At 38.4% G+C, this 144,179-nt stretch overlaps 3 protein-coding genes and 1 long non-coding RNA gene across 12 annotated transcripts; 1 reads left to right on the top strand and 3 right to left on the bottom strand.

Moving 5' to 3' along the window:
* Positions 1-48,712: 48,712 nt before the first annotated feature.
* On the top strand, positions 48,713-140,091 carry LOC307010945. 3 transcript variants are annotated; one of them, XR_013800313.1, is made up of 5 exons: positions 48,713-48,769; positions 49,738-49,857; positions 55,298-55,506; positions 139,121-139,263; positions 139,478-140,091. It is a non-coding gene; the product is annotated as an uncharacterized lncRNA (long non-coding RNA). The 3 variants fall into 3 exon arrangements; XR_013800314.1 differs by having other exon boundaries at positions 139,447-139,988; XR_013800315.1 differs by lacking the exons at positions 139,121-139,263; positions 139,478-140,091 and adding an exon at positions 102,423-103,072.
* rdh14a (retinol dehydrogenase 14a) lies at positions 50,948-53,478 on the bottom strand. Its single transcript, XM_079636106.1, has 2 exons — positions 53,071-53,478; positions 50,948-52,337 (listed from the first exon to the last, which is right to left on the bottom strand). Exons 1-2 carry the CDS (start codon positions 53,311-53,313, stop codon positions 51,720-51,722), a joined length of 861 nt encoding a protein of 286 aa, XP_079492232.1. The 5' UTR covers positions 53,314-53,478; the 3' UTR covers positions 50,948-51,719.
* LOC307010943 (cytosolic 5'-nucleotidase 1A-like) lies at positions 54,335-59,663 on the bottom strand. Its single transcript, XM_079636105.1, is given in 7 exon segments — positions 54,335-55,599; positions 55,735-55,891; positions 55,893-55,911; positions 56,044-56,167; positions 56,503-56,631; positions 59,038-59,205; positions 59,477-59,663. Coding segments are annotated over 7 exon segments (1,095 nt in total). The 5' UTR covers positions 59,600-59,663; the 3' UTR covers positions 54,335-55,224.
* Positions 62,502-82,525, bottom strand: LOC307010454 (cytosolic 5'-nucleotidase 1A-like). 7 transcript variants are annotated; one of them, XM_079635149.1, is made up of 10 exons: positions 82,295-82,358; positions 82,098-82,146; positions 81,916-82,004; positions 67,136-67,172; positions 66,845-66,908; positions 66,202-66,296; positions 65,797-65,911; positions 65,269-65,394; positions 64,129-64,310; positions 62,502-63,496 (listed from the first exon to the last, which is right to left on the bottom strand). In XM_079635149.1, exons 4-10 carry the CDS (start codon positions 67,148-67,150, stop codon positions 63,176-63,178), a joined length of 918 nt encoding a protein of 305 aa, XP_079491275.1. In that variant the 5' UTR covers positions 67,151-67,172; positions 81,916-82,004; positions 82,098-82,146; positions 82,295-82,358; the 3' UTR covers positions 62,502-63,175. The 7 variants fall into 7 exon arrangements, with proteins under 7 accessions (XP_079491275.1, XP_079491274.1, XP_079491276.1 ...); XM_079635148.1 differs by having other exon boundaries at positions 81,916-81,981; positions 82,295-82,322; XM_079635150.1 differs by lacking the exon at positions 82,098-82,146 and having other exon boundaries at positions 81,916-81,981; positions 82,295-82,322.
* Positions 140,092-144,179: the final 4,088 nt, after the last annotated feature.

Here is a 144,179-nt window from a genome sequence, read left to right as displayed (position 1 = left end):
CATTGACTTTTTTCAAGAAATATGAATCATATATTCTGTCAGTAAGTGAAGTGGAAATGCAGCTCAGCAATCATGTCCTAATATCTCCTCCTGCTTTCCTCATTACCCGCAGAGTAAACAGCACCATGAATAGAGAATGTAATTCATTATTCAGAAGAAGCTTCTCTTTGCCAGTGATGCTGATGAATATGGTGACAGCATCAGCATAATTCATCACATCCACTATTAAATTACTCCACCTAACAAGTGAAAATTCTGCTGAAGATTTTAAATGTTAGAATTACTATTGAAATGGACAGTGTGGTGCAAAATAGACATTAAAGGGATAGTTCACACAGACATATAGTTCAGTCATGAAACTTACATGCAATCTGCCAGCAATCACATCACTACCGCATAGCACAAGCTGATTGGCCTCTGCTGTGTCTGCAGCAAATGAGATGGCTTGCTCAACATTTAAATAGTCTGGTTCATTGTTTACTGTAAGCTAGTCCTGCAGCTCTATCAGAGTTCCTCTGAAACCTTCCACCTCCCCCAGCTCCTCCTGCCTATAACTACTACTGGATTTATGGCTGACTATTTATGAAGCAGCAGTGTATCTTACATGCAAGCAAGTCCATATTAGCAGTAGCAAGTCCATATTTGCTCTGCAGCAGCAAAATATATTAACATGCATATTCAATAACATGCTAAAACTATTCTGAGAGTTGTCGTGATTGACAACAATTATTTACCTTCATGTTGTTTCAAACCTGCATGACTTCTGTGAAACACAAAAGGAAGAATTTTACTAACTCCTTTCCATTCAGTTACAGTATGCAGACTGAGACTTTCAAGCTTCATAAAGGAAGTTGGTTATATTTTATGTTGGAGACTATTACATTATTCGTTCATCTTTACATCAACCGCACATTTGCTGATACAGATACTTGGGTTAAAGCAGCAGGAATTTTAAAACCCTTTTTCCGGCACGCTGGTCATGATTAGCTTTAGAGAAAGAGAGATTGCCATAGTCTGCAATGATTAATGTTACACAGGTGTGTGCACTGATGAAGAGCAACGCTGAATGATTGTTTGCAATTGAGATAAAGCTTTTACTTGAGTTGTTAAAAATGTGTGAGAGAGACAGAAAGAGACTAGTCGTCTACTGCTGTATTCTAAAAAAGTTTTCCACCTCTGCGTAATGAGTTCATAAATATAAATACTGTAATGGCTTTTGTAAATGTGTGCTGTGGCCTGTTTCACATTATATGTATAAATTGGGCATGTTTATTTATTTTGCAAGATTCATGTGCAAGTATAGTCTCGGAGAGCCCGTGTAAATTCTGAAGCACATTATAGCGTATTTTGGCCAGGACATTTATGGCAGGTCAATGTGAAATTGATAAAATATAATCAAAGATCTGTGTGCAAGAAAATTGTAATTCATTCACATAATAGTGCAGTGCAGCAGTCGCAGTGTAAGGCTGTACTGACAAAACTGTGAAAATTAAGCGGAATATGTACAGTATTTGACTCTTTAAAAATCCCCAAGCAAAATATGGGTACAGTATTAAAAATGCTTTTTTAATAAGAGCAGTGTTATATCAGTTTGTATAAAACCAGCATCAGATTTATAAACCTCTGCAGTTTAATGACACTTGATCCAAAGGTCAACAATTAAAGCAGAGCTCACAGAAACGTCAGCCTATATTCTGTCCGAAAACCTGAAACTGAAAACTGTAACCTGAGTGTGCCGTTTGGATAACACTGCACTTTTACTGGAAATGATATTGTGGAAGAAAGAGGCATTCATACATTGCATAGGCTCTAAATGCGTCAGTCAAATCAGTCAGGCAGTCAAGCAAACAAAAATATGTTTTAAGAAAGTTTTGATAACTCCCATTATGTTATGAAAACATTATTTCTGAATGTTCTTAGAAAATATTTTGATTACACTTCATTTTGATGGTCCACTTTAGAGATTCTACTATCTATAAGTAACTTTGCAACTACAGTCAACTAACTCTCAGAGTATTAGTAGACTGTTAGGTGTTATAGTGTTCGGGTTAATAAGTTGACATGTAGTTACAAACTACAATCACTAGAATATCTGTTGGGGGACAATCAAAATAAAGCTGATATTATGCAGACAGTCTACTAATACTTTATTGACTGGTAGTTGTTGCAAAGTTACTTAGAGTAAGTAGAATGTCTCAAGTGGACCATCAAGATAAAGTGTCACCCATTTTTCTTGATTATACAATGTTAAGAGAACATTCCGTTTTATAATTTTGCAAACATTATGGGAACAGTACCTTTTAATGTTGTATTGATTGTTTTCTCATGAACGTTGTATATGTAAAAATGTTTTGCTACCGCTTGGAGAACGTTATTAAAATCTAGATCATTTTGAATGAATGTTCTATTAACATTAATGGAAGACAGTTTGTTCATAACTGTTTTGGTGCAGGAGTGTCATAATTTGTTGCAGTAAGTTGTGCTTTGTTACAGTGTATATGGTTATTGTTAGTTGATGTTAGTTGAAAAACTGATGTTTTAGTCTAGTTCAGTTGTTTGTTTTTTGCTTTTTTTGTTAAAGGGCACCTATTATGGAATTTTGAAATGTACCTTTCATGTAGTGTGTAACATAGATCTAAGTGAACAAAAACATCCTGCAAAGTTTGAAATATAAAAGTGCACCGTATATAAAGTTATTGTCTTTCAAAAGTAAGAGTCGACTCGGAGTCATTTTTATGAATCGTTAGAAGACCGAAGCTTTTTCTCTGACTAGATGACGTCAACTTGTCAAGTTATTTGAATACGATACGCCCACTTATTGCGCTCCAAGGCCAGGGAAAATATCATGGCGACGAGACGCTGTGTTCTGAAGTGCGACTCAAAAGCCAACTTTTTCATCTGCCCAAGGAGGAGCATTTGAAGACTAAGAGGCTACAATTCATATAACTATACCACAGAATTATAGTCCGAGCCTTGTGCTTTGTTCGCGCCATTTTGAAGACAATTGCTTTTTAAATGCAATCAAACTTGGATTCGCGAGCCGGCTGATATTGAAGGAAGGTTCATTTCTAAGTGTATTTGCATCAGCTTCCTCCTCCGTATCACAATCTGTAAGTGTTATTAATAATTGTTGCTTTTATGTTTTATGTAGCATGCTTAATTATTATTTGGTTTGTTGTGTAAGCACCGTTTAGCTTCTAGGTCTTCAATGGCAATTGTATTGAGATAGCCTATGTGAAGTGTTTGTCGTTGTTTTCGGAGTTGTCTTAAAGAATAGAATAATACCTCGTAGTAACGTAACTGCATTTTTTTTTTTTTTGTAAAAACGTTATGTTTATGCATCGGGCTAATGCAAACAAAGACTGATTGTGCTTTTACAATATGAACTCTGGGCTATGCTCGCTAACATAACATTCAATTCTTTATCTTATTTTTAGTTTTTTACTACAAACTACAAAGCAGTGGACTATAATCATTATTATAACACGATTTAATTGATAAAATCATCATTTTACTCCGTGTTAAACAATAAGTATTATCTCTGTAAACACTGCTGGTCATCTGACCAATCAACGCAGATTAGCGTCGCGCAAAGGAGGGGTTTGGAAAAACGAGTCGTTGAACGAATCATTTGGGAGTCGGTGAGGAAATCAGGTAAAAATAAATGCATATTATACGAAAACAAAAGTGTTTTTTGACATTGCATGCACGTAAAACTGTTGTTGGGGACTCCCTAAACAACATAAGGAACATTTTAAATGTCATAATAGGTGCCCTTTAAGATGTTTTATTGTTTTGTAATGTGATGTAGTCATGTGGTAGAACATGTGAGGAATTTCTCTGTTGTAGGCCTATATAAGGTCCATACCTGTGCATGTGTTTGTCTGAGGAAAAGCAACGTGGCTCGAAACATAACCTCCCATGGGTGCATGCAACAAATAGCCAAATTTTTCTAATTATGGAGCTGTGGTCTGCCAACTTTTGCTCTGGTTTTGCCATAATAACTGACATAACCTTGCCAGAATGTTAGCCAAATATTTATATTTTGTTTGGCTGAAATAAGAAAGTCATATACCTTACACCTAGAATGGCTTGAGGGAGAGTAAATTGAAGCCTTCCTAACTGCATTATATAGGCTATATAATAATGCGGGAATTATGGCTACATTTGTATAGTGTTTCCGTGCGTGTCTGTAGACAGTTACAAATAAGCCACAATAAGCTTGTGGAGCGTCAATCATCTTGATGGATGACGCAGAGGAAACTCTGACCAATAAGAGGACTGTTTTACTCGCATGTGACTTGCATAAACACATTTTGGTACGCTTTATAGGTTGCCTTGTGAAAGCAAACCAAACCAATAAGAAAACACAACATTTTAACAAATTAAGTCCCTATTTTCGGAACCTATATCCATATATTTTTATCTGTTTTATCATTGTCTGCCTTTGTCTCTTTATTTCAATTTTTGAACTTACTCTTATTTGTGTTATGTTATTATCTCTCTCTCTCTCTAGCCCCTTTCACACAGAGATTCAAGAAAATACACGGATAATTTACAAGGACCGTTTTACTCGCATGTGACTTGCATAAACACATTAGACCTTATTGAGGTGGTTTCTTGGGCCTACTTTTATATTAAAATTAGACCTATATCCATATATTTTTATCTGTTTTATCATTGTCTGCCTTTGTCTCTTTATTAATGTGTCCCGGTATTTGTCCCGGTGATCATTTGATTTTGGTTCATTCACACTGCCAGTGATTTTCCGGGATCTGTAAGTGTGTTCACACACAATCCCGATATAGATCCCGTAAAGACATGTGACGTCAGGATGAGACGTGTAATGTACGCGTTGAAAACATGTACACTAACACATCGCGTACCGTTCCACAAAGCTGGCGAACGATCTCAGCTCCAGCGCGGATAGTAAGGAGCTCCTGGTCTCTGCTTCGTTCCAGTTTGCAGAAATTTTGTTTGTTCTTTCTTTGTTGATGACGAACAAAAACTTTCTTCTAAGAGCAACAGAGTCGCGCGATGGTTACACTTGGTAACCAGATGGCGCACACCCCTTACGGCATTGATCCTGGCTTTTGTTCACACAGGGCGCATTCCGGGACTGATTCCGGCAATGTTACTAGGTCCCCAACCCGGGATCGATTCCGGCATCAATCCCGGGACGTGTTTGCGTTCACACAGAAGGGACTGGCAATTTCGCGGCAATTTCCCGGAATCAACGCACTGTGTGAAAGGTCTCTCTCTCTCTCTCTCTCTCTCTCTCTCTCTCTCTCTCTCTCTCTCTCTCTCTCTCTCTCTCTCTCTCTCTCTCTCTCTCTCTCTCAGACTGTTTGATTGGTTCATTCTAAAGTCAAAGCTGCTGTGCTGCTCTGTGTTGCAGTGCATCTCAGGTCAGGTCCCTAGCAGGGAATGTATCGAGCAGTCAAACAGTCCTGTCAGAGCTTTGAGGGTAACCTCATCTGACCTCTAATGGCTAAATATTGTGATTCCAGCCTCAGTGTCAAATAAAAATGGTGCAATGTAGCTTCTCTGTTCCCTGGATGTAAACTGTTAAGTGTTTTGAAGCAGGCACACATGGGCCTACTGGGCACTTGCCTGGGGCACTAGACCAGCAGGGGGCCATGGCAAATATACTGTGTATTTATTAATACATTTATTTATATAATTTTTTCAAATGGCATTGAATACTGTGTATGTAGATTTTTTTTTTTTGCAGTTGCGAAGTATTAACTGTGGTAAATATATTTTAAATAAATAATTGTAATGCATCGCGGAGTTGTTGAGAGGGACATCTAAAGGTGAGCGAAAATCATTGTGTAATATAAGTAATTATGCATAGAAGACTTACTCAAAGTCACAAAAATGAGTTTAAAACCACAACCTAGTGGATCAATGAAAGGAAAGCTAAAAAATAGACAAAAAAGCAAGAGAAGCTCAATGCCTACAAAAGCTGCCAACAATCTCCAGCTTTTTAAAAAACAATGCAAACACGTCTGATGCTAACAACAATGTTCCCTCTGCTGCTTCAAGTGAAGGATGGCGCCAGCACAAGTAACCGTGTAAAACTGAGCCGGACTGTGATGACCAAAACCTGCCTCCACATAACCGAAGCTCAAAATATACTTTTTCCTTAAGGGATAGCAGTCTGGGTGATACGATTCACCCCCTTATCAATGATTTATTACACACCCACTTACTAAAAGGCCAGATTGTTTCACGAGGGTGGCTTTTATACTCTCCATCAAATGGGACAGGAGTTCTGCTTTTCATGCAAACTTTTCTCGTCCAAAAGATACGCCTTTACAGATGGATTCAGTGACTGGAAGCACCCAGAATGGATTTCTGAACATGAGAGGAGCCCATATTGATCTCATATTGACTAACATTCATCTTCAGATTTGTCAGAAAGGCAATTTAATAGAATGATTCGTAGCTTTCTAGCCCATTTCCTGTCACACAGGTGGGATTTTGTGTGATTAGCCTATCATTACAATGGTAAACGACCTTGGATTGGACACATTAAACTGTAGAGGCCGATTGTACGATACTGCAAAATAAAATGTTGGGCAGATACAATGGACTGCAGTCTCACTTAAACGGAGGAAACCATTGATCCATTACATACCTTGTGCTGCTCACTCATTAAATTAAGGTGTAAACAGTATACACAGCAGCCCAAAGGTCAGTCAGTACTTCAGTCTGTTACAGTCATTGTATTCATTGTTTCTACTTGCCGATGGGGAACAGTATTTGAAAGGGCAAATTTAACACTTAATTATTTGTCTAATACTCAGTGGAGCTGTAGGGATGATTCAGACTCTTTTGCAAAGAACCCAAAACTCTTTTTTTTTTTTTTATGTACAAATTTAGTGTTCATCAGAGGGGTCCAAGACCCTAGGACTTTTGTCGCACTTGAACCACAAATACACAAAAAATGTTTTATGGATTCGAGGAGTTTTGTGCATGGTTGAAATTTCTAAAAAGTAACAAATCCTTCCTTAGGAATTAATGGAATGCGAGGAATGCTTCACATAGAAAATTCTAAAAATGCTCATAATTCAAACTAAAAATGCTAAAACTTTGCCAATAAATTTTTTCACAATGTATCCCCAATAATGATACCCGGTATGTCAAAGCTGGGGCCTGGGTAAGTATTTGTTTCTCAGTTATGATTAATAATCACATTTATTTGCCATTCCCTTCAGCAGCAATAAAGGCCCAGGCTTCAGCTCTACCACAGAAACCGAAAATTCTCGGGCCAGAAGCATGTGTGTGTCCAAATTTCAATCTTAACCGTTCTAATTCATCAGAAACGATCTGAAAATAGGGCTTTAAGTGTAAAATACAGAACTTAACATTTTTAAAGATGTGTGACGTACTTGAAAGCATTTTGCTATTCCTGCCAAACTTCCATGGTTACAGTTAGGGTTACTACATTAAATCCATGGTGAATGTTACTGCTCTGTGGACTTAAAGCCTATAACTAGTTCATTCATGGCACAATGAATGAAACCACAATGCTGTTTTCCATGACAGCACTGTTTGATCTAATAGAGATCTACGGTTAATAACGGAGAAATTTGAATACTTCTCACTAGATCTCACAGCGATGTTATTTCTTCTGTGGCAAACTCAAATGCTTTCTTTACTGGATCTCTTAGCGCTGTGTAGTAGTGACAGTGTCGCTTGATCGGCTCGCATTGACATTGATGGTCCAAACTCATAAACGGTCTGTCAAGCACAAAATAGGGCAGTTTCGTTCCGATTTCAATACATTTGCCATTTGATGTTGGGCAACGTTGTGGTGGTTGCACCAGCGCAACTGCTAACAATATTTTGGTTGGCAGGAAAAATGGTCCAACATATCGTTTGGTTTGTAATGCGTACTGAACCAAAAGCCTTGTACCGAACAGTTCAATACGAATACGTGTATCGTTACACCCCTAATATATATAATTCAGAGTCAAGAGTAGCTATTGTTCTGTGAGTAGTATTTGGAGAAGTCAGAGGCTTTTTTAGATCTTGATGGGTACTGGTGGTTGTAATGGAACCAGACTCGAGAGAGAAAAGCAGATGGTAAGTTACTTGTTTATTGAGTGAAATGAAGTCGGAGGAGCTTACCTGCAGGTAGGTGTCGTGGTGTCCTGGAGATGTCGCGCACTCTTGGCATCCCTGCACTAACCTTCTGACGTCCTTGACCACTAGAAGTGATCTCTGAGCAGTGAGAGAGTTTAATTGACCCCTGGGTGGCCAGTGAGTGGCCCAATGAGGAGTGAACAGAGGTGATCAACGAAGTACATTGAATTCTGGGGACATATCTGGAGGGCCCCAGTGGAATGGCCTCAGGAGCATTGGTGAGTTGCTCATTTAGGGTCTATTGGATGGGGCCGACAATAAGACTAGAGGGAACGATTGGCTTGGGAGACTCTGGAACTTCGTCGGGAGAGAACAATCAGGTCAGGGCGTCAGTCTTTGTGTATATGGAACCGGGTGATAGGATATGGTGAAATTGAATCTGGTGAAAAATAAGGCCCACCTGGATTGTTGGGGGTTAAGTCTCTTGGCTTCCCGGAGTTTTTCAAAATTCTTGTGATCAGTTAATACAGTAAACGGATGGCTCCATCTAGCCAATGCCTCCATTCTTCGAAAGTGAGTTTAATGGCCAGAATCTCCCAATTTCCGATATCATAATTTCTTTCTGCTAGGGTAAGTTAATTTTTTTTAAGGAAAAGAAGGCACGTGGATGGTGTTTTAGTGTCCCCTGCTGCTGATAAAGCACCGCTCATACCCACGTGGTGAAGGCGTGCACTTCCACGATAAAGGGTTTCTTGGGGTCTGGATGGACAAGGAGCGGTTCACTGGTGAAGGCCGTTCCATGGCTTAAGTGGCGTCGATAGTCCAGGACAGAGACTTGGTCCTGCTTTTCAGACGTTTGGTGAGTGGATGGGTGATGGGGATGAAGTTTGTGGATGAATTGACGGTAGAAGTTGGTGAAACAGAGGAAATGTTGTAATTATTTTACTTTGGTGAGTATGGGCCAGTCACGGAAGGCAGGAACCTTCCCATCCATCATCCATCTGAATACCATCTTTACTGATGTTGTAACATAGGAACTGGATTGATGAATGATGGAACAGGCAGTTTTGAGATTCAGGTGGAACTCGTGCAGGTGTTTGGAGGTGATCTTAACAGAGATACTAATTAATGCCCGGTAGTCCATGCAAGGCCTCAAGCCTGTATCCTTCTTGGCCATGAAGAAAAAACTTGAAGCAGCAGGTGATGTGGAGGGATGGATGTAATCTTTCTAGAATGCCTCCTGAATGTACTCCTCCATGGCCTTCTGTGCAGGGATGGAGAGTGGGTATATTTTGCCATGGGGCACTGGGTCACCCGGTGAGGTCGATTAAGCAGTCCCATGGTCAAGGCCGTGGTAGTTGGGAGGCTCGTCTGGGGCAGAAAACGTTGCTGAAGGGGGTGTAACAGGCTGGGATGTTGACAGATTGTTGTTCAATGGGACTCTCTATTGAAGTCTACAGGAGGGGAAGAGATTTGACTGATTGTTGGAGAGTTAGAGGTAATTCCTGGAAACACTCAGGAAAGCTTCTGTCGCCCCCCTTCAGGACTCCGCCTGTGATCCAGAACAGCCCCAGATGGTGTTGCATGAGCACAGGGTGCCCAAGGATGGCTACTTGGAGCAGGCCAACACGCAGCTGAAGTGGACCAACGTTGAAGTGGACGTGTTCTCAGCTGAGTTATGGATTGAACTTGATATTGGGTCTCTGTATTCCTTTTCTGGGGCTTGATGTGATGATAGAGCTCTCCGGAGATGAAATTGCCAGCTGACTGTAAGGGCACGGACTGAAATGGAAATATCAGTGAGTGTGAGTGGTGAGTGGAGTAGAATGGGAACTTAATCTGTGGACGAAATTCACCGTGGATGGCAAGGGACGAATGGGACATGTCGAAATAACTCCCTAGCTCTAAAGTAGAGGCAGAGACCCTGGGCCAGCCGTCATTACAGCTCAGCCGAGGAGTTCCACTCCTGGTTCTGGCGAGCTGACACACTCTGGGTGACAGAGAGGTGGTAGCATTGCTGGCCCTGTCAGCGTTTCATTCAGCCCTGCACACGATGAGCCACATAGATAGAAAGCTGGATACATTTTTCAAGACCCATGGCATCATCGTATGCAGCCACAGATTAGGCTCCAAGCCTTGGTGGTAAGTGGTGAGGAGCGAGCGCTAGTGTCAGGAAACATAAAGCAGAAACGTTTATAGAGTTATTTCCCTGTTGTAATTGGTATAGTTGCTCACCAATGCTGGAGTCTCAGATGGGATTTCCAAATGAGACATGAAGGCATTAAGGAACTGGGTTGCCTGGCCATTTGTATGTATGCCACTTTAGCTTGTTCTGTTAGGAATTGATTGAGGGCCAGCTGCATTTAAGTAGAAATTTGCTTTAATCCTCTGCCGAACCAGAATAGGGCTCTGGCTTGACCATGAGACTGGCGATGACAGGGGGTGAGGAAGAGTCGATAGGTGCTGCAACGGGTGTTTTGGCTGGTGTTGTGAGCATTCGGCAGAGGGAGTCCGCAAACTCCTGGAACGGATCTGAGTTTGTTGTGCACATCTCAGTTGCCGGTGAATAGTGACAATGAGTGTGACTGAGGTGTGTCTTATATACTGTGGTGATGAGCGTGCAGAGGTGATGAGGTGATGGTGATTAGAAGTAGTGGGCATTGTGAGGGAGTGACAGTGGAGCCTGGTGTATCCGTGACAGTAGTGTGAAAGTACAGAATATTGTGTGCATTCTCAGCGTATTAGTGCCATTGTAAATCCTGATGGTACATACAGGTGCAAATGTGGTCTCAGCCGGGCCTTTGAGACATCCGTGCCCAGGGCTTATCAACGTCAAAATCCGTCCCTGTTAGGGTCACAAAATGGTTAAAAAATGTGCTTGTAATTCCTGTGTAAAACGCTCCAGAGGCTGAGTTGGTGGACAGGTGTCCAGTGAGGCATTTAATGGGATGGCACATTTCTTTACTCTCCAGCAGTTTTATTCTTGGTTGGGGGGCCATATTAACAATTTATAGTTTTAATCTGATTCCTCAGGTTTTGTCCAGGGGGAGCATTCATTTTTTTTTAAACAGACAACTGAGGGTTGGTTTCATTGGTTTGTTTGATCATTCCTTTACCTATATTCAAATCCATATTTCTATATAATATAATCAACTGATAATCTAAGCAGATATAATATGCACAAATACATAAATCTGTTAGATTGACCTGCTTCAAAGGATTAAAATGTTCAAAATGATGTTGCTTTGAGATTTTCTCTCTTTCCGACTCTCTCTCCTTCTTTTCCTTTTACATAACTTTCATTAAAGGAGCTCCTGCCCTTTGTTTTGGAGTGCAAATGAACATTGTTTTTGTCCCCCCTGGCCCTAAAGGGAAAATGTTCTGACAGGTTATTACGTTCTTTCTTCATAGGAAACAAATGTTCATAACACTGTGTAGGTCACAATGTTTAGGAGGGCTCTTTTAGAGGGCTTAAAGCATATAGTGAATGTATGTTAGTGGAATATAGGCCTATAGTGAATATATATATATATATATATATATATATATATATATATATATATATATATATATATATATATATATATATATATATATAGTGAAAGCAAGCATATAATGCTGAACTAATGTAATCAATGAAATATAATTTGTCCATATTAAAACATCAAGTTCAATTGGCCATTTGTCTTTGTTGTCATATAGCCTACTTTTGTTCTATTATTTGCCGCATTAGTTGAACACCATTTTCAGTATCGGCATTGTGAATCTGCTTGTTTGACCCCTGTCAATTTCAAAAAGGAATTGTGTGCTCTTTGCCAAAACATACTTTTATTACTTTATTTTTTTTCCAATACTTTTATTATGTGTGGCGGAATGTAGCAAACAACAGACACGGTGGCAGTGGTGTCAGGCCTCTGAGGCATTTATTAACATAGGCTAAATAAACATAAAATGTCCAAAGATGGGGGGAATAAAGTGTTAAAAAAAGGGGGATCTGGTGTCCTCGTCGTGCCAGGGAATCGTGAAGGATGGGTAGTGATCTACAGTGGCCCAGTAGTGCACAACACAACGAAATTTAAAAAGCAAACATAAGTTCACAACACAACGAAATTAAGCCACATCACAACGGAAATGAGCCACAACACAACGGAAATGAGCCTCAAAACAACGGAAAAAGTACAACACAACGGAAATAAGCCACAAAAAAGCCACTTTTTTATATTGTACAGCCTATTCAGAGTTAGAGTAATAGGCAACAAAAATCTCCAGCATGTAGGGTAAGGTAAGCAAAGCAAGGTCTTTAGTTTATTGGCAGGCTTTTAAAATAAATATTCAATTGCATTTTGTAGCCACTTGCCAGGACCTTACATTGAGCCGAATTATGTGAATTATGCTTAAAAATCTGTATGAGTTTCTTTCTTCTGTTGAACACAAAAGAAGATATTTTAAAGAATGTTGGTAACAGACGGCACCCATTGATTTTTTTCCTAAAGTCAATGGCTATCGTCAACTGTCTGTTACCATATGGTTATTCTTTACAATATCTTATTTTGTTTTCAATAGAAGAAAGAAACTCATACAGGTTTGGAGAAACTTTAGAGTGAATAAGTGATGACAACATTTTCATTTTTGGGTGAACTATCCCTTTAAGGCAGAGTTTGGATTTTCTGTAGTGACTGTCAAAATGTCTCCATTGTATAGGTCATTCATGCTGCCATTGTAACTCACATCCTCTTTCATAGGGAAAAGTCATACGTTTTGTTTTATTTTTTTCTACATGTAAAAACACTAAGAGAAGGTTGAGGGGGTGAAGAGAAGATGCCGGATAGCAAATCTATTAATAATATCACAGATTAGACCCACTGCCTATCACTCAATTAAATAATCTCATTGCTGAGAGTTTTTAAAAGTTTTGTATTTTGTTTGGTTTTACATTACCTTTGTGAGCATGACTCTCACAGTTTATTGGCTTGTGAATGAACAGAACTTGCAGACAGCCACTTACAAAACTGTTCACAAGCTTCAAGGGATTTGATTTTGGTTGCCGTGTGTTGAAATAAATATAGAAAAAAACAGTGTGTTGGTGTCTGTCCGCTGAATATGACCCACAATCTCTGATTCCCCTCCGTGGCCAGTGGAAAGTGAATATTTTCAATGACGATAAACTTCAGTTACATTTAAACGTTCCCAACAAAGAAATTGATCTACTTTCAGCTTGTTGAACATTTGGACATTTCTACAGTGTGTCGGCTGAAGCAGCAGTGAGCACCAGGCGCTTGATAGTGTTTTTATGGTAACCAAGTTGTAGCCATAGATTTACACCCTAGACATATTGGGTCAAAAAAATTTTTGTTCACATGAAACATTAATTGATGAAGGATGAATTGTTTACAATAAGATCTGGCAATAAGAGTGAAATTTCATTTCATGCCGTGTTTAAAGCCTAATATGTAAGTGTGTTGTCCAATATGCGTGCATGGGAGTGGATTTGACCTATATGGAGAATAATATAATATATCCATGTTTTTACTGAGGACCCACTATAGCATACAAATTTTTCCTCTTTCGTTGCCTTTCAGTTCTCTTCTGAATACTATCTGATATTGTCACGTCTGAGGCTCTCTCTCTTTATCTCAATATCTCACCCCTTCTCTATCTCCCCCCGCTCTCTCTATCTGTCTCTCTCTGTGTGTGTGATGGAGTGTAAGCCGTAAGACTTATGAGGTAGAGATAATGGCAGGTGAATCAGATGTGTGAAGGTCTCTGGGTCGTTTCTTTGATAGAAGTGTAAGCTCTTGCATATCGATACAAGTCAAGCTCTTATACACACGCACATGCACACATTTCCCCCCAGCACTGTTCTTTTGCTCTGTTCTAACACATATTATGTATTCACATGATAGACCATCCCTTCAATAACAGAGGCAATAACAGAAATGAGATGGACCCAACGGACCAGAATGAAACCGAGATGGTTGTTTGACTCCATGGCCGTTTCAGGTGCGAAAAGTGTGAATAGTGTGTGATATTCCAGTGCGGGGAAAAGGGCATTGACATTCCATATACAACCTCTTCATCCTGTCGTTATGAGAAGGGGTGGTCCAGGAAATTCCCTCTCAGCCCATTAAACTATACGTGTATATCACACAATATTACTACTGGTACGGCACACAATGCCTCAGCATCTCCCCATGCGCACATAACTGCTTAAAAATTGAATAAAATCATCTACGGGAGAACCTAAATTCACTTACTCTGGCTTTCGAGTCCCCGGTGTCTCTTCATTTCAGAAATTTTCATCAGAGAAAAAAGGAGATGTTGTTTTCTTTAAAATGCTGCACATCTTGAAAATATCCCCAATGGTTTCTAAGAGGCACGCTGGGAATGTCAGTATGCTTGATTCTGTGTGTGCATGGAACTGATTTTGAGCCAGAGATGATACTTTTTGCTATGAGCTTCATCCTTGACTAAAGTTTTGCTCTTTGTATTATATGTATATACATTTCAGATAGCCCTGCATCTAAATGACTCTCTTTAGTGGTCTTTTTAGTGAACAGTCAAGCAGAATCAGATAGAATGAGGACCAGATGAAGATTCTGACCTCTGAATTCACCTTCTCTTTGAAATATATAGTTTGCTTTGCTGAATTTTTGCTATTCACTTAACTAAACCTATTTCAACCCAAGTACTGTAAGTCTCCGGCCCCTCTCTGTGTCTTTACCTTTGCCTGAACTGAAGTGCTGTTTCATTGCTCTCTCAGAGGCAACAACGTGTCTCCATTTTACAAGTATACCCATCCAAACATTATGGCTGCATTAATCTTCAGTGTAATTGTCTAAGCAGTCTGAAAACACAACCGTATGTCATTTGGATAGTCTTTTTTGAACAGGGTTGAAAGGTGTTGGAGGATAATTTGGGTCAGAAAGGTGATTTAGTGTTGCAATTACGCAATTCCTTTAAATCTGCTTTATTTGATTTCTGAGGTCAGACATAATTAACACTGATTTTAGTTCTGGTCTAAGTAGAGAATCCTCTGTAAAAGTTAATCATTATGTTATGGATCTGATAAAATCAGTGGCTTTGTTGATGTTGTTTTGTGTGTGTGTGTGTGTGTGCGTGCGTGTGTGTGTGTGTGTGTGTGTGTGTGTGTGTGTGTGTGTGTGTGTGTGTGTGTGTGTGTGTGTGTGTGTGTGTGTGTTGGTGTGTTGAATGATAGTTGTATTGAAACAGTCTCTTCATTATCTCTGAACAAAAACGTCTTTCTGTACAGTGCAAAGATAAGAGGCTGTCAGTCATCCTGTGTAAATCTCAGTCAGCACAGTGCAGACAACCTCCCCGTTGGTGAAAACCGACAGATGTATTTATTCAATGTTGATTGCTTGCACGTTTGATGAATAAATCGGAAAATTTTGAGTACATTGAGTTATTAACTGTACAAATGTTTTTTTTCCCCTTTTAGCAACATCGTATACAAGTGCACGTCCTCTCAGTACCATCCTGTAACACAAGCAACCACTGGCTTTCTGCAAGAGATCATTTAATGGGACACCACTGAGGAATTATCTGTGTGGATAAAAAGATATTGTGAGGGAAAAAACACTTCCATTGAATTCAGGGTGGATAATGAAAATCAGTTTGCACAATCTAATTACAAAAGTAAAACAATGTGCCCTAAAACCACATTACACAAAGAGCACCCTCTGAATCAAGCTAGTGATAAATCTGCTTGCCCAGCTCCTCTTGTTCAAAGTAAAGATTTTTATAACAATACCTTAACAAAATGCATATTAATCTACTACTGAATGTGGTTGACCTTTTGGTTGACACATTTCTTTCATGATCATACATATTCTTAGGCCTTTTTAGTATTAATCATACAGTTAAACAAAATGTATTTAACTTAATTTCTATAATATCTCAGGCACATAGACAATGCCTCCATTCAACAATATCAGATATAGAAAAAGTAAATTTTCCTCTAATTTCCTCAACCTTTTGGATTTGAACAATTCCCTTTTAATGATTTTTGACGTTTTTGTCCTGAAAAGATTTTGCTCTGAAATTTGAAGTGAAAAACAAACCTATTTTTTTTGTCAGTAGAAATAAGCCATCAAATTATACAGCAGAGTAAGTGAAATGACTAATTCAAATGCGAAATCTGTCCTGTCATTGATAAAGTATAAAGATGAAGAGAACATCCTAAGCTTGGGGTCTAGTAAAGTTCATGATAATTGGCCAAATATCCACTGCCAAAGACAAGTGCTTGAAGTAGGGGAAAATAGAGCTGGTCAGGGGTTGTTCTAGGAATTAATCCTCAGGGGTGCTTAACCCTCAGTGAACCCTTTTAAAATCGCCATCACTATAACTATATAGTAAGTCAGCCTACCGGTACTTAAATTGGTACCAAGTCAGTACAAAAATTGTATGAATTAGGCTATATAATGATCACTTTCTGCAGTACAGTTCGACACAAGTTCAGTACTTGTTTGACTAACAGAAAATTGCCATCATATCATTATTATTAACAAGTACTGTTAACTAGCAAAAAAACTATGGTCTATGCTGTTTAAAGAACAAACGTCATAGAAGAGCTTAGAAATCTCACCCTGCTAAACGGTGTGCCTGCAGAGTGCATTAAGCCTGATTAAGTCATTAACTGAAGTACAGATATGTTCTGAGATAATTCCAGAGAAATTGTAATAGCTGTTATAAGGCCATTGGCCCCCACAATATGCACCACGTGATTACTAGATCAGATTTTACAGCATTTCTGAGCTCTTCAGTCCTGCAGGGTCAATTAGAACAGCTTTCAGTGGCGCGAGTGAACATTGGTGGCTGTAAATGTGACAGATATGGCGCCTCTGTGCTACACAATATTAGAGAGAGAAAGAGAAGATTCAGTTTTTGCTACCCTCATTATGATTAGAGATGTAATACGTGACCAGAGGAGATAAATCTATGGGCAGTCTCACACTCAGACCCATGAGCTTAATCACAGTCTACCCCATAATTTAACAATTAATTTTGTCAGCTATAGCCAACTATTAATAGTCATAGATTTCAGCTCTCCACATCAGTGTTGCCCAACACACAGGTGAATGTGATGGTAATATGTTAAATAACTGATGATTAAGGAAGACTTCCTATTTAACCCATGTGCTGTGTTAAAAATTCTTGACCTAATTTGGCATTCCCAGTCAAAAAATGGCCTGCCTTATTAAGCTATATTATCATTAAATATAAGATTCCTTTTTTTTTGGCAACTTGTTTTCTTTCAGTAGGCAGGTTTTGCATTTCTTTTTGGAACTGATTGATCGTAGGATCATTATGCACCTCAGGCTTTGAGTAAAAAAGATAACTCAAGCTTAGCTTATTCACCCAAAAAAAAAAAAAAAAAAAAAACTGAAGTGCATAAGCACAGATCAATGAGGCGTGATCAATCAGAAAATAAATACAAAACCTGTGCTAATTGAAAGGGAAAAAAAGTTGATAAAACATTCATTCCAATATTTGGCAGTATTATTGCGCAACAAAAGATTTATAAGCAATACTTGTATTTTGTACGTTGGTCATTTTCAAACACCACAAGTGTAACAATATGACCCCCATATTTAGAAGAATATGTAAACAGTTGATGGACCCCACTGACTTTCAATAGTATGGAGGTCCCATTAACTGTTTGGTTACTGACATTCTTCAAAATATCAGAAGAATGAAATTCATACAGTTTGGAACAACTTGAGGGTGAGTAAATGATGACAGAATTTTCATTTTTGGGTGAACTATCCATTTAACTAGCTTTTTCAGGAAAAAGAAAATCCTCTCCGGCTCAAAATGTCTGGCACACAACGTGAGGGCTAGGATACACTGTAAAAAAAATCCCGTATTTTTTACGGAATAATGCTGGCAACTTTGGTTGCCAGAACAATTCTGTAAAAAATACATTAAAACTGTAATCACCTTTACGGAGCAGCATGTAAGTTTTACATTTTAAACTGGTATATTTAACAATGGATTTCAGCAATATTGACATGGCCATAAAGTTATTGAACAAATTCCTTCAGTAAGAATTGAAGACACCTGATGTTAACAAGCAGAATCACTGAAGGAGAAAACCATAATTAAAGTCACCATTATGGAGATCAGTGTGTGTTTTAGTTGGGCTCTTTACCCTTAAATTATTAACTTTAAGTTTTGTTTGGCTGTTATACATGAGTTATAACAGCAGATGATGAACAAAGAGAAAAGGTGATCTGATGGTGTTGGTTGTGTTCTAACATAATCATTATTTCACAATCATTTGACTTGAATCACTGAACTCATATAGAGTCCAATTCATGAGTTAAGTTACTTTATTATCTATAGTGGTACCATCATTGTACACCATAATACTATTAACTTTTACAATGTAATCCAAATAATTTCTAAAAAGTTTCTCTTGTTCAAAAAAGAGACACACAGACATCAATCATCAGCCTGTGCATCTCAACAATGGTGACATTTATAAAGCATGTTGCAGTGCATTCTGGGTTTTACCAATCAAAACTCATTCATGGCTCCCATCATGCATTGCTGCATGAATAAATAATGAGCTTATGATCAGAGGTGATCTGTTTGTCACCATTGCTGAGATTCATACGCTAAATCTTGATATGTCTGTGTTGCCAAAACATTTTTTTATATGGATACATATTTTTTTATTTGTATTTTTATTGATTTGATTATTTTAATTTCATTGAAAAGTCTAAACATATTATGCAGCTAAAATTAATAAAATAAACCTAACTCATATGAGTTCAGTGACTCAGATTAAATGATTGTGAAATGATGATTATGTTAAAACACAACCAACACCATCAGATCACCTTTTCTCTTTGTTCATCATCTGCTGTTATAACTCATGTACAACAGCCAAACAAAAACTTAAAGTAATAATTTAAGGGTAAAGAGCCCAACTAAAACACACACTGATCTCCATAATGGTGACTTTAATTATGGTTTTCTCCTTCAGTGATTCTGCTTGTTAACATCAGGTGTCTTCAATTCTTACTGAAGGAATTTGTTCAATAACTTTATGGCCATGTCAATATTGCTGAAATTCATTGTTAAATATACCAGTTTAAAATGTAAATCTTACATGCTGCTCCGTAAAGGTGATTACAGTTTTGATGTATTTTTTACAGAATTGTTCTGGCAACCAAAGTTGCCAGCATTATTCCGTAAAAAATACGGGATTTTTTTTACAGTGTACTTTTGTCAGGATATACATGTGTGATATTGCAGAACATCTCAGAACAAAATTGTAAATTGCACAGTGCAATTCGATGCATTCGATGCAGATTCTATGGACACATTTGCACATCTGTTCCAATTAGCTTAATTCCTTTACTGAATTGGCCTCTAAAATTATGCACAATGCATGCAAATAAATGACGCAATTCATTCTTGGTGAATTCCCCCATGACTCTAAGCTTACCCAAATGTGAACATACATTTTTTAACCTGGATTTAAACCGATTAATCCCTTTATACTAACAATTTGAGCAACAAGCTTGCATAAAGATTTGCTGATTCAGCTGTCAGAGGGGGGTTGAGATGAGCTATCTGATATGGGCTACTGTAGTTACAGAACTGTTTGGAAGAACTCTTGGATGCAGAGCAGCAGGGTGGATTGATTAGCTCTGCACTGCTGCTAATGAAACATTATAGATTTTCAATGGCCCGCTTGAAAAGCGCTCCGAGAACAATGTTCAGAAGTAGAGCAAGCCTTATTCTAGGGATAAGTTCCCTTTATGTCATCAACTATTATACAGTAGTACTATTAACTGTGAACTGATGTCAGATGAACAATGTCTTCTGTAAAGTATATGTGCATGTATTTTTTATACAAAATATACATTTATTTGAATTATTGTTATAGCCTATAGCATTTATAATGAATATATTATGTACACTATTACACATTACAGTATAATTTAGCGTTTAAGTTCTTACAACATTTTGATATTATTATTTTATTTCATTCCTTACAAGAGGAACTGCATGCGTTAAAAGTAAATGCATTAAAGAAGAAAAAAAAGGCAAATTCCAATTTTTTTTACAAAGTAGGCTACTTGCTAAAATTGCTTGCTTTATGTTCTGGATTCTTTTGGAGCTATTTTATACGTTGGCGGAAAGGAAATGAACAAACTGGTCAAATTTGCCCTCAGACATTACTCAATAGTTACTCAATATAAACTTTTGTAAAAAGTAATACTTCGGAATCACATCTGCTAATACTCATTACAACAGCACTGTTGCAATGAATGTGATATTGCTTAATTGGGTGATGCATGTCAGAGAAGATACTTTGAATTCATTTAGTGATTTATGACTTGCATTATGAAACCTCAACAGGCTGAGAAACTCAAGTCTAGTCTAGCTGCTGAACGCAGCTGTTTCCTCTTCTCATTGTTTGGTAACCATGGTAGCAGCATGTGCAGATGCCCTCATTGTTTTTGTCTGCCAGAGCTTCAAGTGCTCAAAAGTAGAATGAATATGATCCTCTCTCCTTCCTGTAAAAATGTCAACTTTATTGAAGCTGACTAAAGTTCGAATTCTAGTTTCATTTAACTATGGAGTGCTGGAACTAATGTAACAAAGTGTGTACTGCTCCGACGTGTGTCCTCTGGCATAATCCAGCACGTTATCTGGTAATGCTTTAAGATCATCTCAACCACCACTTATTATTTATATTATTTATGCAGTGTTATTTATTATTATTACAGAGGTATTTTTTTGATTGGCCAAAAATCTGTGCAGTGCATGGATGGGTCATTAAAGGCACAGTATGTGAGTTTTGCAGCTAAAAGTCGCCTATTCAAATAAAAACATATAGGCGTAGCTTGATGACACAGTGAATGGGTGTGGAATCATGGGAGGTGTCGTCTTCACAGCCGATGGAAAGCAGTCTTGACGGGACTCAAGCTGACATCATCTCCATGGATGAGCTGATGTATTCAAGTTTTATTAACGTTACTATGGTAGTTGGCTGCTGCTCCTTTCGTTTAATTGTATATGCATATTTAACGATTAAAGTTTTGTTTAACTTAACAAAGTTCAAGTTCAGGGAAGAAGGAGGCAGTTACGTTTGATCACTTAAATTCACAAATAATTAAACTCAAAAATATTTTTTTACTTTATGTGTTAAAAATAAAAAATAACACATTAAAGTGTATTTGGTGTTTCCATGGTTTCTCTGGATTAAACATTGTTGTAAACATTTGGGATAATGTAAGTACACAAGTCAACAAAAATATATAACATTGTTAGATATAGTGTTTTTTGGATATTTTAATCCAAAAATCTTATTTTGTGCATTTTTCAGTTTCCCATAAGTAGCTCATATATGTAATGGTAAATGATCTCAAAGCTAATAGACATGGGCAAAAAAAAAAACTGAAATTCTGAAATTCTTTCAGATATAAGCTTCATTGTGAACTAAAAATTGTTTAATTCTGCTTTAGTCAAAGGTTTGTCTTTGTTCTTTCCTCTTCCTATCCTTTTCCTTTCCTGTCACTTTATTTACTTCCTTTCAAAAAGCATATTCATGTATATTCTCTGTGCGAGCCATCAACTGTGACTTAATCGATTTTTCATGCACATCAAAGTACAGTTGGGTTGAGCTGCTAATGTACTCTATGGACAGTGCGACATTCACAAACCATTCTGGCAAGTTTTGACAAAGTGTATCAATCAATTTAGGTTCACACATATTCTTAGGCGTAAAATATATGGATCCACCTGTCACTTAAAAGCAGGTCCAGATTAAAGCTTATTAGATGTATATAAAAAAATCATAAAAATAAAATTATATATATAAATATATATACGATATATCTGTAGAATGACTGGAAAAGCTAATTTTTAGAATTCAAATTCATATCTTTCTTAAAATCATAAGTATGTAAAAATATAAGTGCACCATAGTGTTATCCTTGCTTCCACAGTTTACCAGAGACAAGGTAAAACAAAGGATATTTGCATGGAAAGGCAAATAATAGTGCCTTCACAATCCCTTCCATGGTATAAAATGTCAGAGGTTTGGAGCAACAGGGTGAGTAAATGACAGAATAGTCATGTTTTGGTGAAATATACCTTTACTGTTGAGTGATTTACCTGCTTGTTTGGGGCAATACTCCATTGTAAAATAATAAATGGCATAAGTTAAGTTAATCTTAAGAGTGTGTATGATTATGCGCATGCCCATGTATGGTTTTACCAGAGCATTTAATGTAATTTCCCTGAGGGATGAGATGACATGTTAAGTTATTTAAGACACATTTATGGCATGTCTTTAAGGGTATTTTCCATGGTTGGGTGACATTGGGAGAATGGTGAAGTGACACCACTAATTCACCAGTTAATGGTGTAATTTATTATGCTTTTGGCAAAATTAAGACATTTAAGCAGTAAGAGTCTAAGGGGAGGGGCGGGTTAGGACAATCCGTCCCTGATAAATCGATAGATGGATTGAGAATAGTGCTGGAATTTTTCGCGAAAAGGGCACGGCAATCCTCATCTGTCTTCTATAAGCATTATGTCATCTCACAGTAAAATGTCAATTCCATCCATATCCAGTTCTTAGGTTGCCTCAGGCTTAAGTCGTGTCATACTAGTCCAGTTGCATAAACATAGCCAAATTAGACCTACTTTAAATGTAACTGACTTTTAAAGGGCACCTATTATGGAATTTTGAAATGTACCTTTCATGTAGTGTGTAACATAGATCTAAGTGAACAAAAACATCCTGCAAAGTTTGAAATATGAAAGTGCACCGTATATAAAGTTATTGTCTTTCAAAGAGTCGACTCGGAGTCATTTTTATGAATCGTTAGAAGACCGAAGCTTTTTCTCTGACTAGATGACGTCAACTTGTCAAGTTATTTGAATACGATACGCCCACTTATTGCGCTCCAAGGCCAGGGAAAACTTGAAAACGTCATGGCGACGAGACGCTGTGTTCTGAAGTTGCCAACTTTTTTAATCTGCCCAAAGAGGAGCATTTGAAGACTAAGTGGCTACAATTCATATATACAACTATACCACAGAAGTATAGTCCGAGCCTTGTGCTTTGTTCGCGCCATTTTGAAGACGATTGCTTTTTAAATGCAATCAAACTTGGATTCGCGAGCCGGCTGATATTGAAGGAAGGTTCATTTCTAAGTGTATTTGCATCAGCTTCCTCCTCCGTTTCACAACCTGTAAGTGTTATTAATAATTGTTGCTTTTATGTTTTATGTAGCATGCTTAATTATTATTTTGTTTGTTGTGTAAGCACCGTTTAGCTTCTAGGTCTTCAACGGCAATTGTATTGAGATAGCCTATGTGAAGTGTTTGTCGTTGTTTTCGGAGTTGTCTTAAAGAATAGAATAATACCTCGTAGTAACGTAACAGCATTTTTTTTTTTTTGGTAAAAACGTTATGTTTATGCATCGGGCTAATGCAAACAAAGACTGATTGTGCTTTTACAATATGAACTCTGGGCTATGCTCGCTAACATAACATTAAATTCTTTATCTTATTTTTAGTTTTTTACTACAAACTACAAAGCAGTGGACTATAATCATTATTATAACATGATTTAATTGATAAAAGCATCATTGTACTCCGTGTTAAACAATAAGTATTATCTCTGTAAACACTGCTGGGTCATCTGACCAATCAATGCAGATTAGCGTCGCGCAAAGGAGGGGTTTGGAAAAATGAGTCGTTGAACGAATCATTTGGGAGTCGGTGAGCAAATCAGGTAAAAATAAATGCATATTATACGAAAACAAAAGTGTTTTTTGACATTGCATGCACGTAAAACTGTTGTTGGGGACTCCCTAAACAACATTAGGAACATTTTAAATGTCATAATAGGTGCCCTTTAAAATGTATGACTAGTCTTGAAGACATTTTTTAGATACTGTAGTTAACTTTTAAGGCCAGTCTAAGCATTTTATTCAACTGGCCCCAGCTCTCTGCCTACTTGACACCAGAAACTGAAATCTGTTTGTTTGATTGATTTGGACAGGAATAGTTCCAGTTTTGTAACAAATCCAAGTTCCCCGAACTGTCCATCCAAGCAGAATAACACACAAAAAAATAATTCAGAAATTAATATTTCCAGTATAAAAATTGCCTTGTCAATCCCAGTTTCTTCTGTCATGGCAATTCTCGGAGTGTTTGCCATGGTAATGGATATGACAATGTTGATATGTATGGTATTGGCGGAATAGCAAAGAATAACGACACGCTGCTGTGAGTAAGAAAGACATGCTGTTGCTGTACAATATAGCGTACATGAATTACCAGCAGATACAGGTGGAGCTGGGGAAGGTGGAGGGTTTCTTAGGAGTGCAGTGCTGCACTACAAAGGCAAATGCTACCCAAGTATTTGAAGGTTGAGCACGCAAGCTCATTCAGCAGGAACCAATCAGCTGTTCCCTACAGATAAAGATGTGATTGCAGATAGGTTGAGTTAACCTGTGCCATCTAAAGTTTAATGACAGAACTTTGTATACGGTATATAAGATACATCGATTTGATCTGCAGTTTACATTGTTAAAACGGTTTGTTATTTTCTTTCATACAAAAGTGTTCAGTAGTTTGTTCAGGGGAGAAGGAGAAGGTTTAGACAGCTGCTGGGATCCTCTACCTCCTCAAATACCTTTATTAGCATTCGATCTTCTGTCCTTACTGATGCCTCATGGGGGTTCAAGCATCCTTAAAAGAACAAGAACAACAGTGGGCTCTGTTTGAGGGATGTCTCATCTTTGCTTCTCTTTCCGGTGCTTTGTCTTCACTCAAAAGGCCATTAATTGCCCATTAAAGGGGAAAATTGTGCATCTGACATGGTCTAATACATCAGTTAAAGGTATAGTGGAAGATTTTCTTTTTCCGGGTGGATCATCAAGACTATTGGTCCTCCTAGTTGTCAATGTTTACGTAAGGCCGTCGTACGTGCTCGTCCCTAGGTAGTTTTCGCTTTCTGCGCATGCGCACTTTCAGGTGTATATGTGTGGTGAGCTACGGTTTCAGCCATTCATTGAAGCTCACCGTTCTCACTGGGTTTTTTCAAAATGCCTGAGGGTCGCAAGAGAAAAAGTGTCTACGAATTGTATGACAAGAAGAGAAAGGCCTCTGAAGAAAGAAACAAGACCAGAGTGTTTTTGGGAGAATATTTCACACGCTGGTGTGCGTTAAAGGCACAGGTTGGGCTACCCACTGATGCCTCAGTCGCAAAGTTTCTACTCGACAGGAAAAGTTTGGCATGCTATTTGGAGAAATCCATTTAAAATTACTGGTAAAAGTTAATGTAAGCTATGATTAGCGATGCTAGCCCTGGCACAAGTCACGCATCGCGCAGACAAGGTAAACATCTCATTTTGTCTAAAGTAGCCTTATGACCAAATGGTAAAAGGTATCATGCTGAAATGTTATAAAACCTTGTGTGTTCATTTTTTGATAATTCCAATGTGTGACATATTGGAAAAAGTGCAAATCTTCTTTTTGAAAGTAGGCTTGTATGACCCATGCCGACAGCGACTTGTAAACTCGTGTTCAGCGTGCACGAGGAGAACTAGGCCCGTGCATGCTCTCTCGTGCACACGTTTAATAGGCATTCCCTTTTGGGAGCAGGTAGAGTGTTGCGCATGTGCATTTTTTCAAAAAGTGGCGGTTCTTTTCTAACATTCGGGAAAATCTTCCACTATACCTTTAACTTATAGCTTGATAGCCTAATTGTTGTTTGGTTTGAATGTCGTAGCCTACAACCATGCATATTTTCAGAAAGGGGTGAACTGCACCAGTCTTTTTTTTTTCAATCAGCATTGAAAATAATGTAAGACGCTGGTAAATTAAGCATTGACTGCTATAGGGTTTCTGTTAGAGAACTGATGAGTCATGCATGAACTTTTAATGATTGCTCATCAGATGGGTAGTGGACAATTGCAAGATTTGCATTACATTTACATTTAGTAATTTAGGAGAACCTTGTTGGGTGACTTACAAATGAGGAACATGAGCAATTCATCATACAAGAGCCAACAATATTTGCAGTTTTTAAATAAGCTGAACTGATTTTGATGCAGGGGGCTATAGTTGACTGAAACAAAACTTTTACAAAACAGGTGCAGTTTACGAAATATGTAGTCAAAGTCTAAGAAGATATATGAACATCATTGACTTACATGCCTATATTTATTACCCATTTTTTTATATATATGTCACATTAAGATATTTGTGATGATAACAATATTTTTCAGGTATGGTAATGACAGACTAGAGAGAGAGAGAGAGAGAGAGAGAGAGAGAGAGAGAGAGAGAGAGAGAGAGAGAGAGGGGAGAAGAAGAGGGGGGTGTAGAGAGTGATGAGTTGATACATCCTTGCAGATCTCAGCAAAAAGTCACTGAGATGGTCGATCTCTAAAAATAATGGCAGTGCATTATTCATGTGGAAACCTGCACGATCATCAAAACGCACGCACTGTGTTGATTTTACCTCCTATAAAAGAAAACAGTCAGGGTCCCCTGCTTTCTTATCTCCTCTCCTATCCCTATATGAGAAGATATAAAGATGATTGACTGCTGTTAATTTCCTCGCGCAGATCACGCGCAACAGCTCGCAGTAAATCAACACACATGTGGCGGGAAAATAACAACGTGTGTGCCGCCATGTCCGCAGTTAGTTCCGACTCAAACTCAATCAGCAAACGACGGTCGCTGTCACGACTCCATCGACCTCTCCGCCGAAACGAGTTCCCGCTTGTCGCATCCGTTTAGCGCACTTTAGACAGCACTTACAATGCAGTTTGTCTCAAGTGTCGTGGCGTATTTCATCATAAAGGACCTCTCCCCCCTGCTCGCGCTATAAACTCTTATTTATGTCTCCAGAAAAGCTAATGCGGCTCTGCTCATTGGCAGGCGGTTCGGATCAAATCAAGATCTGGATTGAAAGTTAAAGGTGATGCTAAAACTCTCAAATTTACATCCAAACTATGTTTCATGGGAAGACAATTTCATGGTGTTTTTATTATGCTGAGTAGAGAGGTCGTTTATTTGAGAGAACTGCAATTCTGTAGTGTAGTGAACTTTGAGACATGCCATTCATTTTTAGATAGTCACATAGGCTATTTGAAAAATAATCACAGATCATCAGAATGAATGTTCTTTGGTTGTTTAGGCTACTTTTTCAGATGTATTTTTATTTATTGAATTCTATTTTTTCTTTTTCATATTTTTATTTTCTTTTAAAAATGTTACATTTTTCTTAATCATAAAAAAAACTAAATCCCCATTTTGAAGGCCTGATATAGCGCAATGCGCATATATATATATATATATATATATATATATATATATATATATATATATATATATACTGTATGGTGTAACATAAAAGTAAATGTGTGTGTGACTTCTCCATTTCTTCACCACAGAAAGAATTACAGCACAGTAGCTAGCGTCTGATGAATGAAAGAGCAGATTTATCACTCAACCAGACTTATCTCAACCTTCCTCCCACAGTACAAACCTCTCGCTCGTGCAACTGACTTTTTAAAAAGACAGTTGCAACCCACAGTCATATTTTCTCTATGTTTGCTTGTGTGTGTTGGAAGTGTTAAAGGATAAATGCAGTGCAGCAGAACTGAATAATGGTCTCCGTCTGCCTTATAGATCTATGCTGGCGAAGCAACATATCTATTTCTCTCTCACATTCTCTCTCAAAGTACAAGTAGGTTTATCTAGTGGTACATATGTTTATTATATAGTATATCACATGTATTTAAGGCATTTCTGCCACCTTATGAGAAGATTACTAATTAATATAGGACTCTCATTCTTTTCCAATCACACCTCAAAGCTGAGAAACTAATATCAAAGTAACTTGTAGGCGATATTTCATACTTAAAATTGAATTGATTGTGACATTGGATTGTCTAACATGTATATATATCCACATCTCACAATGTATATCTAAAAAAGGAAACCATAAGCAAAAAGGCCATGTGAACTACTAGTGACCCTGTCAGTAATTCCAATATGAAATCACTCTCAAAAACTATCTTCATTATAGCGATGCTGATCAGTCATATTTTGTGTTAATGTTGAAGCATATATGAATGTCCCACCTACTTGAGGGCAATAGATTCCTAATTAAGATCAAAGAGGATTCCTCTGAGTGTATGTGTGTGATTATGCCATGACGGTATATTAAAATGGAAATGTAATTTTACACCAGAGGGCATCTTAGACAATTACACAGAGAACAAGGATATGGTCATATTAAAGGTGTGTTGGATGGTTTAATGCGTTTTTGCTCTGATTGATCAAAGTGTCCTTGACCTTCACAGCCCATAGAGCAATTGCTTAAGAGACTATGGTATGTGTGTTTGCAGGACATACGTTAATGCACAGTACTACAGCACATTAAAGACGACTATTGACCCTCTGCACTCTATGATCATCTGTCAGGTAAGAGTGTTTCACATTGATCGATTCGGGGGTGACAGTACTGCCTTCATGGCCAGTATATAATATATAATCTTTATAGTTCTTGGAAGATATCTTTCATTGGGGACTGGACTGTGTGAGTGCAGATATATCAACGCTATCTCACGACCAATTCTTACGAGTGAGTACGAGGTGGCGAATTTGTACGACCTCACTCGTACAAATTCGTAGGATTTGTCTAAACCCCAGTGGGTTTAGGGGTGGGGTCAGGGGTAGGTCATTCGTACAAATACATACGAATTGGGCAACTCGTAAAATATACGATTTAGCAAAAATCGTATGAGTGAGGTCGTATGAATCCGTACGAATTAGCCACCTCGGAAAATACGTTCAAATTGCCGTGAGATCGGGTTGGATATATAAACAAATCACTCTTTAATTATAATAGTAAATGTAGTTATTATAACCCCCATAAAGGGTTAAAAGCATTGACGAAATAAAACTTAAAAATTATGGTGTGCAAATGCAGTGTATGCATTTGTTGCTAATAAGATATGCTAAAGAATCCTCAATTACAGTTGTTGCTGAAAAAGCACATAGTCCTAGGTTTTAATAACTGAGAACTGGTTCTTATTCAGAACTTATTCCATTTAAAAACAAACTACCGGAATGAATGGTGCTGGTTTCACAAATGTTCTCGCATGTGCATTTTTCCACTGATGCTTACTAAAATACAGATTTTCCTACAATATTCAATGACAGCACAACACTGATACCAAATCAACAGATTCCTGTCTGATTCATGAACGAATGACTTGCGCAAGCTGATTCTTTTCAGTAATTTAAAAACATGTTGTGCAACCAGTGCAGTCTAATTCCTGAACCAAATATTTTTACGAACCGGTTCTGTTCACTGTATCAAAAACATGCAAACATGTAAAAACATCCTATTCTAAAAATGTTATTGCAGTTATTGCATTTTTGGAACTGTTAAAGAATGTAATCAGAACCGGAACTAGAATCGATAAATTATTTCTATCCTCATTCATGTCCAACCCAACACCTCTGTTTTTCTCTTTTTTGTTCTCTTCTTCAGGCTCTTGTACTAAATCTTATTTAGTTGAACGTGAACCATCATAGGGTACCCAGAAAGCTTTGCATTATATGTCACTTTCCTTTCAGAGCAGTGCCCTCAGGATCTCAGCTGAAGGGAAAGAAGGGTGATGAATAGAGGGAGAGGTGAAAGTGGGGAATGGATTGAGAGAGTTAAAGGAGAATATGACGAGATGAATGAAAAGAGAGAAATCGAGAAAGAGGGAGCTAAAAAGAAGTATGGTAGGAGAGGAGCTGAAGGAGGTGTGCATAGTAAAACTGTATGGAGATGTATGAGTGCACACAACCCTAGACGAGAGCACATGCACATTATGGATTAAAGGGATGGAATAAGTAGAATCTTTCTCTTTCTCCATCAATTTCTCTTATGCTGAAAGACAAATAGCAGCTCATAAGATGAACGCACACTCAGTATTTGGAAAAGGCTGCTGTGTCTCAGCGTATCTAATGTAATCTTTGAACTGCATTTAATTATCCTAAACAGCATTGTTGTTCTCCTATAGATGCCAGTTTCCTCCGAGTTTAATATATTCATGCCGTATGAGCCCTGGAGCTACAGTACTTTAAAGGGATGAGTTGATCTCTGTGGTGTGTTCTCATTCAAAAGAGATTTTATAGACATGCTGAGTCTACACTTCATGCTGTAGTGCAGGCGACTGACTCTGGATGCCTTTAGAGAGCCGTTTAACATACTAACCACCAGAAAAAAAGATTACAGCAGTGGAGAGAGGGGATCAAGAGAAAGGAAAAGTAGATTGAAAACTGATATTAGTGACTGACTCAATCCCAGAGAGAAAGTGAAAAAGAAGAAAACTGGGAAGAAGAGTAGGAAGGTACTTTCAGGCTTAAGTAAATTATGGAATCATACAGTGCGTGTATTGTTTACTTGGCTACTTAAAAGTTATCGGAAGTTAAAAACTAGTTAGCTGAATATATATACAGTACATATTTCATATATTAATTATACATTTGGTAGTCATAATATCTAAAATTGATTTCAAGTATGCATTTAATATTATATTAAATATCACATTAAATAAAATATTAAATAATTTACATATATATTTTTTAAATTGTTATAAAGACAAATACTATATATATATATATATATTTAAAACCAATGGTTTTGCTGTATAAAAATGTGTGCACTGAAGAGTTTTGTGGTTTTGCTGACAGTGTGATAAATCATTCAGAGAACATCACACTCTGTTCTGGACGAAAACTGCGTTGTGTGATTGAGTCCAGATTTATGCTTAAAAATTGTTCATCAGTTAATTTTCCTGCTTCATTAACATTGAATCTCATGTGGCTGAATTCTCATAAGCAGTAAATGTCACAGATGGTAATAGTTTATTATAACTTAACTGAATCATCAATCTCGAGGGTGTTCCTTCTGTCCTTCTCACTTGTTCTGTAGAGGTTACGTTATGATACATAGTAATAAACATGTTTAAAATCAATAGCATGCATACAACTAAAAACTTTGATATAGTTTGTTAATGTCTATAGTGATCTATTTATATCAAGAACCACGCTACAGTGTGGCCCACATCCATTATTTTTTAAATAATGATACTGCTTTATCAGAAGCTTTATCTTTCAATGTCCTACACAGTGGCAATCGTAGCGGTCTAATGAACTCAAGGCCCCAAATGCGGAATTAAGTGAAAGAGGTTCATTCATCCTGCATTAGGAATCACTGTTTCTAGACCAAAAATGGTTGGGCATTGTCCCACAGCGAGATTAATAACGCTGAGTGCTTGGCATGGCAGGGATAGGCATTGTTTCTGCTCCTATAAATGGTGGTGAGTGGTGTGCTTACTGAGGAAAGGCAGAAAAACTTTGCTAGCCAAACAGGGTACAAGCAATACTGAGGTACAGTGATCATGAAAACAAAAATAAGCATTTGAGTAATCCACTGAGCAAACATTTGAAACAAATCAAAACTTATGTTATAACTTCTTTAAAGTAGACACATTTTGTCGAGATTGCTCTGCACTCTTCTCTCATAAAAAAATACAAATTAAAAAAGTCCAAATATGTGACTGGTAGCATAAATGTAAAATTTCTTATGTCACCTTTCCATCTTTTCTTTGTCAGAGCATGGAAAGATGTCATGTAGTAACCAGAGCCAAAATATATTCCTTTTACAAAGAGATAAGAACACCAGATGAAACCTGATCAATGTGCTAAAGGTAAGATAATAGGCCTATTTAGTCAGACAAACTCATCAACATCATCCTCTTTTCAAGGAGGACTGAGTGTATTCCTGCAATACCGGAGGCTGCAGTCTCAGGACCGCATTTCTCGGACCCTATTGTTTAATGTATTAGCAGTTTATACTATCTTATAGCACTCAATTCTGTATTCATTTTATTATTTTTGTATAAATGTAATAGATATATTGTTGTCCTCCTAACCAACCCCTAACCCTAATCATACCTGTTGGTAACTCGCTTGAGTTATGTAACTTAATTTGTTTTAATATGAGCAACTATATTCTGGTTTTAAATTCCGTTTTCTATAGGAAGGAAAGACTATTTTCTGTGTATGTGCGGGACTTCGCGATGCTTCACATCTAATGTGTGACACCTAACAAAGTGCAGTAAACAGTAAAATAATTGCTCTACAAACAAGTGTGTTTATACGTTAAAAAATTTAAATAATTTGAAAACAACATCCAGTAGCACAATAAACTGTTTTGCACAGCTAAATAATAACTGGAGACTGCTGACACGGCCTCGCACATTCAAGTTTAAAATGGTCACACCTACTCTTACGTTAAAAATAAGATGGAAAGATCATTTTAAAAATGAATCATTTCTGTGGGACTATTGAAGATTGAATCAGGTATTCTCTGTTGGAGTAGAATTGACTAGTGGCGCTGTCACAAAAAACAAAAAATGCTGTCCTGAAACTGCATCCTCTGGTATTGCAGGAATATAGTATTGGGGAAGAGACTTCACATTCTGTTACTTCTATCATAAGCGTCCACTAGATGACAGTATAGTGCTGTGAAACACAGACAGACTGCAGGAGCGCTGTCAGATGAAGAACAGAGACACGCCAAAAGCTTTCTAGACCTCCATCAGTTAGAAACTAATGTACTGCTGTGAACTCTTAATCTCTAATTGTCTCTCTGCCTTTTCTGTCCTGCTGGAATTGAGAGAGGAAGTAAATGTGCCAACTTTTAAGAGCCACCAATATATTTGAGGCTTTCAAGGCACAATAACTTTGTCTAAAGGTCTAAACAAACTGAAGTCAGCTTTAGCGATAACCTACAATATATTATTTACCTAGCTACATGATTATTTGCCAGAAAATAAAATAAAAGATACATAAACAATTAACCTATCTAGCAATATTGCAGACTATGAAGGTAAAATAAATTAAATATTTTAATAATAAATCATAAATATTGTATACATTTTATATACTAAATATGCCTATTTAAAAGAAAAAATCTATACCAATCATAATAAATCAGCATAATAAAGTACTGTAAGTACTGGCTTATTTTGAAATAATATCCTACCTGATGAAACGCAGGAATGATCTTTATTTATTTATATTTTTGTTTTTATGCTTTTTCAGAGAGTATGTGTGTGTATGTTCATATTTGAGTATTTGTGTGAGTGAGTGCTATGTGTCCAGGACTGCGTGCGTCAGTGCAGAGATACACATGTGTGCGTACTTGTGTCCATAGTTTAGTTTTTATGTACAGTAAAGGGAAGAGCTATTTAGCTGCATATGTTGTGAGTTTAAATGTTTGGCAGTAGAAGAGTGTAACAACTGATGGTCCAGTTTTTATGCTTATGAAAACAGAAAATAAATCAGACACGGAAAGGGAAAGAGAACGATACTGATAGACGGCCAGTTGTGGTGTGAAACCATTTTTCGGAGCAATAAAACTGTACAACACACACTGCATTTTGCTGACAGGACACTGCTCAAAAAAACAATAAATGTGTCACTGACATTGGCATGAATGGTAGTTCTGTTGCAACATTGCAAGAAGAACAACACACATGCTACTCTACCCAGCCTAATAAACCACATCTTAATTAAAGGGTGTTTGCAGGTTTAGTGTGTTTAATTATATGTAAGTGTGTTTGTTTGTATTTTATGCTGTTTTGCAGGTGCACTGGTCCAAATCCAGGTCATTAGACTAGCATGTTCTTTTACAGCCACTTTAATGCTAATACTATTGGCCTGGAGCCCATCCCAACCTGTTAGGAGAGACAGAAACCATGTTTAAACTGGTCTAAGACCAGTTCCTCCTGCTGAAATCTGAGTATTTACCATGACATCACACATTTAAACTGTTGTCAGAACAGCAGACCTGCCACTGCAGCTCAACTCACATTCAAGAGTCATTCTGGTCTTTATTAGACCACATATTTACTCAACGACATGCCAAGAAACCTTTTTCTTGTTCATGTCATAAACAAATAATCAAAATTCTCTGGCACGTCCGTGAGTGATGATTTCATGGAAAAAATGAGGTGTTTCTTTCCATCTGCACGATCTGATTTTCATTCCTTAGGCAGAACAGAGGTTGTTCTTATATCCCTCAAGGTCTGGATAAAAGGTAAGATGTGCTCTGTTTTTATTGCCAGTTGTGTGTGTGAACAGGATTGTCTGTTTTAATACAGACATTCTCAGTCTTTGGTTTTAAACATAAACAGACCCAGATGGATTTTTTTTTTTTTTCTGTGCTGATTTTGTAGGGAAATTCTGTGTAATAAATTTCAACATAATAAATGACGTTAAATGGGCCTAGTTTAAATGCTTGTGATTAGACCCAAATAAATAAATTTAAACTTTTATAAATAAAAATAAAACTTTTAAATGTATGTTTAAATTCATGTTTAAATGATTCTACACATCTCTTATCTTAACTGTTGTTGAATTGCTTTTACCTTTTATATTTTTCTTTTGATGAAATAAACATTTCTGGATTTTCTAAAAATGGTTTAACTTCAGTTGAAGGGATTATAAAATTAATTTTAGAATTGTTTTTTATATCCAAATATAATCTAAATCTAAAGTATATTTCTTATGAAATATTTCTTGTCTCTCATATTACTCATATAAATGAATGCAGTAAACATGAGAACACAAGAGTCACTCGCGACTCTTTATAACGTTTTACCATTATAACATTGTCCTGGTTTTTCTCTGTCTTTTTTGTCACCTTTAAAAAAATGAATTAAACTGTATGTATTTGTTCTCTCCATCCCCAATACATTTATTAAAATGAATTCAAATACTATAGTTTAACACGGTTTGCATTTTAGATTCATTCTGCTTATTTCTTTTACCTGCAGGGGGAGCCACATGTCCATCTTTGTGCAGAAAAGCAGTGTGTGTGTGTGTGTGTGTGTGTGTACAGTAAATGTTCTCAGACATCAAATCGACTTCAGCTGCTCCCTCCAGCTTCTAGCGCAATCATGACGTCACGCTGCTCGCAAAGAGGTCGGGTCATCAGGTGTTCCGGTTCGTGGAGGGCAAAGGTCAGAGCCGCAGGTGGGAGGTCAGCCTGCTGCCCGACACTGTGCCCACCCTCTGCTCCGTAAACTGAAAACATCTGCAGGAGTCAACAGAGAAGCGTTACAGGGAGGAGAGATATCAATCTTTTAAGATAAGCAAAACGAGAAGAGATGTTCCTCTCACTTCCTTGCCTCGCCACTCATTTTGTAAGTGGTTAGTGACCTCATTTACTTTGGCTGTAACCGGATCCAATGTGTTTGTAGAGGAAAGGTGCTTACCTTGAACCGAGGTATCTGTGATTTAGGATACACAGCTGTCAATAAGAGTGATTTGGAGGATTAAATGTGGTGATTGCGGGTTAAAAATTACTGTAGATTTTGATTACCAGCAATTTATCCATTCAGATCTTGATAAACTATGCCAATAAATTAACCTTGGTCTGTAGGTAAATTCTCCACTGAAACAATCACATTCTCAAGATAATCAAGGTTCGATGCAGTTGAGATTTAGTCAAGCCTTTGATTGATGTGGATTCTTTTTTATTCAGTGCATTAAGGATTTTGCAAGCTAGGAGTGTTTAAGAGGAAAGTTAGCCTTTCACACCCTGTAGCTGAGGGTTTATTAGCCATTTGTTTATGTTTCCACAGCGAAACCACGACTCTCAGACTCTCAGACTTAGCCATATATCGTTGTATATGGACCGTGAGTAACAAACACATTTCAGCTCAGTTTGGCGAGACTGAAATCGTTAAGGTTTGAAGGTCTCTTGAAAAGCTCTGTGTAAACCTTTTTTAACCTTTTTCAAACCCCAACAGTGGAGAAGGCAACACTCCAGAAAGCACAATCTGTCATTTCAAAGAGATCAGCCATTGATTGTTGATTAAATTATCTTTCTGTAATTTATATTTATTAATGCCACGGACATTCCAAGCACTTTCTTACAAGGTTTTCTTAAAGTTATGAACATACGTTCTTCCAGTAAAGTTGATGGTCTTTAATATCATTCTCAAAACTATATTTTTAAATATTTCTGAAATGTTTTAGTTACTAACTGGAACTCTCCTTCTCTAACATTTGCTTAAAGGCACACTATGTATATGATTTTTGGATTAAAATATCTTGAACAATGTTATATATTTTGTTGATTTGTGTACTTACATTATCCCAAATGTTTCTAAGAAATCTGTATTTAAGGTTTAAATACAGAGAAATAAGCGGTTTTAACCAGGACATGGATCGTGTCCTTGCATCGCTTATCAATGACATCATACCCGCCGTGTTACCAGAGCAAACGCACAGAGTAGCATTATAACACTTTCAACACACTCAAATGTATCTAATATGATAAAACAGCGCAGCGTTACCCCACATACGCATGACCTGAAGAAGCGGAAGCGATTTGTGGCATAATAAAAGCTCCACTGCTCTCGAGCCATGTGTCGTGCTTCTCTCTCATTAGCAATCGCTCAAGCGGCCTTGTTCTGCTCCAATGGCTTTCGTAACGTTAATAAATCTATCTTTAATAAATTACCAGTCATCCATGAATATGATTTTTGCCCGAGTCCCGTCTTAGTCTCCACCGGCTGTAGAGGTGAAGACAACAACTCCCATGATTCTGCGAAATCAAGACGTCATCAAGTTATGCCTTTGTTTTGAAAATGCTACCTCTAGTGGTGAAAATTACATAGTGTGCCTTTAACCAAGACAGAACGTTCTGAAAACATTTAAACTGGTGTTTTGATTGTTTAGGGAACATTAAATAACTTTTTCATAACTTTATGGATATGTTAGAAAAACATTATTTGAACATTTAGTTATCTGCAGTAAGTTTAAAGTCTACAATGAACAGTGAAAGTTCTGAATGCACATGTAGAGTACATCAGAAACAGAAATGAGTTTACTGTCGGTCTCATGGTGCGCCACGTCCAGTGTAAAAATTATAACTTCTATTTGATTTTGTTGCGCTGTGGCATTTGCGTCTGACGCTCTGTCAAAACTTTTTTTTTTTAAAGATTTATTTTAGGTGTTTTTGCCTTTTATTGGACAGGACAGTAGCTACACAGGAAGCGAGGTGGGAGAGAGAGAGGGGGACGGGATCTGGAAAGGTCCACGAGCCGAGACTCAAACTCGGGTCGCCCGAAGCGCAATGGCGCTACATGTCGGCGCACCCTCCCACGAGGCTATCGGTGCCGACCTCAATCAAAACTGAGCTTTTTTAATAGTGTAGGGGCTTCAACAGGTGATCTAATCTAATGCAGTAACATTCAGACATTTTAAAGGCATTGTGCACACAAAAAGGAAAGTTAAAAAAGTGGTTACGCTTTTTGAGAAGAAAGAAATGCTCCACAGAAGAAATAAATTCATACGGGTTTGGATGGAATGATTATATGATGAGATGGGTAGACGATGACAGAATTTTCATTTTTGGATGAACTATCCTTTTAAGTGTGATTTAAGTGTACAAATACATTTGTGTCTACAATGCTGTGTATTCAGAAACGTAAACCAAAAGTACAAAGAAAGCATCAAACAGATGCACATTTACTGTTGGTTAAACATTTAAAGAGAGCAGTCCTCGCTCATCTGTCTTCTGATGTATGGAGCTCTGGCTCTTCTGCGCAGTGTTCTGGGGACAGAGACACTAAACAGGCTGCTGTGGTTTAGTGAAGTCAGGCCCCCTGACAGACCGAATCTAACTGTGACTAATAATAAATACAGTTCAGTGATGCTCAGTGTGACAGAGAGGATGAAGTTTGAGTATTATTGATAAATAAGCAGTGAGTGCGGCTCAGTTTGATACAGTGAGACATGCAGCTAACAGCTGTGTCCTGCTCCCTAAGGGGCAAAACAACCAGTTTATCCTGTGGATTTAGTGTACAAAGACACTGACAGACCGATACTGCAGTGTTCCAGTGCTTGAAGCTGCTGATGTCAGGGATCAAAGACTCCCTCATCCTTCTTCAAACACACACACACACACACACACATTCTCCCGTACTGCTGTTCTCAGATCCTCTGAGTCCCATCATAAGTGACTCTGATGACATCTGGTCTGTTGTTCTGTTCCCAGAGGCTCTCTGTGTTTTCTGCTTTCTGTTTCCCCGTGCTGATTAATTCCAGTGATCTGCGAATGAGACTTGGTCTTTCCTCTGTTCTTCTTTTAAACATTATCCCTGCTTCGGTTCATCAGGATGGTGAGGAGACCTTTCAGCAGGCAGACGAAGATTAATGTGTGTATGTGTTTCTGGAGAGTGCAAAAGAGACAGCAGTATAATAAATGTGTAAGTGTGTGTTTCAGGATAAATGCATGCATGATATACCCCTTGGAAAAAAAAAACCCCAGAAGGAGTGACAGAAAGAAAAAGAGAGATAGAATAAAAAATGTAGATGATGAGGAAAACTGATATTCAAATTATATATTAATTTCTTTAAATTAGAAAATAAAACACTTGTGTTCATTTTAAGTGATTTTTGGCATCACATTCAGAACGTTTTTAAAGATTACCTTCAACAGAGCTGGGATGATGGAAAAGGTTGTCTAAATGTAGAAATAGAGAACATGAGCATGAACAATTAAATAATTGATATATGTTTGCCAATAATCGATATATAATTTTGATATATTCTGCATTGCTCATTTTAATATGTGATTGTTTTGCATCGATAATGACCTGTCCCAAATGGAACCCTAAGGCCTCACAATCTTCCGCCGAGTCCACATCTTCGCAGATGTAATGCCGCTTTGACTGTCAGGACAGAAGTCAGCTGGGCTTGTGGGCTCTGTAAAAGTGTGCATCGAGGGTGCATATCGACCACAAAGGTGGCGCTTGTGAGTAAAACCTAAAATGACAAATGGGTTACCCTACTGTTTTGTGGACTTAACGCGCACGCGGCGGCCATTGTATGTCCACAAGACAGTGCATCTGAAATCGCAAACTTCCCTATTAGAGTAGGCTAGGTGAAAAATAGTAAAACTAGGTGAAAAATAGTAAAACTAGGTGAAAAACAGGCTTTTCTCAAATCACATGATGTCAGCATGTTAATGACAACATGGTGAATGTAGCCTATTACGTGCAGATTGCATTCATACTCCACATATTCATAGAACGTAGCCTACTTTTTTATCGGTTGCAGACTTAGGGTGTCTGTATACACACCTGTCTTGTTTGGTTCGATTAAATCGAACTCAAGTTCGTTTCCCCACTTGGTGCGGATCTTTTGGGCAGGTGCAAACAACAAGCACACTCGGGTGCGGACCAAACAACCGTAGCGACTACCGAGACCCAGCTGAAGAAGTGGTCTCGGCCCGGTTTGTTTAAGGTGTGAACATGACCCGACCCAATTGTAAAAAGCACTGCGCCATTTTTGACAGGGTCAGATTATGTAATTTGGGGCGATGAAATACCTAGGGGTGCAACGGATTGCAGTTGATCTCCGTACGGACCAGGCCACACGGGTCGGCACGCATTTGATTTGCAGATTAACTACCAAATTTAACCATCAGTGAAAGTTTATAATTTGGACGTGGTTTGTCTTGCCAATTTACACATTTAAACAATATCAAAACCAGAAGAAGAGCGCGTTTCAGATAGCACTCGAATAATACTAACGTCTAAATACCCGTCTCGGCAAGTATTCTCTTATGTCATAGTTGAGAAAGAAACCAGATGTTTGTCATTTTCTTCGGTCCGTGCATTCGGTCTTAAAGTGACAGTAACCACACAATATTCCTACTGTTGTATGTGTCATTAATGTTAGTAAAACAACAAAATACAGCCTTAACAAAGATTAAACTATATTTAATTTCTACAGTGAACGAATAGTGTTTTTTTACATTTCGGCTTAATTATGGCCTACCTGAATAATACTGTTAGACTTTGTTATTTAGTAGGCTATTCATCTCTGATTGTAATTTGTGTATTTGTTCTTATTTTATTATTAACTGTTCACTTAATTGTTTTTAATAATGTTTGAACTTTAAGCATGCTCTCTCTGCCGCAACCTTCTTGCAACTTCATCTTCACAAAATCCCAATTACAACATTGTATAGATGACATTGTATCTATGATGCTCATAAGTTTTTTCATATTGCGTTAGTAGCTGATAACACTAAATCAGTAAAAGATTGCACTATGAAAGATATCCATAAATTGCCTGTTTTTGCACTTCCTGCTTGAGAATTGATGTCCAATGAATGGATGACACACGTGTGATTTTGTTAAAATTTTTTGGTTCACTTGCAAAAAGGGCAGTGTGAAAGCGAACCACACCAAACTAATCAACATTGTATTTGGTCCAGACCAAAGCAAGTGAACTAGCGGACTTTTCTGGTGTGAATACACACTAAATAAGTACTCAAGAGAGTATGCGATTTGTGAAGTAGCCCATACAGTAAGTGCACGTGTGCCATTTGGGTCAGGGCCTAAAGAACTTGCCAGACCTTGAAACCCACATTGGTCAATAACCGGCCACAGGAAACGACTGCTTGACTGACATGTAAAGTGATCAATCACAGTGTGTTTTTGTTTCCAAATGCAGTAAAAATGGTGTATTTTAATCATGTCACTAAGATCATATTTGAAGGTTGAACGCACCACAATGTCATCATCATCAGTGTGAAATACTGACTTTTTTTTTTAGCCCAGAATTGCCGTGTTGGGAGCATGTCAATAAGAAAACAAGTCAGGCATAATCAATGCAAAATCTGTAGTTATTTTGTTGAAATGTATACAATTAGCTAACCTTTTCTTTTTTCAAATTTGTACTAAATACAATATTATTTTACAATTACGCTAGAACATATGACAATTCAGCACCTTCATAAATCGAATAAAAACGTGCAAAAATAAATGAGCAAAAAGTGAAAATTATAAAACAAACAAAAACAACTCTGTACTCTGTAAGACTTCATTCACAACTTTCAAGCATTTAAGGATTCGGTTCAATCAACATTTTTGAAAGCACTTTTTCACTTTCCTGTGGCACACGTTTGATTTCTCTGGGAGGGTTGTGGTTGTGTGCATCTCATCTGTGTGAATGGGGAGTTTGTGTGTGTGTATGCTTGTGTCTGCGTTCATCTGTAGGATGTGGAGTACTCCTCTCCGAGCTGATCTGAGCTTTAGCGCTCCTATCACTCAACGAGGGGTCCACTTTAACCCTCTCTTTTATTAATGGCCACCCAACATCGAGCTGCAATAAGGACATGAGAAACGGCAGAGAGGGGTAATTTGTCGTGAACACGGCCAAAGGTCGAGGAGTTCAGACGGGAGAATCTTCTGGGCGTTCCGGAGAGATGGTGGATGAGAGGACGACAAGGGGCCAAACTAAACATGCTTGGCTGTCTCTCTATATCGCGCTTCTCGAGGTGGATCTGGCTTAATGCCAGGACACATTAAGAGAGATGATGACAGACAGAGATAAATAACCAGAACATTAATCATAAAGAGAGAGAGGCCAAACAAGTCAGTAGAGAAATGAAAGTAAGAAAAGGCGCGAATGAGGCAGATGACAGATTCAGAATAATGGAGATCTGCTCCAACCAAGACAACAGAAGCCGGAAACAACAACAAACGAGTTCTTTTTGAGGTAATATCTGACAGTTTTGAACACTAAACAGTTCACAATGCAATGCAAGGAATTTGAGGTAGTGCAGTGAAACTCAACAGAGAAACACAAGACCACCCACAGCTGGTGTTTGGGAGCGTTTCCTCAAACCTGCTACCAATTTTGCTCCTAATCTTCAGCCCTGACCACCTCTGGCTTTTCTGCTGGTGTAATTCATGATTTCAGTGGAACGTGGATTCTGTCTGGCAGAACGCAGCAGCTCACAGTGTGATAAGCAACACGCATTGGGCTACTTTCAGATATTGCTTCTTTTTAAAGACTATTTGTGGTTTTCAGAGGAGTCTGTTGGTCTATGAGTCCATGGAGTTATTTTGAGATACTGAACTGCTATATTATGGTCCTAACCTCTTGTTCCGCTAAAGGGGGAATCCTGGCCACAGCGATGACTGTGAATCCACAAATCTGGGAAAATAATAAATAATTCATGAATCAATTGCTAGCTTGGCTGCACCTTCTGCACTGTTGATGCAATTTAGAATTAAAATACTAATATGTACCTCCACCACATCGGAAATGAAGTATATGTTTTGGTTTTACATTTTTGGAATAAAAATCTTATCTTTTGTCTTGGTAGGGCTAATTTTATAGACATAATATTTTCACTTTTTTTGTACAATGTGAAAATCACTTCTATATACTTATGGAAATGACAGTAAAATATATTCTGCTGACAAATCATATTTACCTTCATTTACCTTTAACTCCTTTGGAGTACTTCACATATTAGTCTCATATTTTATATTAAAGGTATAGCGGAGGATTTTCTTTTTCCGGGTGGGTAGCCTATACTATTGGTCCACCTAAGTGTCAATCATTCTGGTGATATGTTTACGTAAGGCCGTTCACACGCTGGCGTGCGCTAAAAGCACATGTTGGGCTTCCCACTGATGCCGCAGTCGCGAAGATTCTACTAGACAGGTAAAGTTTGTCATGCTATTTTGAGAAATCCATTTAAAATCACTGCTAGTAGGCGTTCCCTCTCGGTCGGGAGCAAATAGAAATTGGAGAGGGCGGGTCTTTTCTAAAAGTAGGAAAGATCCTCCGCAATACCTTTAAGCTCTTTAATGTTGTCTCATTGGTAAACAGATACACTAACTTTTAGGGGTGGTTCGGTACTAGGTTCAGACATCACGGTTTGGTAGGAGTTCAGTACAATGGAGGGAAAAGCAAAACAAAAATGCAGAAGGCAATTATTTTTATTGTGCATGTCTCAGTCTGTAGGCCTACCAGTGTCATACAGTCTCTCCCCTGAGCTAGCTACAACAGCTTGCCCTGAAGTGTGTTAAGTAAGATGTAAACAAAATAAGACAATCAGCAATAAACTGAAAATACATCTCTTATGTGCGGACGCACGAGCGCACGAGCGCGAAAGTGCGCGCGGCAAAAATGTCGTTGTTGCGGTGTGGGTGTCGTGCGCGTTGGGTGCGCAAGGCCCCATTACGCGTGGCGGTGTGCAGGGCACGGCTTTTTTTGTAACAGCGCTCGCGGCTCCGCATCCGAAGATGCACGACTTCAAGCCGAATCTGGCCGAGCATGTAGCCTACATCTCACCGCACAGGCACCCAGTTCTTGCGTCTAAATGAGTTGCTTACATTAACAAAATTAGCCTACAATAGCAGATAAGCCCTTTAAATAAAAATAAATGGCCAAGTTTTATAAAAAAGGTACACAAAACTAAATAAAATGTTTAGAAATTATGTAAGATAACCATGATTTAGTTGTAGGTTACGTTCTTCATATCCATTTTATTTTCTAATGTCACAAGGAATAATCTGGTTTACTGCTTTGCACGATTCTTTTGTCTAGTGTGGTTTTGGTGTAGCCTACTAAAGTGTACTAAAATAAACATTCACGAGTGTAGCTACCTTACTTCTAATTCGTACGAATTTTACGAGGTGGCTAATTCGTACCAATTCATACGACCTCACTCGTACGAATTTGTACGTTTTTTGCTAAATCGTACATATTTTACGATTTGCCAAAATCGTATGAATTCATACGAATGACCTACCCCTGACCCCGCCCCTAAACCCAACCGTCACGTGGGTTTAGACAAATCGTACAAATTCGTACGAGTGAGGTCGTACAAATTCGTACGAATTAGCCACCTTTTAATCACTCGTACAAATTCGTACGAATTGGTCGTGAGATAGCGTTGGACAATTACACCGAGTTGCACGCACCCTGTCATTTCAAAGAATACACCGGCGTGCGCGAAGTATAAATAGGCCTACCTCGTCCATTTAGGGAGGCGCGCGCGCAGTAGGCAGGGCTACAGAAGGAACCCGCGTTTCTAACAGTAGTTCCGCATTACATTAATTAATTTGCACGCGAGTTGTATTTATTTTTATACCGTGTATTCTCTGTGTAAATGTGAAAACCGTGACGCCCGTACCGATTCGGTTCAATACGAATACATGTAGCTACCGTTCCACCCCTACTAACTTTACAAACAACCATATACAGTGGAATTGTGTTGGAAATGACAGCACAACTGAGGGACAATATAAACCATATTCACAATAATTGTTTTAATAATTTATGTTTATTGTTTAGATTATCAGTTTTGAAATGTAATAATATTTAGGCTATAGTGTAAGATGTAGTCTGGGCAAGAGCAAGGGTAAAACAAAATCTATTAATAAAAGTCATGAGAAAATAAAATGCATAAGGCAAAAGGCATACGTTTCAAATAACTTCATTTTATATAAAAAATAAATCTATTAATAATTTTAATTAAAATCTTGACATGACATAAAAAGTGCAGAACGTTTTTTAGGGTACGTGGGACTCCTCTCAGGCCTATACTTTCATATGGTATGCTTCAAATCATGCAATAAAAGCAGCATTCTTTTCATCACCATTCTGTAATTATCCCATGTCAGACCTCATTGCCACAGCAGCTGCGGCCAAGTCCAGGACACCGCTTTGGGTTTGAAGTGTTTCTGTTTTGTGTCCTATTGAGAGACAGTTTGCATCGGCATTCTCAGGATGAGTAAAGTTCGCTGCAGTCAGACCACATGCCTGAAGACGCATGTCATCTGCCTCTTTGACCCAAAATGTCGCAGCCACTCTAACAGTGATGTAGGAAAGTGATGAGGTATGGGCCTTGTTTTGTTTCTGTACCCTAAAGGGATGATGGGAGAACTGCCAACGCTATCTCACGACCAATTCGTACGAATTTGTACGAGTGATTAAAAGGTGGCTAATTCGTACGAATTTGTACGACCTCACTCGTACGAATTTGTACGATTTGTCTAAACCCACGTGACGGTTGGGTTTAGGGGCGGGGTCAGGAGTAGGTCATTCGTATGAATTCATACGATTTTGGCAAATCGTAAAATATGTACGTTTTAGCAAAAAACGTACAAATTCGTACGAGTGAGGTCGTATGAATTGGTACGAATTAGCCACCTCGTAAAATTCGTACGAATTGCCGTGAGATCGGGTTGGAACTGCAGGCAATCACATCTGTGGTATTTGGAAAAATAGCACACTTGTGAGAGTGATATTGCATTTATGAAATAATTCAGTAATCAATTATAATGCTAAGGAACTTATTTTAGACACCATATTTTCAGTCTGTTTTGTTGCGCTAACAAATGTTGTATCTCTAAGCAACACACAGGCCCTGTCCCAAATGGCACACTTCATATGCACTTTTCCGTCTTGTGGACTTATGCCGCATGTGCGTGTCCGTTAAGTACATGAGGCCGTAGAGTGTCCCATTTGTCATTTTAGGATTCAGAAGGGTGCTCGCGAGCGCCCCCTTTGCGCCCTCGATGCGCACTTTTGCCGAGCCCACACTGATGCGAGCTCCGCAGCAGACTTCTTCCCGACAGTCAAAGTGGCGTTACTGTATGTCACGAAAGTGCAGACTCGTAGGAGGACCACGAGTGTTTAGGTTGCCATTTGGGACAGGGCCACAGTGGTGTTTTGTTCCTGAATTAATCAGCATTTGCAAATTAATTAGTCGAGCGATTCACTCATAAATACAGTAATCACTTTTTTTCTTCCTGAATGAATCAGCGTTTTCAAACAAATCAGTTGAATGAACTATTCAATGATTCACTCATAGTCACTGTTTCATTCTTTAATCAGTGATTTTTAATTAATCAATTAAATGAATGATTAAACACTCATTTAGTTTCTGAATGAATCAGTCTGAAATGAATCGAGAAGAATCCAGTTTTCCCGTAGTCCTTTTGTCTAGAACCCTGTCTCGTCTTCTGTCCAAAAATATCGCTTCATCTTTAAAGAATGATCCACTTTTACGTACGCCAGGTGACCTGAAAATGCGGAAAAATTTCCATTACAGTTTTGCGAAATATTCCTTTTTGGAATTGTCTGAAAAACCACCTCATGCAAGTGTAAAAAAAAAAAAACGCTTTTGCGATATAGGAGTTTTTGAGAAATTGACATGTTTCCATTGGGTTTTTTTTCAAATCGCAATTTCAACTAGCGCTATTTGAAGGGTAATGGAAACTCACTCTTAAATTCAATTTCACCACCTACTGGCGTAACGATAACCTGCACATAGAGTCATTGAAAAATACCCACCAACGCTTATACATATTTGGGGACTGAAACTATTTAACTATTTTTTTATTTTTTTTTATTACAATTTCACAATGTAAACATGCATCAAAAAGCTTTAGTATCTTATTTAATTTTCATTAAACTAAATTGTAAGGTTCCTTTAATTGCATTTATTTTACTTACTTGATTACCTTGACCTGTATTATTAATCCTATATGGGCAACTAGTGAATGTTCCCTATGTTTCTTGTCTCTCCCAAGACTCACCACTGTACAAGCCTTTTCTCCCTTGAATTCTTTTTGTGTATTTGCATTACATAAATTTGGTTTCGGCAGCCTGCCAATATGTTGACCGGGCCACCCTGAAAAGTCCTGGGGCTCCCTAAAATATGACTCTTCTCTTATCTGTACTATCATCATCCTGGTCATGCAATCAACCAAAACCACACAGAGAATCCGAAATTCATTCTTTCATTCGCATGGACTGCTTGAGCCATTCTCAGACTGAGATTTAAAACTTAAGTTGTGCTTGTTTTGGAAGCTTCGTATGTTTTTACTTTCACAAGCACTTGGACGGAAAACACCCCTCCTGCCTTCCACATTTCTATCTGCGGCAATATTCAGAATTTGTAAATCATGACAAAATGGAGCCCCAGAGTTTACATTAATGGCTAGGGTCTCACTTTAGAGCATTTGATCGAGCGATATTAAGAGTTTCCTGTAAAATGATGTTTGGATCCTTGACTGTTTTTTTCCCACAGCTCAGAGATCGCCTTCTATGACAGTTCATCTACCGTGCTGGATTATAATTATCTCCCATCTGTTCTGATGAGAGTTTTGGATGCTGACAAGCATTAGAAAGTAAGAAAGATGACAGGGCTCTCAGAGGTCATATATGATTATTCACGATTTGCTACATTTGTTATTAGATTTTCTGCTTTGAGTCCAGACATCATGGACTCACATCACACTATCAGTGGTGATTTACATTTTATTTACTCTCATGTAGCAATTCTAAAGCCAGGTTTTATCATATGCATGAAAAAGCATATTTCGCTCCTGATTTTCACTGTGACCTGTTAAGACAACATATATGCCTTTTATATTAGCATAGTGAATGATTTCTCAATATTTCATGCTGAAGTCAAATGGATGACATTATTCAGGAGCTGCATTTTAAATAATGTTGTTTAATTTCAGCTGCCCCCCCTAAGGGACCTTTTGAATGTTACGTTGTTCTTTTAGTCAAGAATTTTGGGATTTACCAGTCTGGTCAGCATATAAATCCACACGCAGTCCCAAGCAAACCATCCAAAAATGCACTGCTTGTACAATCTGTGAAATGTCTTGAGTTATCAGTTTAAGTTTGGCTTCAGGAAATCTACACATTTCCCATGAAAAGATTTACACCTCAGGAATCATTTCCATGTGTGAATAATGTGATCGAATAATGCTGAAATGTTTTCCTTATCCTGCTACATACCAAAATATTTCTTCAAACCCAGAGAAAAACTCTTTTTGTTTTGAAGAGTGTGTCAAAACACAGGGCTCCACCTCAGGGGAAAGACTTTACCATACGTCTGTACACACAGAACCCATGGCCAGGTCACTGCTCCAGAAGACCAAGCAATCAATCAAATTACCTGGTAAAATAAAGAATAATAAATAGTTTGAAAAGATGTTTTCGTTCACTGCTCACTCAGCTTCTGTGCCAGCAGATCTGTATTTGTTCCATTGAAAGTGTTTTCTCTCAAGCTTTGAAAGCTCATGTGCAGTCATCTGGAGGAACGGTTCAGGCTGGGCTGAAAACACAAAGGTTGCAGGTTTGATCTGAGGTAGGGGTGTCCAAAAAAAGTGGGGAATTACCAGAATCACAGGCTTTCTGTTATCATTTTTTTGTATAATTTAGCAAGGCACTTGCATGGTCCCAACCAGGCAGCCTGAGTCTGCTGTTGCACTTGCGTCATCATTTTTTTCAGGACACCCATTTAACACAATGCATGAAACATTTAGGAGCCTAATGAGTTAAGAGGTAAAAAAATAAATAAAATAAAATAAAATGTTGTGTTAATTATAGTTACAATATATCACCCAAACAAAGTTTCCCTCCAGTCGATTGTCTTACAGTGGGCCTCATATGTTATGAATCTTAAATAACCGGTTATATTGTTGTAATTAATTTTTTCCACAATATCATTATTAAAAATACAAAACTCTCTTGTGGATATGTATATTTAATTAAGAATACACAGTGACAAAAAGTTTTAAAATATATTTTTAGAATGGTCTGCTTCAGATGTCTAATGAGCTTGTAAATATGATTGGCTAATCAAATCAAAGAAGGCGTGGCAGGAAGCGTCAAAACTGAATAGGCGCGTCGCGTGCTGCACTGCACTAGAAGCTTTTGTGAACATTGATGTGTATGTAATGTAAGTAGCTAAACATGACATATTTTAGAAACGTATTACGACAAATATGTAGCCTAATATCTGATAGTAATATCGAGTGATGGAAACTGCTCGACTTTCGTTGTCAAATTACGCCATTTTGAATTGAATCTTTCATGTAACGTTAATTCATAATTGATTGTGACCAGACAAGAAACAATCAATGAGCAGATTGTATTTAGGCTCATATATAATATGATATAATATCTCACACATCAGTTGTGGTAAAAGGAAGCTCAAGCATGTTAGCTTGATGTGCGAGAAGCAACGAGTCTCATGTTATGCTGCAGGTTTGAGCTTCTGCAAGAACCAATTAGTTTCATTCTCATGTTATGCAGCACATTTGAGGTTTGTTTTCCGCATCAAGCAGGTTCGGTTGAGCTTCTGTTTATGTTCGCTGATCAATGTTTAAATGTAAATAAAATATTCATATGGATTAGTTTTACGATCTCTTTATGATTTTTTTTGAAGCGTCAGTGTGTCAGTTATGGTGGGACAGAAAGCTCTCAGATTTAATAAAAAAATATATCTTCATTTGTGTTCCGAAGATGAACGAAAGTCTTACAGGTTTGGAACGACATAAGGGTGAGTAATTAACAGAATTTTATTTTTTGGGTGAACCGTTTAATGTGCGTTCTTAACCCTAACTTTTTACAAAACAGACAAGCCAGTTAGCTAACTTCTTCATCCAATGGAATGGATTCAATTTGATTATATAGCCTAGTATTCATTATATCATAGATTAAGGTCTGTTTTTAATGCATTAGTGCTTTGTGAAAAAGTGGAAAGTTGAGGAATCAAATTACATGATTGTTTAGAATGTTTTAGACATTCTGGTGCCATCAACCTGGCAACGTGTTCTGTTGCTCAACAATCACAAGGCTGGAAACTCTCTTTACTGTGAAAAATAACGTGCATTCATATCTCCCTTCCTTTTCCCCCTATCACAGAAAACAAACACGCAGAATAATAAACGAGAAAGGAGTTCTGTGTTTAAGTTGGACGGGATGTCTAGCACAAACGGTGGGAAAGGATGCTGGCTGCAGGTTTGTACTCCGAGCAGAGCTGAGGTGAGCAAAGCAGCACAACCGGAGAAATGCTTTAGCTAAAGCCAAACCACGAGATAAGATACAAGGGCTTTGCCATGAATCTTTATATACTTTTGGGTGCTTGTTGAGTGATATTTTGTCATCTGGAGGAGGAAAAACAGGGCAAAATAGAAAAAAAATCGAGGTGAAACAACTTAATGTGATTGCAATCAAAGCATCACTTTGTTTACCAGCTTGGCATTCTGTCGCTGATGTGGCACCGTTTCGAAACGCATCATTTAAGCCATTAACTTTGGTAATTTCCCTAATTTTCTTTATTTCAAATACAAACAGTCTCCAGGTTCTATGGCCAAGCACTCCGAGACCTCCTGTTTCACAGGGAGCTATCAGATGAATGCTGGGATATCTTAGGGGCTTTCTGGCTGATCGGAACATATTCTAAATGATCCTGAAAAAGCCCTAATAGCAAACACAGGTGGGAAAAGCATTACGAGCCCATCAGGACTGCTACCATTCTCACAGAGACAGCTAACGCTAAAAGAAAACATTCAAGGCAATCATGATGAAGAGGGAAAGAGACGCAGTGTGAGAGGAGTGTGTACTTTCTTTGTGAAGGAAAGTAGTTGAATTGTACTGTAACAACTCCTAGAACGGTTAATTAGACGGTAAGTGAACTCTGAAAGCAAAGCGGGCTATTGCTCTAATTCCAAAATTGTTCTGCTAATGAGCCTCGCAAAAACAACCATCAGACTACTTTTCAATTACATAAACGCGATTGAGCTGTAGTTAAAATCTGAACTATATCATTTGTACAGTGCAATATTTATTTATTAGACCAAGAAGGCTCCCAAAAGCATTTTCTTTTTAAAAGATAAAAAAAGTACTGCAAAATTACCATGATAAACACACATAATTAAGAATATTTAACAGGAAAACAGTTTATAATTGGTAGTACCACACACATAGTTATATACAGTAGATCAGAAATACTGTCAAAATCCATAATCACTTAAAATATCTATGAAATAAATAAATAAATATATATATTCCCTATATATAAAAAAAAAAAAAAGATATTTTTTTACATTTTCAGTGATCATCATCATTCATCAAAACTTTTTTATATTTTATTTAAACAATATAGTGCATATTCAGAATAGAGATACTAATATACTTTTGCTTTGTTTAATGCATCTTTATTAAGTTCTGTAACTGAGAATGCCTTTCCACTGATCTTCCATAAGAGAAGTGAAAATCAAAAGCAGTGTTACTGTTAATTCTTTCACCTCTAACAGCAGAAAGGTAAAACAATAGAGCAGGATTTGGTCAGACATGTTTAATAGTATGTGCACACAAGCTCAAAGACAGTTGCATCTAGTCTTACCCAACATGTGATCATGTGTAGGTTTGAAATCTTTGAAACTGTCTACCAGGATTAATTACTAAATCAGGAAAACATGAGATGAGAATAGATGAGAATAAGTTAAAACACACACACACACACACACACACACACACACACACACACACACACACACACACACACACACACACACACACACACACACACACACACACACACACACACACACACACACACACACACACACACACACACACACACACACACACACACACACTTGTTATAGCAGAACTAACAATCTGCCAGTTGCAACTGTACAGTTATTATTTCAAATGCAAAAGTAAATATGAATGGCAAAAACGGCTCCCTCCTGTGGATTAAGCATGAGTACATTTTGCAAGTTTTTTTCCCAAGACTCAGTCTTTTCAAAATACTTGATGGTAAAAATCTGTAAGTTTTATTTTCTGCCAGATCTGAAATAATCATGGACATGTGAATTAAATTCTTAAGTCTGTAAGACTCAGGTTGTGATGCCCACCATCACTTCACTGATGTCCCACAGTTTCTTGGCCACCTCCTCATCTGTGGCCTTAGCTAACAGCTGTTCCTCAAGACAGTTAGCAAAGCACTTCCCTTGAACGCCGTCCACATCTTCAGAGCAGGCCAGATAGATAGAAGTCTGCGCACCCTCCTCAGGGGACTTGAAGAAGGCCCGTGAAGCCAGGTTAAACAGAGGCTTCACCAGCAGCGGGATGTGGACATGTCTGCCCAGGTTAGTCCTCACGATCCCTGGGGTGAGAGCGTTTACCGTCACTCCTGTGTCCTCAAGTCTGTGCGAGAGCTCCAATGTGAAGAGAAGGTTGGCTAGTTTACTCCGTGCATAAGCGAAAGCTTTATCGTAGCTCTGCTCGCTGTTCAGGTCATCAAAGTTTATTTCGCCGTACTTGTAGAGTTTGGAAGACACCACAATGATGCGACTAGGAGCGGAACGTTTCAGGAGGTCCAACAGGAGGTTCGTGTGCAGGAAGTGACCTAGATGATTGACAGCAAACTGCATCTCGAACCCATCTTCTGATTTGGTGTAAGGACACTGGTAGATTCCAGCATTGTTGATCAGGATGTCAATTCTTGACTCTTCCTGTTTGAGATACACAACAGATAATTGTTAATGTATGCAGTATTTCAGAATACAAGAATGACAAGACAAAATAATCACAACTCTAGCAATCGCTAAAACTTTATTATACTCTATTTGAATTACCATTCTCTCCTTTCTTTGCCTATTTTTGTTTATGCAAAAGATTTTAAAACAAATGGACCATAGATAAAACAGAAATACACAATTAAATATTTACATTGAGCATAAACTGAAGTGGGCCATTACTCAGAGGAAGAACATTAAGCCCTAGTATATATGCCATAACAAATATATAGAGTAGACCGGGCTAGTTAAAATTGAAGTTGTAACAAGTCCATTTATTTTACATAAATGTGTTTTTTCTAGTAATGGTTTTGTACATTAGACTTTCAAAAAAAATAAATAAACACATTAAGAAATTATTCACTATGCCCGGTCTTCACTTTATATTTATTTTGATAGACAAAGTTGCAAAGGCATTTCCCCCCCAAGATTCACATTTGAAATGCGTTTCATGCGCGCGCACGTCGCGCGGTCACGTGCACTTCCCAAACTTCTCGAGCATGCTACAGACAGTTCACATAAAAGCGCATGACGCTTGTAGTCACTTTGTCGGTATTGTGCTCCAGTTTCTTGTCGAAAACAATTCAGTCGTACCATGTTATGCGTGCCTTATATATATTTACTACACAAGAGTAACAAACACTGTGCTTGGTTTGGTACAGTAGCCTACCTTGATTATCTCTTCGCAAAAAATACGGACCGATTTAAGCGACGCCAGGTCCATGAGTTTTATCACTAGTTCCCCTTGCTCTGGTCCGGCCTCCTGCTTGATCTCCTGGGCTGCTTTCTCTGCCCGTTCTCGGTTTCTACATGCCATGATCACCCGGCCCTGACGTCGCAGCAGCTCCGCAGCCGTGGCTTTTCCAATGCCACTGTTTGCCCCGGTCACGATAATAGTTTTGCCGCGCAGCATATCGATGACTTCATCAAAATGTTAATAATAGGTAATATCTGCTTCACCGCTGATCCTTCTGGGGCCATCAACAACGTCCAGTTCACGAACAGGTTTGTAGGCGTAAACAATCACGCATGTGGGAAGCAACCGGAATGTTATTGAACTACATTACCCAGAAGTCGTAGAGGGTTCAAACGCAATGCATGTGTATTGCTTTATTTTTTTATTTAGTAGCAATAACCACATGCATTCCTACACAGATGAACATGGCTTAGAGTTTAAGATTATACGTAAATATTATCATTACTTCTTCTCTTCAAATACATTCATACTATATTCTATATTCAAATACAATCTAGCAAATAAAAAATAATCTTACATTTTTTTCCAAAATCTTTTTCTATGAAATTCCCAAACAATTGTTTCCCCAATAATTCTTCAAAAGAATTTGTACAATTCCTCCTACTACTAACTACTATTTATTTTCATTAACATTAAAGGTAGGGTAGGTAGGATTTATATAAAAACTTTTTACCAAATTTGATTAAACTTTCTATATATATCAATGCATAATTAAAATGTAAGTACTCTGATAAAAAGAGTATAAAAATCGAGTGACTCTAGACCGTTTAATCTTCATTAAACACAGCTCATTATTTCCATTCGGGACGAATCACAGGATTGGCTTGCGCGACTGTCACTCTCCGTCGCCATGACTACCGCCGTTATTACTGGCTCTGCCCACGTGCGCGCAGTCGCGCACCCGTTTTTAGGTGGGAGTGAATGGAATTAATGAGCTGTGTTTAATGAAGATTAAACGGTCTAGAGTCACTCGATTTTTATACTCTTTTTATCAGAGTACTTACATTTTAATTATGCATTGGTATATAAAGACAGTTTAAACAAATTTGAATAAAAGTTTTTTTTAGACAATTCTGAGCCTACCCTACCTTTAATAGACATGAAGGTAAGGTATAGCCTTTATTAAAATAACAGTTATATTATGTTTAAAGAGAGAATGACCACTTGTGGGAAATTTATTAAAACGTTTGTCTAATTGGTCAAGTATGTAAACTCACATCTTTGTGGGCTCTATCTATATCTGGCCTCTATCTAGGCCTAGAAATCCATGTTTTAGAACTACAAACTGAACAGCTTTATTTAGGCACAAAACATCAACCACAAACCACATAAGATCACTCATTTAATATATCATCATAATGAATAAATCCAGCATTTATAACAGTGATCATCAACACACTTTTTTGTTTTGTGGAAAATTAAATATAGACATTTACACTTTATGGTAAACACAAAGGGGTAATATATTCTAAATACAATATATCAACTGTTCTCCACATGCTTGTCCTCATTTCATCATTTACTCAGGGCACAGTTTGTGTATTATTGTGGCAAGGTCTGTCAGGAACACTGGTGGCAGGCCACACACTGATAGTGAGGGAAAGTACCTGAGGATCGAAATGCAACATCTAAAATAATGTAGATAAAACTGTTAAATTTACATTGGATAATAAAATCTCACACTATAAATCAAATACAGTTGCAATATATGTTCCCTGAGGTATATACATATTCAATATTAAACTCTTGATTAAACATAATATAAAATTGGAATGATCAAGGCATAATGGGTGGTAAACACTTCTAATTGCACATTATTCTCTCAAAAGAAAGGGCTGAAGTTTGAAGTTTAACCTTACAGTGCTGTCAGATTAGTACAGTACGTAATATGTAGGTCATTTCAAGCACAGACACAGTAGCTTCTTTGTATTTATATTTCCAGCAATCCATTTAACTTAAACCATCTGTACAGATCAAGGTTCAAAATATTCTCAGGAGCAACCAAAAATAAATAAATAAAATTAACTTGAGGGACCTAAAGAGATGGGACTTTTGATAATCATCAAATCATAATTTTTTTTCCTCTGCACCACTTGTTTCTATCCGTTTCCCCTTATTATATTTCTGTCCAATTCCATAGGGCACATGAGCAGCGATCGTCCCGAGCTCCTGGGCACCCTCGATGTGAAACATCTGATCATCAAAGAAGATGTGTGGCCTGATCTTATGAAGGAGAGGCCCCTTAGGAGCCCCAGCCAAAAAGAGGGCCTCGTCTACCTCCAACCCCCAGCTCCGTAGGGTCTTCAGCACGCGGGCCCCAGCGCTGGCAGCACTTCGAGCTGTGACCAAGTAAGTGCGAATTGGGCAGTTGATTCTTTGGTCTTTTGCATAGAACTTGCGCTGGAGTTTCCCCAATGCTTCCAGGAAACATTTTAGGGGACCCTAGGAGACAAATCAAGGATGAAAAGGACTTTGCACCAAACATGAGGGAAAGCATGCACCAAACATGACAAGATGGATACAATGTTAGAATCAGAATGAATAATGAACATTAGTAGTCAACCAGTCTTAGTTTACCTGAGCAAGAGGCTTGTTCTCAAACTCTTTCTCATGCTTAAAAAATGTGTCCAATCCGTGTTCCTTCACGATAATCTCAGACTCGTCAGAAAACAAAACAGCATCCCCGTCGAAGGCTACACGTAGCTGCGTGTCACTGAGCTCGTTCTCACTGTCACATTGTGGCAGCGGCGATTCCTGTAGAAATGGCCATTTAAAACAAAGTTAGCTTCATGTTCAGCTCATTTAAAGCAAGATTGTTTGTTTTTTTCTGTATTGAAATTTAAATCCCAGTTATATCACAATGCATTAATTTTTTTTTTTAAGTACCTTCTTCGATAGCTTCCTGTACCTTCTTCGAATCTTTGGACAGGTAGAGGTTGGTCATGTAGGCCTTTAGGTAACCAATCGGACTCTCTCCACCCGTCATGCAAAATCTCTCTATATTTAGATCTGGAGAGAGAGAGAAGAGAATTCATGTAATTGTTGTTTGTATAGTATGCAGTTAATATGCTTTTTTTTTTTTTTCGTCAGGTGTGCTGTAAACCTTAAAAAAAACATTTAAATCACTGGACAGTTTTTCCAGACAGGTCTTTAGCCAAATTCTGTTCTGTCTGCCTGCACTGACATATTTCCTGTTGATCTAGGTCTGTGTAGAATAACATTTTAAAGAATATGACGTTGATCACTATCAAAGGCTAAATTGTAGGCTAATATATGTTGTTTGGTTTGAATAGTAGCCTTAGACAATCCTGTATAGGACTTCTGCGTCTGTTTTCTTTCCATTATGTAGTGATTGATGCTGTTGATGAGGCGAACTCCGACCTGGGCGTGGTTATTAGTCACCAGCACAATATCAAACAGCTCCTCGCTGTCTGGGTATAGTTCCCTCAAACGAGCATTTACGTTCATTAGCGCCTGTTGATTGGAAAAACACAAAGTAACTTTTAAAGGTGTGGCTTTGGATGCCTAAGAATATCCACGTTAGTCAACACTATTGTGATTTATGGTTGTTTAGTGCAATAGTATGTGCTATAAAACCGTAAAGGAAATAATCAATTACACAGAGTTCCTGGTAGAGGCACAGTAATGCTCTGTGTTTGAGTCCTGCCCTGCAATAAAAAGGTCTAAAGTCCCTCCATGAACAGAAGTGATGGCACACATTTGTTTTTCAGCATGCTGCTCTACATATTTTCCATGTGATTTGCATCAGTGCTATTTTAATTTGTCCAGGAGATATAGGCTGCGTCCCAAATACTATCCGTCCTAAATAGTATTCGAAAGTAGAATTAGTACGTCCCAAATCGTAGTATGTTGAAATAAGTGTTCCAAAGATACCCGGATGGTCTACTATTTCCGGTCAGAATCCGAAGTGCAGATCGATGAACACTCTAATGGCTAATATTGCCCATAACCCATCGCACGTTGGGCGAGGATTCGGTTAGAACTACAAACATGAGTGAAAAGTGTTCAAAAAAACTACAGACATGGAGGACGCGCAAGTCCGGCGTTATGTAGAGAGGTTTAGATAAAGGTTTGAGTGATTAATTATCCGTATCTAACCTGACGAAAATGTATTTATTCAATGTTGTCCACATTATATTGCATCTGCAGCAGCATTGTGAACTTTTGTAAAGACACGTTTAGCCATTAACTTTTAAATGCATCATTAGTCTATATTCAAATTCCAAACACATGAGGAGAGTCTCCGCATGAAAGACCCGCGACTGGCAGATGAACGTGCGACTACATTTCTCTCCGAAACGGTAGGAAATTAAATTAGATTGAATGGAGGATTTTAACTGTGACAAGATGATTGACAGGGCAGTTTACAGTGACAGGATGCACGCGACAGATCTGTCCGTTAAAGATGACGAAGTAGTATGTCTCAAAGCTTGGCTACTTTTTTGCTACACACTCAAAATTATATACTTTTTCTTCACAAAAAGAGTACATACTTTTAGGTCGTAGTATAAGTAGGCGAATTGGGACCCAGCCATAGTCATGATATAGTCCTGGAGATATAGACTATCCTGGAGATATAGACTATCCTGGAGATATAGACTATCCTGGAGATATAGACTATCCTGGAGATATAGACTATCCTGGAGATATAGATATCCTGGAGATATAGTCATGTGTCATAAAAGTGGCAAAAAAGTGTTTCAACCAGCTTAACTGACCAGCACCGACAGGTGTGTACTAGTCCCTGTGCTAGTATTTGTCACTTGTTAGTGTTGGCTACATGTAATTTGGATTGCAATGGCAATTAAATATTGCTTTACTAATTTTTAAAGAGCTGCCAAATCCATTGCTAATAAAAATGTATAACTGTACATAATGTATATTCTGGTCAGTGTTTACTACCGTAATCTAAATGTTTATTAGTTTTCTAGGTCGCTAGTCTTAAAGCTGAAGTCGGCAAGATTTTTTTGATCATATTTACTGAAACCGACACTATGCTCTGACTAAACAACATAAATCAGTCGGTTTTAGAAAAAAAAACACGCGCTTCTACCTCCACCTGGAGCCTGTTATTTGTTTTGCAAAAATCCACCGCTCCCGGTTTCTTCTAGTCCAATCAGCGCAGGGCTGTGTGAGATCTGACTGTCAATCACAGTTCGTGCACACGCCAAAGATCCCCCCTCGCGCACGTTACAATATCACATGGACACGCCTGAAGTTCGCAGGTGTGTTGGATTGTACAACGCGTGATGGCGGAGAGAAAAAGTGTACACGCACTGACGAGCTCGCAAACTAGATGGGGGGGGTGCTCGGTGGTAGTGGGGGAGGGGCATGAGAGTTGTAAACATTAAAAATGTTGGCTAAGTCCCCTCAATCTGCCAGACTTGCCGACTGCTGCTTTAACTACTTTACTGATGTTTAATACATTTAATGTTGAAAAGAAGGACATTATGTGAAGCTCTTTGAGTTGTTTAGTAAAGTCCTTAGTTTAAGGCATATGGTCCTCTTATTTTAGTTTTTTTTTTTTATGAAATAAAGGAGTTAGATAAAAGGTAATTAGATTTAGATTACCTCGAATGTGTATTATCTACATGAATATATTACTGAATATAGTTTTAGTCATGTCATTACATGTCATTGTAACCAATACCAAATTACATTTCTGGAGTAATACTGTACGTACCTAGACCTAGGTGTTGTGAACCAAGGTGTGTTGCACCTGTGCTGTTATAAAGTGCAGTTCAGTTAATAATGGCATCATGTTCTTGACAAGTGCTGGCGAAGGTAAGGTGAGTGTTATGATCAGACAATCAAATCTAGTAGCATGATCACTGATCAGTATGCATTGTGCTCTGTTACCTTAACGAAAGGAAACGAGACCCCTGGGGTAAAAAGCTGATCCTCCAGCTCCAGCTGATGCGCGACGTACCTCTCCAGCCCCTCATCTTCAAACACCTTCCTCTCCTTCACCATGTTAAACAGCGTGCGCGAGGACACCGCAATGGTCACTGCGTTGCTGGGTTTGGGCTACAAATCAAAAGCAGACAAATGTTTACAACAGCTGTGGTCGGACGACAAACAACCTGCACTATGTGGTCAGATACGTGCAGCGCTGCTGTCATTGGCGTAATGACGCACCATCTACACTGCAAGAAAATTCGCTTTCAGTGTAGACTGCTTTCTTAGATTATATTATACGGGTTGTCTAGTTTTTCGCGTCGCTATCACTGTAGATTGGGTATCGGATGGGGGAGACGCTGCTGTCATTCGCAGCTTGTTTACACTAACAATCGCTTACCGGACGGGGCTTCTTCGCTGTTTTCGTATTGTCAAATAATGCTTTGAGAGCTGCCCAGTCTTTTTCTTCGCTGTTGTCGGAGTTGGATTGTCCTCCTCTCTCAGTGTCTTCATGTTTGCTCATAATGTTGTTGTGGCAGGGACAGGGAGACCGACTCGACTTGTCCTGCGTCCCTTCTCCTCTCAGCATCAGCACGACGCTGTGACGTCACCAGCCATGGGCAAGTGTCTCGCATAACGATTTATGTTTAGGCCTAATCTTTTTTTTTCTTTTTTTTTGGTCAATTTCGATCATAAAAACAAAATTAATAAATAAACAATAAAAAATAAGCGTCTTGGTAAATGCACTGCATACTAATTAATTTTTGTTGTTGTTGTTGCTATTTACACTTGTTTTGTTTAGCTGCATTTTGCATTTGCATCAAAAAATCCTTTTCCTGAGAACAAATTTCAGCGTAAGTTACATGCTTAATAATACCCGCAGCATTATAGTCACTTGTCTGGTGTTCATTAAAATGCTGTTCCCAAATATGGTAGTCAGGTAGTTTCAGTTAGAGGACCATATTTAATTGTATTTTTGACTTATTTACTGAGAAATCCTTGTTAATTAGCCTCAGTCATGCATTCAACACAGGGGGGGTGTCATCTGGATAAATCTGGAGGTATTATTATTATTATGAAGTGCATTTTTGGTAAGTATCCACCCCCCACGTCATTGTATTAGAGGGCATCACGTACGTGGTGGTGGAATTTTTTTTTCTTCCCTCTCAAAGTTATTTGCGTACCCTCGCAAAGATTTGCATTCACACGCAAAACGAATAGGCTAAGGGTCCGTCAAGTGCAAATCCCAAAACCCTTCTGCACATTTTATGTGATAAAACATATTCAATCTTCAGTGTGATCGACACATGTACTGTCATCACACATCACTGCTCTCCTGCTGGTTAGGCTATACTACAAACTTAGTTTGATAAAAATGCATAATTCTTATGATTATTTATTATGAAACAAAATCAACAACTTCACCCTTTTTAGAAAAAAAAATATTCATTAATTTCACACTGTTATACAGTGTAATGGCATCAAATTCAGTAAGCAAATATAATGCAAAAGCTATATGGTACCAATATAATTTGTGTAAAGAATAGCCCTACTTATTTTTTTTTGTGCAATTACTTCCCAAACTAAGTGTTGTATAATAACTAACATTAGAGCAGTGATGTGTGAACTAAATTTGGTGTTACAGAGTTATTGAATATTTGTATAACTTTTTATGCAAATTTCACTGCAAAAGCAGTGTAGTATGGCCAGTGGGGCACCAATGATGTGCAAACTGAATTGGGTGACACTACAGTTTGTAACATTGAAGTTAATGACTTATTTTTGTAGTCACGTTTTTTGGGTTATATTGCACTTTGCAGATGGTGCCATTGGACTTGTCTCTCAGCCGCCTGCTCTTAGAGATCCATTTAGCCTATATTTATAAAGCTTGTTTGGAGGAAAAGCTGGTTGTAGCTCTACGTTACTGTGATCGTAAATAAGTATAATTGGTGTTTTAACAACATTTAGCAAACAAGTTATTGATCCGAGAAGTTTGAATCTGTGAATATATTTGAGTCTAAATTCAAACACTATTCAACGCTCCATTAAAGGACAAGTTCGGTATTTTACACTTAAAGCTCTGTTTTCAGATTGTTTCTGATGAAATAGAACGGTTAAGATGAAAATTTGGACACATGTTGCTGTCCCGAGAATTTTCGGTTTCTTTCCCCCCCACCTCCACAATGGCTGCATAGGTGCACTGGAATAATCCTTCCTAAAATTTTTTTAACTTTCGTTTACAAAGACGTGAAACTCACCGAGTGAAAAACTACGATAAAACCTGTTGGAAAGCATCTTTTGCAGCGATTTTTGTGTGAGCATATCAGTGAACACCCCCGACCACTCGGTGAGTTTCACGTCTTTGTAAACGAAAGTTTAATGCATTTTAGGAAGGATATTCCAGTGCACCTATGCAGCCATTGTCGAGGTGGTGGGGGGAAAGCGAAATAAACCTTAAATTCTCGGGACAGCAGCAGCTGTCCAAATTTGAATCTTAACCGTTCTATTTCATCAGAAACGATCTGAAAACAGGGCTTTACGTGTAAAATACCGAACTTGTCCGTTAACGTACGGAGCTCTGAAGCACTGCCAGAGGGACAGGAAGTGTCTGTCCGTGCTCACAACAGGTTTCACGTGGGAAGCACAGAGGATAGAGCCATTCAAAACACTAGTCACGAAGTCTAAAATGAGAATTTTTAAAGAGAAATGTCGGAGGAGCTTGAGTTTGTTGCCCAGCCCTATTTGTTTGAACCGAGAGAGGCGTCTACATCGGGTCTGAGGTCACTGGGGTTAGACTTTTTGCAGCTTTTAATACGTTTCAGCCACAGTTACTCCTGAGTATAAGCTTGGAAAGATTAAAGGTAACCTTTTTATTATTAAAGCTACACTGTGTAGGAATTACTCCCATCTAGCGGTGAAATTGTATATGACTACCTACTATTACTTTCTAGCCCCTCCCATTCTGAGGGCGTTTTAACTCCTACGGTGGCCGTATTATTTTAAATCTGCCGGCAGTCGCGAGTAATCTCCCCCTCGCATTCGTCACGGTGCCACTTAGTGTAAAAACTCGAAAGGCGAAGCTTGAATTTCCAGGTATGTTCCTCTTTGGCTAATGTATTTTCAAGATGGAGACACAACATGGCTTCCGCCATTCGAGCAGCTCACCCGTATTATAAATGGCAGATTCTACGCTTACCAGAATACTTGATTAGTTGGTAGAAGTAATTATACATTAATGAGCACATATCATTTTGAAAGAACAAAGTGTTTTTTGCTAAGAATCAACTTAAAAAAATAAACAGTGTAGCTTTAAGTGGCTTTTTTCTTTCTCGTTCAAACTGCAGTGACAGTCATGGGTGTAAGAGAATATACATCACTTCAATTAATTTATGAGTCGTTGGTTCTTAAGAATGCACAGACAATAGTGAGTGATTCAAGCCATGTTTTATTTCCAATGTATCAACTACTGACATCAGGGAAGTGTTATAGTTCCACTATGCAAAAGCAACCGTTACAAACAATCATTTATACCTGCAACTATTCATATTTAAATAGTAAGACGTTGTAATCGTTATAATTCCTTTAAAAATGTTTAAAATGTTTTTTTCCCTTTTAATGTTGTTGTCGTGTGTTGGACTCAAAGCTGCAATAGTACACAACATACAAGACAAATTTCCTGAAAAGGACAATAAAGTATAACTCTAAACTCTCTAAACCTCTCCAGCACAAGTAATTTAGGAGCTGAGACCTTTAATCTTAACACATATGAACCTTTATGAATTACACTTATCCTTTGGTCTAGGAATAAGACTAAAATTATGTCATTCTAGGAAGTTTGACACAATTTTTTTTTGTCACAATTTCTTTATACTTTTTTTTGCAGACCCCATTCATTTATACTGGCCCCATGCAGGACAACGGAAATACAACAGCCTTTGCCTTAATTTAATTTATACTTTAAACCTTTAACAATATCACTAACAAACACCACATTGAACTGTTCTGACTTTATAAATCACATAATAGAAGAAAGGATTGTGCTGCACCACCTGCAGGGCAGTGCATGTCACTCCTTTACAAATCAAATTCGGTTTTATTCTCACTTATTGCACACACCATAAGGTACATAAGCACCAATAACCCCATTTTGAAGGGCTCCCTCAACGTGTGGTGTCTGGTCATCAAAGAAAATGTGAGGATTGATTGCTTTCAGCACAGACCCTTTTGGGGCACCACACAGAAAGTATGCCTCATCTATCTCCAGCTCTCTCTCCCGAAGAGTCTTCAGGGCTCTCAATCCATCACCTGTTGTGCCACGTGATGTAACCAAGTAGGTACGAATTGGACGATTTTTCGGAGGCAATTTAGCGAACTTCTGCTGGAGATGTACCAATGCTTGAAAAAACTCACTTAGTGGGCCCTGCAAAATAATTACACACAAACACATTATTGCAATTTTTCAGAGAGAGTTGATTAATTATTACATTGAATTGTGTGCTGAATATTAACTAAATGTTTCAACCTAATATCTATACAGTATACAGGGCTCGATAAGCCCTTGTCTGCTTGTCCGGGACAAGTGAAAGAGACTTTTACTTGCCCAACCGCACAAGTAGCCTGATTAGAACGTCAATAACAAAAAAAAAAACCTAGAGAATCACTAAACCGAGAGAATGATTCTGATTTTTACATTTGTAAGTTGCGTTCGATAGTGGATAATAAATGTATTAGACCCACTGATGGTAACAAGGTTGCTGGTGAGGCTCACGCAGCCTCTCGAGAAGAAATCTAAACAAATGAGCGCAGCTCACAAAAAGAAACTCAGTTAACAACATACTACCTATAAAAATTCAAAATGTGGAGTTTTTATACAGATACAGTTAAGCAACCTCACATGGCGAGTGCTGTTTTCCTAGATGCAATATTTTTAAGTTTTTAAATATCACTTTAAATAACAAGGCTGTGTGACATTTACCTTGTGAATCTAAAATATAACTGAGCCATCTGAGATTCAGCAGTACTAACATGTTGGTTTCGGACCAACATTCTTACCGGTTCCATAGGGTTGTCCTCGTTTTCACATTCATGATCCAAGAAACCTTTTATCCCTTTCTCTTTGAATACTTTCTCTGACACATCTGAAAACAGGACTCCATCACCATCAAAGACCACGCGTAACACTTCATCACTGTGCTCGTGGTAATCTCTCTGGAACATGGTGGCTGCACCATATCCTAAAAAACAATGCCATTACCATTTAAAAGTGTTATACTACTATCTGTAGTACCTACATGTACCAAATGCCCACTCGGCTAATAAGATGCAGAAAAAGCCAGTCTTAGACTGTTTACAAGCAGGGTTGGGGGTAACGCATTACAAGTAATGCAAACTACGTAATCAATTAATTTTTTCAAATAACTATTTAAGTATTGCATTACTTTTAAATTTACTACAAACTATCTGAGCTACTTTTTCAAATAAGTAACGCAAGTTACTTTGCTTTCTCATTTATTGACTGGCACCTCTCCTGTCCCCATGTTGAAATCATGACTAAATGTGAGCAGGCATATACTCAACTCATTTGCATAAAAACAGATTGAGTATCCTCAAAATTATAAAAAACGGTGAAATGCAAACTCAGAATATTACAAACCTGAAGTAATTAAATATGTTAAATAACACACATATACTAATATATTAAATATATAGGTATTGGGTATTTAATCCTTAAGTGTTCTATTCTTCTCTAATCCAGAATGGCATAACGGCTGAAAGTTTTAAGCTGCGCCATCTAATGTACAGGTGTGAATTTGCATTTCCTTCATTTACTTAATTTTCCATTCATTTTGTTTATTCATTTCCCTTTTGGTGTGAAGGGGCGTTTGTAAAATATATATATATATATTTAAACAAACAAGCAGGCCCAGCTGAGATGAGAAAAAGTAACGTAAAAGTAATGCAACACATTACTTTCCATAAAAGATAACTAAATAACACAATTGGTTTCTTTTTAGGGAGTAAAGCAATATTGTAACACGTTACTTTTTAAAAGTAACTTTCCCCAACACTGGTTACAAGTATTATAAATATATCATATTGCATCGATATATGTTGCTGTAAATAATGGATGCAATCATGTATATAGTTATGTCGCTCTGTGACATAAATGTAGAACAAATAAATGAAAATGACCTGCAGTCATGGCCTTTTTCACATCCTGTGGTTTTGTGGACAGGTAGAGAACAGGGTTGATCTCCTTAAGATGAACAAGGAGGGGTTTTTCACCAGTAATCTCACAGACTCTGCCAATTTTCAGATCTGCACAGACAGCACAACATTGTGTTTAGTAAAATGACATGACATCTTATTTTATGTTGGTTGATATTGAAATGAGGTGCTTTAGGGTCTGCAGTAAGGGAAAGTTCATAGAAAAAAAGAACATTCATTCATTCAAAAAGGTCAGCCGGAAAAAATACCCCTGTCCACGCCTTTTCAGCACTAATTGTTCGCTGCATGTCTTTAGTAAACCCTGACAGGAGTATTTAACGCCAAAAGAGGGATTGTGCTGGCTCAAGTTGTTAGTAAATCTGGCCCTAAGTGTTATAAGTAGCCATGTGATATTTTAAAGCGAATAATAGGCTAAAATGCTGTATTGTAAGGTAAAGAACATTCTTCAGAATTATATAAATTTTTTATATAGAAACACTCCTCTACACTTACTGTATTTTTTGATGCTCTTGTTCAGGTGATCCATGTCCTGACTGTCGGTAGCTATCACCACTATTACACACCGCTCTTCAGTGGCAGTCAAACGTTGATTCACCATTGTAAGAGCCTAATGCAGAATGATTAAAATACTTTAAATACTAACACCTGAATTAAACAAATTAGTTGACTTAATACTTAAGTCTTGCTAGTTATAACTAAGTTAAAGTACTGAATTATCAGTGAAAATAGATGCACATGAATACAAAAAAACCTCTACTAATGTTTAATATTAGTAAATTCCAAATTACCTTTTAATTTCCAAACTGGTTTTACAGGTAAAAGTAAATGCACTATTGATTAACACAGAGATAAAGCTGTTAATACAGAGGAAATTAATTTTCACTGAAATTCTATTACCTTGACAAATGGAAAAGCAGCTCCTTTAAAGTAGATATCCCCTGTCTCATGTCTGAATAATGCACATGATGACACTGCAATGGTGAATGATGTCACTGAAAAACAAACATACAGAGTGGTTAAAGAAGGGCCAAAAATATTTAATCAAAGCTTAAAGGAACCGTATGTAAGAAATGTATTTCAATTAATCATAAAATGTCCCTGATATGTCAGTAGACATTAATAAATTATGTTCATTTCAAATACTTATATCACTGACAACAGTAGTCCGGCCAGGATATTGTCATTTAAAAGTGAAGTTGCATCAGTTGTTGTTTTGGCCTGATGCGCCACCCTCCACCTATCTACCAATCACAAAGTCAGTAGTGTTTCGGCATCCGGGTTGCCAGCTCTGCTCTAGTCTTGCCATTGGAAGCTCCTTGTAGCAGCCTACGTTCCTGCTGGATCCTGCAGCCTATCTGGCAACCTTGAGTCAGGGGGGAGGGGGAGGGGATACACCGCTCTACAGTAATTTGAAAGTGATTGCAGTACCAGTTTTGGCCACAATCTTACATACGGTTCCTTTAAGTGTGAAATAATAGATAGATTTTAGATAATGAGAGACAACCATATTTTTCTTAGATATATGGAAACTTGAACATACTTGTGAACTCAACGTTTGTTGTAATTTCTTGTTTCCTGGTTTCAGTGCTTGATTGACGTTTTCTCTGTGTGTGGACAACAAAACAATTATTCCATGGTCTAAATTAGTAGTTATTTCATAAAAACTTTACTTATGGTAGGTCAGAACTATTCATGTAATCCCTTGAAGGATATGTTACTGATTTTCCTCAATTTAAAGAATAAACATTGATCTTGTAAGAATAACATGTTTAAAAAACAGACACAAAGACACAAACGTGACATTTGAGTGACCGATATAAGAGAAGCTTACCTTTGAATTGCTCATACTTGGTGTGTAACTCACAGATCTACAGTATTTATAGACAGTGAAAAGAAAAGAATTCTTCTTTGGTCAGTTTAGTTTATCTTGTTTTACAAGATTACATTACTTGCATTGTCCTTTAATTGTGCTACAATAATTATTCTTACTGCTTGTCTTTATTAACTCTTAATTTCTTTAGCATTTTTCTCACTTGTTAATAAAAAGACATTGGTAACACTTTACAATAAGGTTTCATTAGTTAACATTAGTTAACTGTTTTAGTTAACGAACTAAGAATGAACAATACTTATGCAGCATTTATTAATCTTAATGTTCATTTCAACATCTACTAATACTGTATATTATTCAAATCAAAAGTTACATGAAAAAACAATAAACAACTGTTTTTTTAATAACTAATATGGTAATGCTTTAGATTACAGCTCGGAAAGTACTGTTATTAAAGTAATTTAACAGTGTAACTTTCTGTAATTATAGTGTATATACTTGCGTGTAAGTATAAGGGAACATCATGTAAAGTTTGGGGAATAAAGGGGTAACAACTAGCCTGGCTAACGCCAGACCCAATTCTCGTTGAGACTTGGGTCTGGGAACCACATGTGCATTTTCGCGTATTTGAGGCGTGGTTTACGAATGCGCCGGCGCCGTTTATTGGGTGCTAAGAATGTCTATCAAATGCGCCTGTACGTAGCTCATAGCCAATCGTTTCCATTATACCAGATGACGTATGTAGAGAAATGGTTTAACGCCAAACGCTGCTCTTTTTTCTAAATAAAATTGCGATCTAAACTACTTAGAACAATATCTAAGGCTGCATCAAAAGGTAGCTTCGCGTCTGCTGCCATGTTGACTCCATAGATATAAACAAACTGCTTAGTTGTGTCGCAAAGATGTCGTCATCGTCTTGCTGCTCCCTCCCCGTTCTGTGATTGGTTCCCTAAACGAGGCGAAAATCAGGTCCATGGTTTCCAGACTGCCTTTCAGCGAGAATAAAATCGCGCTGCGCAAAGGCAGTCTGGGGAAACCCAGGCTAGGTAACAACCAGGAGAATAAAGAAAAAAGTACTGTATTATAGAACTAAAGGGTACTTAATCTACTATTATGATACAACAATCACATTTGAGAGCAATTTAGAAAGAACATAATACTGTGTACCTTTTTGTAATAATGGTGTACCAATACATAGGCTACTATATAGGGCCCTATCTTGCACCCAGTGCAATTGACTTTGAACACCGACGCATGTATCATTCCTATTTTGCACCCGCGCACAGCAGACTTTTCCCTCCACAGACGCACGTCGGTAAATTAGGGAATGAACATGCGCTCGCGGGGGGCGGTTCAGCGCAAAGAGGAGGCGTGTTCCGGCGCAAAACTTCCCTGGTGCTATTTTCCAGGTTTAGAAAGCAATTGCACCACTAACCAGGGAAAAAACAGTCTAAAGACAGTGGCGCGTTGCGCGTTAGTGATATGGTATTTTAAGGGCGCGTGCTTGGCCATAATGTAGTGTGTTAACGCGCATCCACTTTGATTCTCTAATATAAACAGACGCAGCAGTTTTCATTTTTGCAAATCATACATTATTACAAGGAAAAATATTAGCACACGAGGGAAATCATTGTTGTGTCCGTGAAGATGTGAAAAAGATCTATCTAGATTTTTTTTTAAAAATTCTAGATTAGGCTACACATTTACCCAAATTATACGCCTGTTTAATCGAAGCTAATTTGGGTGGGTTTCTCCCATCATCCCCAATGTCACTTCTCTGTGTTTTACGGTCCTGACGAGAACGTCGGTCTCTTTGGCTGTGAACCGCTCCTGGCGTGCGCCAGCAAATCCGCCGTTATAATAGCGATCCGCCATGGAACAAGCGCGCCGGCTCTTAAAGGGAATGTGAAAGGACGCTCTGATTGGTTTATTTCACGTTACGCCCAAACCACACCTATGAATAATGAAGCTACTTCAGACCAACCCCTATTAGATTTGCGCCAGGCGCAATAGTCATTTATCCCGCCGGGAAAATAGCAACAGCGCCGGGATCCGCCCACAAAGTTACTTGCGCTTTGCGCTTTGACACTTGCGTTTTAGATCGTTAAAATAGGGCCCATAGGCTTTTTAAAAATTACAGGGTACATATCTATGCATTTATACAGTAATCTTTTTAACAAAAGTGAACTGAAAACTAAAACAATTGCAACTTTTGCTTAAATATTGGTGAAAGATACTCTTGTTTCATGTAGTGGTGCTTGTTACCCTCTTGTTCCATGTAATTACAGGGTAAGTACAATAAAAATACATGCACACAATCTAATATCACTGACTCGGAAACCTTTATTTTAGATCATACTAAAAATAAACAGAGCACTTTATAGGCTCTTGATGGCCAACCAAAATTTAGCAGTCACACTGGACTGCTAAATTTATGGATGTGCGTGCGCATGTACTGTATGTGCGCATTTGGAGAGTTATTATACATTTTTAATAACTTAAAGTGCCAGTAAGCTCACATCTGGTTAATATCGTCAGAATATGTGAAAAGACTGTATTTGCTGTATGGCTTTTGGTATTGAGTGTGTGCTTACTGGTGCATTTCCACACAAAATACATACTCTTAGAAGGAATTTAAGCTGTACTCTCTGTTAAAAATGAGAGCTCTCACCTCACTGCTTTCTCAGACTCAGTCTGAACAATGATGTAATTACCCATAATCATGTGGGGTATCTCTTACTTCACACACACTAGCACTCACTTACACATTGAGGCACACCTGGGAGTCTCTTACACATAAATGGGGTCCGATTTCTGTCATCAGTCCTCATTCTGTTTCCCGCTACATAACACCCTCTGTGGTGCGGCCAGCAGCTGCCATTTATTTTACTTGTGACTAGTAAAATAAGTATTTGATGTCCCCAGAGTGTGTATGTGAAGTTTTAGCTCAAAATACCCCACAGATATTTTTTATATAGCATGTTAAAATTGTCACATTTTAAGGGTGAGCAAAAATGCACTGTTTTGTGCCTGGCTCTTTAAATGCAAATGAGCTGCTGCTCCTTGCAAAGAGAGCGGAGCTTCAATAGTTTGTGTCCTTGTACCTCATACAGACATGCACTGAAAATGTCAAAAATGTTTCGCCTTTTATGTTCAAACCGGAGTCAGACAAAGATGGAGAGCCTCAAGAAGAAGTGACAACATGTAGACAGCATTTCTGAAGGGTTAGTTGATAAATTTATGTAGCTTATGTGTAGTTATCTTCAGGTCATTGATTAGCATATTCTGTTTTGATAATCTATAAATCATGTCCCCGGGGGTGGAGTTTATGTACATTTTAGGGTTGGTGATGTCACTAACCCAGGATGAATGTTGTGAAGTCCCTATACCTGGTGTTTGTTGTAGTCCATAAAAATGTATTTCTTTAAAAGAAAATATCTCCCATTTGCTTCGAACTTTGAGCATCGTAACTTTGCAGATGTTGTTTATGCTCAAACAGCAACAGTACACACTAACTAAAGTTAGAAAAGTGAAATCATAATCAACCACCCCTTTAACACTGGATAATTAAGATGGAACGTGATGTCACAGAGTATGACATTTGGAGGGAACTTTTTAATATTTTCTTTGTATGATCATAATTTAAAACTTAAAAGCTTAAAACAGATGAAACAAGTATACTGTACAAGGCTTTCAAAAAGTCTAGATCAAGTTTTTTTAATTCATTTTTTATTAGTCTGGGGACCCTCAGGATCCCCGCAAGAGCGTTCTAGGGGGTCTGTGGAAAACTTGAGAGAAAGCTGTCAAAGTTTACTGGACAATTGCCGTGAAACGATATTTCTGAAACTAACAAGATTATTATAATTTTTTAAAATATACATCTACAGTACTAACCAGTTTCATTACTAAAACTATTAACAATAGTCAAAAATAAAGCAGAAATTATATAAATATCAGAATAAAAACAAACAAACAAACAAAAAAAGATTAGAAAAGTTTCCTTGGCAACTAACTGTTAGGCTAAAACAGTGGCTAAAAGAGAAGATGCAATCAATAAATAATTTATATATTTTAATATAAAATAATTCAATAATTTGCTTTTGGCTATACAACATAATAAGTAAGGAATAATTGAGTCAATTATTCCGCTTATACTACAGTTACCACACCTCGAAATATTGTTCAGATGATGTATTTCAAGACGTTTGTAAAGTTTTTGTCATTAAAACGCTCTTGTATGTAGGACTAATTCCTTGCGCATCTAAACCCATGCTCCGTTGCTAATTCCAAAACGTCATTTTAGAGTTAGTAACGGAGGTTTGAGCCGCTGATAGCAGAGTAATGCTGGGGACACACTTAACGACTAGAAACATTCTCTGACTGTGTGAATGCAGCAGATTTTAAACACCGCTGTGAACACAGACTGAACGCGCTGAACACGCGTGCATGATCAGTCATAAGTATCAAATTACATTCATAACCGGCCTTAGAGAGAAGCATGTGCGTCAATATTATTATTTATTTATTAATTCAATTCGTTTTAATTAATTCGTTCATTCTTTTTTTCTATTAGTGACAGTAGACTAGACTAATAAATGAAACACAAAGCCCTTTTAACAAGTAGGCTATAGGCCTATCAATTTTATTTATTTGTTATATTATCTTCAATAATTACGAAAACCCGTGCAACAGGACTATCAATTTATTTAAATATTCAGTTTATTTTTTTATTGATTATGTATAGGACTGTATAGCCTACTTTATTTATTAAAATTAAACTGCATGTTTCCATTGACTGTGAAGTTAGACATTGGAAATTGCAGATCAAGCGCATGGAGCTGCAGTGTCTCTTGTTTTGAATTGTATCCTCTTTTCCGTTATTACATTTGACTACGCGAAGTGATATGGAACTGTAATGAGGTCAAGACCTGCCTGGAACTATACTTTAGCCGTGCGGTTCCCTGAAAATAATTGCACACCTCAGAACGTTCGTCAACCAATCAGATTCAAGCATTCAACGGCCCTGTATTATAAAGGCTGTTAATTGATGCTTTTTTAATGTTGTCGATCACATTTTTTTCTCACACAGGATAAATGGGTATTTATACAGGAAATATATATAATTTATATCATATAAAGATGTCTTTATATTTTAGGAAGGGTAATAATTTTTGATGATCCTTGGCATCAAAATTGTTTAAAACCATCAAAGTAATTTCTGGGAAGGTCAAAGGAAACATTAAATTTAAACTTTGACCTTCTCAGAATAAGTAGAGTTGACCACTTATTGAATTAACCGGCCAATGGAAGCCAAAATCACTAATGTCTTTATTCTTTTACAGTGTGTAAGATTTTAAAATCCCATCCAAGTCACAAGCGGCTGCCTTTGAGATCATATTCAGAGCGTGTAACTTCTGGTCTTCATCAGAATTTGTGGAAAACCTTTGTAGTGTTTTTACCCTTCATTGTCTTAGAACTAAATTGTGATCAGTTCGATCAACTGAACTGAACATTCATAACATTTAAAGAACCACCTTGAAATCTGCATGATTCCCACGATCCACCCAGTGTTCTCTCATGAGGATGAAGAACCCGAATACATAAAACAGTTAGAAGTCGGTTTGTCATGTAACTAATAAAAACCAGCTTTAGCGGAGTTAACAAATGGGCTGGTTGACTGAAGTGGTCACGGACTGTCAGTGACTCTGGCCGGAGCTCAGCTGTGATTAATGATGGTGTTTGGTGGTTTTCTAACCCTCTCCTCACTTCTTGTGCTCCTATTTAAGTTCTCAGGGTGAAGAGTGCTGGTCTGGCATTAGATTTTTCAGTTTGTGTCCTGACAAACATAATCATATAGACAACTGGGAGCTGATTCTAGATCCAGAGGGGATGCTTGACAGATATGAGCCCAGTACTGATGAGGATCAACAGTGACCCTTTTAGCACTCCGTCCTCTGTTGTCTTTAATGTCCACTGGAGACTGTAGGCCTAGTGTTGATTATTGAATGGTTTATAGTACTGGTGAAATGCAGTCTTATAAAATCAACCTTTTTTAAGCCTTGGAGTTAGTAAGGAAGAACAGAATGAGAAAATATTTTAACATTGTGCAATTATTACATTACATGCAGAATGTTCCCTTTTATATATATGCAATTAAAATGCTTTATAGTAATTATTTACTTTGTATATAATTCTATCCACCATAAACATTTTTAATTCAAGTAAATTCAAATGCAAGTTAGCACAATTACTAATCCGAAAATTGCCCCTTAAATGATAATCTCTTTTTTTTAACCATATGTTCTGATATATGCAGTTGTTTTTATTTCTTACAGTTTTGAACCAAGGTGTTCAATAGAATAATTGCTTTTACACAGTGTTTTGAAAGCACAAACCTCAAAGAGTAATAATATTGAATTTGCTAAATGTTAAGTTGTTGATGGACAAGTTAATCCTGACGCTGATACTTAAAGGAACACTTCACCTCTAGAAAGATGAATGTGTATTTTAAATGGGTCATTTATGTAGAAGAAATGTGAAATTATTTTTGAATTTGGAGCCTTCTAGACTGAGAAAAGCCAGAAAATTTATTTTTGGCTTATGGGGATGAAAGACAACAACTCCCAGAATGCACTTGCTTCGCTGCCCTAGGAGGCCACACCTACCGGTAAGAGATCGCAGTAAACAACAAGGCTATGCTACTAGTGAGTCTCCGTGAGTCTGCCCAGTATTTTGATGTCGCCCAAAATGTCCAGGATTCGGCTTTTGCGTTCTACAGTCGCCATTCCTCATGTTTACTGTGACGAGCAGGAACGAGACTGACGGCCGCGGAGAACGGCGCGAGGCCGGTGGCGTGATTACTGATGAGTGGCGCCGGCGCCTGTGAGACGCACCGGTCTCGTATCTCTCACGGAGGAGCGGGAATTTTCCTAGCAATGTAAAACGCACATCAAACGATCACTTGTTTAGCGTTCATGTAAACACTACATTCAGATTCACCAATCGGAATGAATTCAGTTAGATTGAAACAAAAGGTGTGCATGTAAACAATGAATGCGACTGCAGAAAGCAAAAGCCGAATCCTGGACATTTTGGACGATCTCGATGGCCGTACATGTCCGGGAAAAAGAGGATGGTCACCGCTACTACTCAGCTTTCTCCACAGAATAAGAAACTTTAAGCTTAGCTTCCAAATAAAGAATGGCTGACACTATATGTACATTTTGTGAGTGAGATCCCTCTATGGGCGGGTTGAAAACATGCGGAACAGCGCCTTCTACTGGATAAATGATGAGCTAGTGTTTGTAGTCTTACCCTTATTCAAAGAAATTTGACTTCCTGCTTTTTATGACGCAAATTGACGATTTTTGCGTCATAAAAAGCAGGAAGTGGAACACTTAAATCCTTATTTCTCCCATCTCAGGGGAAAATAAGGGAATAAACCATGACCATTCGAAAATGTGACTGGGTTTCTAAAGATACAAAGTCTAATGCAAATGGGTGAAGTGTTCCTTTAATGAGCTCTTGAGCCTGTGACGCATGTGTCATGTGTCAGTGAGTGTTTGTGGGGGGCCTTGGGAATCTCTGTTTCATGGTCTGTTCTGCTGATTGCCCCTTGACAATCCTGCCAGGAGCTCATCAGCTTCTATGGGACTCAGAGTCCATAGCAACAACAAGAACAACCTATTTCTCTCTGTGTGTGTGTGTGTGTGTGTGTGTGTGTGTGTTTACATCATTAGAAGATTATCATATCTGCAGATGGAATATATACAGGTGACAATGCATAACTGCACTGCTTTTCCTGAAATTATGGAGGTCTGGAGGAAAGAAGTGGAAAAAATGTTGTTTCAGGAGTGAACCTATGCAGTAAGATACCGTAGTTTTCTTGCTCTAAAGCAGGGTGCACACTGTACGATTTATAATAGCCCTTTCTGATTGTTGCTTGTCAAGCTTCTGAACATGATCCTCGCAGTAAGCCATGTCACACTGGAAGATCTCAGTTGTCGTTAATATCAGACTGTACGGCAGTCTAGACGCGATAAAGCGGCACTCGGTAACTCTAGCCACCGCTTTGCTGATTTTCTCAACGAGCTCCCCCTACAGCTGCGGTGCGTATATTTTTCACATCACTGTCGTAAAGTCACTTGCGGCGCGCCGGCGCACTCCTCCCCCTTTCTACCGCTGCTCATGTGCTTTTGTTATGGTCGGAGCCGGTGTGGTGAACAAATGACTTCCTCTCCCTCACCTCCTCCGCCGAGAACCGTCTCCTTTTTCTTTGCACTGAACCTTTGAAGAAAGATCCATCGTCGTTTGAAATTTCAGCTAAAATTGAGCATGAGGGGGGGCGTGTGTGTTTATATCGAATTGCTGTAAAGCAGTTCGCGTTTATCGCTCTTTCTCGCTCGTTCTCGCTTCTCACGAGACTTCCTATTTTCAACTTACCGGGATGTTAGTCCCAATGTTGCAAGGCTGGTTTTCCGCCTGGGAACGCTGGGGGGAGCGGGGAAAGTAACCATTCTCACCAGAACAGATTATTTAACCATCCAAATGATTTCTAAACGGATTTATTAAGTTGAAAAAGTTACCAAGTTTGCCCTTTAAAAACGGATGCGCACAAGAAAACTAGTCCATAGTTTTACATCATCAATCAATGACACATTCGGTGCCAGGGAACTACATTACATGCGGGATTAAAATGATGGCTACAAAGAAATCGTACTCGGTTACCTAACGTAACCTCGGTTCTCTCTAGATGAGGGAACGAGTACTGCGTAATAGAATTACGCAACGGGTAAAGTTATCTTTGCTCGAGATATGAAGCCAAAAAATGTAACGTAACCGAGGTTACGTTAGGTAACCGAGGTTACGTTAGGTAACCGAGTACGTTCTCTCACGAGAGATTCTCTCGTACTGCGTAATAGAATTACGCAACGGGAACCCCTTGTCAACGCCGTGCGCGCCAAGCATTTACTACATGAATCCCAGGGGGGAACGCCCCGGGGACACAGATAAATGGGAATCAGGCGGCCAACAGAGTGGGCCCACACATGTACATAAGCACACCGTAGGGGATATATAAAGAGCGGCACCGCCGGTCTATACTGAACTTATCGACCTTTATAGTGCAGCTCAACCAGGGCAGTCGAATAGAGACTTTAGACTGAAAGGAGTCTAGCCTGCAGGGCGGGAACGTCTAGGTTATAAAACCTAACAAATGTAGAGGGGGAGGCCCAGCCTGCCGCCGTACAAATGTCATGAATAGAAATCCCGCTGGACCAAGCCCACGTGGAGTCCATGCCTCTGGTGAAATGAGCCCTGATGCCCAGAGGGCATTGCAAGTCTTTAGACGCATAAGCCGCAGCAATAGCGTCCACTATCCATCTGGATAGACTGTTTCGAGACAGCGAGACCCTTGGTGCGCCCACCAAACAAAAAACGAAAAGCTGCTCCGAGCGCCTGAAGGCGGCGGAGCGCGTGATGTAAATTCTCAGCGCTCTGACAGGGCAAAGGAGGTTCACGTCGACCTCGCTGCCGGATGTCGGCAAGCTGAGAGTGAAATGATCTGCGCTCTGAAGGGAGTGCCGATCGCTTTGGTGACCTAGCCATGTCTCGGTTTAAGGACGACTTTAGAGTCATTAGGTCCGAACTCGAGACATGTGGCGTTAACAGATAACACATGCAAATCACCCACACGTTTAACTGATGACAGGGGAATCAGAAATATGGTTTTGAGCGTGAGGTGCTTCAGATCCACAGAGTGCAATGGTTCAAAGGGATGTGCTTTCAGGGCCTCCAGGACCTAAGAAAAGGAAAGATCCCAGATAGGAACCGATGGGGGCCGCAAATAGGTCGACTTTCGCCCTGCTGACAAGGCGCCACAGTAATTGGACTGACTGCGGGTGCGGGGACCATTCCCTCGGGGGAACGTTGTCCTTGGACAGTTTGTCCGGGCCATCGTTCAGGCGTCCCGGCACATGCGCGGCTCTGAGCGAGCGCAGTGAGTGCTGAGTCCAAACGAGCAGGCGTTCTGCCAGATCGCAGAGGACTCTAGATCTGACACCGCCCAGGCGGTTCACGTAGGACACCACAGACATGTTGTCCGTGCGAACCAGTACGTGGTGGCCCCACAGAGATGGGAGTAAGTATTTCAAAGTGTTCTCGACCGCTATCATCTCCAGACAGTTTATATGGAGGCGCTTCTCCGAGTCTGACCAGAGGCCAAAGACCGGTCTGCCTTCGAAAAGGCCGCCCCAACCCAGGTTGGAGGCGTCCGTCGAGATGACTTTTCGGTATGAGACAACTCCCATTGTCACTCCCCACTGATACCAGTCGGCCGTTATCCAGGGCTGCAGAGCTGAAACGCAGCTCTGAGTCACTCTGATTCGCGAGCCGCCGGAGGCCCAGGCTCGGTGAGGCACACTAGCATTCAGCCAGCGTTGCAGAGGGTGTATACGCAGTAGACCCAGCCAGAGCACTGCTGCTGCTGAAGCCATAAAGCCCAGCATTCTCTGAAACGTTTTCAGGGGGACAACACTGCCTTTCTGGAAAGACGCGGCTAGACGCTGAACACGGCGGCGCATAGCCACCGAATCGAGCTCTATTCCCAGAAAAGAGGTTGACTGACGGGGCAGCAGTGAGCTCTTGGCCCAATTGACCGTGAGACCCAAGCTTTCCAGATGACTGAGTACCACTGCTCTGTGAGACATGAGTTCCGCCTCTGATTGTGCTAAAATCAGCCAATCGTCCAAATAGTTCAGAATTCGCATACCCTGACTTCTCAGGGGAGCGAGAGCCGCGTCCATGCACTTCGTAAATGTATACAACAGATATTGACGCCGGATAGATATTGACGCCGGATAGCGTAGCAGGCAGGGATGGCTGAAGGTGGCGAAGACGGCCGGCTTCCTCAGACGCTGTCCTAAGCTTGCTGGTCGCTTGTTTCAACGGCGGCTTCTCTCGGAGTCCAGCGATGCGTAGAGCTTCGCTGAAGAGATGAAAAATCGGAGAAGCAGCCCCCCGAGCCTTCCTTTTATGCGCTAAGCCACCCCCATTCTGGCGGGCTAGGACGCGTGAGGGCGCGACGTCACGCTGCTGCAGTGGTAGGTTGCTGCAGTTGCCGCGAGGCAGCCAATGGGCACGCTAGACAGCCTGCTCTAGGTCTGCCTGCTGCTACACTGCGTTGACAATATATACAAATTTAAAGTGTGTATGTCAGGTTCATTATTTTTTTTAGATATATTAAATAAGGTTTAGATGTCTGAGTGAAAATGTAATTATCATTAAAATTATTACTGTAATTGCCCTACAATAAGCTTTATAGCCATTTCTGTCAAGATCATATTTTTAAAACACAGCTGAGCTGTGACGTCAGAAGAGGGAGACGTGCCAAAAACGTTCTATGCAAGTATGGAGAGTTTTGAGTCTGAGGAGGTCCAAAATCCCCCTCAAACCTACGATGACCCACAGCCATACAATTTTGAGCCTCCCAGGCATGAGACAGATGAAGAGCCAAACAGAAATTTAAATAATTCCTATCGAAGAAACATAAATATCTGGTGTGAAGAGAACCAGTGGAGAGTTGGTCAGGTGTCTGGTAAGTATAGGCATAACTTAGTGGAATGGTACATGTGTTCGTATTGAACCGAAACAGTACGGGCGTCACGGTTCAGTGCATGAATATACACGGAGAATACACGGTATAAAAATAAATAAAACTCGTGTGCAAATTAATTAATGCGGAACTACTGTTATACACGGGTTGTTTAGGGACAACTAATCTGTAACTCCGCCTTAGCTCTGAAGCTCCGTGGCTATAATGAACAGGCTGCAATGTCAGGATTGCAATTCTGGAATATGCATAGACAGTATATAAGAATATGTTGGTTGGTGTGTGTGTGTGTGTGTGAGAGAGAGGCGCGGGCACGATCGCGATCGACTGCTTCTACTACAGTAGCATACACCGTAGGCACCGCATCAGCTACCAGTTTCACTCGGGTTTTAAATCCCATTTTATAACTCATTAGATCTCCAACCGCGTAGTCCTTCTCAGTGAAATGGGTCGCTGCAAATGACCGAAGTCTTGGATACCGAAGCAGCACTGAAGTCAGCGCGTTTGGTCCGAACAAAGTTGACCCAGGCACAGAACACAGACCTGCTTTTTGGGAAAAAATGGACTCTGTGACCGGTTTTAAAGGAACACTCCGACTTTTTGGGACTTTAGCCTATTCAACTTATTCCCCAGAGTTAGATAAGTCCATACATACCTTTTTCATCTCCGTGCGTGCTATAAGTCTGTTTGACGCACCCACCGCTAGCCTAGCTTAGCACAAAGACTGGATGTAAATGGTTGCAGCTAGCATACTAATCCAAATAATTGACAAAATAACGCAAACATTTTCCTATTTACATGTTGTGATATGTATAGTCACAGAGTGTACAAAAAATAAAGTCACATGAGACACAGACATATTTTAACCGTATAAATACTGGGAACTATATTCTCTGAAGGCAAAGCACTGCTACTTGGGCGGAGTGATAACCGCAGCACCTGAGACGCGCCGTTTTTTCTTCTGTCAACAAAACCAACGTGACTTCTAGCTCCGCTCAAGTGACAGAGCGCGTTCGAGGCAACAATACTAACATTACAGGGGATACATGGAGCCCGTAAACAACTGCAATAGTAGTTACCACCCTATTCATATAATAGTGTCACTAACGTTACATTAGATCTAAGTTAGCTAATGGCACTGTTACAGTAACGTTAGGCTAAACATTAAAAAATATAACGGAACACTTACCGCATCCGCTCCACTTTGTCCTGTAGGCTATGTGATAATCGATGGGATGGCCGTATCCTTCAGCACACGTTTCATGGTCCTTGTGGCAAATTCCATTTTTTGAAAATAGTCGTCCTCAGTGAAATGTACCGAGCAAACATAATGTCCCTTGATAATCTCATTAGGTGTGTTTTGATCAATATCCAGAGCAAGTAACGTTAGCCATTTCTTCATCCGGTCAGCGTTTTTAGTTGGAATTCTATGAAACATCATGGTATACCTGGTGTCCCCTGTTTATTGTCACAGCTCTTTACAATACAGCGAAAACCCATGATTGTAAACTACGCTTTTACTATTTATAAATTGCTGACTCTGTTACCCAAACTCTGAACGAACTCTCTGCTCCTCACCACGGCGCGTCTCAGGTGCTGCGGTTATCACTCCGCCCAAGTAGCAGTGCTTCGCCTTCAGAGAATATAGTTCTTTATAGTTATAGTTATTTATACGGTTAAAATATGTCTGTGTCTCATGTGACTTTGTTTTTTGTACACTCTGTGACTATACAAATCACAACATGTAAATAGGAAAATGTTTGCGTTATTTTGTCACTTATTTGGATTAGTATGCTAGCTGCAACCATTTACATCCAGTCTTTGTGCTAAGCTAGGCTAGCGGTGGGTGCGTCAAACAGACTTATAGCACGCACGGAGATGAAAAAGGTATGTATGGACTTATCTAACTCTGGGGGATAAGGTGAATAGGCTAAAGTCCCAAAAAGTCGGAGTGTTCCTTTAACGGTGTTTTTGCACCCAGCACAAACTTAGTAATTCACCATCGTGAAAATACGCCTGCGTATACTAACTACCTAACTTGAATAACTAACTAACTAACTAAATAAATAAATGTCCTAATCACTAATTCTCTCGCTCTATCACTCGTACAATTATCAACACAACTCAGCGACCTGGGGAGACGTCTCCCTCATATGATGTCAAGCGATTAGTTTGGGGGGAGGAGCAGTTTTAAGTGAGCAGTGAAAATAACAAACTTTTTCATCTTATTTTCTGCCTTTAGGTATCGAAAAACATACAAAACAATACATCAATTTGTCAAACGTGTATTTCCCCTAACTATTTTGTGTTAATCATAATTACAAATTTAACCTGACATACACACTTTAAGGATACATTTTTGGCTTCATATCTCAAGGAAAGATGACTTTACCCGTTGCGTAATTCTATTACGCAGTACGAGATAACCTCTCGTAAGAGAACTCTAACGTTATGTAACTATGGTAACTGTTCCTTCAAGCAAGGGTGATAAAAAACAAACTAACTACAATGTACTCAGAAAATAAAGGAACTCATATCTCACAAAAAAAGAGAATATGTATTGACACAAATAAAACCAATTTAACAAAAATAAATGTAATCAAAGAAAATACATTGTAGAACAAAAGTTCATTTCCCCCTCAAATGTTATCAAGAACCAGCCAACCATCTATAAACACTAATATAATCCCAGCTTCATCACACAGAACTATTAAAAAAAAAAAGTAAATGACAGCACACTAAAAAAACAAACCAAACCAAAAATTAATTCCACTGCAAACTTCATGCAAATAAATAGTTAATGTGTTTTAAAGCATCAATATAGTATAAGGAGTACAAAGGTTGGCTGGCAACACAAGGCTGGGAAGTGATGCACTAAAAAATAGAAAGTAGAAGGAAAAAAAGAAAATGAAAAAAGAAAATGCCCGCTAGCCAGTCTGATTCACAACAATCAATAAACTCTCATTGCGCCAGAGGCATACATGAGGCTGAGGAAATGAAACAAAAACACAGGAGGAACAGTGATCAACTAAATAAAAAAAAAAAAAAAAAAAAAAAAACGCAATTAACAATACGCAAAAATTTATCTTTTTTTTATCTTTTTTTCTATAATCCTATAAAAATAAAAAATTAGGACACTTACAAACACTTTATAAAAGCCTCAACAAATTACCTGCGACACAGCCACCAACCCCGGACTAATTTCCGGGATCAAATAAGAACGGGCGTGACCAATGGCCTACAAATACACAATGTTTGCGTCTGCATTAAAAACATAATTCCGTAATTTAGTAAAGCAAGGCTTCATAAATATGAAACAAAACAATCGATTGTTTATTTAGCCTTCCTGCTCACCAGACCATGTCCAGGCACAAACCAACACAGAAGTGTTACCGGACAACATCTAATTTAGTGAAAATTTAATTTACATTAAAACATTTAAGACATTTAATTTAGTTTAAAACATCTAATTTAGTGAATAAGGCTTTGTGAACATGAAACAAAAGGCTTTGTGAACATGAAACAAAACAGTCAATATTCGCTTTTCCTACCTGCTCACCCAGATCACGTCTGTGCACTAACACACAAGGAAGTGCTACCAGCACGCTTCTACACAAAAGATCTGTCATCATCTCGTCATCTGAGCTCATGATATCTCGTCATATCATTTGAGGGGGGAAAGTTCTCTTGTGTCCTACAAAGTATTTTCTTTTTTGTTAAATTGGTTTATTTGTGTCAATACATAATCTTTTTTTGTAAGATGAGTTCCTTTATTTTCTGAGTACATTGTAATTAGTTAGTTTTTTTATCACCCTTGTTTAAAGGAACAGTTACCATAGTCACATAACATTAGAGATTTTGTTGTAGCCACCTTTTTAATCCTGTGTGTAATCCAGTCCTCCCTTCAGGTGCCTGGCAAAAAACCCTCTACTTACCTGTCCACGCCCTCTACTAGAAGCCACCTCACCGGCTACAGTTCATTTACGTCATAGCTTGCCTTAAAGTCCCACTGTGGTGAAAATCAAGCTTTTAATGTTGTTTATATATCTATGTGGTGTTTAAATAAGTTGTAAGACAAATCATGTGCAAATGAATAAGTCCGCACTATTGCTCATAATTTTCTCCTTAAAACTGCAGTGAAAAAAAGACTCAAAAACGAAAGAACTGAACTGAGTGCTTTTTGCCAACTAATTGGGCTTGAACGGTTAAAGACACATATATGTTTCAAAGTGACATGATTTGCAAGTAAACCTAGTCATTTATGTCTTAAGTAAACGTAAACAGTTGAGAAAGAACTGAGAAATTGAGAAAGCACAACCACTAGTATAATGGGTCCAGCATCCAAATTTACCTGCTGTCATTGTTAATGCTAACCAAACAACAAAAAAGAGAGAAAATATCTCACTGCTCTTGACTGAATCACTTTTGTAACTGTAATAAAAATATATATTTAATTTACACAGTAAAGACTATGCAATGTTTTTTTATTTATATATTTGATTACTTTATACATTTTATGTAGCCTAGCATTCTAGAGCTTTTAAGTTTTTCAGGTCTATTTCATTTGTGCCTTTTGTTCTTTTGTAGTTTGTTTTCTTTGCTCTTTCTTTATTACTGATTATTCTTCAGTAAGGTTGAGGTTTTTTTAGGCTGGTATTAGTTTTTTTAATTATATTGAACATGGTGATAATTGGCAAATTGGGAATTGGCAGCGTGTGATGGGGCACACCTGACGAGAATGAAGCCTCATCACCGCCGCTGTTAAATGCCGAGCGTGCCTCTCCTCGGGAGACCGGTCCCTTCCCCTGTGCATGCACGCTGGTGTCTTCATGGGTCCAGGAAGGGAGCGCGGAGGAAAGCCTGCCGAGTCCTCCAAATGATGCCTGCAGCCGATCCGCCGGTTGTGTCCGAACCGCACGAGCGTCCAGCGAAGCCACCGAGCCGCACGAGCATCCAGTGAAGTGCCGAGTGAGGACTCTGCCCCTTACTTGGACCCATCCCATCTCCTCACTACCCGTCTTTCACTATTCCCAGGCACAACGAGGACACCAGATCCCCTTTTTATTTACCCCATCATTTCCCCTATTTTTTTACTTTTTATGTTTATTTCTGTTAATAAATGCCTCTCCGAGGCTTGACACCACCCCCGATGTGTCTGTCGTTTGCTCTTCCCGCCACAATTTATATAGCGCTTTCATATGTACTACTGTACACCCAAAGCGCTTCAGTATCAGGGAACAATCATATCAGAGAATCTCTCCTCAACCACCACCAGTGTGTAGCATCCACTTGGATGATGCGACGGCAGCCACAGTACAATGGGGCCAGTGCGCTCACCACACACCAGCTATAGGTGGAGAGGAGAGACAGAGTGATAGAGCCAATTCAATGGATGGGGATTATTATGAGGCCGTGATTGGTAAAGGCCAAAGGATTGAATGTGGCCAGGACACACCGAGGTTACACCCCTACACTTTACGAGAAGTGCCATGGGATTTTAAATGACCACAGCGAGTCAGGACCTCAATTTAACATCATTATAACAGCCTTTTATCTGTGCTGTTTTGACTTCTTTGCTCGCTGTTTTGCTATTATTATCGTGCACTGACTCGTTCACTAAGTTGAACAGCCAATCAGAGCTCCCTCTTTTACCGACGGCCCGACGCCGATTCAACATTTCGAATCAGCAGAAAAAAAAGCAGACGAGACCAATTTCAGCCGACGGTGCGGAACACACTGAGAAAACTTAGACCGTCGGCTTGGTGTGTTCCAGGCTTAATTTACAGAGAGAGATTGATCCGTTACATCAAATTTCTCTGAGCAGATAATTACAAACAATTGTCCATGGATGAAAAGGGGAATAAAAGAAAAGGTGGAGCTGAAAAGTTACGCGTTAAAAAAAGGATTGGAGGTAGATGCTTTGAAATGCTTCAAATTAACAGATACATTTGGTGCGAAGAGTAGCAGTTCAGCAGCTCTGATGCCTCTAGCTCCCCCTGAGCTGATATGCTATCTTGATAGTTTTATATTAATTGTTGTGTGTTTTAATGTTCTTCTGTTTGTTTCCCTTTGTTTTACAAATATGACCTAATATATGTTGTTACTTAAAATAAATGTTTAAATAGCATTTATTTTTGTATTATGTTATATTTTTCTGCTATAAGTGGTGTTAACAATTATTCTGCATATTAATGTGGCAATGTGTTATGATGTGGGATGTGGTGGGCTGCTGTGGGCCAGAAAGTCCAGGGCCACTTTTTGGTCCCAGTCCGCCCCTGGTGAGCACCTGGTGCTGGCCTCACTAACACCTCTTCCAGCAGCAACCTGGTTTTCTCAGGAGGTCTCCCATCCAGGTACTAACCAGGCTCAGCCCGACTTAGTTTCAGTGGGCAACCAGTCTTTGCTACAGGGTGATATGACTGCTGGCAGTTATAATAATAATAATAATAATTATTGACATTTATATAGCGCTTTTTCTGAGACCTCAAAGCGCTTTATATAGAAGGGGGGGGGGGGGGGGGATCTCCTCAACCACCACCAATGTACAGCATCCACTTGGATGATGCGACGGCAGCCATATTGCGCCAGAACGCCCACCACACACCAGCTTACTGGTGGAGAGGAGACAGTGATGAAGCCAATCGATATATGGGGATGATTAGGAGGCCATGATGGACAGAGGCCACCGGGCATATTTTGGCCAGGATGCCGGGGTTACACCCCTAATCTTTTCGATGGGATTTTTAATGACCACAGAGAGTCTTGTTGCTTTTCTGCAACAGATGAATAACAATTTATTAGTTTTTATATGTTTTATTCGTAGATATTTCTATTTAATCATTTTATTCTCCCTCAGCCCGCACACACAGAGTGAGTGCATTAGGCTATCGCCCGCGCTCGCACTCGGCTATCAAATCTATTCCCGCGCCGCAGGTCTCTATATAGCGGCGGGAAATATCGGCTCGGGCAGAGAATCTAAGCTCTAAACAGGACAGAGTAACACGCCGGATATCGCTCATATACATTTTTTTGACGACGTAGTTAAGGCGGCAGGCGTGTGTTGCTTAGGCGGCCGCCTTAGTTCCAAAGTGCTGCGGGAAACCCTGATGACTGTTACGTTAACATGCCGGACACCTATTCAGCCTGTTGTTCTGTGTGCTGTTGTGTAGTTGAATAACTTGCCTTTCCAGATTAAATGTCTGTTCTTGGTCTTGGATTTTGTGAAAGAAATTTCTAAATAAATGCGACATAGTCCAGTGCGACTTATATGTTTTTTTCCTCTTCATGACGCATTTTTTGACTGATGCGACTTATACTACGGAGCGACTTATAGTCCGGAAAATACGGTACTCGTGTGTTCGGGCTGGGTTCAGCTGAATACATGTTAGTCATGCTCCATTATTGATCCGTTGTCCAAATGTTGTACAAATATGAGTATAGAGGGTTTGACAATGGCGATAATCAAATAATTCTAAATAGCCAGACATAATGCGCGTTCTAATTGGATATGTTTGATCTTTTTTGGCTCAGGCACACATAGTCATATAGGCCAATAGAGTTAAGCCATTCGGCGTGGTAGCCCAGGCACACATAGTCACAGGCAAATAGAGTTAAGCCATTCGTTAAAGCAGGCCCAGGCACACAGTCTAATAGGGCACTAGAGCCAGGCCTTACGGCCCAAACTACTTAGTTTAGTGACACGCATACACTGGTATGTAGGCTGTTATGTATGTAGGCACATATGTAGAATACCACATTGGTAAGTCAATAGGGACTTGCACCTCATGGCAGTCCACATGTCTAACGGCTAGAAATAATCAAAAACAGGGTTTAGAGGCAAAAAAATCAAATAACATCATGTGCAAGACATTAAAAAGAAGAGTCTTGGTGTGATATGTGAAAATCGTAATAGAAGCATAGGCCTAATTCAATTTTTTAGAACAGAGAAAAATAACTGCAGTATTAACCTTTATTTAAAATCTGTTAAGGTGTGCTGTACCAATAATCTTCAAAAAATTAAACTGTGACCTGTTTAATCCAGGCTTCACAGCTTCAAAAGGGGGTTGTCTCACTGTGACTCTATATATTGCTGTTATTATTAGAAATAAAATAATTATTGCTTGTCTTCAATGACAATTTCAAGTTACATTAATGCATTTATGCCAGGAAATTATAAAGATGTATGATGATATTGTCCATAACCTCAATTTGAAACCTAGTGCATTTCCAAATGTTTGGAGAGTTACATTTTTTTCTTGAAACCAACAGTGGAAGGATCACGTTTGACAGTAAAAAAATTGAGGGATTCCGGTGTGTTTAAGTCAAATGTGGAAAAGGAGTATGTGTGTGTTTGTTTGACTGTGAGAATGTGTGAATGAGTAATTGTGGGAAAAAGAATCTCATCTCAATCACATGCTTCTGCTTCTCTCATTTTTCTGTATTTCTGACATAATGCTACACCTGCACACTCTGCTCTCTTCCTCGCTCTCCAACATCAACATCCCTCTATTTTTCCAGCTTTAGTGGGTTTAATAGATGATCCAAGCGGAGCAGCGCTGGGGAACTTGACGTAGCAGCACTGAATCTGATTCTCGCTCATCTTATTTCACTCCAAGCAGTCCAGATTTCGTCTGTTTATTTCCCCTCTCTGGCAACAAGGCTTGAGGTAAAGAGTGTGGTGTTCCTTACTCTAACTGTTTGTGTTGAAGAATGAGGGAGAGAACAAGAGAAAGAGAGATGGATTTAGGCAGGCATGATGTAGCCACATTCTCACCATCCCATGATCCCCTACTGTGCAAACTACAGCCAAAACAGTGATGTAAGCAATCTGAGCAGCTACGCAAGTTAGAGGGGAAACATTCATGGCCCTACAACCAAAAAAGCTTTCTGGCAATAGTTGGGAAATCTAGTTTGCTTATCCTCAGACCTTGCTGGAAAATGTTGTATTTATACTCGCTGCGTTATTCTAATCAGCATAACTAGATCTCTTCTTATCAAAGACATAAAGATTTTTTTTTAGGTGTACATGAACCTTCTGGTAGCTGGTAATTCTTATATTTGGCCACAGAGGGGCGACAAACTCTACATTTGTGTTAGTATGCACAAGGTGGCAGGAGATAGGGAAAAAAGTCTTTAGACGCAGGAACAACTTTACTAAGGAGACCATCTTAGACCAGCATGAATTTTCATGATTGTTCCATTAGGTTTATGCTGGTTTGGTGATGGTGTACCTGTTGGAATATGCTGCTAAACCAGTAAAACCAAACAGTCAAAGCTTGTCTGCCAACATTTTTTTTTTCGATGAAGACTTAAGCGGATGCAAAACACAGTAAATCTGGACTGAACAGCAGGAAAGCAAACTGGGTAACATGATTTAATATCAAAGTGAAGGTTTAATTAATGTCTGGCTCTGCTGTAGGAAATCTGTTAGTTGTTAGAAGGTCTATCAACTTCAGAGCGTCATTTCCTCTGTAAGCACTTGGTCAGTGGCTTGTTGATCAAGATTAACCTGTACGTCATCACTGTGCTATTTGGTAATGGAGTGAGATGAATTATATTTTTTATTATTGTGCTAGCATATGTAAAGATGCATGTGCATGATGAAAGATAACAGATCTGCTGAGGTCAAAGGCTCAATTGAGTACAGGAGTGTTCTAATAAGAGATTCACGTCAGTAGGGTACAGCAGAGGCTTAGAGGTCAGAGGTCAGAAATAAGACATTGCTTTACAGCATCTGTCTCTCGACAGACACTTCACAGATTGTTTGCCTCTTACTTTCTGCTCTTTTCTTTTCCAGATTGGTCTCTCACACACATATACAGTGGGCTCCAAAATCTGAGGCCACATTGAACTTCTTAAAAATATAATTTAAACCTGACAATAAACAAAAATTTGAAACGTTTCACATTGTGAGTTTGAATTGATTTTGATTGAGTTTCGGTTTTGACAAATTGTAAACAAGGTGACCATGAGCGTGTGAACTCAAACACATTCTCAAATCATGCTGCATAACAAGATCATCAGGTTTTACACAAACTTGATGCAGCTCGATGCTTTTGTGAAAGCAAACACATTTAAATATTAAAAACAACTTTTAATATTAATATTTTAATAATTAATAATATTAATATTTAAAAACAAAAGCATTTACAATTAAATAAAACTTTTAATCAAATTGAAATGCTGAAAAATCTGTAATAAAATAAAAATAATATTAAGTTTAACATTAAAAAATGCTAAATAAAAGCATTTTCCCTGGTGGACTTAAGGTCCTTGTCCATCTCTCAAAATGCTTGCTACGGATGCGAAAAACGCAGAAAATCGAACCCTATCAGAATTTTTTTTATGACGGACGAAAGTTTCGGAGGCAGTGTGTAAACGTGATTGACACAACGTGAGGTCGTATTTATTTTTTTATGTGTGAAAATTTTGGTCGAGAATTTCGGACTCAGTGTGCAGGGACCTTTTTTTTACCCTACTGTATATTTATGTCTTTTCACCTTTGCTCATTCGCTATACATTCTAATACTGCAAAGTGAGCGTTTTCTCTTTTGTCAATCCTCACATCTTTTATCTTGCCCTCTCGTCTTTTCCTTCTCCCGCTCTCCATCTCTCTTCTCATAATAAACACTAAATGTTTTATCTTTTAGCCTCCACCCCCTGACCCATCTGCAGCTGCTTGCGTGTGTGTGTATGCGAGGAGCATGGGAGTTGGTTATGTTGGTGAATGAGTGCAGGCTTGTTGTGCTCTCCTGGTATGGCACAGCACCTGGATTATATTTGAGACGGGAAACACTGAAGTAGATGTTTCGAGGATGTGTACGAATCAAATTAAACATTCAGTCATACAAGAGACACGTGGAGGCCTGTCAGCCAGCGAACCCAAACCACTGCACACCCACGACAGAAATTACATGGTTACCTCACATGTTTAAAAAGACAAGACTCTTTCATTCCCCATAGAACACAGAAAAACTCAAACATCATAGATGAATAATAGATCAGAATGAGATACATTCAGTAGATGGTGTGGACAGAAATATCTATTCGTATAGAGGCAGAGTCTCTGCCGCAGAACCTTCAGGTGAACTCTGAGGCAGGTTGGATAGTTTGGCTCCAGGCTTTCCTCCGTAGTTGCTTTGCCTCAGACTGCTGATTAAAGGTCTCATCGAAGTTGGAGAGTCTCCACTGAGGTCTGTCTGAGGTGGTAGCTTCCCAAGAATCTGGGTCGATTCCAAAGGCCTTGAGATCTCTTTTGCAAACGTCTTTGTACTTCAGGTGGGGTCTTCCCATTGGTCGCGTTCCTTATGATGGTTCATACAGGAGATCCATTCGGACAGCATCGATTCGGATAACATGACCCTGCCATTGCTTGCATCTCTGCTTGAGAAGGGTGAACATGGAAGAGATCCCTGCTCCCTCAAGGACAGTGCAGTTGAGAATCTTGCCAGGTAATGCCCAGGATATGACGTAGGCAAAGCAAGTGAAAGGTGTTTTGTCTACTTTCTTGTTGAGTATGCAGGGTCCATGACACGCTGCCGTAGAAGAGCTTGCTCTCCACACACGCCTTGGAGACCTGTACTTTGGTGTACTCATCTTGTCACTGGGTCCACACTCTCCAACAATCTGTACATGGTTGTGATAGCCTAATCTTAGCACCATATTAATAATATAGTATTTTATCATCGCCGTGTTCGTCATGTTGCCTGGCTGATTTTGTTTTTAGCGGAAGGCTGCTATATGTAAAGCTCACAACATGAAATTACAGACGTCCTATGTTAATAATTGTAACTTGAACGTCATGTGGACATCAAATCCCGTTGAATAAAGCAAAATACTCTCTGTGGCATTGTCTTAAGACATTTTTTAAAATAATGTTTTCTGTTAAGTTATACATGAAGTCAACTTATATATACAAATATCATACCAGCAATAACATTTTTCATAACAAGAAGAAGGGCTGGACAAACAGAAATAACCCTTTTCCTCTGCACACTTCTGTGATTCATCCATGTCAAATACAGCTGCCATGCACTAGCATTTCCTGTTTAAGACCGACCCCCTCCTCACGGAGCACTCTCCCTGTCAGCTTCAAAAAACTGCATCTGAAACATTACAAATACGCAGAAAACAGCTAAAACTGAGCAGTACATGTTTATCCATCTAGCGTATACAGTATGCTCTTTTACTAGGCATTCCAGTGATTGAAAGTGTGGCACAAACTACATCTGCCATGGCTTCGTGAGGCGGGGAAAAGTACTGGCGGTCAGACCCGGTGATCTCGGTAGTAATGTGTCAGATTAGCAAATGGAAATTCTAACGGAAAATGTGAGATCAAGTAGGAGAGAGAATTGACAAGGTTAGTTGATGAAATTGGAAAGACGAGCCAAAGAGTAACCAAACCTTCCATAATCCTGTCCTGATGCTGGCAGGCCGCGAGACTTGGGGTTTTCCTGTTGGGTTTTGCTTCTCTTAACCCCACGGCCTTCAACAGGCCCCAAGCACCTATCACTGCCTTTTATGCGATCTAATTGATTACATGTGACCACACCATTTATTTTTATGTCTGACTTCTGACCGGCGAGTTGCTTTTTTAAAGAAAACAGTATTTGTTAAACTGCTTGTGGAAGAAGCAAATGCGATGTTGGTGGTGGTTTCTGTGGTTAAATTATGTAATTGACAGTATGATGTAGTGCAGTACAGCTTACCTCAGATTTTCATTAAAGGATTTTCCTTTGGAAAGACCGGATCAGATCCATGCCATTGGGCTCAGTTGGGCTATATCATATTTGCATATAAGAGCTCAGTTACAGTATTCCGGAAAACCATTTTTAAATTGATATTAGTCTTCATATTTAATATTTAGTCAAGAATGACTACACAATAACTCTGAATGGTTGTATTAAGTAACAGATATAAGCCCCTATGATGGACAGATGGTCAAGTAGGTGCCCAACCTGAGTTAGTTTTCGCCATGTCTTCATGAGATTTTTGGGTAGACGCCCAGGCTCAGAGGATTTCTGAGGTGAAATATGCAGACACGGATATTTCCCCTCCTCTATATTGCTGTGAGTAGATTCACCTTGCTTTGCATTTGTTTTCTTTGGAGCAGGACCCGTGCATTTAACTCTGACAAATGCTCATTCACGTTCCATGTCATTCTCCTTGCCAAACTTTTAGAGGAATTAAGTACATGGTTTAATGGCGCAAAGTCTAAAACAACCATTTTGGGACTGTTTATTCAGTCTGAGTTGTTGTACAGGTGTTATGCTGATGTGTTGGTCAACTGAAGACATACAGAAATAGAGTATAAAACCACAGAGCGTGTTCAGCACATAGCTTTATTTTCTGCACATAGCAAGTTTTCTGCAGGATGGAGGTGTATTCTCAGATTTTGTCACCACCTTAATCAGTATTATTGCCAAATGTTAAATGGATGATGGGGAAAACATAATTGCAATGTGTTTGTCTAAAGCGATGTAAAATGAAGAAAAACGCAAGCAATTTTACAAATTCTCAGTATTTGAAATTGTTAAATGTTTTTATAAAAAAAACAAACAGCTGTGATTTTTTTCTTTCTTTCTTCATTTGGCTTTGATTTCCCCTGAATAAATGTATTTTAAAGTGACAGTGAAAACTGTAAATGTTCCATTAGTTTAGGGTTTACCTTCATGCTCCCCCTTCCCCCCCCCCCCCACAATTTTCTCATGAGATGAGGTTGAAATAAATGTGCAGTTTTAATTGTTCTTCACTGAGCCTAAACCTAAATCAAACAATGCGAGTTGAAACAATGTTTTAATTATAGAAAATGTTTTAATAAGAAAATAAATGTGGAACCCCTTCCGGTTCTACTCATGCTGTTCCAGGATTCGACTGGACATGGGAGGCAGGCGCGCTAACAAGGACACTAAAGCCCGCAGGCTGTAGCCTCTTGAGGCCAGGGGAGTGAGGCTTACTCGCACAGCTCTTACTAGCTGGCCTCCACTACACTCACCCCCCTAAACCTCACTCCCATCCGGGTCACAGCACCAATGTAACCCCTCGGATTGTACTCGCACCGCTCTGAGCGGGATGCAAACCAACATTTCTGGCATGGGAGGTGGGCGCGATAAAACGAACACTAAAGACACTCTAGTGTCAGTCCCTAGCATGTCTCTTGATGCCAGGGGAGTGAGGAAGCTCTTACTAATTTGTTACAGAAGCATAAACAAAGAAAAGTGTATTGTCTGTGTGACACATTTGAAAATTAGAAAATGAACAAGACTTAAGAGCTAGGTCATCCCACACTTTGAGAACCACTGGCTTCGGCTCATTGCACCTCATAATATCAGGTGAAGCTGACAGAATTGACAGTGGTCTTTACCCATTATGTATTGTTCTGTCGCAATTGCAGATAGAAATGACCATAGAAACAGTACCATGATGAATCCAGGGACTTCATTCTTTGCTTTTCCTTGCTTTCCTCTCATCATGGGATATGAAAGGATTGAGCTGCAGCATAAAATCTTTGCTTGTCTGGGCTTTATTTAAAAGATGAAGGATAAAATGTTTCAAGAGAAACCTCCAGCGAAATAAGTCAAATGAGACTTTACTTTACTGCCCCCTAGACGTGATAATGTCATAGACACACAGAATAAAGTATTCTGAAAGTGTGTGAATTCTGGGGGGCTATTAACTAAAATTAATTAACTAAAAACATTGCACAATCATTCCTGCTGTGGGTGGTTGGTGAACCATACCTTTAATCTTAACTGGATAAAAATGTACCATGAACCGCTCTGGCGTCTGCCGTTTCCTCATACCGGCTTTCACATTATTACTGCTGCAGATTAAAGAAATTTTATGATTAGTCATGGATTCATGCTTGCTTCTTCTCAATGAAAAGAAATCCCACCCGGCAGTCTGTGAAATGTACTCTGAAAAGCAGTGGATAGATCTTTATCTGCTCACCCCTGTGGTTACCACCCTGAAATTATCAGAGCTGATCTTAGTTTCCATAGTTTTTCTCAGCCTTGTGTGGTGGAAAGTTAATTAAAGCGAAAACTTCACCGTTGTGAGTAAAAAAAATATGCTTAACCTTTATTTCGTTTTTGCTTCTGCATCAACTAGACATTTTTATGTATGTGTAGTGGAGTGTAAATGAGTAAAAGGAGCTATGCTTTAAACTACATTTTTCAGTAGCGTGACAGTAGGCTTAACTTTTGCCAAATTGGTGTATGACAAAATGCTACATCTGTCATTAGTTATACTTGTTTTACAGTTTTTTTTCACAATGCTTCATGAAATTGTCATTCATTTGACATCTTATATCTTTGTCTTGGTCTTTACATATACTTTTTTTTGTTGTTGCTTAAAATCATAGTTTGTTATGATTAATCTCAGAGTTGTCTGGTTTGGTTCATGACTTGAAGACATGAGAGAATGAATAGGGGAAAATACTTTCAAGACGTACGTGTAGCATTAGGAAATCCGATTCATTTTAGGGCGGTTCTTGTAAATGAACAAAAAAATGATTCACAGAATTGCCTCAGAGTCCCTGAGGTGGCTAGTGATTGCTCTGCAAACTTATAGAGATGTCCAAATACAGAATAGTGAGGAAGCTCTTTGTTTGATAAAGCCGGACATTACGCAGCTCTGGTCGATGGAGCGTGTAGCCCATTTTAATCAAAGCCCGTCTTGTTTGTGAAAGTGTGCTGTAAACGGTAGAGAAACAGACCATCCATCCACTTGGTTGAAGCGCACACCTGCTTACAGAGTCTCTGTCATAAACCTCCGACCGCAGGCATAGTTTACCGCTCCAGTCCTTTTTTGCTTTATCCTCTTTTCCGGTGTCCTTACAAACACGCATCTCTGTTATCCGATCCCCACTGCATGCATGCAGCGAGGGTTCAAATACCGCCCGTGTCCGTCTGGTGGTTGATGTGTGTGTATGTGTGTGCCAGGTTTGGGGAAACAGTGGAGAAGAACACACAGGATCTGGCTTTGATCTGACGCAGATGGTCCTTCTGGCCCACTGCAGAGGAGTTTTACTGCTCGGACATCTCACACACACTCAGTGTTTCCTTCCTGCATTTCCGGAGCTTTTGCTTTTCTTTAAGTGATGAGCAAAGATGTGCCATGTCATCACAAGGCATCCACAAAGGGCAACCTGCTCAGAAAATGGAAACATTTAAAATGATAAATCCCACTTGTTTAAGGAACAACGGGATCAATTTGGACTGTTTGCTTTTGGTGGGGGCCGAGGTTCTGGGAAGTCCTCCTGAAGCACTCAGATTTTTTGTGAACTGGGTAATACAACTCAACAAAATGGCATTTGAACAAACCCGACTGAAGCATATAATGTGTTTTCCTTTTTCCCCACCTAAATAGCTTGAGAACCTGTAAAGATGTTTGTTCTGAAAACACAGAGGTGGAATGCATCGTTAAAACAACAGCATTCGCGAACCTCTGCGTCACTTTTCGTATTTGGTTTTCAGTGTAACATGACAGAGGGTTGTTATCGAGTCTGTAAATCCCTTTGAAATATGTTTGGGAGTCGTAGGGTCCTGCAGGGGGGCTAAACACCGTACACACAGACAGCGGGAGTCACTGCCAAATAAGCATTGCTACCTCACGCTGATATATGGCCCTCCATTTCAAATCTATCCCAAAATAGACTTAAAAAGAGATTATTGCATATTAAGGCATGCACGACTGCAAGAGGCGGAGGCAAAATTGAGCAAATGATGAAAATACACCACATTCCATTCTTTCACAAACCCATCGGTCTGTTTGAACGGTTTCACACAATTACAGACGTATTAGAGATATTTCGGAGCCGAGAGTCGTGTAATGGTTTTCCCTGCGGTTGTGATTAAAGGTAAGGAGGCCAGGCAGAGGTCGGCCATTTTGAGACGGTAATGTGGGGTTGAAAGTTGACCTTTGACAGCGATGGCGTAGTTTATGTTTGGTTCAGCCGCTCTTTGATTGAGACCCAGTTCAGAGAGAGTGCACCAGTTTTTGTTGTCGCAGCTCGTTTGATGAACGATAAGAAAAAAGATAACAAAAAGAGGAGTGAATATTATAAGTTGAAAAAAGCAAAAGGCCACATGAAGGGGAAAAGTGCATACGATTTTACCTCAAAACATTTTGTTAACTCACTTGCGGTGCCATGATATGTAAAGTATGGAAGCTTGTTTCAATAAACAAATAAAAGGTATTTGACTTTATAAAAATAAATGCTATCATGTTATCTTGCATTCAGATGCCCGATGTTTTGAACGCGATCATGTGATGCAGTTCTAGGTCATTATATTAAATAATTTTGATGTCAGACAGAGTTTGTCTCAGACATTTCAGAATAAATAAAACAACATTTGAGATGCCGTGGAATGAACCTATCTCACAGTTACCTGGCTTATTTGTTAATTCGTGGTAGAAAAAGACTGCAAGTTTATGTGAAAAATGTATTTCAGATTTATTTATTTTTTATCCTCGAGGAAGACATTTTTAAATAATGTATTGCACACTACCATTCAAAATGGTACGTTGGATATTTACTTTTTTATTTTTATTCAGAAAGGATGAATTAAATTGATTAGAAGTGACAGTAAATACATTTAAAATTGTACAAAATATTTCTATTTCAAATAAATATTTTTTTCTACTTTTGAATAAAATATATCACGGTTTCTACAAAATATTTTGAACACGAATGTTTTCAACATTATTAATAATTATAATTATTTGAGCACCAATCAGCATATTAGAATGATTTCTGAAGGATCATGTGACACTGGAGTAATGATGTTCAAAATCCAGCTTTGCATCACAAGAGTTGGTTACATTTTAAAATATTAAAATACTTATTTTAAACTGTTTTTACTGTACTGTCGCTCGCATAAATGTTGCCTTGGTGGATAAAAGACTTCTTTCAAAAACATAACATTTTGACCCCAAACTTTTGAATGGTTCATGAACAAAACATCTGCAAAATTAAGGTAATTTTCTTTCTCACTCCCTTCATGTTTAACGTTTATAATGTATCTGAGTTTGCACGTATTACTCCATAGTTTTCAAATTCTTGTTTTTATTTTTTGCTAGGGTCTCCTTTCTATTTGAGATTCTGAGTTCAATTCCGTACTACACAGCAGATGATGAAGAATAAAGTAATAAAGTAATGGAAAAACTCTTTCCCTCTTTCTCTCTTCCACACTGACATACACAGATGCTTGCACAAGCAGCTGTGTTGCGCCTGATGCTGTGTTGTTTGATTTCTTCCGCCTCCCTGATGCGGAGACTGGGAGGTCACCAGCTGCAGACCACACCAAGGTGCATTCACACTGACACCATTTGCCTTTGAGTTACTACCTCAAACAAGTGTCACTAGCAAAAACTAAACAGTAAGACTGGCCGTAGCCACTAAGGGTCAGAACTCTAATGAACGTGTACGTTTCCTTCTATTAACACACAGACAAAAGCGGGACCTAACAAATCACATCTGTATCAAATACACATGCTCTCTTTTCCTCCATATTAGTTCAGTCTTTTCTTCCTCTGCCAGTTGGACGGTATTCAGCGTACAGAAAGCTTTTACTTATTTGAGTTGCTTGTGAGGGTTTTCCAACTCTTAAAGCTGGAGCTCCATACACATAGCATCTGCTACAGCGTCCTTAACTTCTACCCATCTGTCCCATGAGGAGTTCATCATCTGGAGTACCTTGTACAAGTTGTATCTCAATTTCTTTTTTTAAGTCAGTGATTATTGTCTTCTCTTTAGGAGGTTCTTTTTAGCATCTTGAGAAGTTAGGCCCTCAGAATATGACCTCCTACCAAGGAAAGCCTTTTCTGTCCTTCAAATCAGGCCTTTTTTTTTCTCCTTTTAAACTTAATATTAGATTTCTTTTGTACTTTGATTTAGATGTCTGTACATCCATGAAATTATTTTTCTAATAGCAAACACTTGTTAGTTCTTGGGGCTGAGATTAATCCACAAACGAGAGTCCAAAATGCTTTCATTCACTCTAAACAAAAATGGTGCTAAATAGCACTAAAAGCGTTTGTAAAAGGGCTTGTAATCATAGGGGAACCACTTTAAGTGCCATATAGCACCTCACCTTTGTCAAATGGTGCTATGTAGAACAATAAGAGCACCTTAACCACCCCAAAGAACCGCTGAAGAACTAAACTGGGCTTAACAGTTTCTTAAAATGTCAGTGGTGCTATATAGCACCATAAGCATGGCAAAGAACCCCTGAAGAACCGATGAAGAACCACTTTTTTTTAGTGTTGTTGTGTTGAACTTAATCTAAATGACAGCATAGTTCAAGTTATTAATAAAGTTTCCGAGCTGAGCACCGCGATCATATATATTTTATGTAAGTATTCTTTAGTGAACTCAATTTGATACATTTCATTTGAACTTTCTGGACACTGCCCATAGCTATGCTGTGCTGTTATATATACACAAATGCTTCATGCTATATCTTTATTTATATTGATCGCAAGATACAAGATAACAAGGGTTTTAAACATTCAAAGAACAGCACTTTAATAGCATATGATAAATTATTACTTATATCCAGCAATTATGCTTTAATTTGATCAAAAGTGATTGTGAAGACATTCATATTATTACAAAAGATTTAAATTTCAAATAAATGCTGTTCTTTTGAACTTGCTAAATATCAGCACCAAATCACTATATTAGAATGATTTCTGAAGGATCATGTGACATTGGAGTAATGGCTGCTGAAAATGTAGCATTGCCATCACATGAATAAATAATACACTTTAAAATAATTTAACAGAAATCTTTTTTGAGTTCATAGTTTTTTGCGTTCAAAGACACTGCGGAATGCAAAAGCCATCGTTTGTATATTTCGCCTGGTAGAGGAACAGAAAAGAGAAGCTGAAGCAAATGATCCTGCCATGGCACTCTGGGTGAACTCCTCTCGACCGTTCCTGAACGGGATCTGACAGGCTGTGGCTCGGCTCTCAGATTCTTCTTTTCCATCTCCCCATCATGACAGCCAAGCAGGGAGGCCCTCCGTTCGCCTCCTTCACACGGTGACTCATTCTAACCTTGATACTTTGGGCCAATTCCCCAGACTCTGGGCTTTCCCCTGATGGGAAAAGCCAGTGGTGTGATCTGTATATTCTGTGGGTTCTGCCAAAATGGTGAATATCCTTTTGGGTTTTCGAACCAAATCGATGAATCTGGTTATGTAAGAGTGCTAGAAGTGATATAGTTGTTTTGGGCCCTTTGAGTAGTTCACCGATGTAGCCTGACAAATTCATCACGTTGGAACAAGAATGTCGTCTAAACATAAATAAAGCGCTCTGACCCTGAACTTTGAACCTAAAAACTCCTCTTTCTCTCCACTAAAAATATACAGAGCGTTTGAAGTGCCTGGCGGGAAACTCGATAAGAAATTGAGCGGGAGTGTGTGGGAGTGTGTGAAAGCACGCTGAGGCTAAATGCATCCACTTCAGACCAAACAACTACCATTAGCCATTAGACCTGAGATGTCTGAAGTGTTAGAGAAAATCTTGACTGCTGGTCATCCATCCAGAGGTGTAGGACAGACGGAGGCCATCTGGTTCATAACCGGGGCTACTCGTCCCTATAATAATGTCCTGTGTGTTTAGATGGATGAATGTGAGCTGAAGTGCTCAGTATACACTAACTGTTGACATGAACTATCTGTTCTCATGAAAAGTAAGCGGGGGGTTTGCGTAGACATTGATTGTATTTAAATACGACATGTAACCCTGTACACTACACATTGTTTTATAATGGTGGAAGATTTTTCGTCATTTATTTTATTGAAAAAAACAACAACATACAATTGTTTTAATAACAAAAAGTAAATGTGTATTTATATATACCGTATATCTATGAAGTTCAAACTGAGCATCAGAACGGGAAAGAAAGGTGATTTAAGTGACTTTGAACGTGGTGGTGTGGTTGGTGGCTGGTCTGAGTATTTCAGAAACTGCTGATCTACTGGGATTTTCACGCATAACCATCTCTTGGGTCTACATAATTGGATAGTAGAAGATTGGAAAAATGTTGTCTAGTCTGAGTCTTGATTTCTGCTGTGACATTCAGATGGTAGGGTCAGAATTTGGCATAATCAGTATGAAAGCATGGATCCATCCTGCCTTGTATCATCGGTTCAGACTGCTGCTGGTGGCATAATGATGTGGGGGATATTTTCTTAATATTTTCTACCTGGGTATTGTTGCTGACCATGTCCATCCCTTTATGACCACAGTGTTTCCATCTTCTGTGCTTAATTAAACACTTTTCTTTTACAGGTAAAAACAGCCAAAATATATATATTTTTCAACTCGCACTGAAAAGCCAAAAAATATTAAATGCCCATGATAATAATGTAATGGAGCAATTCCAATAGGGTCCTCACACCATCGGTGCACCATCAGGAACCCTTTATTCTCCAGTGCCACCATTTTCCACCAATACTTTGAGTCTCCAGAAGTACAAGGTGTCAGGTTCTCAGAGACTTTGCTAAGGTAAAGAATCTTGAAACATGACCCCCACTTAATAAAAATCACAAGCGGAAGTGTTGTGAAATACATGAAGACTGATAAAAAAAAGAGTTCTAGTCAAATAGTTTAAGAGTGACTCTTGAGGGACGATAGCAGCACTTCCTCCTTTACCACTGTTTGAAAAATGTATCTTCCAGAATCTGGCAGTACGTTTTGAGTTCATTTTAAGTCTATCTACTACCCTGAAAGGTCCATCTAGCTCATTATTAGCAGCTCACACCATGACCCCCTCACCAACGCCGCTGTTGTCTGACTTGAACTGCTGCTGGTCAAGAGTCAATGTCAACCTAACCTGTTCATAACACTTTTTTATAAAATCAGTCTTGTATTTCACAACACTTCAGCTTGCGATTCTTAAGCTGGAGTCATGTTTCAGGATTCTTTGCCTTAGCAAAGTCTTTTCCAAATAAATTTAATATAACTGATACAGTTATATTTAATAATTCCCAAGGAGAAAATGTATTAGTGCCATTCCATTAGTTCACAGTTACCATATAACAACAAACCAATTTCACCATTGTTGTGCAGTTATCATATGGCAATGTTCACATTCCCTTCAAGACTAAGTTACATAAATCAAGTGACCACAGTGTTTAATTGACTTATCAAAGGTGCAGAATAAAAATCAGCATATAAGAAACATTCAGAAATGTGTTTACTGAAGCAATTTGTGGAGCATTTTAGCAGCAAAACAGCTTATTATTGGTCTAAAGTCTAAAGACTGCCATTTTATTTACGATAATGCATTTTATGGTAATGTAAATTCTTTTTTTTAAGTTGATAAAAAAAAAATATATATATGTTGACATACCATACAGGGATAAAGGATGTGTATATTGTATAAATCAGTTAAAATGTAGTTAGTTAAACTTTTTGCAAGTTAATCTGGGATGAAAGTTATTTATTTTATGAGGCTGTGCACAGTGGCGTGGTCCATTCTTTATGCATCAGAATAAGATTTGGTTTAAATAAAACGAATGTCTTGAAGATGACAAGATCTTGCCCAGATGTGAGTACACAGTTAGACGATTGTAAATGCTTTAAATCACAGACTTAGTTCACTTTGGACCTGAAAAGACATAAATCATATGTAACCAAGGAGCAAGTTTAGCAAGCACACCAAAGACAAGGTTTACCAAGCTCCAAGTGGAAAGAACATTAGAAAGAGTGATGTTGTTTATGTACACTGTGAGCCGGTGTGTGTAAATGAATTGAGATTCTGTCGCCGGCGAGTTTCTCATCTGACCAGAGGGGTGATTGTTGCTGTTTTCATTTCCATAAAGCACTAGTGTGAAGGGGAACGTATGCGTGTAAATGAATCTGTTAAGATGGATATTCCGCTTGGCTTTACCACTCGGACTTCTATAGCATTATGTTTCTGTCCACAAATGTTCCTCATTTTCTTGGCAGCGGGCAAGGAAACAATGTGCTTGACTGCTTCAGAGGAGGTGGGGGGGGGGGGAGAGGAAAAAAGAAAGTACATAACTCTGCTGCGACCGTTGCGGTGTTGTTGTAGGTAATTGCAATTTCGCGGCTTTAGAAAAATACAATCACTGTAATTGCAAAATTAAAAAATAGCCATATTTGAATTGCTTGCAGGCCGTTAGAGATGCAGTGATATTTCAGCTGCCTCTGTCTCGACGTGTGTTGAGGTGTTGTAATTCTGCCACCTAGCTTGACTTGAGTTGAACCCTAATTCAACCAACCCATGTAGTTGCGTTCATGGAAACCGCCACTTTGCATGCTCAATCGCGTCTTTACTGTGTTTCTGTGTTTGAGACAAATTTGCTGATAGCTCTTATCTGATTCTTCAGTGGAGGCCTGGAAGTGTAAAAAGGTATTTTTATGTTGCATGAGCACCAGTTTGACACGAGGCAGTCAATCTGGATGTAAGAAATAATGCTTTAGGCCAGTGGTGCCCAGTCCTTTTCCTGGAGATCTACCTTCCTGCAAAATTCAGCTCCAAAGCTAATAAAAATCCGGGGAACCCTGAAGGTTTGAGCTATAGACGCATTTGCTAATGTCATTTGGGAATACTGAAATATGAACCTGGTTACAAAAAAGGCCAGACATAAAGAAGTTTTTATTATGCTGAAAAATTCAAGTATAAACATGTATTTCTTTTAGAACAAAACTATCAGATGGAGGAAAAAAGAAGAAAAGCAGGATATTGAAGTATAACGTTGCCTGGCTACTGTTCAGAAGACGTCCGCTGCAACAGCTTGGACATGTAATAACATGCGTCAACGATATTTAAAACAACGGCACTGCTACTGCTGCTGATGAGCTCTCTTGTCCTCAGCGTGTTTACATCAGCCAGACTGTTCCCGCTCATTTCGGCCTCACGATTCATGAGAGGAACCGACACATTTTTCACTGCATCCTCTGAGTTCATATAAACGCTGTGGATGTTTGGAGAGGGCTGGTGGAAGAGGTCTTCCTAAGATCCTTTAAATCCAGGGAATTAGGAATACTTGCAGCTGACACTGTGGAATCTCACACTTTATATGTTGTATACAGAGATTACTTTGGATTTCGAAGCCAGAAGTCTTACTAACAGGCTTCTAGATATGCAATTTTCTAACATTCTCAACTGTTGTTGAAATTGTGTATTAGCAATACTGATTATAAGAGTTGTTTAATAAATTGTTTTATTTATTTCACATATCAATAACTTTACTACATTTCAGTCTGGACCTGTTAATAAAAAATTGAGTGCAACATATTTCCTCTTACATTTTTGTCATGTATAGTCATAGGTGACAGTTTAAGTTGAACTGTTGTACTATCCAACCATGCGAAAAAAGCCGGACAACCTAATGCAGAGAAAGCCCTTGGCTTTCCTAGTAGATCTAATGGGGATTTATATCTCTGCTAAACTGCAGACAGGAAGTGTAGAGCCAAGTTAGACAGTTGTATGTTTTGTATTTATAAGACACAACTGACATCCCCATCAAAGTGTCTCCAAAAAGTGAACCTAATACCAGGGGTCTAAGACTGTCGAACAAAATCAGAGCCTTCCTCTTTAAACCGGAGAGAGAGTGACGGTGACGGACTCCGATCAAGACCGACACTCACATCTGAAACATATTTGGCACATCTGAGATCCTATAAAACTGTAAAAGTTCAGCTAGTAAGCCATCACTCCTCAGCGATGCTCTGTGGAACCGTATCTCCTCTACTAGGCAAAGCTGAGAAACAGCAGCCACAAATACCTCACCATCAGCTCCTGTTTAGCTGCAGGTTTGCAACTGATTACTGTAAAATATGGCAAAGCTGGAAATGCACATCCACAAATACAGAAATGCCAGATTTGGTCAATTTCACTAAATACAGTCTTTGATTCAAACTTTGCTAACAAAAAAGTTTTATTTTTTATTTTTTTTGTCAAATCATGCTAATCAATCATCCAATCATCCAATCGTACTTACTTCAGGACTATGTTGTGTACTGAATTTCTACCCCGAGTAATCATATTTTTTTAATATTTTTTTTTATTTGTCTTTTCAGTTTTGTTCACTAATTTTAGTTCTGACTTTATTTCCTTGCAATTGCGAGTTTACATCTCACAATTCGGACTTTTTTTCCCCTCAGAATTGCGAGTTATAAAGTCAGCATTGTGAGATATAAACTCATTCCCTAGGAATTCCCCTCAGAATTGGACTTTATCTTTTTGGACTTTATTGGACCTCCCTTTTAGCAACCTTTCACTCAACGATCCAGTCAATTCCCGTTTCCCGAAGTCCCCCGCTGCATTTTATTTCTTGTTTAAAAAAACTTTTTTTCATAGATATTTCACAAACGGGAAGATGCAGTCTGTTTGATGCCAACTTCAGTTTCATTTTAGATTTTATTAACAATAATAATACTGTTTCAGCCAAACAACTGCAGTCAAGTTCAGAGAAATTGACCATTCTTCAGGTCAAGCACAGCTGCTCTGTGGTTTGAAAGGCATGTATTAGTTTGTAATGTGAATGTTAATGTTTGATGCGCCACTGTCTCATGGTTTGGTGCCCATGTCAAACTCGCTCTTATGATCTTGGGTGCATGTGTCTTGACTGGTTTACTCCAGATTCTGGTCTGTCCTTTTCACTTTCCGTGTGGGAACATGATCCTTAATTAGAAGCAGCAGGCGTTAAACTGATGCTCAGACGCTATTGAAAACATTGCTAATCTTAGCTGGAACATTACATGCTAAGTACTCTGGGCTTGGAATGCAATGGCGGTTTTTTATCTTTCATTGGCCCCTCTTCTCACATCATGTTGGTGTAAACTGTTCTCAAGAGTGAGGTAAATCTTTCAGCCAAACACACAGTTATACACATGCATCTGTTCAAGGTCATCATATCCGAACAATTCTCTTGAAAATAAACCCCTAAATAAATAAGTAAAAGTAATGATTGCTTGTCGCTTGAAGGAATTGATTCTGTAAACATAAGGACTTTGGAAAACCCGTTTGTTTAGCCTGCCGCCATTTTCTAATATACATGGACCTTTTTTTTGTTTGTTTTTAGTTTTTAGAATCAATAAAAATTGGCAGAAATCAGACTTGAATAATTGTCTTGCTTTTAATGAATGATTTGTTAAATTTATCTGAAGTTACATTTATTTTGATTCTACTTTCATGCATTCAAAATCAAATTGTGTATTGTGCAGTATACTTCAATTCAAATTAAACTCAAATTCAGTTACAGACAGACAGATAGATAGATATATAGATATATATATAGATAGATAGATAGATAGATAGATAGATAGATAGATAGATAGATAGATAGATAGATAGATAGATAGATAGATAGAAACAGATTGGAAAGTAGGGAGATAGTATGTTTATGTAGGAGTGCACTCTGATGTGTTTTGGTAAGGGCTCTTAGGGACCCTGACAGTCTCAAACCATCTTTTCTGCCATAAGTCAGACTAAAATGAGCTGGTGCTGCTGTTTATGTAAAGCATTTATTCCACCTGTTCACCATTGCACAACTGAGAACAATTAAAACTACAGAGGAAACAAACTCTGCAAACACATGCAGACATCAGCAAAAAAAGCACATGAATAAGAGGCTTCCAAAAACAGAATGGTCTTCTTTACAAGAAGTTATATTTACTTTGAAAGCAAAAAGCCAACAAATATTTTGGTGGAGGGTGAACTTGCAGGGCCTTACTCAAAACGCTGAACAAATTATGATCAACTGGAAACAGCTGGTTGCCACGACATCTACGCAAAACCAGCCACATCCAGATATTTCCGTTCATTTCCCTGCTCACAACACACTGCAGGCAATTAAAACGGCTGATCTGAGCGAGGAAAATACGAACACACTGCGAAAACAACACATCCATCATCTCTAATAGAGGTCATTACACATACCGAAACCACAACCTTCACAAAAGCTAGAGGACTTTATATATTTCACATTCATATAGGGAAACTATAACGCATATTCTAGTTGAACTGGGCTTGCTTGGGCTCCTTGTGGCAGTTGAAACCATTTGAGATGGACAGGCTTGTCAAAAATTCTTTATTTAACTTGATTTGTTAATTTTTACAATACTTAAAGAAAGTTCACCTAAAATGAAAATTCTCATTTACTCACCCTCATCTCATTCCAAATATGACTTTGTTCCATAGAACACAAAAGGAGAAACTTAAATACTATAAAAGTCAATGAGGTCTAGTTTTGTTTTAGACCCCATGAGCAGTGAATTTAATTGAATGTACAAAAACAGTCAAATATATTTGCAGTGGAAAGAATGTCATACGTTAATCAAGTAATTTTTGAGTTCTCTCTTTAATACAATTAAAGAGAATGGTGTCCATATTTTTGTTATTGAGTCAAAATGCAAACCGTCTCTGTTGTGAATTTTTTAAAATGTGATGACGACCCCTGATTCAGTTGGGTTGATTAAAGCGAAGAGCGGAGTTTTTTTAAATTGACGGCAGTGCGTCTGGGGGCCACATGCCGAAAGCATGTAACTTTTTAGACTCATCACTGTCTTTTGTGTTTTTCTTCTGTTCCACACTGAGCTCCCCAAAATGTCCCTCTCTTTTCATATAGCTGCCCATCGGCAACTACTCGCCCTACTTCAAAGATCCTCTGTGTATGTTTTCTTAATCCTTGCTCTCCATGGAACCGTTGTTTTCTCTGCCGTTCCAGCCGGGGGTGTTCGGGGGGTGGGTATGGGCTCTGGCAGCTGTGGGCCTCTTAGAGTGCCACTCTGCCTCAGGCACCATGTGGCCCACTGCCACGCCAGCTTCACGTGGGCCGACTCCGACGAAGGGAAGCTGAATAAACACAAACTCTGTGTTTTAAGAGTTGGCTTTGCTGTTTCAATGGAAAAAAATGGCCGTTGCGTAGCAGAAGCAGAAGCAGGTGAGTAAATGAACTAGGACAAAATGACTTCCTGCTCCCAAAGGGAAGTTGCATGGGGCACAGAGGTCAACCGGGTCAGCGCTGTGTTTGTGGATATTATCTGCTGGGAGGCTCGTGCTCCTGCGTGGACCTCAGTGTGCGCTGATTTCTTGCAGCCATTCGTGAACATGAACTTGAACTAGTATGTAGCTTAACTGAAGTGCTTCTTTCTCTTATGAAATCCCTGATTGATAGTCTAGAACTTGCGCCTGGTGAGAATGGCTATAGCTTGAGTTCAGCTCCGAACCTCTGGAGATGCATTTTTCATGAGTGATTTTTCGAGGCTGACAGCCAGTTAGCTAAGATCATCAAGGAACGTGGATCAAAATTAATGAGTTACCACAGGTGTGTTTTAACGGGTACTTTGCCATATACACAGAACATGATGCTCTCTGAACCATACCCTGCTTATTTCAGCCATTCATTCGTTAAGTATGTTGCAATGTTTTTTTTTTTTTTAATAAAGTGGGCATTGGGCGATAAAGGTAAAGTTTTTTTTGTTGTTGATGCAAATATACATTTGTAAATGTGTAAAATGAAATAAAATATTCAAACATTTTAGATATTAATTTAAACTAATCAACATTTAGCCAGAAAAGCATATGAAAACTGTCTATTGTGTAAACCTGTCAAAGTAATAACAGTTATTTATTTTAATGCAATATTACAAACTCCTTATATTAATTGTCTGTTAGTGCATTAAAGAAGAGCCTATTCACAGTGTGATTTATTCTGATTAACACACAACTTAAATTTTACTTGTGCATTTGTGTCATTTTCTGTAGATTCAAGTTGGAATGTATCAGATTTTTTTTCTCTGAAAAAAGTTAATAAAACCACTAGCAAAGCACTTAAATAAAAAGTGTATTGCTAAAGGGTTAGTCCACCTAAAAAAATGTATTCTGTCATTAAAATTACTCACCCTCATGTCTTTTCAAAGCCGTTAGACTTTCGTTCATCTTCGGAACACAAATTAAGATATTTTTGATGAAATCAAATGATTTCATCAATATTTTTGATGAAATCTCAGATTTCTTTCCCTCCTTTCTTGACTGTCTAAGCAACTACCACTTTAAAGACCCGGAAAAGTAGTAAAGACACCATTAAAGTAATCCATGTGACACTTAAGAAGTGCTTTGTTTGCCAAAAAAACAAACAAACATAATTGACCACTCACGCATTCACTCAACAACACCTGCTCTCGCGTCAACACATCTGTGCGCTGGAGAAATAATGGTAAATTAAAAAAAAATTTGCGCAAACAAAGCACTCACATCGCTACATAAAATTGAGGTTAAGCCACTGGGGTTTTATGATGTCCTTACTACCTTACTAGGTCTTGAAAGTGGTAGTTGTGCAGGCTATCAATGGAGGAACAGAAACTCTCAGATTTCATTAAAAGATCTTCATTTGTGTTCTGTGATTTCCCTCTTTAGTGATTTCGTTGACGAGATTAACACTGTAGAAAATCCTGCCATCAGTCTTTTCTGGTGGTTCTAGTCATGTGACACTCACTTAGAACCCCCCACTATGCCACCCTTTGAATGGATAAAAATAAGTAAGCAAATAAAGAAATGCTTCTCACATCTGCTGATCCGGAGAAGCAAACGAGTCGGCTGCAACCTCTGAAGTCTCAGTAGGTGGAATCCTTGTGATCGGCAAGCAAACAGCACAAACAGTGTAGCAGTCTGGGGCTGTGTGTGGCAGCTGAACCCCGTCTCCTGGGAATCTGGAGAGCCGCACACACATACCCACTCCACATGTGTCTGTCCTCTTAGGCAGCTGTGTTTTCAAAAGCTGTGGCCCCTGATGGGCATATGAAGTGTCCCCCGGTTCAACAGGGGCTTCGGCACAGTGTTTCACACGTTGTTTAAAAAGTCAAGTGGAAGATGAGGAGCTCTCAGTGAAATTCACAATCACTCTGGCTGAGTTGTGCACCATTCAGCATTGAATTGAGAATACCTTTTTAATTTTAATTGAGTTTTAACTGAGTTAGCAAACAGGATGCAGAATTAAAATTGATATAAGAAAATAAAATGTTTAAAGACTTGAAACTTGAATATAGCATTGGCAAATCCTTGTCTAATCAGTTTGATGGATTGATGGATGAACAGATGTAGTTATAGATGGATGGCTATTGTAGATGGATCAATAGATTAATAGATGGATTGATCGTTTTTTTCATATTTAATTCATTCATTTTTGTGGATCAGGGTCATAATGTATTGTCTGTGTTGAATGACAGTTTTAGCAAGTTCCTCTTCCTGTCATTCCAAATAAAAATTCCAGTAGCACTTTATTTTACAGTCCTGTTTCCATTTACATACTATGTACTTATAGTTATTTCAATAATTGGGTAATAACTAGGTACTAAGCCTGAACGGATCCCTAAGCCTAAACCTATCCCTAAACCTAACCTTAACCCATTTAGTTACCTTATATTAACCAGTACTTTGTTTGATAAGTACACGTAAGTTCACGGCACGTACTGTAAAATAATGTGTAACTAAAATTCCAATTTAACTGCCTGTGGGGTGTGACCAATTCAATTAAAATTCATATTGTTAAATTTCATTGTCACAGGCAGTTCATTGTTTAATTCTGAATTTTTCTGGGCTCTGATTGGCAGATCATTTTCTGATTTATCAGTAAGATTTAATCTGCGGTGCTTTTAAAAAATAACCCTCATTTTGGCCTTTTAGCACTGAAGACATGCTTTCTGAATTGAACTAAGCCAGGCATTTACACCAAACCAGCTCATCTGAGAGCCAAATGCACGAATCACCACCCCTTACCTAAACAATTACACCATCCTAATAAATCTGCAGTTTGGATGAGCTCCAGTGCCTGGTATCCACTAAACGTAAGCGTGCAGCACATGCCGTCCTAGACATTTCCTTCTCTTTCAATCTCACTCTTTCTCTCAATTTTTCTTTTTCGTTTTTTCCCCCTTTCTCCCTCTCGATGGTATTTCAGGCTTCTGGTTGTGGGGTAATGCTTCTTTAATGAGTATCTCTTTTTAATGCGTTCCCCTGCATCAGTGGCTCAGTGGAGGCTTGTGGCTGGTGCCGTGTGAATGAGCACGTTAATGTAGCATGTAATGGATCCCGAGAGAGCCTGGCATCAACCGGAGGAATGTTGGGATGGGAAGCGCTCCCAGTGTCGTGGACGAAAGCGAGAGGAGCATGTCCTACAGGTGGTACATGACCAATGGAAGTTGGCCCGGAGTGCCATGCTCAACGCTGACCGCACTCGCTCCGAACACGCTGTATGTCTTGGCACGGTAGCTTCAGTGTTCTCACCGTTTTCACATGACGAGATCAAAGTTTCCACAGAAGTTCTTTTCACATGAAGCTGAGTGGGATTTCGGCACATACTTCACCTTCAAACTTTTGGAATTCCCAAATATCTATAGAGGAAATCAGGCTGCCAACAGTTATTTATGCATAGAGAAAGCTGGATGTGTCGAGTCCCCTGCACCCTGTTAGTCAAGCTCAACTACGTAGTGGTGCATTTACAATGGTATAACATCTAACAGGGCTATAAATCTACTCCCTGCCATTTCATGTCATTATCATCAATCAAATGTCTACACAAAATGTATAGTTGAGCTATTCACCCCAGCTTTGCCTCTTTTTTGGGTTTGTGGAAAGCTGTAGAACCAAACTGATGATGTTGATGTAGGAACACTGTGGGCCGCAGTGCTCCAGGGAAAAGCACTTGTCCTTTCCAACCACCAGCTGAGGGCATCCTTTCCCATAGTTTGAGAAACCGTCAATTACTGAGAATTACTGTATCCTCAGGGTATAGCCTTCTCATGGTGAAATGAAACCAGTTTAGAAAAACAAAAACTATGCAACATCGGAGAATTGACATTAACGTTCGTAATCTTGTTCATTCATGTTGTATTTCGTGGATGTTTTCACTTTCCCCAAACATTTTTTTTTCAAAATCTTTGTTGCTGTGTTTTGGTGTTTATGGAACAGACATGAGCACTGGAGGATCACTTCATTTCCTTATGTGGTCATGGTGGTCTATTGAAGATCTCATTCAAGATCTTATTCATTGTCCTAATTACTAAGATATCTTGTCATTTATCACTCTCTAATTCTCCTTTTGGATTTATCGCTTATTGCCTTCTCTTATTTTCATCTCTTTACCTATTTGCAATTAAATTAAAATTTTATTGTGCTTTGTGGGCACCCAAAGCTTATTTGTGAAAGTTATATAAAATTACTATTTTGTGTGTGTGTGTGTGTGTGTGTGTGTGTGTGTGTGTGTGTGTGTGTGTAAAGCAATATTATAGTAAATAAAACCAAAGATTTTCTGTTAAGCATTGACTTATTTTTTAATTATTTCCCCCCTTCATACTATGGAAGTCAGTGCGGCCCATCAACTGTTTGGTTACCCATATTCTTCAAAATATCTTCTTTTGTGTTGAACAGAAGAAAGAAACTCATACAGGTTTAGAACAACTCGAGGGTGAGTAAATGATGACAGAATTAAAAATTTTGGGTAAACTATCCCTAACTAAAAAAAACAACAAGTTAATTATGCTCACCAAGGCTGCATTTATTTGATCAAGAATACAGTAAAAACTGTAATTTTGTACAATATTATTGCAATTTAAAATAACTATTTGTTAATAAAAAACAAATTAAAAGAATGTGAAATGTCTTTACTGTCACATTTGATCAGTTTAATGCGTCCTATTTGAATAAACATTGATTTCTTTAAAAATAAATAAATAGTGCAAAATAACTAACACTGCAGCGTAACGAAAGCAGCATTTAACAAAAGAGAAACTCAACAAGTAAAGATGAACTAGAGATGGTATGATAATGAGCATAAGTTTAGTATTTGAAACATACGAATTCTCTTGTACTCTGGCAGACAGACACAAACTGTTCCCCTAGGACTCAATCAAATGTGTTGTTTATCAGTGTCGTTTTGTGGTCAAACGTATTTCGGATTGTACATTTATTTAGTGCATTCTGTTAGAAAGTGCAGCTTTCTCGATTTTTGCTTTGATCACAGTAGTGTGACTGGACACAGCTAATTCTTCTTTAGACAGCCATGTTGTTCTGTGTTTGACCGCTTCTATAGCGATGTCTACAGTGCTCAGTCTTCTATAGTTATTTACCTACATTATCACTACACATCCCATTATGTAGCTTGTTCAGGGCCAGATAGCATTGTGTTTACTCTGTTGTGTTTGAGTGCTGATTTGGTTTGATTGAATTAATCTGACAGGATTGTTCTGGTCCAGAGCATCAGTGCGATGAGGGTACAAATATTTCTCTCTTTCTTTTCTCTCATTCTCTTTTTGCTCTCTCTATATAAATGACTGTGTACGTCTCACTGTAAATGTTCAGTGTTGAAAGGGTGCATTAAGAAAACAGCCTGGCTTTCTGAGGCCTCCAGGGTGAATAATAAAAAAAAAAGAAGCATATACCTTCATCTTTTCCTCCTCATCTCTCCCTGCTCTGGAGAGATGAGCAGGGCAGCGTGCGATCAGCTTACCTGGGAGAGATGGATGAGGTGACGAGAGAGTGGAGGGAGGCAGCCGAGAAAGAGGAGTAGAGACGACCTCCCAGGAGAGAGACGGATGGAGAGCTTCGGACTGAAGGATGGTGGCGGAGGAGGGGCCCACTTACACTTCTCTAAGTGTGGTGATTACGTTAAAACACCATCGACCTGTCTAAAGTTTCACATCAACAGCTTGACAAGATCAGAGAAATGCGCATCGCGGCTTGCTCATCTGTCAGTGGCTGGATGTTTTCAGGAGAGCTCACTCCCCCTTCACCGCAAAAGACGCACCTTTATTTTCCTCCGTCATAAATGATAAATGAACAAAATATTTCCTGTTAACCCATGATTAAATGCCCGAAGAGTTGGATCTCTCATCATTTTGCACCGCACCTTCAGTTTTCCTCACGAAAACACAAGCTGCGATTGTACTCACTTGTTCCATTTGTTTCTGCGTAGGATTTTTAAAGTTGTGCGAATATGTTTTATAATGTTTATGCAGTCATTTGTCTTAATATCTTCCTGTCAGTGAACTGCTGTTCGTCTTGCCTTCCAGGGAAGGTCGTCAGAGCTCTGAAGATCTCTGCCATTTCCTCATCTGTTCATCATGTTTATATTTGATGAAGAACAAACTCCTTTTGGAGTCACGATATTTTTTAAAAATCTGTTTTTAGAAAGTTTTAATAGTTAAAAGACTGCCAAATCCTCAGATTCCCTGTGTGCATCCAAAGTTGAGATCAGTGAACAGGAAATAATCTACCAATTAAAAAAAAAAATGTACTTTTTTTTTTTTTTTTAATGAATTTGGGAGAGTAGATAGGGGAGATAATCACATTTGCCAATTTTACTAAAAACCTTTTTCTTAAATGATTTGGATTTCCAGGTTTATAGTCTTTGTCTTTTGTTTTTGACTAATGTTTGGCATGTGAATTTTTATTGGCATCTTGTATCTTGCTTAAAAATGAATTATTAGAGCTCTGTTTTGGTCCTTAAACTGTCAGGTTTTGCTTATATAGTGGGACCGAATTTACGGAAACAAACTGAATCTCTTAAAAGACAAAGAGTGTCAAGAGATTTCTTAAGTGTTAGGGGGTTAACATATCTGTAGGTCAGTATAAAAAAAAGAATAGACGGGTAAAGTCGCCATCAGGAAAGAAAAACAAATGTATACTACATCTATTCTAAAACATTTTTTTAAATAATGTTTATTTCTTTTTGTAACATTATAAATGCCTTCACTGTCACTTTTGATCAATTAAATGCATCCTTGCTGAATAAATAATGTCTTTAAAAGGCTTACTGACCTAAAACAGTATTGTACTGTATGTTATCCGTAACACTTTACAATAAGGTTCATTAGTTAACATTATTAAATGTACTTACTAGCATGATCTAATAATGAGCCATACATTTTTTTTAAAACCATTTTACACTAGCTTGTTCACAATTCACAGCAGCCAAACTTAAAATGTGTAAATGTTGTCACTTTTGGAAACAGGCCTAAAAATTATGTGACATCCGCAACTGATACTGCTTTTCAAGCAGAGACCGAAAACCTCCACGGCTAATGTTAGTGGCCCACCGCGACCCTTCACAACAGCATAAACCCACACTTGGATACAGAATTCAATCATTTTTCTTCAGTGACAGGCAAGATCTAAGGTTGGCCATGTTTTTTTTTTTGCAGACCCCGAGATGAAAGAGTGCAGGTGCCCCGCAGCCCGGCTTTAATATTTATTTTAAAAACCAAGATGCCTTTAGATCCTCAACATTTGCTCTCCAACATTACACAAAAGCTCTGTCATTTATCATCGTTTATGGATTTTGTAATTGTTTATCAATAAAATGGACCTTTTGGCAGAGCAGTTTGTGGCTTTGCCTGCTATGCATATGTCTCTTTCTCTCTGACGTCTGGCCTGCACGTTGATGGATGCTCTGAGGAGAACAGTTCTTACAGGTCCAGACAACAGAACCAATCACCCTGGACTGTAAACATGGAACTGCAGGCCAAACACAGACCACTAACTCAGCACTTGACAAAGTCTTTCAGCAGCATCATACACTGGAATAGCAAACATCTGTCCAGCCCACTTAACCAAGGCCAAGTAAGTCTTGACATATTCCTAACCAATAGTGTAGGTTTAGGCTTAGTTTTGTACATAAAGGGGCTTAATGTGGACCAGTATTTGCAGCCATTGTCTGCCAGGAGCCAACATAAGTGGTATATATTTATCTGTTCACTCTGTTTAGTCTATTTTTCTTCCATTAGAGCTTTTTTGTTACCTTATAATGATGTACTTGTTTACATATGACGGTCATTTGCTCCTTTGGCAGGCAAAGGATTCATAATAAAGACTACTGTACTGTAGTCAATTTGGGTGGAAATAAGAGGATTTCTGAACGGGAGTGGAGATATTTTATGGAGTGGCAGCAGATGGCTCCTGTAGGCCTGCTAAGATGTTGATGCGAAGATCGTGAGGAGTTTTCATGAGCAGTGCAATGAGAGGGCTACCTGACTCACTGTACTGGTATGCAGTTTAGATAGGGTGACCAGATTGTTTAAGTTTCAAACAGGAAAAAAAAAAAAAATCCGGGTGGAGTGTATTGCTGTGATTTTTATTTATTTATTTATTGTGTGTGTGTGTGTGTGTGTGTGTGTGTGTTCTTACATTTGTGTTATTTCATATGTTTGGTGACTTTACAATTGTTCTAAAATGTGATGAATGAGTAGGTGTGTCAACTTTTATCTCTCAGCGCGTGTAAGTGCTTGCGCTGCATATGAAGATAGAGAACAGCAGCAAGTGTTTGAAGTTATGGCATCAACATACTATATTGAAAACTGATTTGATGAAAACTGCTCTGGAACCACTGATCTGTATAATGAAGCTTAATTCTCTACATAGATCAGTGTCTGGAACGCGCATATCAGCGAATCTAATGTTAAAAGTTACAACGTTTTTTGTTGAATTTATAATTTTTTTCAACAAATCTTTCTCACGTTTCGTGGTTTGTTTATTTTTCCAGCTGATAACGATAATATTGCCAATAAGGCTCCACCTGACTTTAACAAGCTTGAGCATTTAAAGGAGCATATGACTTAACTGCAGTGTGCTTATAATAAACAGAATGTTTTCGACCATTGGTGTGAATGCTAATATACAGTACAGTAGCTATTGTTATAGTTATATTTTTCTAGGTATTGTTCTTGGTGTGAATGGGTTTTAACTCAGCAACGCCTCTGAACAGTGCATACACGATGTAATTAAAACATTCATTGTGCAGTGTGGACATCATAATTAATTACAACAGGATAAACTCACGCTGTTTGATTGACAGCTCTAGTGATTAAAAAGCGAGGGTTCTTTGATCGCTTTCTAGATATAATTTAAATAACATTATTTTCATACTAAGAGAAACAATGTGAAGTTGATTGTTTAGTCACTGACTAAACGCATAAACAGCAAAAAACGATTTTGAGGCAAAGAACGTCTCTACATGAATCATTACATTAGGCATTTGAATTAACACGATTACTTGTTGTGGCATTACTGTCAATGATGTGATGATTTAGGAGTAGGCATTGACCTGATTCTGGCGGTCTTTTGTCATACTACTACGTCATAATGTGACGAAATCCGAAACGAGTCAACTACGAGCTTGGTTTCAATAAAAGCTGTTTTTGGACTAACATGGAGTTCCGAAACTTAGAGGATTTTTTATTTAATTATTAAGTTAATTTTGTTTGGTAGCAGTCATGAGGCCTGAGAAGGTTAATTTAATTGGATTTCTTAAGATATTTCGAAATGAGCTGTATGATCTGGAAGTCCAAAGAACTTCTCTCTCACCTGACAACAAGCTGTCCTCCATAGTTTGTGTTGCCACTCTGAGAACACAGAGTAAAGAAGAATAAAGGATAGGTCATAACAGAAACCAGAGCTAAACCCTCTTTGTTCTTTGCTCTTTTTTTCATTCAAGAGGAGTGCGGGTGGGTTCTTGAGTGTTTACGAGTCTTTGTTGTCAGGGACAACGAGGCCAGTGGCCGACAGATCTCACTGACAGTAACCCAGGCAGAAATGCCAGCCATAAAGACTCCAAACATAACAAACCAAGCAGAAACAGCTGTACCGCACTCTTACAGCCTCTTTGCCTCCGTCCAGAAACATCACTAACGCACTTCTGACCATTACAGAGTCTGCGTAAACCAACCACAGCCCGAAGAACCTCCTAATGAACTGTGCAAGCCAAATGCAAGACAATTGACACGTTTTTCGAGAACATAGTCCAAAAAGACCCTCATATGATAAGAACGGTGGGTTCAAGGAAGTGTTTGAGTCTCAATTGAACTGTTTTGGTGATTTGTTTTTAATTAGGCATTTAATCGACATGACATTTTTTCCCTCTTTGACTAGATACAAAGTCGTTTGGAAGCCCTAGCGAGTGTAACAGTTGTCCATTTAACATAATGCATGCTGAATTAGTCTAGTCATCCATCCTTGGCCCATTTCATCTAGCCTGTACAACATTAGGTGTTTCAAAGACGAACGTTTTTCGAGGCCAGATTTGTTCAGTTGGGTGAGATAGTCGATGAAGCAATGCTTGTCAACAGATTCGTCACTCTGTAGATTAAGCATCTGCTAAGCAACCATGCAACCAATACAAGATTCTCTTCTTGTTGATCAGCACACTGTGTAGCCTTGACAGGGACCAGACCTTTCTGGCATTCTTTGAACAATAGTAAAGGATTGTCCAATAAAGTCATGAATGTTGCTGGTGTCTTGAAGTGGGGTGGAGTGCACGCAAGAGATGGAGACAGGCCACTCTTTAGAGCTCTTTACGACCCCCTGGAGACCCTTGATGATGGCGTGCCAGGGCAGAGGGCATCCAGAGAGCAAACCCAGGCCCTTTCCCAAACCTCAGAGGTTCAGCCCTACTGCAGTTACATGACTTGAGTGAGCATGGCCATTATCTCAAATCCTCAGTTATGCATCCTGGGTTGTGTTTGTGTTTAGGACAAACAAACCAGATATACAATACTAACCTATAGACCACAACAGTCACAACCGCCTTTTTTTAGCGACTTTCATTCCCAAATATTTTCCTTATGTATTTTCTTCTCGAAGCAGATCAAACAGGTCCAATATGTTTGAATCAAAAGCATTTGAAAAAAATACTAAAGTTAGTACAAATGTACTAAACATAATGTCTTGTAATGAGCTGAATCCATGAAGTATATGTAAAAAAAATATGGACCAGTCTTGCAGTATTTTAGTATTATTTATTTATTTTCATATCTTTCAATTTTAATTTAAATTATTTATCTTTTTTGTTATATGCTTTTGTCGTTTTTTATATTTCTGTTGAGATTTAGATTATATCCATTTCAGTGTTAATTTGTAATTTTAGTACTTAAAATTTAACTTATTTTATTTCACTTAGTTGTCAAGGCAAGTTTTTCATCTAATATTTTTAGTTTTTATTTGAGCAATTATAAATTATAATTATAATTATAAAACTATTGACTTTAGTATGTCAATATATATATATTTCTTTATTATTATTTTTTTGTCTGGGGTCCGCCAGTTTGATCACAAATAATTTTTTGTTAAAAATGTAAAACATGGGTAAAAAAAAAAAAATCACAAAGTTAAATTGAAATATAAGCACCCTCAAATGAAATCAAGAGCACCCTCAGTTGATACTGTAATAATATCATATTGACAAAACAGATTTGGTAAACTCTCCAGTGCGTTTTTGTGTTTGCGCTCTAGAAAACGTCAAATGTTTTTTTGCAGCGGTGAGATGCTCTGCAAGTAAAATATTCATTATGCAGTGCAGACAGCTTAATTGATTTTAATGGAACTTTATGAGATTGCGAACTGAGATGAGTGACAGCTTTTTTAGTGGTAGTAAAGGGAGCGGTCTTTGCACGCTTTCTAGACTATAAGGGGTCATTGCCCTGAACAAAAGTTGAAGACCCCTGTCTTCTGGGGTTATGGGTAATGTAATTCTACATCGAAGTAAAAAACAACAACTAAATTTATGGTTTTCCTGAAATTATGGTTTTCACAAAGCCATATTGCAGTTTCAGAGTCTATGGTAGTTCTGACCTGAAAGTTAAAAACATTTCTGTAATAGAGAAAATACTTTTTCTTTTTTACTTGAATCTGTACATCTGTATATTGTACTCCATTTTAATGAGTAACTGTAATAAGTAACTGTAGCTGTGCTGCTTCATGCATCCCAATGCTATAAAATCTGTGAGAGTAGATTTCAGAGAGCTAAAGAGTGTGCTTGCTTTCTTCTGTGTTTATAAACAGACGTCAATGTCAGCTCTTACAGCTTGTGACAGTTTAGACAGCAGAGAACAGCCAAGAACTGACTGAGTGTTAATTGAAGGAGGACTGTGTTACAGTGTATCTAAAAGAAAGGGACCGTCCTGCCTGACTCAAGTAAGTGATTACATTGAACATTTACTGGCAAACCCAGTCTGAGTCTTATGCGCTCTTTCCACGCACCACCTCAGTAGTTTCATGAAGCACTGAAACGCTAATTACTTGACTGTTTAGTTAAAAAAAAGACATAACTATCCTGTTACAGGGGGCTAGAGAGGAAGACAAAGGAATGGGAAGAAGGAAGGTACGATATGGAGAGAGGGAAAAAAAGAGTTTGTCAGGAAATGTATTCCACATGTAGCCGCGCAGGACTGCTCAGTCATGCGGAGTGCACCCCTTGTTGAGCTGCGGTGGTCAGGGAACCCTGCTATTAATCTGAAGAGGTGACGGGTCGAATCACTTCCGTATCCGGGGGGCGGGTGTGAGGTCCATAACAGAAGCAGCGAGAGAGAGCATTCGGGATATGCTCACCAACGACGTGAGAAATGTATTTTTGCTGGAAAGAGGATGGTCGGCAAACACATAAAAAGACATAATGATGTACTGAAATAAAACGGGGAACTTGATGATATAAAGATGGTGAGAGAAAGTAGTCATGGTGTTAATACTTGTTTTACTGGATGAGTGTTTAAAATGGGATGGATGAAATCTATAAATGAAAAGACCAGTATTGCTGTGATTTAGTTTTATGATGCCATAGATTATCTCACCGTATCTAAACTGAAAAAAAAAAAAAAAGCTGCATTATTGGCTTGTTTTCCTGTAAAAATATCAGAACGTTATTAAAACAAGATACACGTTGTACATTAAAAGTATTTTAATTGTATTTGTTAATAAAAGTCACAAAATCGAGTGAGGTGTATGCTTAAAACAATACAATTATTTTCCAAATTTGCTTCTCAAGTAAATGTCTGGACATTTTAGGGATTTTGTTATGCGTGTGAAAGTACTTTTTAGGGGCTGTTTACATACAGTAACACAGTTTTCAAATTAAAATGTAAAAAATTTTATGCGTTTTGGGTGTTCATTTACACTACAAAGGACTGAAAACGCAAACTTTTAAAAGTGCACGTTTTTGAAAAACTATACTGTTATTGTCTGTGTAAACTAAAAAAACCCCGCAAATTTATGAAACCGGTGACGTCATGCGCATGCATATTACGTGTTCAGTCTAGGGGAGTAGTTTTTCTTTATAGAGTGACATCACCAACTGCTGGTCTGGCAGCATAATACAGCGTTTTAGTCGTTTCCGCGGATCCGTCTGAACAGGGATTGTTTTGACACGTGAAAAACGCAATGGAAAAACATTTCTGTTTTTAGTACATCGTTGTAGTGGTAAACGTACCCTTAGACTTTAATAGACATCAGTGAAAGTAGCGTATGCCTTTGAAGAGAGTCTGTTTAATTGTGAACTTTAGCATTTGATAAAAACAGGGCCTTGCACCATCACATCACCAGCACAATACAAGCAGACGAACATTTTAAGCCAGAGAGAAGAAAAAAGATAAAAGCGAGCACATACTTCTGACAGAATGCAGCGATAGTAAGGCGGAAATGCTTTACGACTGGGAGTCATTCGTTTGGTTAGTGTCTCTGGCATGCAAACCACAGAAGCAGGGCCTTTTGCAGGATGAGAAACATGTTCACTGCTACAGACACACACACACACATGCTCGCAATCGCAACCCCCATTACTGTGGGCCACGCTTAAAAACACACTCAGCTTAAAGCACATTTTACTGAGTTTTTAATGAGATATTTATCTTGATAGTGATCTCGCATTTTAAGAATGGCACATATTTCAGGGGTCACTGCGATGTCATCCACACGTCCAGACAGAAGTGATGGTGGTGGTGGTTGGGTGAACGAATCAGATCGCAGGTGCTCTGCTTATCCAATCAGGCGCTGCAAAACAGAACTATGTGAAATTTTCTAATCAATCATAAAATCTTGTGCCTTTCTCTTTGGACACCAACAGGGTCAGCAGCGGCTTGGTTTTTGGCCATCCAGAATTAAGCTGGAAAAGTACTTTTGCGTGAGTGAAGTCAGAGCCGTATCGTCAGATCTTGAACATAGTTCATCTGGATTTGCTGAATGCGAGACATGCAAGTTTTTGATAATTTCAACAATTGATCAAATATTAATCAAAAGGCTGAGCAGATCTGTGTTTAATTTAGAATTCCTTTGTGCTATAGTATAGACAACCCGGGGGGATTGGGGGGAGGCTACAGAAAAATGTTTGAGTGAGCAACCATCTTGTTTCTTGAGCTTTTCTACTATAAAACCCACTTTATCAGAGCATAATGAAATAGGTTGGCTAAAAATAGTGGTAAAATGTCTTGTTCTTCTCATATGATGTTCTTGTGTTTAATATGAGATCATCCAGCTGTAAACACACAGCACATATTTGCCCAAACAGCTGTGAGCTGAACCGCAGTCAGTTTCATTGAACTAAATTCTGAATTCATTGAACATCACTGAATTAATTTATATTAATTCGAGACCAAATCACACTTTAACAGATTCATTCAGAGTTGTCTGTGTATGACTTACTTGCTTTTCACTACTGTTTTTTCTGACTTGCTCTTTACTACTGACTGTTATAGGTAATATTGTGATAATATTAAAATATTAAATAACTGTTTGCTTTTTAAATATATTTAAAAATATAATTTATTCCTGTGATGCAAGTGATGAATTTTCAGTCTTTGGAGTCACATGATCCTTCATTAATGATTTGGTGCTCAAGAAACGCTTCTGTTTTGACAACTCTCTAAGTGTTTGGCATTGTAATGGGTATGACAATGTTGATATGTTTGGTCTTGGCAGAATAGATCTACTACGCTGCTGCTGCAGAGCAAGTATGGGACTTGCTACTGCCAATACATGACGCGCTGCTGTGAGCAAGTAAGACATGCTTCTGCTGTAGCATACATTAATTACCAGCAGATCTATACCGGTGGAGCTGGGGAAGCTGTAGGGTTTCTAAAGTGCGCTGCAACTTCTACAGCAAATCCTCACAAGTATTTGAAGGTTGAGCACGCAAGCTCATTGGCTATACGGCAGGATCCAATCAGCTGTGCCCTATCATGATTTGATTGAAAGTAGATTGAGTTAAGGACTATCAGCCTACGCCATCTGACCTATCAGCCTATGCCATCTGTTTCATGACATAACTTATTTTTATCAATGTTGTGAAGCGTTGTGCTGCTTAATATTTTTCTTTTTTTAAACATAAATCTTTTGTAAAATTATAATAGTCTAAACTCACTTTTGAGTTTTGATCAATTTAATGCATCCTTGCTATATAAAAGTATACATTTAAAAAAAGTACTTCCTCAACTTTTGAACCGTAATATATTTATGTGCGTTACTTTTTTCTTTAATAATGAAGGCACACTTGTAGTGTGTATTTTTAGGTTTAGAGTCTAGAATTGCCAGCTTCAGCGGAGCAAAATAAGTAAATCATTAGTGGCTGAGGACAGTTAACCACATTGTAAAAAAGAAAAGAAAAAGAAATGTTGCAGAGCCATGGTGTATTTCTACAGCTATATGTGTGTGTTCAAAAGATACATTTGAGATGCAGTCTTGTGGATTTTGGCATATGAAGTCAAATTATTTAAATTTGGCATATCAAATAATGAATTATAATCACATGTTAGTTACACACATATCCGTTTGTGTAACCTTCGCAATGGCCAATGTCTCACTCAAAAGGTAAATGAGTTTTAACATGCATCTTTAGTGATCTGTTTCTCATTCTGTTCTTTAATGATTTAAATTCAATAGCCAAAATACTTACACATTCTCAGCTGTCTTGGGTGTAAAATACAACCCTGCTGTAATATGGAACACAATTTTGTTCCCTTATACAGTATAATTCTGCAATATACAGGGCGTTTGGCAACCCTAGGTCAAAGTTTACCCAGGACTCACACTCTAAGTCTGAGCCTTACAGATGCTGTGTTGTGCCTCACTTTTTCTCTTTCACACCATCTTTAATGTTATCCAGGACAACTACATATATCAGAGTTTGATGTCTTCCAGACGCAACAGTAATGTGTGCACCCTCAGACAGCACCAGTGAAACCAGCAGCAGGCTGAAACTATCTAGGAAATGTTGATTTATTTCACACATGGAATGAACCCTGCCCAAGAAGACATATTGTCCATTTTAGTTAATGATAGATGTTGAATTGACGGTTAACTTCGTTTTAGGTGCTGCATGTTCTTTAACTGTGTGCTGTAACATCCACAATCATGCTTTAATTTAGTAAAGTTATAGTGCTGCATAATTAATTGAGTTTGGGTTTATGTGATTATGATTGAGAATTTTTTTTCCCATTTAGGTGTACTCCTGTTGAAGATTAAACATTCGTGTAATGGTTGAGCATTGTAGACATGTCTGAATGCATGAATGAAGTGACAAGCTATAAGCTTTTATATTTTATAAGTACAACTTTAAAATAAAGTTTAATTTGTTAACAATAGGTCTGTCATGACAACTCCCGATTGGCATGGTAATGGGTATGGCAATGTTGGATGTTAGGTCTTGGTGGAACAGATCTGCTACGCTGCTGCTGCTGCTGCGGCTTTGCATTCACAAGACTACTGTAGGTAGGATGAACATATGTCTTTTCCATTCTTCTTTGTATGCCCTATTTTCGCTGTCAACTTTCCTCTTTAGACTCTATGCTAGTGCAATTTTCTCTCACCTGCTAGCTTAAATGTTAACATCACTCTGCACACAACGTAATAGCGTACCTCCAGCACGCAAACAATAATAAAAAAAAGCAGTTTAGTATTCTACGTGAGGATGCCAAGGAATAATTCTGAGTGTAAAAGTAGGCTACGTAAAATAATAATTACAATAAGTTAGGCTCCATTGTGTAACAAGCGAATTAAAATGATACACATTTATTATTCACAATATGGAAAGAGGAAATAAAACACTTTATTGTTTTGTGTGCATATGCTATACTTACTGAAAACCCTTGGGTAGGATTAGGGGTGGGGAGTGCGTGTGTATTACACACCATAAAGTGCGTATGTATCATATGCAAGCAAAAAATTTTTTAGCGTATAAATGACACGAGAAATAACATTCGTGCATAGACACGCACTTTCATGAGATCGGGCTCGACTGTCCTACAGGATTTAACACAGAGTAACAGCTCACTACCAGTTACAAAAGACACTGTAACAGTCTGTCACAGGCAACTCTAGTTGCATTTTTCATCAATTAATTTCTTAAATTATCCTTTGACTATGTTCTGGCTCGTCATCTAGTGGCAAAATTATTTTTTTGCTCCAATGCCAAACTTACTTTTAGAGTTTCATGCCAGAACTTTGTATTTATCTAACATTGAACTAATAATGGGCAGTATATTTTCACAGCATTTATTCATCTTTGCTAATAAAATAAATTAATACAAATAAAGTTCATTGTTTTTGTTGAAGTAAATGCATTTATAACTTTGCAGTTAATATTTCCATTTCATATAAACAAATATGACATAAATATGAAGCAGCACAACTGTTTTCAACATTGATAATGATAAGAAATATTTATAGAGCAGCAACTCAGCATATTAGAAGGAATTACATTTTAAAATAACAACCAGTCCAAGTGAGTTTTATGCAGTCTTTATGTAGATGAGTGATAAAGTGCTGTAGAAATATAAGAAGCTTAAGAACCAAAACGATAAGTATCAGTGATCATTTCTTCACAATGTCTTCGGTTCAGTCAGTTGGAGGACGTCTGATTCACAAATAACACACAGTGGCCTCTGTGGCTGTCTTTTGCTCAGTTGAGTCACTCTGTCAGTAGCTGTGCTGTTCCAAAGAAGCCAGACTATTCTCATCATTTCGCTCAACTGCCGTTCCCTCAGCCTTGACCCATGCAAACAAGTCTGAATCACAGGGACCTAATTAAGACGTCTCTCTTTTTTTCCCCCTTCCCTCTGTTTTGCCATAAAGAAAACAGTTGCATGCATTAGAGTTTTCCCTTTCATCAGTCCAAACACCCTGGAATGTGACCCCCATTAAATTCATTTCAATTACACTCAGCATCAGCAAGCATTCAGGAGAAATATGTGTAATTTCACACAGTGGATGCATGTCTGACAGGTTTCTCTGAGTGGAAAATAAGTATCGGAGGCTAACAGATGGAGCTCAGTGACTGCCATGTCGAGCTGTTTTAATCAGCGTTATTTTGGGATAACAACTATTGGTCTTAATTGACAACATATTGGATGTAAAAACTAATATTTTACTAACTATAAGTAACTTTGCAACTACATGTCAACAACTCATTAGAGAATTAGTAGACTGTCTGGTTAATATCCGCTTTATTTTGATAATCCTCCAACGGACATTCTACTGACTACAAGTAACTTTGCTAGTATGTCAACGTATTCCACTGACCTGAACACTAACACCTAACAGTCTACTAATACTCTAATAAAATTCAGTTGACATGTACAGTAGTTACAAAGTCACTTATAGATAGAATGTCTAAGGGGACCATTAAAAAAAAGTGTACCGGTAACTGAGTTTCTAAATAAATTTTTGACACTGACTATAGCTGATATAAAATTAAGGTTTGCAGCGTCCTTTGAGCCGAAACGCAGCCAAGCTGAATTGGTGAAAGTTCAGTACGACTAGTTTATTTTCCTGAATATTTGTGTCTCCCTCAATCTACTGGGGTCTTAGCTCAAACTCAGGTAGCCTGTACATAAAACCCAACAGTCCATAACTATGCTAATCTGAACGCTTCACTGGTTTTTAATGAAGCCCATTAAACATGTGTTCTGGGGGTCCTTCAGCACTGTGTTTTAGGGCCCAGCAGCAGGGGGTTTAGTGGCTGATACGTCCCCGGGCTGCCACGCTGATCAACACAGCAGTTTTATGGGACTGGGATTTTAGAGAGTGTACAGGAGAAGGAAGTGTCGGCCGTAGAAACTGTGGCGTCTCATTTGTTCAATGAGGGTGATCAAATACAACGGCAAAGTAAAAACCGTCAGACAGAAAGGAATAGTTAATCTAAAAAATACAAAAAAAAAATGTATTCTCATGCCATGCGACTTTCTTTCAAATTTAAGAATATGAAAATGAGGTGAATCCAAACTGATCCTTCAAGCTTCAAAATGACTAAAAAGCACCGTTATAAAGGTGGTCTGTGGTCTATGGAAGAAAATCATATGAGTTTGGAAGGACATGAGGGTGAGTAAGTAATGACAGAATTTTTATTTTGGGCTGAATTAATCCTTTAAGCATTGCAATATGTCTGCTGAATCTGTGCATGTGCGCATGGGAGTCAGACCAGTGCTGCCAACTGCTGAATAGATTAATGACTTTCAACCCAAGGTGTGAGGTACTTGCTTTGTTTTGACAAGAGTTGTGAATAATTGTGATAAATTAAATTATGCGTTCAAAACTTGTATCAGCCCGTGTAAATGATCCATGCTTTCCACAGGAGGATCTTTTCCAGGGAATAAATGAACTTTTAATGGCTGGCCTCTAGATGGCTCTGCACTAAGCATAACTGAGTTCTAAGAGTGTAAGATCAATGTAGAATAAAGGCCTGCAATAACTGTGGAATGATTTAGTATCTGAGGATGTAATGGGAGCACCTGTGTTCCCTTTTCCTTTTTTTGTGTTAAACTCATGGTGATTTTGTAAAGAACAGAGATCTCTTCATTAAATGCAGAGAGAGGAAAAGATCTGAATGTTACTGGTTGTAAATTATGCTTAATTAAGGTCAATTAGACTCCGCATACGTTATACTAGATTCTAATTGTTGTAAATGCTCTGCTCAAAATTCACCTGTAAATGTTTGGATGATAATGATCTGTGAAAAAAAGTAGGGCGAAAGCAAACAGCCAAACATGACAAACCTATTACTGTAGCTTACACGTCACTCATGAGAATTGCAGAGGAGGAAACAAGCCGGAGAATGAAGGGTAAAGTGAGGGTTTTCCAGGAGCATTAAGAGCCATTGGCCGTAATCATATAATTGTAGGATATCCTCCCTCGGAGCTCTTCTAGTCCAGTGGATGGTGGGCCTCTTAATGACCCTTGACCTTTGTGATCCCTTGACCTTGAGAACGGGAGTTGAGGGAAACAGATTGGAGAAGATGTCAAATCTGTAGCATTTATCCGTCAGTACTGCATTTAACCCTGGAACAAGGTGGTTACGACCAGATGCATGCTGGAATATTTGTATGTGAATCTGTTTCAGGGTTATCGGTCAAGTTTGGGTGAATTTGTCCCCTGATGAACTTGTGGTATTTTTTGTGAACTTTACTTGTTCACCGGACACATATTAGTATGTACACTACCAGTCAAATGTTTAAGGTCTGTACAATTTTTAAGAAAATCTTACTGACCCCTAACTATTAAGAGTGTTTGCATGTTACATTGCCGTCATAGACTTCAGTTGTATAGCCGTAATACTTGTGTCCTTAGAATCCTGCTTAGGTAATTGTAATGTATTACTCAATACATGCACTATCTTATAAGAGCTGCTTTGCTTAGACATTCTCTGCCAAGAACATAAACATAAAGCTAAATAAATGTACACACTTTAGTAAACCTGGCTCTTCGTCAAAGATTGCTGGATCTGGCAACCCTGCTCCTATCCTAATGTGATGGACTGAGAGGAGGAAATATTGGGGAGATTCCGAGAACTTTCCAATGCTCATTCACCCAATCCAGCGATGATCTGGGAATCCAAGCGAAATTGCAGGATGCTGTTTCACAGATGGGAATAAAGTGCAGAACTGTGAAGGGCAGATGCTTTGAGAGTCCAAAGCCACCCTGAGTGTTGACCTCGGACACTCTTCCATGCTCATGAAATGAAATAATTAGCAATACGGCATGTGATGGTGAAGTGTTTGTATTGAAGTGAACATATGCTGGTTTAGAGCTGCCGCTCATGGGAATATTCTGTATATTGTTTTTACTGCTTTGCTAAAAGCCTTTGGTGTTTCTGAGTGAAGCAAACCAGCTTTTCCTGTTTTCAATTCTGCTTAATGCTCTCTCCAATTCTCTTTTTTCTTTTTCTTTTACTCAATCCCCTTTGTTATTAAACCAGCTTCCAAAAAAACACAAAAAACTCAACACTTTGAAATTTGAAATACCCAGAGTTGTTCTAGAATGTTTTAAAACCAGCTGTTTCTCACTGCAGAACTCTTCAATTTATTGTAAGTTTTGAAGTCTTAAGTCACCTTAAGATTTAATGTCAGACCGAAAGTCATTCTTTCACATTGGAGATTAGCTGCTGGAGTTCTGACCACATGGGTATGGAGAATGTACGGCTAGACCATACACGACAACCTTACAGGATGTGATGCATTTAAATCAAAACCATAAATGTGAGATGAGAGGTAACAATATTTTGCAACAAAATGTTATTCTTTAAACACTATGTAAAATAGCTTTTTTATCTATAAATATGTCCGAAATAATTGTACTATTATTCCGCAATTATTTACGTTGAGCCGTAGAAAACCCATTATGTATTGGTGATCATTTGTTTTGTGTACATATATTCAAACATAATTTTTTTTAATTGGGTAATGACTGCTTCCCAACCAAATTGAGGTTTCATGCAACTGCCTATAGGAAGGGAAATATGACAATTGTACACAAATGTCAGAGATAGTGGAACAGTGCATGGCTTTACATATCCAGTGTATTTTTTGACCAATAAGATTTCAAAGTGGGCTATCAATATAATCAAAATTTTGTCCATACATTCAGAGTTTGTACTAAATTCAATGAAGTACGTTCTTTGGGTATGCAGGTCTGATATAATACATTCCTGGACATGCTACATTTTTAAAGTCTAAAGCCTCTTCGACTCCAAGGGCCTCATGGGATACCCAAGTGTCCACTGGTTTCACACTTCTCAGAAATCTCTACAGATTCTTTATGATGTTTTTTTTTTACCTACTCTTTCATGAAAACTGCTTATTCAGACATACTAATTTGACATACTGTCGAGTAGAGTAGGGACGTATGCATATTCAGATGTTTCTTGTTACGAATGTTGCAGTTTGGACAAACTCATGGAAGAAATAGATTTCCGTGATATCGTGACATACCTGTTTATGACACATTGTAACAAATTGAGTTTGGAACATGATTTGAATTGTGTTTACATTGGTTCTGTTGTCATGTGTTGTCTCCTTAGCACTAGGAATAGAGTTGTATTTACTGTAGGGGAATTTTATGACTCCTCATATGCCTTTTACCATTGCAGCAGTGTTTACAGTATGCAGCCGAGTTGAGCACTCTTCTGTCAACTCTCATCTCAAGTCTCTCTTGTTTATGAGTGTTGTGTTTGGATGTCACCTCTACGGCTGTCAGATGTGACGTAGAGTTTGTGTATGTGAACTCACTCCATCAAATGTTTCTTACAGAAGTAGATGGACTAAAACGGCAGTTCTCTCTCTCTGTGATGTGACTAATGCGACAGCGCTGACTAGCTCCAGAATCATCTTCGGCCAAACACTCTGGATGACACACGGGCTCCATGATGAGTGTTCGGGTAGATGCAATTGTAAAACACAGATATATCTGTCTGAGATAGGCCAGGAGATGAATCCTCTTGTTAATTCATAAAATGTAGGGGATACATTTGAGGTCTTTTTCTCACAGTCCATGTTTGGCTTCTTTCATTTATAATATATTTTTTTTTTACTTCTAAGGAAAACAGTGAGTGTGGAAAATAGAACTCATGTTCAGCGCTACTCTTATGTCTCTTTCTCTCTCTCTCTTTCTCCCTTCCTACCCATTTAACAGGATAAATAATTGTTATCATCACATTTTTCACATTTGAAATGTTGTGTTTGCATTGGCTTATGCTTCTGGAAGCCATGTGCAGTCAGGGTCATATTTTTCAAAGAAGCATTTTTCAATTTAGCGAGCCAAAACAGCGAGCTGCAGTAGTTATGTTGACCAGCTTGGCCAGACCAGCAAAATATGGTTAACAAATTGAAATAATATGGCATACATTCAAAAAATAGTTCCACTTTGATAACTACAGACCAGTTTTGTTTTTCCAGCTAATTATAATGAAATACCACGCATAAGCAAGACCATTCTGGCACAAAGCTGGACCGTTTAACGCATTTTAGTGTGCTACAGACAAAAATATTTTCTTTTGACTATTAACAGAAGAAAATGGTGTTTAGTCAACCTAAAGAACTGTAATCAGCTTGTGTAATTTTCAGGCGCGCAGGTTAAAGTGAAGTTCAGTACCTTAAACTGGAGCGATTGCTTCAGTCAGTAGACATTTTACAAATAAATGGAGAGAAAGGAGAGGGATATGATGCAAAACAGAATGAGAAACAGATAGTTTGATTGATTCCTGTATTCTTAAACGATTTTCTAGATGAAAACATGTTCTGATGTGCTTCTCCCTGATGAATAGCAGACGAAAGGAGGGTGATCAACAGTATTTTGCTGTGGGGAGTGAATAGATGAGACGGGATCTGAACCGCACTAAACACAACAAAGCTAGCCCTTGCTCTCTGTCGGTACATAGACAACACTGTTTCATTCATGCTACTGTGTAAGACGCATTGCCTTCAGAAGTGGGAATACTGACCCTGTTCTTTTTTTACATGTGGAAAAGGTTAAAGCCACTCAGTGTTACTGTTGAGCTGTTTTCTTCATTTAAAAAACGAGCAAACCGTGCCAGGTTTATATCAGAGCCCAAATCCAATGACTGTGCAGGATGTTTTTGTTTTCATGTGATTGTCTGTTAATGCTGCACTCAGTAGTTTTTCCTTTAAATTGAATCCATTTTTTTCTCCACTAAAGATTCAAACCCAAAACAGTTCTATACCTTGTGGAGTGGGTCACCTCAGACTCCATGTTGAGATCAAATGACCAGTTGAATAATAAAATAAATAAATCAATTCATAAAATGATAATAATTACTGAGTTCACCTTTTGCGGAGTAACTATGGGAGTTTGTATGTGTTTATATTAGTGATTTTTGGTTCAGTAAGATTTTCTTTTCTTTAAAATAAATGAATACAGTATGACAGTATTTTATTGACAGTATGACAGTAATGCCATTTATAATATTACAAAAGATTTCTATTTTAAATAAATATCGTTCTTGTGAACTTTTTGTTCAAGTTTATTTCTATTCAACTGTCCATTGAAGGATCCTGAAAAAAAAAAATCCTACAAAAATAATGAACAGCACAAAGTGAAGTTTTCAACATTGATAATAATAATAGTTTCTTGAGCACCAAATCAGCATAGTATAATGATGTATAATGATAGTAATATGAAGGAATACATATTTTAGTATAGTTTAAAATGTAATTTCAAATTGGGTCCCACTTTATATTAAGTGGCTTTAAGTACTATGTACTTACATCGAAAAATAAGTACAATGTACTTATTGTGTTCATGTTGTATTGTAAAACACTTTTGCTGCTATTGAGATGTGATACGGGTAAGGTTAGGGACAGGTGTGCTGGTATGGGTAGGTATAAGGGTGGGTTAAGGTGTAAGGGACGGGTCAACTGTGTAATTACAAATGTAAATACATAAATTAATTACAGCTGTAATTACATTATGGTATTTTTAAAATATAAGTACAATGTAAAAACATATATGTACACTAAGTCCATTATATCAAATTGTTAATTTCGATGTAAGTACATAGTACTTAAAGCCACTTAATATAAAGTGGGACCTTAAATGGTAATAATATTTCAACATTATTACTGTTTTTACTGTCTTTTTCAAATAAATGCAACCTTGGTGAGCATAAGAGACTTTTTTCAAAAACTGTCTTTTTTGAAAAAAAGACAGACAACAAACTTTTGAATGGTATTATATGACCTGTATGCTTATATGTGTAATATGTTTAGTGGTCGTCTTGGTTATTGTATTGGTTTTCTGTGTGTGTGTGTGTGCTCTCACACTTGATTGGTTGATTCTGGCTTATTATTGTCAGAGGTCAATTAGTAAAACCTCTTGCCGACCATCCCTCCCTCTGATTGATCCTACTGTGTAAACACACACACGCACACACACTTCTGACAGGGGGCTTAGTACGTGCCATTTTGCACTGACAAAGTGGATTCTTACCACTGTGTATCCTTAACCTTTGCATACCGGTCAAGCACTCACTAGATCCCTAAGAGACCTAATAAGCACACACACAAAGATTTCACAACCTGCAGTAGTTGCTGGTTTCTGGTCGGAGGGGTCTTGGAGTATAAAGCAATGAACTGGGTTGGGGGTATTATAGGTTCAAAGTGTGAACAGATATTGTGCAGGCATGTTACTCAATACATGCTAGCACAGATACTTAATAAGCAGACATCTTTGTGCTATTTGAAAGATTTATTTGTATTATTATTATTTCAGCTATCTATCGTCGGATCTGTAGCTCTTTAACCAACAGTGGTGGTTGCGTGTCATTCAACTAAAATAGTACATTTAATACTTACTTAGTATGAAAGATTGACTAATGCTAGCTAATAATTTGTTAGTGCCAACACATTCATTATGAATTACACACTACTGTTCAAAACTTTGGGGGAAGTAAGATTTTAAAAAAAATAAAGAAATCAATACTTTTATTCAGTAAAAGTATTGATGCATTAAACATGCCTTAAATTGATCAAAGGAGACATATTTCAACTTCAAATAAATGCAACAGACACACTGTGCCGGTCCATGGGCTTGTCGTCTAAGGGTTCGACTAGTTAGCACAAATTGTCTAAGGCCAATTCCAAAATTCATATACTTAATGTAGAACTACTTTGTTGGAAAACTACTGTATTTACACTTATGTGGTAGTTGGTAAATTTCCACTCAGTGGTGACCTATGAATACAAAATATTATTTGTTTCTGCTACATCACAATCCATCTTCGGATGGTTCTTTAGCTACCTGTATGGCAGTAGGCAAATAAACCTGAAAGAGCCGGTGCCTAGAAGTTTAAGGGTGACACATTTGACAGCCATTGTTCGAAAATTCAAAGGCTTCCTGTAAGCACCTACCACATTCCTTTCTTCATGTTGAATTTGACTTGTTTTCTAATGAAGGAGGAAAAATTGCTTGCAAACATATTATCCAGGAACAAAGCATCAAACAAGAGTTCTGTTTGAAATATGACTAAGGAATATTTTCACATGCTCCAAAATGCAGGAGTGCCAGACTCCAATTCTTTGTGACACGTTTCATAAATCTACCTACATGTACCATTGAGTTGAATTGTAGCTGCGGTTTACACCAAGAAACAAGATCAACAAACAAATGAGAGAATTAAGAGTATCACTGAGTGTTCGTTTTACCCCACTATTAATTTTCCAAACTTTGTTCATTTTATGTAAATATATTCACAATTTCCACATCTTAGTTTTACTCATCGTTGGAAATAACAACAGACCGGATCAGTGTGAGACATTGGCAGAAGGCCGTTGAATTGTTACGGCATGTTCTGTTCTGCATTTGGTTCAACATTTCAACCAGGATTGTCAAATGTCAGGTCCAATAATGATAAATGCAATTTCTTCCTTAAATTTCACCCAGAAAATGAATTCATTCAATTTTTCTGAATTGTTTGATATGATGATTAATTAACCTCTATTAATCTTATATCTACTAATCTGTTACCACTGCGTTTGGTACGGAAAAACCTTTACAAAATTCACCTATGAGCTGGATATGATGAATTAATTTCATTATTGATTAATTTTATTCATGAAAATATATAATTTTTTAATGCAAGTTTGATATAATAGCTCTAGTTTTAACTCTTTAACATTAATGGTTATAATTTTTTTTTTTAAAAAGGCTATGCAAAGAATCAGACTCCTTGTAAATAGTGAGATTTACTAAATCATCACCCTCATATCTTAGCCTCATCGTTTCCTCTTTGTTTGTCCGGTCTAAAATCGTTGACACACTGATGGGCCGCATGTCCCTCCAGGTCAGATGCATTGCAGTGGGCTAACAATCTCTCCCAGATTAGCTCAGATTATAGTGTTTATTTTTCACAACTGCTGAGATATTAACTGCCTAATCAGCCACAGCTGCGTCTGTCCCTCTTTCTGTTTACAAGAAAAATTAGCAGCACGTAATTACCTGAGGTGCTTAGATGTCAAGGCCTTAGTTTCGCTTCTCACTTCTAAAGAACTGAGGAATTCTAAAGATGGGTTGGTTTTCCTAAATAGTTAACCAATTGCCTTGGAATGTTTTTCCGCTCTACTTTGCCAAATCCTGAATGAGCCCTTGTTGAGATAAGGTCACTATGCACAATATGCATAGCTCCATACTATCACGTATTTGTTTAATATCACATGTGAAATGTGACTAAACTTGATGGTCTGTTAGTGGGATCTCACTCACCTTAAAATGTCCAGTTGTTTCCTGTATTGTGTGCACATCCAACCCAAATTGTCATGAATTTTCATGTTGTTCCAAACCTGTATGACTTTTTGTATTCTGTGGGACACAAAAGACGGTTTGAAAAATTTGAAAAAATGTCTCTTTTTTTTATTTTTATTACCACCAATGAAACATACATCAACATTTTATGCAATAAAAGTCAACTGGGTCCAGCTGGATTTAATTGACTTTCAATGTATGGACTTATCGGACAACTTATCTTTGTGTTTAAAAGGATATGAAGGTGAGCAAATGACGACCGAATTAAACATTTTAGGTCATCTAGACATTCATTCGAAGAACTGAGAGTTCAAAACGCAGCACTTGTTAAATTAAATATCTGTGTAAAACCAAAATCCCTTTAAGACAAGTAATTTAATTCGGTGGCCATCTTTAAAACGCCTCTTACGGTCCCTACACACCGGACGCGAATAGCGCGTCAGGCGCGAGTGATTTCAATGTTAAAGGACAAGTTCGGTATTTTACACTTAAAGCCCTGATTACAGATCGTATCTGATGAAATATAACGGTTAAGATTAAAATTTGGACACATGCTCCTGTCCCGAGAATTTTAGTTTTATTTAGCTTCCCCCCCCCCCCCCCCCACCCCCACAATGGTTGTCTATGTGCACTGGCAGATTCCTTCCTAAAACACATTAAACTTTCGTTTACAAAGACGTGAAACTCACCGAGTGGTCAGGGGTGTTCACTGATACGGTCCCCAAAAAAAAACGCTGAAAAAGAAGCTTTCCAACAGGTTTTATCGTAGTGTTTGTCCAACTCCATTGATTGTATTGAATGTGCTGTGTGAGGTGCGGTATTCCTCCGCCGCTTCTTCTTCTGCTTCTTCTGTGTATTAAATGAAATGCCAGCGGTTTGCTTGCAATCGGCAAAGGTGCATTATCGCCACCAACTGGTGTCTATTATTCAAGCTCTCAACGGAAGAATCTGGGTGTGACGCGTTTGGCAAAATAGGTTCACAAACGCTAAATAAAACTAAAATTCTCGGGACAGGAGCATGTGTCCAAATTTTAATCTTAACCGTTCTATTTCATCAGATACGATCTATAAACAGGGCTTTAAGTGTAAAATACCGAACTTGTCCTTTAAGTCAATGCAAAGACGCGTTACACGCGTCTTTGCATTGACTTAACATTGAAATCACTCGCGCCTGACGCGCTATTCGCGTCCGGTGTGAACGCACCATTAGGCATGCAAGTGCAGCTCCTATCTTTTTGAATGGGGAAACATAACATTCTCAGTACTGTTCTCCAAGCTTACGATTAAATTTTATGTTTGAAATCAATGAAATCTGACAACTGTCTCATATATTTTGTTTCTAAACGCTGAATCATGACAGAAAACTACATTAGCGTTGAGCGTTGGACTTTTTCCCATTCAAAACAATACAACACTCAATATGGCAGTATAAGTACCACCTGATAAGAGCTAATCGCAGATTGGTAAAGTCATCGTGTCTTGTGTAATTCTAGTCTTTGGTAAAACCACGGATTGCTTGGATTATATCACCTAGACTCATTAATATTCTATCAGAAGTGGAATCAATACATTAGCAGCTTTTCCCAATTCTTGCTCATGTATCATGTTTGCACAGGTTATCTCAGGTGAGAAGGCAGAGATAGTATGAAGATAAAGACATAGTTTTCTACAGTGACCCTCATGTTTCCACATGTAGCATGTCTGGTGTAGAAGCCAAGGGTAGATTTCAATGGGTAGCAGGAGCTGGACAGATGATCACTATCTTTGAGGTTCAACTTTTGCCAAGCCTTGGCTTCACGAGCTGTCTGTCTACAGAGCCAAGAAGCATATCAGGTTTTTTTTTTTTTTTTTTGGTCCATTTTAGAGGCCGAGTACTCAAGGACCACTGTTTTTGACTGTGCCAACATCTTACACAATATATTTTTGTTGTTGATGGATGGAAACCATACCACATTGTATACATGTTTTTATAGAGCTCCGTCAGAAAGAAAGAGATCGGCGCTTGTTCAAAATGGAAAGAACACAGTTATCTAAATGAAATATGTCTGTGGTTTTCAAGGATGTACTTGGCTGTTTTTTCCCTTTAGAGGGAACGGCAAGCATGTCGTTTAATGAAGAACCCAGAGAGGAGCAGATAGGTGAGAGGAAGTTTGAGAAATGTCTGAGCAAAGAAGTTTTGGCCGTTTGTGACGGTGAATCATCATTTTGAGGCTGCTTAGAAATCTTAGGTGTGAGATATTCTAGTAATAGCCTATACTCTGGTTGGCACAGGGTATTTTGTCAGTGATGGTCTGTACTTTTATTTCAATATACAGTAGGACAAGTTTGTGCACAAAACGAAATGTTAAAAGTTTATACAAGCAGCAGCTAGTACAGTTTTGGCGGTGTAACAGTGGCCATGTACACACTTCAGCCTCTTCTGAGTACTTAATCCTGTTCTGTACACACAGAGTTGGGTTATTTACAAAGCTACGTGTCGTGACTCATTCGCTAATTTTGACACTAGTCTGTTTCCCTCCATCATAGTTGCATCCAACAGCTCTGCGGTCAAGGACTAACCCATACATTACAGTTCACAGAGAGCACATTGTTTAAAAAGCAGCTTAAAGAACATAAACACTGCATCTCTGTTGACGCTGCCTTTCTTAAAATTGTCAATGCGTCTCGTCAAAAACAACAAGTGTGTTCAACTGTTTGCATACATGATTCTTTACAGCTACGAGATGCTGAAATGTTGCACTGTCAAGTTTCAACCATCGCGGTTTCAGGAGTTACTCTGGTTATAATTTAGGGGATTCACTACTGTATTTACTGTAAATGCGATTGTCAATCCTAAAGCTTTACAGTATGTATGTCTTTTTCTCATATGCTTAGTTATCCACAAAGTGTTGGTGCTCCTCAAGTGAATTTTAAATCAAGTGATGTTTGATATCATAATGATGTCTAGTTTCTTTTCTTTGGCTGTGTGTAAACAAACTAACTGGCATATGAATATGAGGGTCTGCAGGTTCATTCCAGTCAAGTACATATAGAGTAGAGGTTAGGCGTCTTCATTTTTTTAAAAAGCCAAGTAATGCTAAAAACTAAATGTTTCTCCTAGTGTTATACAGGACATGCATGTGAAGTACGATGAGAAAATCTTGACCTACTGTTCAACTGCAAAATGTTTTGTACATTTAAAATTAAACATCTTACAACTTCCAGAAGATACATTTTACAATGTGTTGCGATCAAGTGTGATATTTAAACTTTTGTGTTTCCAAAAAATCGGAGAAAGGGATTATTATGTGACTCATAGCTAAAGCAAAAGATTATATTACTGGATTCTGTCCAGAGCGTAATCACAATGACTCAGTATTAAGTGATGTTCTGGTAGAGAGCCACCGACAGTCTTCTCTGAGTAGATGCAGAATACCACGCACACTTATTTAATCCAGTGTTTAGATAACATCCTTGGGAACGGCTTTTCAACAGACTGTTTGGCATTCATTTAGCATAAGGTTTATAAATATGGAAGAAATTGTATTTATTGCTTAACATTAATTTGCGAAGCAATAGACCAGAAAGTTTTGTTTTAGAGCTGTGCTCGTTCATTAAAGGCCTTTAGTCAAGGTTATAAGACGTAAGAATTCCGTCTAATGGGTGTTTTTTCAACTATGGGCACTTTTGGACTTTTAGAAAATAAACTCTCTTAAACACATTTTTTACACTTTCACTGGTTTATTTGATTTGTCTGCAGACAATGTTCAACAGTGGATATACACGCGTTTCTCAGAAAGTCATGAACATTTCTACCACAACATCATTTCCTACCACATATCAAATGGCGTTTTGATGAAAAGACTGTGATGAAAATTTAAAAAAATAATAATAATGTCTTTGTCTTGCTAAGGCTAATTTCAGTTATTACAGTTAACTTGGATGTTTAAGTCATTTCAACTTAAATGACATTAAACTGTCTTCCTTATTTGTTGAATCTTGTATAAAAAAAGATTTCACTTATTTTGATGAGTTTAAGCAATGTAAAATAGATATGGTAATAACTTATTGATCATATAATGTTTTTTACAGCTAGCTTTTATGCATCCAAAATGCACATAATTAAATATTTACTTGCATAATTTGACAATTAATTGATTGGAAACACCATATTATTATTTTATTTTTTTCCTCACTAACTTTTGACAAACTTCCCAAATTGTTGTGGAGATGATGCCACAACTGATTTAAAAGCTTAAAATATATATAAAATCAAATAAAACACAAACGCTGAAATGCTTAATCCCCCCCCCCCCCCCCCCCTTTGTTTAGGTTATCAGTTGTTCCATATTATGGATTTTAATAACATTTTTAAGATTGAAACTTAGATGAATCTTTTATCAAAACACTGAAACTAAAATTATCATTTTAATTTAGCTAAAAAACTAAATGAAAATACATTTTTGGTAATTTGGTTCATTTTTGAACTAAGTATGCTGTACATGTTATCTTGTTGTAATTAGTTTTTTTTGCCAATGACTCGCCTCTCAATATTTCAGCCCAACAAATTTTGCATATTTCTACTCATTTGTCCACGATGAAGTGCGTCCAACTGTTAGCTTATACACGTTGTGTGCATAAAATAGATGCTGAAGAAGTCAAAACGTCAGTGTTGCGGGCAATGTTTTTAGCCCTCCAAAACTATTTTGACCAAAACTGAAACATTTTGGTTGCTGTATTGGATAAATGTGTTCAGTTGCTGAAATTGTGGTGCCTTGTAGGCCTACATAATTAAACGTAAGCATATGAAAAGTATTAAAGATAAATGATGAAGGCAGAAAAAAATAAATCTGTTAGAAACCCTGGGATATAAAAGTGCCCAAACTTGACGAAAGTTGTTATTTTTATTTCATCCAAATGTATGAAGTCACCAATATGTGTTGTGAAAGACAGGTAGATTGATGTGTGTGTGGGGTGTGTGATGAGAGAGAGAGAGAGAGAGAGAATACTCCTCAGCTAAGATCTATGACCTAGTGAATCAGTGTTAGTAAAGGCTGAGCTGTTCTTGATCTGTTTACAGAAGGAGGAGTGTGGGAGATAAGAGAGACACAGATGAACGGCTATACAGCAGCTTCAGCTCTGAATCACAGAGGGAGGTGGACACGAAATAACAGCCCCATTCAGATTGATAAGAAAAAGAAGAGCTTGAGTGCTGAGAGACCGGTAATGTTGACGACACGCTCACTTGCGTTGCTATAGCACCATTCAAGAGCTGCTTTCAGACTTATTTACAAATGTTGAATATTTGAGCCAACAAATTAAGCTAGTGATTCAGTCTACATATTCAGGGCTTGTTGTATATCCATTGTGGTTTCAGCATTGAAAATGATTTTTCCACCTCAGCAGTTCAAGTGTTTATTTGCCCTTTCTTCTCTAGTGCGGGGGATCTGTAACGTGAGATGCGGTTTTGCCAGTCACTGATCAAACTCTAGAAGACATGACCTGAGGTGAAAAGCCAGTCCGTATCATTTGCCTTCCATCTTTCTCTTGCCCTCCGTGTGTGCGGATTTGGGAAGGGTTCCATATCTCCACATGCTGTCGGACGGCTGCCAGAAAGGGCAATCGTTTTTGCTACCTTTTCAGCAGCAGACATAAGTGATTAGCAGGTGAAGAATCGGCCATGTGCTTGGGGTCATGATGCACAGGGCTGGAAATTTCCAAAGCAAACAAATGCACTAATAGCAGCTATCTTGAGGGAGTGGGTTGTATTGTGTCTGCAGTTTTCGATAAAGCAAATATACTCTTCGCCTTATTCAAATAGAGCTGTCTTGCAATCTTCTTTATGGTTTCATTATTAGAGTCATTTGTCATTTGAGAGAAAAGTTTGAAATAATGATTTGCTTTTTATTTTGTATTAATGCCAAATGATTTGTTAACGTTAGTTTATGCACTGGGTATCATGAACTAACAATACACTTTTTTTTTTTTTTTTGGTAACTGCATTTTTGTTAATGTATAAACTTAATAAATGTATCATTTTATGTGTAATTGAAACATAAAAAAAAAAAAAACTCACTTAAAACTCACTGTTTTTTGCTCCCCAAGGCTGTATTTATTTGATGAAAAACACAATAACAATAGTAGTATTGTGAAATATTATTACCATTTAAAATAAATGTTTTCTTTTTGAATATATTTTAAAATGTATCCAGTCTTCAGTGTCACATGATTTCTGAAGGATCATGTGACGATTGAAGACTGGAGTGATGGCTGCTGAAAATCAGCTTTGCCATCACAGGAATAAAATGCATTTTAAAATATATTCAAAAAGATTCATATTTAATTTTTATATTCTTATTACTTGTCAATTTTGAAAGTTAGTTGTTCTGCTTAATATTTTTGTGGAAACTGATGCTTTTTTCAAAATTGTGTTTTTCATAAATCAATTTTATAATTTGTATAGCTTTACTTCATTACTTGTTTAGATAATCTGTAAGTTTTATTCATGCATATTTATAGAAAATAACATTAACCAAGATGAATAAATGCTATGTACTGTTCTTAATGTATTTCAAATATCAAAATAAAATGTTCCTTACAACACTGGAACCACAGATTAATCCAGTAATATAGTTCTGAATAGAAGAGTATAATGGACAGAAATAGCCACTGCTGTGTATAACATTTCATTATGTTGAGTTAGACATGGCCCTGCTTTGACCTCAAGCTTATGGCAGTTCCTACTGTACTGGCACCCGCAGCTGTGTGAGCCTTACACGCTTCTCTGGAGGTTCATAATGTGGTATGATGTCAGAAAGGACCTTGAGTTTGGCTGTGTGACATTCATCAGTCACAATTCCCATCCTGAGTGCCAGCACTTGGAGATATGACCTCACAACGCTACGCTTGGCCTGACCAGACTCCCCCACCCCGACCTGTCCAGAACCCCAGCCCAATCACTTGTTGCCAGGCAACTCCAATGAAAATATTGCCTCAGAGTCTGCTTTATAAATACTTTAAATTAGTTGTAATTTGAGTAAAAATCATGGTTATGAGTCAAAACGGGGTTGCAGTGGACCACAGGTCTTTGCTGTATGGGACGCAGTGGCTTAGCTGGGTCAACGCCATGTTGGAAGGACAGCTCAGTCTGTAGACATTTTCCCAGCTTCTCACACATGCTTTGAACCACACACGCACGCAAAAAATCTTCCAAATTTCTGGTAAAAAACACGGCAGCTGTGGTTGCTTGGACTTTATTGCATAATGTATATTTCATTAACTGAAATAGTGTTAATATATCAAAGTACTAAAATCTTTTATTTATTTATTTTTCTTCATAATATACTGACAACCACCTTAAAAGCACAGATGTCAAAGAGAAAGTCCAACCAAAGTTCATCACAAGTAGCTTTTCCACAAGGTAAGGTGTATATTAGTATACAGAAGGTGCACAGTGTCATTCACACAAATACAAAACACCATCATGGTAACAGACATAACAATTTAACTACATAAGATGGAACATGAAAAAAAAAAAACATTCTGGGAAAGTCAATTTATGGTTTTCACTGTACATTATAAATGACTTGTTCTTTTTCACTTCCAAAAACTGCACATTCAACTGTATATTACAGTAAGACGACACGAAATGTCTCATTAGATCTAGTTTTTCATTGTATAGTGTAAGGGAACTAACCATTAAATAATCAACGGCCTTTTACCATTAAAATGATGCCAGTTTTTACAGTGTAGAATCGAATCCATACCAACAAAGTTAAGGATTTATAAGCTGTAGAGAGTTATATGTAGATGCAGGAGGGCAGAGGGATTCCAGATAAGCGTGGAGGTGCTGAATGAAAGGGAAGACGTACGTGCGACGCTCAGAGTGAGCAGACCTCACACACCCACACACCACACATCCCCCCCTCGCTCTATTCCTGCTCAATCTCAGGTTTCATATCTGTCAGTTTTTACGAGCAGTAATTTGTTTAGGAGAGCTGGGGGAGGAGAATAACTGCCTAACACCTTTACAGCTGCACGACCAGGGGGTTTGCTGAGAAGAGCTTTCACTGATTTGTGCCTACAGACACCAGGGTGAGCCGGTGATGTCATCAGCACGCGCCTGTGTTGTCTCAGACGGGCGGGCTGACAGGGTCATCCTGTGGGTGTGGCCAACCCGGGGTGCTCTGCTTTATGTACAGCTCTTCCATTTCCACCTTATGCTGGGTGTGATGAATCCTGGTCTTCTAGCAGAAGGAGCTGGATGCAACATTTTTGAATAACATCAACCCACAATTCTGACTTGTGAAATCATAAATCACACCTTGGGCCAGATTTACTAACAGCTTTCACCAGCGCAAACCGAAATCTTTTGGCGTTAAACTACTGTCAGGGTTTACTAAAGGCACACATTGAACAATTAGCTCTGAAAAGGCGTGGACAGTTATTTTTTCGGCTGACCTTATTGCGTATGCATTTGTAGGAGTTTCCCTTTCAGACACAAAATTTATGGGAGAGTATTTAAATTAATTATGCAAGGTGATTTACTAAGGTTTGCGCTAATCAATTTACTGGTATTTGACAAAGAAGAACTGGCCCCTGACTGAACCTGGTTTCTCACAGGGTTTTTTCCCCCTCAATTTCTGTCACCTGACGAAGTCTGAGTTCATTGCCACTGTTGCCTTTGGTTTGCTTATTTGGGGTTTAAAACGTAATATTCAGTAATGTAACTAGTGGTCGAACGAAATGGGATTTTTAATGGCCGATGCAGATATTGAGAAAGCAATCTCAAAGCACACATGTGAATACAGTAAATGAGAGACATAAAGAATATTGGTGAAACTAAATTAACACATTTATTTGCGTGCTCGGTTAGAGCCAAGTCAGACCTGAGCATATGAAAATGTATACTACACATGATATTACGCCAATCATCGACAATTAAATGCAGCAGATAGTGAATACAATTTTCAAGTATTTATTTTCAAACATATTATTATTACTTATCATACAGTGTTCTTGCCTTATCCACCTCACGCGACCCAGCTTTTCATTCCGGATGACGTTTTTTGGCTTTATTTTAGTCCGTGGTTAAACAGCTTCTAGTTTAAAAGTAACCGAGAACAAAACACGTATCTGAGGAACAGCCAGTCACAGGGTTTTTGATTGTTTGTGAGGTAAAATTTTTCAGTTTTGTTTGAATTAATTTATATCACATCTGTGTCAAACAGTTTGAATAGACTTCGCTGCACGCCGGTGTGTTTTTGTGTGTACCACAATGTACTAACGTCAGGTTAAAAAGTGAATGATGATTGGTAATTTACTGTCTGTCTGCTTCACATCTGAGTGGCTTGTCTTACGGTGAGTGTCCACTGGGCGGTTCAAAGCGAACGTTTTCAGTTCATTCCCACTCGCACTGCTCCGCGCCAGTTGAAAAATATGCTAATGCACTGCCACAAACTGTTTTGAAATATATACTGTAGGCAAAACGGAAAGATTTGTCGGTCGACCACTTACTGTAACACCTAATATTCAGTAGGCCTTATACTACCGATTTGACTGCACTAACACTATTGACTGAGAACAAAACTTGAACTGAATCGAGCCTTGTTTTCTGTAGAGCTGCTTATTTATAGCTTTCAATTGTTGCACCATCAATACTGTTATTTTACTGAATTAAACTGAACATTGACCTTACTCAAACTGAACAATGACACTATTGTCTTAATTGAAATCATTTTATGAATCAAATTCACGGTTATTGAATTGAACTGAACCAAACCAACACTGAAATATCTGCCGGATATAGTTCGATTGAATCGTTTGTTGTCCCCCTTGGTGCGATTCGTTTGGGCAGGTGTGAATGCAATCGCACTCGGGTGCGCACCAAAAGCGGACCAAACAAGTTCAAACGAACTCTGGAGCGGTTCGTTTGTGGTGAGAACGTGATCCGACCTCGAACAGACCCAACTTCCAAAGAACTGCGCATTTTTGGACTAAACCAGCTCCCGTTTTCAAACAAAACTATTATTTAGATTGTCAATAGCGCTCTCTTTAAGCCATGACTTACCGCGTTCTGCAGTCTCTCTAAAACTCTCATCATAAACACTGAAGTTGTCCGCACTGCACAGTGAATCTCT

The sequence above is a fragment of the Phoxinus phoxinus genome, assembly GCF_949152265.1.
Source record: "Phoxinus phoxinus genome assembly, chromosome: 14".
In the NCBI taxonomy this organism is placed as follows: domain Eukaryota; kingdom Metazoa; phylum Chordata; class Actinopteri; order Cypriniformes; family Leuciscidae; genus Phoxinus; species Phoxinus phoxinus.
The sequence above is the reverse complement of the archived record's forward strand: the minus strand, read 5'-3'. Positions and strand labels throughout refer to the sequence as shown.

Bases quoted from the DNA above. Each gene is read 5' to 3' on its own strand.
- rdh14a (XM_079636106.1), bottom strand. From the start codon at position 53,313: ATGCTGCGCGGCAAAACTATTATCGTGACCGGGGCAAACAGTGGCATT. The intron at 52,338-53,070 runs GTAGGCTACTGT...TATCTCAAACAG, and splicing joins TTTGCGAAGAGATAATCAAG to GAAGAGTCAAGAATTGACAT.
- LOC307010454 (XM_079635146.1), bottom strand. From the start codon at position 82,393: ATGAGCTCAGATGACGAGATGATGACAGATCTTTTGTGTAGAAGCGTG. The intron at 65,395-65,796 runs GTAAGTGTAGAG...CTGTCTGTGCAG, and splicing joins CAAGAGCATCAAAAAATACA to ATCTGAAAATTGGCAGAGTC. The intron at 64,311-65,268 runs GTCATTTTCATT...ATTGTTTTTTAG, and splicing joins GAAAAAGGCCATGACTGCAG to GATATGGTGCAGCCACCATG.